The sequence below is a fragment of the Gigantopelta aegis genome, chromosome 9 (genome assembly GCF_016097555.1).
Source record: "Gigantopelta aegis isolate Gae_Host chromosome 9, Gae_host_genome, whole genome shotgun sequence".
Classification (NCBI taxonomy): domain Eukaryota; kingdom Metazoa; phylum Mollusca; class Gastropoda; order Neomphalida; family Peltospiridae; genus Gigantopelta; species Gigantopelta aegis.
Window position 1 is genome coordinate 9188603 of NC_054707.1, and position 141368 is coordinate 9329970.

Here is a 141368-nt window from a genome sequence, read left to right on the forward strand (position 1 = left end):
CACTTGGATCATCGGCTATTGGATGTCAAACATTTAGTAATTGCGACATATAGTTTTAGAGAGAAAACCCACTACATTTTTCCATTAGTAGCAAGGGATCTTTTATAAGCATCATCCCATAGACAGGATAACACATACCATAGCATTTGACATACCAGTCGTGGTGTACTGTCTGGAACGAGAAACAGCCCAATGGGCCCACCGACGGGGATCGATCCTAGACCGACCGCGCATCAAGCACTCGCTTTACCACTTACCGCTTTACCGCCCACCCCTTATTCTTCTAGATGCAGGAACCTTTAATTTCCATAAGTCACAATATTAATCTGAGCTAAAGTCAAACTACTACAGTATATTATTCGGAGTTTAAGTAAAATTAAACCACGTGAATTCTAGAACAGTTAACATTTAGGCGAATTTCAGTCTCACCCTCTCGGAGACACGTCCGTCCGTCCGGCTGTAGGACAAAGTCATGTGGACACCAGCATATGTATGGGCCGTTCGTTTCCTTGCACGTGCTCCGGACACAGTCTGTATTCCGGCAACCACTGACTGCAAAACGGTTCAGTAATGGAAACTGTTTCATTTCATTACGTAAAAGGATAAATATATATATATATATATATATATTTATATATTTAAGTTACTTTTATATCTATATATATATGTATATATATATCAATGTTTTAACATTTCAAGTTACTTTTATTGCAATTAAACAAAAACGTTTTAATTTTTACATACCAAACATATTTTTCTGTGTAAAATATTAGTGGCTGTATATTAAACGTGTTTCTGATCGTTCTAATATTTTTACTAGGTTAAATTTCATTTTATTTCCTAAAATATGTTTTCGTACGTACGAATTTATATCAAAACAGAATCCGGTTTACAAATATTAAGGCGACCAGAAACACATTGAATGTACAGACACTGATATTCTAAACAAGAAAATATATTTAATATGTTAGTTTAATCGTAGAAATATTTTATAATTCGGAAACATCTTACAATGCAGCAAACTCAGGAATGTCTCTTTAATCTAAGATTAGAGAAATACATAACACAAAAACAAAACAACCCAAATCATGTAACCTATGCAATTTGATGGTAATGTGTCAAAAAACAAACAGAGAGAGAGAGAGAAAAATAAGCCAAACGAAACAAACAAACAAAAACGTTATACGAGTTGGTATTGATTTTAAAAGTTAATATGTTTAATATAAGTTTACTAGTATTCATTATAGAGAGTTACATGGCAATTCATTGGTTCCCTTTTACCACAAAGAGATTATAATTGGTTACTAACTTGATCATACATTGAAAAGAAGTCAAACCACAAGACAGCCAAAAACAATGTTGCATATACTAGTTACATATTCCATGTATAACATATTATAGTGATTTTAAAATAAAACCCAGTATATTGACACACCATTTACTAACACATTTGTTCCATCACCTTATCCTATATATTCACACAAGGTGTTGGCATTTCACTTATTACGCTTGATTGAAACTGTAAACCAAAGAAAAGCTACATTTACCTTTCATCATAAGCGTCCCAAAGCAACTGGCTATAAAGAAGATTTGGAACATTGTGTTAATGTGGAGAGTACTGGCTCCCCTGGAACCGTTTAACGTTGTGTTGCTGGTGACAGCAGTGTTAAAGTTAGAGAAAGAGCTAATGAGGACGAAAGTTTTAATTTATCAATTTGTTTTACCTTCGTGACCGCGTTGACCGATTGTAGGCGGGGGTCAAGTGTGTGTCTGTGCTATGCTACCGTGTAAAAGACACCATTGTATTGTCTCAAAACTAAAGGTCACAACGGGTTGATGACGGAGGAATTTCTTGAGCAATGAACACAGGCATGTTTTGTTTGGAAACCATATTGACAGCGACAAGACTTGACTGTGTCACGCACCTAGTGTCTATGATGATGATGATCACGTTGTTGGTGATGTTGATGACTGACACACGTGGTATGCTGAACATGCACTGTATAATATAATAATTTATCCTGTAACTTACCCATGATATCCATGTCATAAACCCATGTGATAATTTAGTGTATTAACCCGGTTAATAATGGTTATGCACATTTGCAAGGTCTCTAGGTAATGTGTTGCTGTGGGTGGGTCATTTGTTTACAAGCCATCAGCGTAACGTTTTCAAAGATTTAGTTAAAATGCGTGGCGTCAAACTAATTTGTGCTAATCGTGATGACGTCATACGGCGGTGACTTCAGTACTATGATTTACTAAAACTTTAATTAAAATGTTATTTTAGAAGTGTTATAGGATAAATAGAATTCACTACTCGTGGGGGGTTTTAATATGTAAAATATTAACCTGTCTAGTTAATCGGTATTTGTCTCGGTAGAGTCTAGACAAATACTGATTAACATAGACTCGGTTAATATTTTCCATATTAAAAATACTCGTGACGAATCCTCTTTATATATAATAGCTGATAACATTTAGATCTCACAATCAACCAGAAATTACCATGTCCACTCATCGCCGAATTTAGAGTAGTTCAGTGATGTATGTTTTTCTTCTTGTTTAATGTAGTAGTTTTTTTCTTTTTTTTTTCTTTTTTGCTGTTTGTTTTTGTTTGGGGCGCATTGTTATTTTTTCTCGGTTTCTTCTTTCTTTTTTCCTTCTTTTTTTTGAGGGGTGGGAGTTGTGTGAGGATGGTGGACTTAAAAATATAGGCATTATATGTCATTTGAAATAATGAATACAAATATTTTCTTTAATATTTTCCTGAATTTTCCAAGCGTTAAAATCTTTCTTCTAAAGAACAAGACTTTGGACTTAACTAATTCTGGTTGTTAGCCATTAAAGAGAAGGTTAAAAAACGTTTCGTTTGTTTAACGAAACAGCTAGAGTACATCAATTTATTAATCATCGGCTATTGGACGTCACACATTTGATAATTTTGACATATAGTCTTAGATAGGAAATCCGCTACATTTTAGCAAGGATATTTTATATGCACTGTTCCACAGACAGGATAGAACATACCACGGCCTTTGATATACTAGTCGTGGTGCTCTGACTGGAACAAGAAATAGCTTAATGGTCACACCAACGGAGATCGACCCTAGCCCGACCGCGTACCTGGGAGATCGACCCTAGCCCAACCGCGTACCAGGGAGATCGACCCTAGCCCGACCGCGTACCAGGGAGATCGACCCTAGCCCGACCGCGTACCAGGGAGATCGACCCTAGCCCGACCGCGTACCAGGGAGATCGACCCTAGCCCGACCGCGTACCAGGGAGATCGACCCTAGCCCGACCGCGAACCAGGGAGATCGACCCTAGCCCGACCGCGTACCAAGGAGATTGACCCTAGCCCGACCGCGTACCAGGGAGATCGACCCTAGCCCGACCGCGTACCAGGGAGATTGACCCTAGTCCGACCGCGTACCAGGGAGATCGACCCTAGCCCGACCGCGTACCAGGGAGATCGACCCTAGCCCGACCGCGAACCAGGGAGATCGACCCTAGCCCGACCGCGTACCAGGGAGATCGACCCTAGCCCAACCGCGTACCAGGGAGATCGACCCTAGCCCAACCGCGTACCAGGGAAATCGACCCTAGCCCGACCGCGTACCAGGCTAGCGCTTTACCACTGTGCTACTTCCCGCCCCTGACAAGGAGATTATGCATGTGTGTGCGTGTACATGTATTATCACATACCAAACCCAGACAAGATTAAAAGTTCCACTACTACTTTATGTTATATTTTGAATTAGGTAAATATCCCCTTTTGTATACTCGTAAGTACCGTATGATAAAATATTGGTTTAAATTATTGAACACAAAGAATTGTATCTTGTACTCTGCATATGTGGAACTTAGATCAAAATGTGATACAGGTAATAACTGGGCAAGACAAAAAAGGCAAATACTGTGTTCATTAGGTTTATATGAACTGTGGTGTAACCAAGAAGCATTAAACTATAATTTTCATTTGTTATTAATAAAACAGAGAATTATGGACCAGTGTAAGCAAGATCTTAATGGGCTCCTGGACACGTCTATCAAATGTTCATATTTGTATAAATATTTAGTAAAAGAGCTTATTTTACAAAATTACCTGATGAAAACCTATTCCAAGTCTATTTAAAAAATGTATTACAAAGATAAGATTATCATCACATAGTTTAGCTATTGAAGTTGGACGCTATCATAACATAAGTAGATCTAAACGATTGTGTGTTTTGTGTAAAATAGGTGAAATTGAGGACGAGTTTCATGTGATATTATGTTGTCCCTTTTTCAGTGATTATAGAATTTTATATATTAAGAAATATTATACAATCTATCCATCTTTGTTTAAATTGATAGAATTACTATCAACTAACAATGTAAATGATTTATGTAAATTAGGGAAATATCTGTTCAAAATGTTTAAAAGACGAGAATCGATAGTTAAATAGTCTATATACAGAGTTCTAAACAAAAGCATTTATATTCTCCGTGTCCTTTTCATGCCAACACCTTCCATTGTGTCATTGTTGTATATGCATTTGTATATATAACTGATGAACTGTAAATGTTCACGGTTAATAAATGAATTGAATTGAATTGAATTGATTTTTGGCAGTCTTCCCATAGACAGTACATGACAATGCTTCATAGTAGCTGTCAAGACTTTGTTAAAACATCCGTTTGATTGATTTTAGATTACATAATGATAACAATTTGCCAGTTTAGACTGTAGAAGCAGACGCCATTTAAGCCTTGAGTCTCGACGTCGGGGTTTTGAAAACATGGGGTCTGGCATAGAATTACTTGCATGTACTCAGATGTTATTTTATTCTGTTGGCGAGCGTTGCTGGCCAGGTAAAGCTAGAATCTTAAATTTTATTTTTGTTTTACGAAACCACTAGAGCACATTGGCTTATAAATCATCGGCTATTGGATGTCAAACATTGGAAAGGAAATCCACTATATGTTTCCTTTAGTAGCAACGAATAATTCATATACACCATTCCACAGACAGGATAAATCATACCACGACCGTTGCACTGGCTGGAACAAGAACCAGCTTAATGGGCACGCCAACGAGGATCGATCCTAGGCCGACCACACTAGACCGAGAGTTTTACCACTGTGCAACATCCCGCCCCCGACAAGAAGGTGACGCATTTGTGTGCGTGTATTATCAAATATCAACGAGAAATAGCTTAATGGGCACACCAACGGGGATCGATCCTAGACTGTGCTACGCCCCGCCCCTGACAAGGTTATGCATGTGTGTGTGTGTGTGTGTGTGTGTGTGTGTGTGTGTGTGTGTGTGTGTGTGTGTGTGTGATCACATCAAACCTAGACTCGGTGTGTGGCAGTCTTCCTATAGACATATACATGACAATGCTTCATAGTATCTGTCAAGGCTTTGTTAAAACATCCATTTGATTGATTTTATGTTACATAATGATAACAGTTTGCCAGTTTAGACTGTAACAGCTGACGCCATTTAAGCCTTGAGTCTCATGGTTAAGCCTTGTAATGTCCCTTTAATTAGATTGCCTTCAAATACAGATGGAGTGAAACATACTGTAAGTCGAACGATAATTGGACATGCCTGTAACATTTAAACGCTGCCTTCGAATGCAATCTTATTAAAATCATTTCACTTGCTCTCATAAGCGTACGAGTCATTTAACTAACAAGTGTTGTCACAATGAGACGCACTGGTACTCGCTGTGTATCAGACATGAACTACCGTAAGTTGATGTGACCCCGGCATCGCATACATGCACATTCGACGTTAAACATTTTACCACAAATAGGTAATACCCATATATTGTATTAGGAACAAAATATTATTACCTGGTGTAAATACTAGACAATAAACAGGAAAGAAGGGAACATTATATATTTATTTTTTATTACTGTTGTTGTTTTTTTGTTTTCGTTTTTTGTTTTGTTTTGTTTGTTTGGTTGGGTTGCTTTTTTTGTTATTTAAAAAAAACCCCACCTGTTGGCGGTGGTGGTGGTGGTGGTGGTGATGGTGATGGTGCTGTGTGTGTGTGTGTGTGTGTGTGTGTGTGTGTGTGTGTGTGTGTGTGTGTGTGTGTGTGTGACCCGATATATTAAATGCATGTTTTTTTTATAATATCAATGTTTGTAAACTCGCTGTTTCTGATCGTCCCAAGTAGTAGCACGCATGTTTTGTTTCCAAATAACTTACGAAATTATTGGGTGGTGAAATCTAGTTACTACAAACGTTAGCTTTACCTGGATCCGTGCTTATAAAACCTTTAGAGTCTAGACTCAAACATCTAATGACGTCACACACATACAATTTGTATGGCGTTGCCATGACATTAGAGTTTCAGCACCAGGGCAGAAACACATTGAATATACAGATATTGATATTTTTAATCAAAAATCAAAAGTAAATGGTAAAAAACTCTATTATTGGTATATCTCTTACAATGACAACAAACGTATGAAAGCTCTTTTAGTATTGTCGAAATTCAGTTTATATGATATCAAAATTAACATCGGGAGTGGCAGTTTTCCTACAGGCGATACAGGAGGGATGACACATTCTGTTACGGATCTCTTGGGGAAGGGGTACCTGATAGTTGTCATAGAAGCAATCACGACTTTGCCTAACATCCTTTCGACTCTGCCATGTGCAGAGATACGATTTTGACAATGTAATACGGCTTTGTCTTTCAGATTTGGCAAATTCAAGTGCCATCTGGCATCTAGGTTAGCCCTTTGTTTATCCTGGTGCCAACAGGAGTAGGAGAGCAACACAAAATGTAATTATCCGTTTTTTGTTTTAAAATAGCAACGAGTGCGATAACATAAAACTAAATCATGTACAGGTTATGATATTTTATTTCTTATTACTATAACGGTTGATACATAAATATAACTGTTAATTAGATATAATATACAGACAATATATGGCGCCCATGTGCTGTCTGTTCATTCTCGTACTGTCGAGGTCACGCGAGGTTTCCCGGCAGTACTTATACGTTTCACATGTCCTTGTAGAATGTTACGTCACATAATGTCACGTGGCCTGGAAGGGAAACATACAGCACACAGATACTGATGCGAGCAACACAAGACGTTTTTGTTTTGTTTTCCAGTTTATCAATCAAATGCTTCGTATAAGTGCCAGAGGAAAAAAGGTCTCCAGAAATTCTGCCTGGGTCGGAAGTACGGTTGAAACTGTGGATATCGATTGGCGATCTGAATTGGGGAGACAGCGGGCCGGGTTCCGGATCCTCCTGAGCCCACTGTGCCTCCTCCTACGTGAGCTAAAATTAAAACAAAAACAACAAAAGAAAGATATATATTGAATTACTGGCGTGGAAAGTGCTGACCAATTTCTAAAACAATAACCGTAGTTAAACGTACGTTATTGTTCTACTCTATATAAATAAAGGTAAACTTATGGCTTGTGCCCCCCACATTATGGAGGCTGTGACACCCCTCCCCCTCACTAGAGGTTTTGCATATCATTCCTATGGGCATGTTTTTACCAAGTTTACCAAATACAAACATCACAGATAGGTGAAATTAAAGTTTAGAATAAAAGTCAGTATCACGAAGAAATTGTAATAAATGAATGAATGAATGAATGTTTAACGACACCCCAGCACGAAAAATACATCGGCTATTGGGTGTCAAACTATGGTAAAATGCAACAACAGTGAAATTGTAATAAAGTTTCTGGATGGAATAAAAACTGATAAAGATGGTGGTTCATGAACGGTTGAAGCATCTACATGTATTCAACGTCTACAGGTGTCCTGACTTAGACGCTATTTCCTTAGTGACTGTAATTAGAAATAGTTTCTTGACAAACATATAGGGACACTGTATTTATCTAAATGTTGTACTAATGTTTAGATAACGTTAAACAATATTAAAAATATGTCTTTATAGATTTATTAGAAGCTTGGAAAGAATTAGGACAACATATAAAAATCGAGAGTTATAAACAGATAATAAATGACCCATTGTGGTATAATGTTTATTTTACAGACGAAAGAAAGAAAGAAATGTTTTATTTAACGACGCACTCAACACATTTTATTTACGGTTATATGGCGTCAGACATATGGTTAAGGACCACAGATTTTGAGATGAAACCCGCTGTCGCCACTACATGGGCTACTCTTTCCGATTAGCAGCAAGGGATCTTTTATTCGTGCTTCCCACAGGCAGGATAGCACAAACCATGGCCTTTGTAGAACCAGTTATGGATCACTGGTCGGTGCAAGTGGTTTACACCTACCCATTGAGCCTTGCGGAGCACTCACTCAGGGTTTGGAGTCGGTATCTGGATTAAAAATCCCATGCCTCGACTGGGATCCGAACCCAGTACCTACCAGCCTGTAGACCGATGGCCTAACCACTACACCACCGAGGCGGGTCTTTACAGACGAATCACTATTTATTAAACAAGGGTATAGTACAGGTATTGTACATATTCGAGACATTCTCGCAAAAACGGAACACATTATTCCTTTTATAGAGCTAAAGCAAAAATATAATATTGGTTGGACGTTTTTAGAGAATGAAACATTAAAGGGACATTCTGAGTTTGCTGCAATTTTTAAGATGTTATCGACTAACAGAGACTTTTTAACGATTGCAATGACATATCAAATATATTTTTCTGCGTACAATATTAGTGGCTGTATATCAAACGTGTTTCTGATCGTTCTAGTATTTGTAGTAGGTTAAATTTCATTTTATTTCCTAAAATATATTTTTTCGTACGTACGAAATTATTTGAAGACAAAATCCGGTTTGGGCTTCTTACAAATACATTGAAACAGAGACTGATATTCTAAACAAGAAAATATATTTAATATGTAAGTTTAATTGTAGAAATATTTTATTAGTCGGAAACATCTTACAATGCAGCAAACTCAGGAATGTCCCTTTAATACACAATACACCTAAAAACTGGAAATGTATACCATAAGATAAAAATATTAAAAAATAAAATAAAATAAGTTGTCCTAATTATATGTAAGTCATAACTAGAATAAATAAAGGTGTTTTATTTTATAACGTTATTTATACAAACACAGTCGTTCCAACAGAGCAAAGACCAGAGCCCCGTTCCACGAAGCGATCTTAGCCCTAAGATCACCTTAAATGCATAATGTAGTTATACACTCAAGGTAAACTTAACGCTATGATCGCTTTGTGGAACGGGGCCCTGGTTCACAATTTTGCACAATAAATCTCTTGTATCGAAAAAACACAGACTGTGTAACAAACAAGTATTCCTGATAGAAGGAAGGAAATGTTTTATTTAACGACGCACTCAACACGTTTTATTTACGGTTATATGACATCGGATATATGGTTACGGACCACACAGATACTGAGAGAAAGGAAACGCGCTGTCGCTACTTCATGGGCTACTCTTTTCGATTAGCAGCAAGGAATATTTTATATGCACCATCCCACAGACAGGATAACACATACCACGGCCTTTGATGTACCAGTCGTGGTGCACTGGCTGGAGCGAGAAATAGCCCAATGGGCCCACTGATGGGGATCAATCCCAAACCGACCGCGCATCAAGCGAACACTTTACCACAGTATCAAACTCTTCACAGAATAACGACCACTATCTAATAAGCAAAACAAAACCCCCCCCCCCCCCCCCAAAAAAAAAAAAAAAAAAAAACCCCCCCACAAAAAAAAAACCCTCACCATAATGAAAACTATTTTCAACCCACATAATATATATGTCATATATAACTATACATATTTATTAGAATATATCTCAAAGCGCACCAATAAAGTAGTTGGACCGCCCAATAATTACTCGGACAGCAATGTAATATATGTATGTTTGTATATATATATATATATATATATATGTATGTATGTATATATATATATATATGTATGTATGTATGTATGTATTGATGTATGTATGTATGTATGAATATCTATATATTGTATGTCGAGGTTGACTGTTACAAACATAGATATTAACGCACTGGCACAGGGGACAATCAAATGCTTTCCGGCCTCACAAATTGTCCCATGCCGTTGCTGGGAATCGAACCTGCGGCACCGAATCGCTCACAAATTGCGAGTCTAACCACGATGCGCTCTGAGCTATCGAGGCATCCATAAAAAGGATGCTCTTTAACTCAGCCACATGCATGGGGCCTACAATCTACACGGTCGATCCCGCTTACGTGCACGAAACAGTGGGCAGACCTGGCATTGGCTACTATGTATTGATTTATGAATATCTATATATTGTATGTATGTCGAGGTCGACTGTTACATACATAGATATTAACGCACTGGCGCAGGGGTTAATTAAATCCTTTCCGGCCTCACAGATTGTCCCATGCCGTTGCTGGGACTCGAACCTGTGGCACCGAATCGCCCGCAAATTGCAGACTAACCACGATGCGTTCTGAGCTATGTATGTATGTATGTATGTATGTATGTATGTGTGTGTGTGTGTGTGTGTGTATGTATGTATGTATGTATGTACTAATACAAGTCGAGACAAACTGACAGAGAGACGGACAAAGTATCCCGTTTGATTCAGTAGGCTTCCTATAGGTTCAGACTTTATATTATTAACGAACTGGTAATTAGTAAGTGATATGTTACTTACAGGATCCGTGGACAGAGACCACTGCCAGCAGGACACACACAACTATCAAGCCCAGAAAACGCATCCTGTAAAACATTACATAATAGCAGCCACAAAGACATTGAAAACGAACCGTGTTATGTGAAGGAAAATCTATTATGTTTAGACGTTTTAAAGGGACATTCCTGAGTTTGCTGCGTTGTAAGATGTTTCCGAAAAATAAAATATTTCTATGATTAAACTTATCTGATTAAAATTAGCTCTACTGGTCCAAATTGAATTGATATTCCTTGAGGACTAAATATCGTATCAGAATTCTCCATCTATTTTCCACTAATTAGCTCTATTGGTCCAAATTGAATTGATATTCCTTGAGGACTAAATAGCGTATCAGAATTCTCCATCTATTTTCCACTAATTAGCTCTACTGGTCCAAATTGAATTGATATTCCTTGAGGACTAAATAGCGTATCAGAATTCTCCATCTATTTTCCACTAATTAGCTCTACTGGTCCAAATTGAATTGATATTCCTTGAGGACTAAATAGCGTATCAGAATTCTCCATCTATTTTTCACTAATTAGCTCTACTGGTCCAAATTGAATTGATATTCCTTGAGGACTAAATAGCGTATCAGAATTCTCCATCTATTTTCCACTAATTAGCTCTACTGGTCCAAATTGAATTGATATTCCTTGAGGACTAAATAGCGTATCAGAATTCTCCATCTATTTTCCACTAATTAGCTCTACTGGTCCAAATTGAATTGATATTCCTTGAGGACTAAATATCGTATCAGAATTCTCCATCTATTTTCCACTAATTAGCTCTACTGGTCCAAATTGAATTGATATTCCTTGAGGACTAAATATCGTATCAGAATTCTCCATCTATTTTCCACTAATTAGCTCTACTGGTCCAAATTGAATTGATATTCCTTGAGGACTAAATATCGTATCAGAATTCTCCATCTATTTTCCACTAATTAGCTCTACTGGTCCAAATTGAATTGATATTCCTTGAGGACTAAATATCGTATCAGAATTCTCCATCTATTTTCCACGAAGTACGAAGTAAAGTAAGAACACATTTGTTTGATATGACCCTTGACGCTTCTTCAACCAAATAATTTAAACATTTTGAGGCATACGATTAAATCTATTTGACAAATGATCACATAAGGGACACACTTCTTTCAATAAAATATCATCTTATATGATCGTTTATGGAATGTTTTTAACGATTTTGTGAAATTCGTATTCACACCGATCACGGTGACGAAGTGATTAAGCCTTCAACATTTAATCCGGCAGGTTCTTAGTCGTCCGCACGTCATTTGAAACGCCTTACGAAAAACAGCAACAACACAGGTAATGGGAAAGGAATTAAATCACCAAAGTCTGCGCCGCAAGACCTGTGCGACAATATGCAATTTTAGTTGCATGTGACAACAATGTTTAGTCAGAGCAGTTTCGGTCGCATGTAACAAACATCACGTCGTAGACCAGAGTATATGGTTCCATTACATACTACTTTTTGTCGCAGGTAATTAAAATTGAAAATTGTTGCAAATGGCTGCAGCGGGTTTCATTTCGGTAGTTGCATCATGCAATACATTATACAATTCCAAATCAATACTATAGATACCAGAAATGAATAACACAAATTACGAAACCTAAAAAAAATATATGCTACTCAACGTTCGCTTGGGATATATGTCATGGTAAACAGTTTGTGCATGTCTTAAATTTGTACAACAGGTGACCGATGAAACTATGCATTTTTCGTGCTCTGTACATCACCACAGTAAGGCATGACTAATGACTACTTTTAAATATGTCTTCAATCTTGAAATATGTTTTTCCAAATACCCCAAAAAGTTGAGTAGTATATCAAATATGAGTTAAAAGGTCCCTGAACACAATATAATTATCTCAAATTTAAAGTTTATTATGTGAAACACATCATACTTATTAATTACTTTCTTACTTATAAATATTTGACGTGCCTATATCCAATTAAGGTAAACATATCGAGTGTTTGGAAATTAAATAAACTGAACTGTGTACACAAATACTGGTTTACAACAATAAAAAAACATGTTCTTTCATTGCTACTTCATCAAAATGTTAATATTGTTTGTAATTCATATTAATAACAATAGACTTACCTGATTTTCTTTGAATATTGGTTTGTTCACGTATCGTCTGCTTGGTAGAAGGTGACTTATATAGGTTGAATGGGACAGAAACTATTTTGATGATATAGCAGCTGATCCGATTGTATTTAACAGAATGTCTCATTAATTCAGAAATCTGTTACGTTCAGAGCATGTTATCACCATTAATTTGGACTGGCAACCCCCATTTATCTAACGTGTTCCCTCGTTACATCTCTAACCGAATGTTTGATAAATACGCTGAAAGGTAAAATGCATTCTCCACACAAAATATATTTCTAGAACGCTATAATTAATTGCTGCTTGACAAAAGCGGTTTTCGGTAAATGATTTTTATGAAACATTTACTGACATATTTTCTAACATTCAGGAAAATGGCTGCAGAGGGCAACTCCAGAACCGATGTGGTGACCCCCTTTCTTTGTTTTCTTTTGTTGTTGATGATGTTGTTTTTATTGTTATTGCAGTTTTGGGGGTTTTCTTGTTTGTTTGTTGCTGTTTGTGTGTGGGTGTGTGGGTGGCGGCGGGGGGGGGGGGGGTATTTTTATGAATTTAAAAAATATTATTTATTTATTTGTTTCTTGATGGCTTCTTTTCAAATTTTAAATAAAGCAGAAATGGTGGACATGTTTTCGATTATGTAATGACCCATTCCATTATGCAAATTAGTGTCATGAGGTGGGGTTGTTTGCAATTATGTCAAATATACGAAAACATAATTTTCTTTTTTAACCCCAGCATGTTTAAAACTACGGCTGTTTCACGTCTAATATTGTTAGTCTGGCACTTGGTCAGCTGTTCCTATCGAACAGGAGAAAGACATGTATGATGTACGTTTCAAACAAACATGACGCAAACAGAAGAGTCCAACTTCACATCCCAGTCCTTGCTTCTCCAACCACAAAACATTAAAGTTTATTTTGTTTAACGACACCATTGGATCACATTTGATTTATAAATAATTGGCTATTGGATGTCAAAGGGATCGATCCTGCTTCACCACTGGGCTACAATCACCCTCCGAAATGTCCTATCATATACCAGTGGTGTAGCACTTGTTAGAACGGAGATCAACCTAATAACTCCACCGAGACGATCGATTGATTCCGTGACCAATCACAGACAGGCGTATGCACTGTCGGAAAGATACCCGAACCAACTAATGCTCCACGACAGCATCAAATGCCGTGGTATGTTCTGTCTTGATTGTAGAAAAGTATATATAAAAGATTCCTCGCTAGTAATGAAACAATGTAGCAGCTTTCCTCTAACACTCAGTATCAAACCATTACAATGTTTGACATCCAATAGCCCATGTTTAATAAATCAGTGTGCCCTAGTGCTGTCATTAACGAAAAATAAATTTTAACTTTAAAGTCGACATACACGTTGACCAGAGGAAAGAAAGAACTAACGACACCTCAGCACATGTTTTTGCTTCAGCTGTTTGAAAATAAATGGAAAGGAATATTTGTTTAATGAGACATTACAGTACATTTCAAAATACACCTTGTTTGTGTGTAACATATGATTATCGATATCTATCTATCTATCTATTTATCTATATATATATAAATTTTTGACGACTGCATTCCATTTTAGTAGTGGAGTTTTATAATAAATTATTATATGTGTTTTCCTTTACCTGCATATAACAGCCACCTGTCCATAACGGCCACTGTTGCTAGGTCCCTTTAATGACCGCTATATACAGGTTCGACTATATATATATATATATATATATATATATATATATATATATATATATAGAGAGAGAGAGAGAGAGAGAGAGAGAGAGAGAGAGAGAGAGAGAGAGAGAGAGAGAGAGAGAGAGAGAGAGAGAGAGAGAGAGAGAGAGACAGACAGAGAGAGAGAGAGAGAGACAGACAGAGAGAGAGACAGACAGACAGACAGACAGACGGACAGAGAGAGACAGACAGACATACAGACAGAGAGAGAGAGAGACAGACAGACAGACAGAAAAGAAACCCACTGTCGTTACAAACATTGCTTCTACCGATAAAGACAGCTTTTATAAGCTTTTTCTCATATAGGACTGCATACCACGTATTTTGATATACACGTCGTGGGGTACTGGTTGGAACGGTGGGAGTAACCGATTCTATAAAGAGCGACTTATCCTGAACCCATCGCACCTCAAGTGAGCGCTCTACCGCTGAGCTACATTCCGCCACTAAAGGTCAGGAAGAGACCGGGAACAAATTTATTTATTTGGCCTAAAGCACTTCACCTCTTAATACGTCTGGACACTGCACAAATGAAACTTTCAGCAAATTAAATGAGATAGTGTGTCAGTGTACTATTGGTTTATGTGCACTATTCATCATTGGAGACCATGTGGCTTACACATACTCACAGTGCGTGTAACGCAGTCTAACGGTAATCACTGTAATGAATCAAATTCGTTTGTATATTTTGGGAATGTCACCTTGTATAACATCTGCTTCAAAAAACGATTTACGTTTCAGTCATATGCCCATAAGTAGCAGTAAAAATAACAATTGGACTTGAAGACAATCTTTTGTAATCTCTTGCTTAGTGTTTCAAGAAGATATGTAATTGAATATTTGTTTATTTATTTTTTATTTCAATGACCATTGACCCTAAGAATGGTAGATTCTTAATTCGAACCACTGTACCAGCTTCTACCAAGAGCGAGTTGAAATGGCTCAGTTCGGAGATATAATGCAACTGAACGCCTGTCTCTCTGTGTTTCTTTTTTTCTCTCCATCTCCCTCTTTCTCTCTCTCTCTCTCTCTCTCTCTCTCTCTCTCTCTCTCTCTCTCTCTCTCTCTCTCTCTCTCTCTCTCTCTGTCTCTGTTTTTTCTTCCTATCTCTTTCTGTGTTTTCTTCCTCTCTCTTTCTATCTCGCTATTGTCCCTTTTCATTTTCTGTCTCTCGCTCTCTGTCCCCTGTCTCTCTCAGATTCTCTGTCTCTGTCTGTCTGTCTGTCCTGTCTGTCTGTCTCTCTCTCTCTCTCTCTCTCTCTCTCTCTCTCTCTCTCTCTCTCTCTCTCTCTCTCTCTCTCTCTCTCTCTCTCTCTCTCTCTCTCTCTCTCTCCACTAATCAATGCCCAGATAGCCGAATTATTTGCTTGAAACAATATGCTTGAAAGGCAATTGAATATAACGATACAAATAATATACATGTGACTAATTTTTGTTTTAAGTTGCTCATTGTAAGCCATCACTGCTTATGGCCAACCAGAATGTTATCCATCCACATTGGACACGTATATTAATACTACATGTAGTTACATTAATCCTTATTGTTTATTAAAACTGTTTAAGTAACATTTTTAAATCTAAAGTATTTTATTACTAGCGCTTTACTCGTTCTCGTAGTTTCACCAGCAAACGAGTGTGACCTAATTTGCCGTGACACCGTAATTTAGAAAGACATATTACGTGTGGATAATGGAGAGACTTTTATTTGCGTTTTATGTAAATGCAAATATCGTGAACTCTTTATAGGCGATGTTTATAAGAGTTACGAGACAGACTGGGAGAATTCGTACACCGCATTTACTCACTCACTCACTCACTCACTCATTCACTCTCTCTCTCTCTCTCTCTCTCTCTCTCTCTCTCTCTCTCTCTCTCTCTCTCTCTCTCTCTCTCTCTCTCTCTCTCTCTCTCTCTCTCTCTCCTCTTCTCTCTCTCTCTCTCTCTCTCTCCTCTCTCTCTCTCTCTCTCTCCTCTCTCTCTCTCTCTTAGGCGTCTCTCTCTCTCTCCTCTCTCTCTCTCTCTCTCTCGCTCTCTGTGTGTGTGTCTCTGTCTCTCTCCCTCCTCTCTGTGTGGGTCTCTCCCTCAGTTGATTTACCACCTCTGTTGAATGGATTTCAAAGAAACTGTTCTGAATTTGCTGCCTTTTTAATGACTAAAAAAGTTATTATAAATACCTTTTTGGTATCATTCGTGTTGGGGTGTGAATAAACGTTCATTCATCCATTCATTCATTGATTCATTCATTCATGCATTCATTTTTGGTATCAGGGCATTATATGTATTATGATACAAGGTCCAATATTGTTCATGTTCAATTTCCATGCGGTCCTTTTAAATAACAATATTTCTCACAAAAACGTGTTCCAGCTGTCAAAATAAAATAAGGAAACATCGTATAGTTGTTGCAAAAATGCAGTACAAATACTTTTAACAGATAACTTATGATATAAATGATTATTCACTAATCCCAAGTTTCCTCTTCTAAAAATAGCCATCAAATAATATTTTTAAAATCTCACAAACTTTTCATCATTCACGTCTGCATTATTGACTTCATGTCATGCAATGCACCAACATATTTTATTTTCAGGGGTCAACGAAATTAACTAATTAACATATGAACGTTTTGTTTTCTCACCTGTCTGCGACTTTATTTTAGCCGTATATTATTGCATCACACTACAGTATCACATTTTGTTGTAATGGACTAAACCTATATTCTTTTTTATTCCAAGGTTTGTTCCAAATATTGTTTTTATTGCATTCACTGTCAAAAATAATTTCCATTTGCATGTTTCTTTTCTTGGCTATTATTGCTATATCATAAAACGTTGTTTTTTAAATATAAGAATTAAATACCAAGAGCATTAAATAATATTTAATTTTGTTTGAGTATCCATGACCCATTAGTTCGAGTTTCAAAGTGGTGAACGAAACATTTGTTGGTGGCCTAGTTGTTACACGTCTACTAATTCATCATAACCTTCAATTTTGTGAATGATTTATAGAAATAAAGGATAAAGGACGAGACTTCAATGTTAGTAAAGCCTTCTTTATTAGTGCCCCTGCGCGTGCTGTAACCTCACCGTGGTGCAGGGGTGTAACATTCTCTTTGAGAATGGCCAATACAGCACAAATTGAAGTTTAGAGTAAAAGTCAGTATCTATCTTTGATATTTGTATTTGTATTTTTGCATAGTTCTTTACACTGTTTTTATTTATATCTTGAATTTTTCTGTTGATGTTGATCATCACCTTATTTGTTTCCATTACCATAGTTTGACACCCAATAGCCGATATAATTTTCGTGCTGGGGTGTCGTTAAACATTCATTCATTCATTCATTCATTCTTTATTAGTGTTGTCAGGGCGAATAGCAATAATGGTTTTGTTCGTTTTAATGTTCTAAAATTTGAAATGGCAAACGAAACTGCCTACCAGCTATACTGATAACTGATATGTCATAAGAAACGCTCTGTTAGCGACATTGTTAGTTTGATATGTCATACGAACCTAATATCTATACTGATGTTTGATATATCATAAGACATGTTCTAACACATGTTCTGATGAAAGTTATTCAAAACTGTCTAATATTCAAAAGGTAGTTTAATATGTGATACAAAACTGTCCAGTATCCTAATTTGTAATGTCTTAGGAACATTTGTTTTTAATCTATACTGAAGTTTGATATGTTATATATAATGCTACATTGTAAGATGTTTCAGACTAATAAAATATTTCTACGATTAAACTTACATATTAAATATATTTTCTTATTTAGAATATCAGTGTCTGTATATTCAACGTGTTTCTGGTCGTCTTAATATTTGTAAGAAGCCCAAATTGGATTTTGTCTTCAAATAATTTCGTACGTACGAAAAAATCCTGTTTTAGGAAATAAAATGAAAATTAACTTAGTACAAATATTAAAACGATCAGAAACACGTTTAATATACAGCCACTAAACTTCAAAACAAGAAAATATATTTGATATGTAATTACAATCGTTAAAAAAGTCTTTCTTAGTCGATAACATCTTAAAACGTGCAGCAAACCCAGGAATGTCCCTTTATACGAAACTAATGTTTATCCTAACATTCCAAGACAAAACATTTTCTGGCATCTATGCTGATGCTTGATATGGCATACAAACCTATCTTGTAGCAGTCCCTGATGTCCGAAAGGTACAGTTATTAGGTACCAATAGAAATCCCGGTAATATCACAGTAATTAATTTCTGATTGAAACAAATATTCTCCCAAATTGTAAAAATGTTTATGTTGTTGGTTTTTAATACCTATCCTATATTATATAATTTAAATAGGAATTGATGGATTCCTTAAAGGAACATTCCTGAGTTTGCTGCAATTTTAAAGATGTTATCGACTAACAAATCTCTGAAGGAAAAACCCCCCAAAAAACCCCGCATTCTGTTTAAGCTATTTGATATTATAGAATTAGAATTTAGGGACTAAACTGTGTGATGATAATCTTTAATTTTTGTAACGCACTTTTTATACCAAATTAAAATAGATGTTACATGAAACATTGCTCTACATTCTCATTTACGAGGTCTTTGTAAAATATGTGATTAGTTCAGAGATCTATCTAAAACAGTAAACGACCACTATGTGTATATATGTCAATTATGATATAATTTGTTAAGCAAGTAAAGCTACGAGAACATATGACAAAGAAATCCTTAGAAGTTAGGTGGGGACTTTTTAAATTACAACAGAAAAAACGTATCCGCGTACTAAGGATAAATGACAATTTCAAAATAAATCGGAAATGAAAACTATTCGACAAATGATAATGTAGTTATATTCAGAAGTTCATTACTTTTATTCTCCCTATCTCTCTCTCTCTCTCTCTCTCTCTCTCTCTCTCTCTCTCTCTCTCTCTCTCCTCTCTCTCTCTCTCTCTCTCTCTCTCTCGTTTTACCGAAATGATTATATTATGAAATGTGCATCAATGTCTCTCTCTCCTCTGCGTGTGCGTCTAATTTTCATAAGAGGTTTGTCTTCGAGATAATATATTTTCATTTCAATATTATGTTTTTCTAGTATTGCATTTGTATTTTATAATGTATTGAAAGGTTTTAATATAGGCATTACAATTACAATTACAATTTGGTAAATAAAGATTGTTTAAACAAAACAAAGATAGATGCCCACGAAATATGTCTCTCTACAAACAAAAGAACTATGCTAAATTAGCGAAAATCGTTACCGTGTGACCTTACGCGGAAAGTAATACAAAGTCAGGTTTTATAACAATCTAATTAAAATTAGCTCCACTATTACATGTGGATCTAATAGCAGCCAGTTGGAGCTCATGTTCACCAATCAAAACCTTACTTGCAGAATCATGCCAGTGATTTGAAAATAATTTAAAAACATTCCGATTTATCCTGAGGGTATACGATATGTTTCATGTGAATTACGAATGCCTTATTTAGACCAGTAGAACTAATTTTAATCAGATTGCTAACAACACTGCGTAGTCTCCAATGTCCAGGTAACATTTCGTCTGTAAATAATAATTTAATTATTGACCATCACCAATACGTACGGACTTCGCCTTTTATAACGTTTATTTGGGAGCTACAAATTCTAAAAGTATCGGGTGAGTCTATTTAAATTATTTTTAAATCACTGGCATGATTCTGCAAGTAAGGTTTTGATTGGTGGACATGAGCTACAACTGGCTGCTGTTAGATCCACATGTAATAGTGGAGCTAATTTTAATTAGATTGGTTTTATAAACCTTTTCTGTCAAGCATATCAAAGAAATGTCACAGCTACACTTTCAGACCAAAATACGTATACATGAGACACATGTTCCGAAGTAAACACAACGATATTCGACAGTCAATTTAATTTAATATCTAAAACATATTATCAATGTGATATAAAGCAATTAGAAATAATACTGTCAGTGTCTGGGCCATGTTCCACGAAATGATCGTAGTTAAGATTGATTGTATACATTTACAACTGGAACAAGCAAGCTGTACAACCGTTTCAAAAAGCAACTATAGTATACCCTTCTAAAACTTGAAATCTTTCTTTGGAAAAAGTACAGTAGTGCCTTGACTACGAACACTTCGGAACATCTTGTATGTGTTTGTTGGCATTAGAAATGCGTCAGTAACTTTATCAGTTCACCGATGAATAATTCACAGGAGTTATCTCCCATTATTTTGTTTGAAGATCGTAAACGACAAGACATTTATCAAATCATCACGTAACTTCGTCCGACATCTTTATACATGGCTTGCACTTGTCTCGAAGGTATTGCAAATTGTCATTGTAACGTGTAATTATACAGTCCTCTAAAATCAATGTGTAGCACGTGCTTATAAAATTCATATAAAATTCATAGATCTGTAAATACAATATGATTCTGGGTTAAGGGATCCTAGACGAAGAGTTACAAGTTTAAAGTTTGTTTTGTTTAACGATACCACTAGAGCACATTGAATTGTTAATCACCGGCTATGGAATATCAAACAATTGGTAATTTTGACACGTAGTGTTTTGAGGAAACTCGTTACATTTTTCCATTAGCTGATAGGGATCTGTCATATGCACTTTCCAAAAGACAGGACAGCGCATACCAAGACCTTTGATATAACAGTCGTGGGGTACCAGATGGGACGTGGAAAATCACAATGGATCGGCAACGGAGAGTTAAATCCAGCCCCTTGGATACCGGACGAATTATACACTCAGAAATATATTTCTCATCACTAGATGAATCTATGTAGAAATTATTACAAGCTAGACACAGTTTCAGATGAAAATACCATAATGTTCTTAAGGGGCCAAGTACATTACAGCCAATAGTAATCTAAGAAACATCAACATCGTATCTCAGCACAAGACAGTCGAAAGATCATTATGACAGATCGTTGCCAGGTGCTTCGTGTTAAAGAGGACTACCACACAACAACAGATGCATGATTCTAACAATTCAAATCATTCTTGAGTTCCTATAATTCTAATCGATCGAAAATTCATCGCTTGGTTCAAATTGATTATAGCTGATGATCTGTGATGAAATTCCAACTGATTTCTAGAAATAATTCAATGAATATAACATTTAAGCTACGTCGAAACAGGATACCTACATAATTTACGGTTGGAAAGAGCTAGTTGTTTACTACTATGGTACTAGTACTTCGATCGTTCCGTGGAACGAGACCCAGATCTACTGTTTTTGGTTGAAACGTCACCAATGACCTGACCCTACCAGAGTTCAAGCAGCGTACCCAGCATTCTCCAGTACAACAGTTGTAAGAACGGGTTCGCTGGCCGTTGGGGAATTCTTGGCCTCACGTATATGGGAAGTCGTCCCTTTATGGGACGATGTCTGATGTGTGTAGGCCTCTTTCCGCCATGTGTGGGAAGTTGTCCGCCGTGTTTGATAGGCTGTCCGCCGTGCGTTGTAGGTTGTCCGCCGTGAACGGTAGGTTGTCCGCCGTGCATGGTAGGTTGTCCGCCGTGAACGGTAGGTTGTCCGCCGTGCATGGTAGGTTGTCCGCCGTGAACGGGGGGTTGTCCGCCGTGCATGGTAGGTTGTCCACCGTGAACGGGAGGTTGTCCGCCGTGCATGGTAGGTTGTCCACCGTTAACGGGAGGTTGTCCGCCGTGCATTGTAGGCTGTCCACCCTGCATGGTAGGTTGTCCGCCGTGCATTGTTGGTTGTCCACCGTGCATTGTAGGTTGTCCGCCGTGTACGGGAGGTTGTCCGCCGTGCATGGTAGGTTGTCCACCGTGCGTGGTAGGTTGTCCGCCGTGCATTGTAGGTTGTCCGCCGTGCATTGTAGGTTGTCCGCTGTGTACGGGAGGTTTCCCGCCGTGCACGAGAGGTTGTCCAGTCGTTGGATCTTGCATTTGTCCCCCATGTGTACCCCCTACTGCTCCATGCGGAACACCCCCTGCTCCATGTGGTGGACTCAGCCCAGGGTGTGTTGTCTCAGCAGCGTGCGAGGTGGCTCCACCAGCGGCGTGACCGACAACTGAAAACAACACGGCGCATGTCTGCTAGTATACTCAAGTTTGATATCTTATACAAAGGTATCTAATTTTTAAACTGAAGTTTGATATGTTAAACGAAACCATATAATATCTACACTGGCGATTGATATGTCATACCAAACTATCTAAATATCTATGCTGAATTATGATATGTTAAACGAAACCATTTAATATCTATACTGAAGTTTGATGTCATACTGATATCAATACTGATATTAATGTGTTAAATGTGTTAAGAAACTCTCTAATATCTGATTTTAATGTTTGATGTCATTGGATGGTGTCTAATATATATATATCTATATATATATATTCTATATATCTATCTATATATCTATATATCTCTCTCTCTTCCCTCTTCTCGTATATCGATCTCCCTCGCTTCCCCCCCCCCGCTACTCTCCTCCCACTCCTCTCCCCTCGCCTCCCTCTCTCTCCGTCCTCTCTCCTCTCCTCCTCTCTCTCTCCGGGGTCTCCTCTCCCGGCTCCTCCCCCCCCCTCTCCTCACCCTATCGTTCCCCTTCTCCCCCTCCCACTCTCCTCCTCATCTCTCTCTCTCTATCGCATTCGAAGCATTATATATATATATATGTTGTTGACGTTAGTTGGAAACTGTCTTTACGCACAAACGTGTAATATCAAAACCCGCCCTAGTGTTCTCCTGTGTCTCGCCCCTCCCTTTCCTCTTCCTGGTGTGTGTGTGGCTGTCCCTCTTCTTTCAAGTATATATATACGCCCGCGAATCCCCGTTTCTGCCTCGTCTGATATTTAATAACACCCCCCCTTCGTCCCCCTCAAACTCCTCTCCCCTCGACCCTGCCCCTTCCTAGCGTCTAATACTGAGCACCAGAGGTTCCGCCCCTACTTGATGCTTGCTATTGACCTGTCCTCCTCGCCTCCAAAATATATCTGATATCTATACTGGTTTTGATGTTTGAAATACATTACGAAAACCACTCCAACCCTTCATATCTATACTGATTTAAATATTGGTGAGGGCTCTGTATACATTAACTTCGTTCCGGCCCCCTCCTTGAATAAACGGGAATCATTCCTGAGTACTGCTTGCTTTTGTAAGATATTTCAAAACAGACTAATAAAATATCCTCTACGATTAAACTTACCATCCTTACATATATTTCTAAAAACAACAATCTTTAGAATATCAGTGTCTGTATATTTAATGTGTTTCTGGTCGTCTTAATATTTGTAAGAAGTCCAAACTAGATTTTGTCTTCAAATAATTTCGTATGTACGATTTTTTATTTTATTTATGAACTAAAATTTAACCTAGTACAAATATTAGAACGATCAGAAACACGTGTAATATGTAGCCACTAATATTGTATGCAGAAAAATATATTTGATATGTAATTACAATCGTTAAAAAGTCTCTGTTAGTCGATAACATCTTTAAAAGTGCAGCAAACTCAGGACTGTCCCTTTAATATCTATGCTAATTGTAATGTTTGATACACTGTTACATTAAGAAACCAATATCTATACTGATTATGATGTTTGATATACATTAAAAAACTAATATCTATACTGATTTTGATGTTTGATATACATTAAAAAACTAATATCTATACTGATTTTGATGTTTGATATACATTAAAAAACTAATATCTATACTGATTTTGATGTTTGATATGTGATAAGAAACTGTACTAAGACTAATATTTGATGTCATTGGACGCTGTCTTATAGTTTTACAGATTTGAACTTCGATTTTGTTGGAAACTGACTAATATTGATATTAATTTTGATGTTTGGCGTTATTGAAGAATGTCTAATATTTATACTGATTTGATGTCTGATATGTGATAAGAAAATTGTCTAATATTTACACTGATTTATATGTTTGATGTTAAGAGAAATGGTCTATTATCTATACTGATTTTGATGTTAGATAAAACATTGTTCAATATCTATACAGTTTAATACACATTAAGCAACTATTTAACATCTATACTGATTGTGATATCTGTTATGTCATAAGAAACCTAATATTTATACTGATATTGATATTTGATGTTAATGGAAACTGTCTAATATCTATACTGTTATTGATATTTGATGTTAATGGAACTGTCTAATATTTATACTGATATTGATATTTGATGTTGACAGAAACTGTATGATATTTATACTGATATTGATGTTTGGTGTTATTGAATATTTCATATATATACTGATTTTAATGTTTGACACAGGTATATATAGAAACAAACTCACCTGCACTCAGAGCGATTTGAACTACAGTCGCTAGGACAACGAAGCAAAACACAAAACGCATCATGGCTCTACTGGAATAGAAAACAGTTTGAAACAAAACAGAAAACAACGCGTCAGATGTATTAGATCTGTACTACCCTAGTTAGACAGAATGGTGGTCATCTCTTGATCATCATTATGGCTATACTTAAAAGAATCAGTATTTAAAAAAAAAAAAGTTGTAAATGACACCTGACGTTTAGAACCTGCAGTACACGAACTAGAAAGACCGGTGGTCATTTCGTGAACATCAGTATGGCTACACCTAAACGAAATCAGTATTTAAAGATATACATGTCACCATGCGTTTCGAATCCGCATGACACTTACTAGACAGACCGGTGGACGACTCTCAAAACGAGTTCCAATAAAGTGTTTAAGTAGTACATGAAACACATCTGAACTAATTACTATTCAAGCATATCTTGACAAATAGACAAGGAAATAACCAGATCATGGTGTACATTACAAACGATATGTTATATGACACCTTGCTATTAACCACCCAGTACAAGGAAAGTAATTAAACTCCAAGTAGAGTATGTATATAATTGACAGCGGTCGCAAATTATGCAACTTTATAGTATATTAATTCTTAAAATATTTTGTTTTTGTGAGCAATATAACTTGTTATTATATTTGAGATAATCCATGGAAAGCTCTGCTGAACAGCAAGCACCATGGTGACAAGAGAGTGACTATCCATCAGTGCATTTGTCAAGACGACAATGACCATATACATGTACTAAAGAAAAATACTACAAAACTAAATTACTTTCCATATATATAAACCTCCACAATGTGCATTTCCTATTATTAGTTATACATTTTAAATCTGGAGAAATGCTGGCAAAACGAAATTATTTTTAATATGATTTTTAAAGTTTTCCTTGTTCAACGACAGCACTAGACCACATTGATTCATTAATCATCGGCTATGGATGTCAAATATTAGTAATTTTGACTTGTAGTTTTCAGAGAAAACCAGTTAGTAAAATACACTATAGGAACTTAATAATAGTAAAATAATAATAGTGTGTGCTGTAGTGAACGTTGACAAAAATCAAGTGCACTGTACTCTGATGTGATTTGTCAGTGTCTACACAAGGAACTAAAAAAAAAAAACAAAGACGCTGCTTCAAATTAATAGCAGATTACTTGCTGTATGAAAGGAACTTTATCAAGGGAAGGAAATGAGTGGCGTGAACGGATTGGGTAAATAAAACACGTGACCTCCAAGGCTCACGGATGTTACACTAACAGAGAGAACATTCTGTGGCGTTGTGACATTGTCAGTGACCTTGAGCTTAGTATGTGCTGAGAGAGAGAGAGAGAGAGAGAGAGAGAGAGAGAGAGAGAGAGAGAGAGAGAGAGAGAGAGAGAGAGAGAGAGAGAGAGAGGGAGAGGGGGGGGGGGGGGTAGTTGTTTTATTTAATGCTGATAACAGCAAAAACATTTGGTTCAACTAGACTAAATCAAGACCCATTGAAAATATTTTTTATATTTTTAGAAAAAAACAAGATATGTGCTAAAACAATGCATCAACCGAAACAAGCTGTGAAATTTAAAAATTGTTTCAGTTAACCCACATGCAAGAAACGTTGATGTCATAATTAATTATGACAGTTAAGAAATCTAAAGAATATTTTTATTAGTAACCCTCAGTTTGGCAAATTATAGCTGTTGAGCCTCCAGTGTACTTTGCATAACAGATTATATTAATTTATATCAAACTTTTTATATAAAAAGATGAACGAATACTAGTTGCTTATTAATATAAATAATAGTCTGTCGCTGTTAGCTTGCATAACGCTAGATATCTGAACGAAAAACCCTCTTTGAGAATGGCCAATACAGCACAAATTTAAATTTTGAGTATAAGTCAGTATCTATCTGTGATATTTGTATTTTTGCGCAGTTCTTTACACTGTTTTTATTTAAATCGTGAATTTTTATATTGATGTTGATCATCACCTTATTTGTTTGCATTACCATAGTTTGACACCCAATAGCCCATATATTTTTCGTGATGGGTTGTCGTTAAACATTCATTCATTCATTCATTCATTCTGAACGAAAAAACTGTTATCCATGAACAAGACCGTATGTCTGTACAATTCAGAGTCGAATAGGCATTTAGCAAAATAGTGTATGATTCCATGCATCTCTGTTTAGTATCTCATCTATAGGAGGAGATCCTTTACTGGACAATACATCCTTCTGACAGCCACACAGAGGACTGCCACCCAGACCAGTTTACTAAATAAAAACTAGCAGTGTGCTGGTATGTTGTTCGCGAAAGATAATCATATCCAAATATGGAATATCATCAGCCATAATTTTGGTCAGTGATCCATCGTATTTAGTAGATATAGCCTCCAAATGTAAACAACGAAAACTATGGTTATTTATTAATCGGATTAAGTATAAACTGATTTCAATTAAATTGGATTATTTGTTTATCTGTCTGTCTATCTATTTATTGTTCCTCCAACAAAATAGATATACACCCCGCTAACCTAAACATGTTTTAAATTTATAACATTATACGGATAAATACATTTGACATGACCTTTAGGTGAATTGTTTCAATTTCCGTTTGTCTATTAGATAACTGGAACGTATGAATTTATTTTTGACAAAAATCGATATTGCTGTACGGCACACACACACATATATAAGCACACGCACGCACACGCACATTACAATGTCCAAAACTATATTGGCTATAGATATATTTATGTTATAATAAAAATGTAAGTAAATTGTAATTTTAATAATGTAAAGATATTTTATCTGCCGAAAAGGTTTAAAATGGCAACAAACTCAGGATAGACCCTTTAATATACCTTTCAAGCATTATAGTAATGGGGAATCAATTAATGAACTTTATTATTGTTTGAAATTTTTTTTTCAAATTTCATCATCACAGCTTACTGGATCATTAAAGCCGCCGACTCTAGTTTTTATCTAATGTAAAATACTGTTGGCTATTATAGATTTGTTAGCGTTAACTTACACGTTATTAGCAACGTTTTAAAATTATCAATTACAGCAAATTCAACATGTTTCTGATCGCCCTATTATTTGTACTAACTCAAATTCAACTTTATGCTCAAAAAAAAGACAAAAAAAGACATGTACCTAAAACATTAGGGTCAGCGGATTTAAATGGAATTAAATCATGCATCATTATAACGCAATACCATCAACAACAAAAAAATCTCACTTCTACCACCATCTGGTTAAGACGACTTACCTGGGTTGGTTCTCCTGTGCACGTGTTTCATACAAAATGGAGCTGCTTTTTATTTAAATCCCATGACACGTAAACAAAAGTGTCCAGTCGTTGTTTCATTTACAAAAGTAATATCTCTATTTCATGTTGGATGAGTTCATGTAGTATTATAGATTGCCTTTTCTTTCCAATCATTATTCATGTGAGTAAAACTTATTTATATATGCACAAGGTACAACACGGGCCCAGGACTGCGCGTATAGTAAGGAGGGATTGGACGGAGGTGGGTGGGTGGGGGTGGGGGAGGGCTGGTGGCAAATTAATTATGTTTAGAGCCTGTTGAGTTTATTTAATGTTTAAAATAATATCTTGAGAACAATGTTGGAGTCTTTAAAACTATTTAATACAGGCACATGACAGACAGATACATAGACAGAAGGACAAAAACAGAGATAAGCAGATAGAGAGAGAAATGGGGGCGAGAAAGAGAGAGACAGAGGTAGGTAGGTAAGTAGACAGACAAACAAACAGACAGACAGATATATATATATATAGATAGAAACATACATACATAGATATATAGGCAGAGAGGTGGGTAGGTAGATAAGTAGGTAAGCAGGTATGTATCTATGTAGCTTGGTATATATATATATATATATATATATATATATATATATATATATATATATATATATATATATATATATATATCTATATATATATATATATATCTATATATATCTATATATATATATATATATATATATATGCAGACAGATAGACAGATAAATAGACAGTTAGACAAAGAGACACATAGAAAATATGTAGATATTAGGTACTTTGATTTCTTTCTATAGGTGTTGAAACACCCCTCCCAGTATCTAACGTTCTACGTACGGAACGGCCCTGCGTGCAAGGTCCTTGCTGTTTTACATTAATTATGTACCTGGATGCAGGTAAAAAACACATCCTGCTGAATCACAACAAAAGTAATGTCTTCACGTGACGTAGTCTGTACTCTGTAGTCTGTGTTGTACCACAACAAAACACTTATTAATCACATCTAACTCCAACGCTATCGCATGTCAAACAGTACGAAACGTTTCTTTTGCAAATCACTGTGAACAATTTACATTTACATGACAAACCTTGACTACAAATATTTACATGATTACTGTATTTGTTTGGAAAACGACAATATTTGAAACATTTAACCACACACACACACACGCGCGCGCGCGCACGCACGCACGCACACACACACACACACACACACACACACACGTGTGTATGTATGTATGAATGTATGTATTCATACATACATACATACATACATACATACATACATATAAAATATCTTACATTTTCAGTGCAATCAAAGTATGTGATATTTGATAGATAACTTTGCACAAAATTATATCGAGGTCACGGAACTAGGTTTATTGACATTTAAGCAAACATACTAGGGTGACTCCCCACAATCGAAGTATCCATTCATAGTAATCAAATAAAAACATTTCAATGGCAATTTTACTCTAAAAGCTGTCCAGCGTTCAGAAAACAAACAACTTTACGCACTAGTTTATTTCCATGTAAGGACATCCAAAACGACGTCATTCGAGTTTGAATATCTAGTAATGGCGGACTGGAATTAAAACTGCGTGTACAGTTGTCACGGGGATCCTATAATACCCGTAACTGAATAAAACACGATTATCCAAATATCTCTCCTAACTGTATATCTATTAGATCTCTCTGTAACGGGCAGTTATACCCGCGTGGCTCGTCTCTAGGTATGAACAGAGATAAGATCTTATATAAAGTATATATAATATAGCACGTTTAGTTCACTAGAAAACACAACAAAAACACAATACACTTTGGAATCTGTATTAATCTACGCTGACAAATGTACTGCCGCAGTAGTTAATTAACAACAACAAATAGTAACAACCCAGAACTGATCACTTAATTAGTTAATCACTAGGTGTCTAGTTTATACAATATTCTAATCACTTCACCGTGACACAACACACACACACACGTGTGATAATTGAGAAACGCTTCCAGGGGAACTTAATTAATAAAGGAATTACAACTCTATTCCTAACTGGTTAATTTTTAATTAACCCATAACTACTCATTCGGTAACCTTGTAATACAGAATTAATACTGGTACCTATCACAATAAAGACAATAACCTACAGGTCCTCTAGGATGACTGGTTAAGCTTTATATAAATTAGAACAGTGAGCCTACAGTTTACTGCGTCAGATTACCGGCAGCACCGTCTAAATAATATTGGTATAATACAGTATTAAAATATTTAAAGTCACATCAGTCACATCAAGGTTATACAACAGAGCAGAAATAATATTTACCAAGTCCAAACGGACGCGTTCCCTGGAAGCTTCCAATATGTTTCTCCCTGATATCTCTAAAACCCTAGCTATTTGTTATAAAATCCCAGTATCGCCTGGAGGTACAACGCAGTTCTCCCCCTATCAAGTGATATTTCCACAGCGACCAAGCCGGCAGATTTTTCTTAGATGGCCAGACTTGCTGACGCCTAGTCGCCAAAATCACGGTCGTAAAAACCGCACTCGCGGAGGTATTACGTAACTACTGGCCACATGGCCTCCGCATCTGGTCTGGGTGTGTATTGGAAAGAGCACGACCACCGTCGCGCAGAGGTATTACGTAACAAAGTGCCCATCCTGGCTTAATTGCATATTGGAACTGCACACGGCGCTCTAAAACAATTAATATAGCCACAGGCGAAAATAAAATTAAGAGCATGTTCCGTCACACACCCCCACCTCAAAAAGGATATTTCCTCTACTCTAGGAATAGGGAAATATACTATATTAAAACAAAAAGTGCGTTAACCGACGCATCCGGGCATTTATAACACATAGTAATAAGGTGACTACCAGTAATCACACTGCGTCTCTGAGTCCCTGGTATATAATAAAATATATAAAAACAAATCAAGAATGTCAACACATTATCATAATGTTCAACTTCGGGACAGGGCATCAGCGATTACATTGGATGTGCCCTTGATATGTTCAATGGTAATTGGGAATTCCTGCAGAAGAAGACTCCATCTCAAAACTCTCTGATTGGTGGCTTTCATTCTGTGAATGAAAGTGAGCGGATTATGGTCCGTAAAGACCACCACTTGATGCACTGCCGATTTCACGTAGATCTGAAAATGCTTCAGAGCTTGTACCGTGGCCAAAGCTTCCTTCTCTATAGTGGAATAGTTCACCTGGTGTTTGTCAAACTTTTTGGAGAAGAAACTTACAGGATGGTCCAGTCCATTTTCGTCTTCTTGGAACAGCACAGCTCCAGCTCCTACGTCACTGGCATCCACAGCCAGCTTGAAAGGCATTCGGTAGTCTGGTGCTGCCATCACGGGAGACGAGGAGAGCATCTGCTTGAGACGGTTGAATGACTTCTCGCATTCATCTGACCACTGGAACTTTGTTTCCTTCTTTTTCAGTGTCGCACGTTTTCCAGGTTTTCTCCGATAGGCATGCTGTCGAATCGGTGTAGCGTTGGGTTCCAAGCGCACATCCTGGCTTAAGGTATTGGTAACCGTTGGAAGGTCCTGACAAATGCAAATATTGTCTTGTATCAACGTAGTCAACTTTGCTCGCTGGGGGCTCAAGTCTGCTAGAATCTGGTTGTTGGTTAATTTTCTCTCTGCAGTCTTGACGTCATCACAGGAAACTGAGTGACTCTCAATTTGGACCGGTAACTCTGGAACTATCGGCAGTCTGTCAAAATAACCTTTTAGCAAATTGATGTGACAATACCTACTTTTCCTAACCCTATCAGGAGTGTTTATCACATACCCTGTCGCATTAACTCGTTTGTGCACAACATAGGGACCGAAATACCGGTTCTGTAATGAACCCCGTTTATTGGGAAGGTACAGCAGCACCTTATCCCCTGGTTTAAATTCCCGACTCCTAGCCTTTCTATTAAACACTGATTTTATTTTGCTCTGAGCATAGCTCAGATGCTTCCTAGCTAGTTTGGTCGCCGGCAACCTCCTATCTCTAACTCTCTTATTCATTAATACTCCCTCAGTTAACAATGTAGTGCGAGCTGCCAACAAATTTGGATCAGCCCCCTGCTATAGGATTTACTCTTGTCTATTACAAGGTAAGTCCCCTCTATCAAACACAACTGGTTCATTTCCCCTCTGCGGGAGATCAACCGGTTCCACCACATTTAGTTCCTCAGTTGACTTATCTACCATTTTACTGATAACCTCATCCACTCCAATTTCATGGCTCACACACGTATCAGACAAATCACAAATATCCTCTGGGTCTCGTGTTACCTTTCTGGCCATAGCCCTAGTCTTTACACACTCAGGATCTCTAATCTCCTCAACCTCACTCTCTTCTACTGGTAAAGGGCTGTCTTTAATTAACAATTGGTCACATTTCGGCTGACTAGTCAAATCATTACCCAACACAACTCCTATGTTTTAAACAGGCAAGTCCTTTACAACACCCATAATGACTGGTCCCGTCACAAACTTCGAACACAAGAAAACGTTATGTAACCGGACAAACATTTTTTCTCCAGTAACCGAGGTTAAAGCCAAACTACGTCCTGTATCTGAATTCTCAATACCAGCTAAACACTCTGACGTCATCAGTGACTGACTACACCCGGTATCTCGATAGATTGATGTTGCCTTAGGACTCAATTCTTGTTTCACATCACAAACCATATCAGTGGACACATACGGGTTTACTTTCTCTGCCATGGGACTAACCATTAACTCTCTCGCTAACGGAGCTGACCTCACTAAACCGACCACTTGCGCATTATCGCGTTTCCTTTTAAAACAGTCCCCGACAAGATGGTTATCCTTTTTACAGTAACTGCAATGTGGACGAAAAGTTCGTGCATTGGCTGATAATGCAGGTTTATCCTTACTTTGCCCACCAGGTACATTCCTTGCCTGACTAGCTGACCCACTAGAAGACTCTCCCCGATAGTTACTTTCCCGGGATAAACCTGGCTGAAATTTCTTCTTATCACCCTGTTGTAAAGAGCTACCCTGTACTGCCTGAGCTTTGTGTATTAACACGTAATCATCTGCCACTATGCCTGCCTCCTCTATCTTTTTGACATCACGATCCTCTAAATGAATACGTAAGCTAACTGTTAATCCATTTTTAATGTCCTGTAAGATCAACAACTCCCGTAACTCGGTATATGACTCTACCTGATGAGACACCACCCATTTATCAAACATCCCTGCCTTCTTAGCCACAAACTCACTATAAGACTGACCCTGCGTTTTTCTCAACTCGCTATACCGTAAACGATAATCCTCAGGTCGTAATTCATACGCCCTCAACACTGCCGCCTTAACTAGGTCGTACTGACTTGCTCACTCATCACTCATTGAATTATAAGCTACACTAGCCTTCCCCTTAAACTTAGACACGGCTAACAATGTCCACTTAGACTGCGGCCAATTTAGCTGCTTAGCGGCCCGTTCAAAATGTTGGAAGAAAATATCTACCTCCTGGTCATCTAATACAGGCACTGATATATAAGCCTCCGACATGTTAAACCCATTTCCGGTCTCCCGTCTAACTTCTTCAGTATTCAACTTTAACTCATGTTCCAACTTTAATTTTGCTAACTGGAATTCTCTATCTCTATCTCTATCTTCTCTATCCCTCTCTTCTCTCTCTCTCTCTCTCTCTCTCTCTCTCTCTCTCTCCTCTCCCCCCCTCTCTCTCTCTCTCTCTCTCTCTCTCTCTCTCTCTCTCTCTCTCTCTCTCTCTCTCTCTCTCTCTCTTCTCTATCTCTATCTTCTTTCTCTCTATCCCTCTCTTCTCTTTCTCTCTCTCTCTATCCCTCTCTTCTCTTTCTCTATCTCTATCTCTATCTTCTCTATCTCTCTATCCCTATCTTCTTTCTCTCTATCCCCCTCTTCTCTTTCTCTCTCTCTCTCTCTCTCTCTCTCTCTCTCTCTCTCTCTCTCTCTCTCTCTCTCTCTCTCTCTCTCTCTCTCTCTCTCTCTCTCTCTAATGCACGTTCTTCTCTTTCATACTCAAGTTTTTTAAAAGCTAATTGTTGTTCCACACTTAACTCATTTATCTCTATCTCTGGAACAATATCACTGTCTTCCATAACAGGCCTATCACCAAAAACTTCCTGGATAATAATTGTATTTATATCACCTAAGGTTTTAGCTGATGTTAAATCAATTTCCCGCTCACTTGCGATTTCAACTAACTCGGCCTTACGTGCTCGCTTAATTTCCACTACACTGAGCGTAGGCCTATCCAGGAAATTCTTATCCATGTTTAGATATGACGCACTTATTATTAATTAATTTTCTAGTGAACAACGTTGCTACTTCTAGTTATTTGTAAAAATAATTTATAAAGCCCCCATTTACAAACAATACTTTTTTTAATATGCATGTCCCGTTTCAGATCCGGGACGAGCGCCCCAATTTTAATTCCTGTCACGGGGATCCTATAATACCCGTAACTGAATAAAACACGATTATCCAAATATCTCTCCTAACTGCATATCTATTAGATCTCTCTGTAACGGGCAGTTATACCCGCGTGGCTCGTCTCTAGGTATGAACAGAGATAAGATCTTATATAAAGTATATATAATATAGCACGTTTAGTTCACTAGAAAACACAACAAAAACACAATACACTTTGGAATCTGTATTAATCTACGCTGACAAATGTACTGCCGCAGTAGTTAATTAACAACAACAAATAGTAACAACCCAGAACTGATCACTTAATTAGTTAATCACTAGGTGTCTAGTTTATACAATATTCTAATCACTTCACCGTGACACAACACACACACGTGTGATAATTGAGAAACGCTTCCAGGGGAACTTAATTAATAAAGGAATTACAACTCTATTCCTAACTGGTTAATTTTTAATTAACCCTTAACTACTCATTCAGTAACCTTGTAATACAGAATTAATACTGGTACCTATCACAATAAAGACAATAACCTACAGTTTACCTAGGTCCTCTAGGATGACTGGTTAAGCTTTATATATATTAGAACAGTGAGCCTACAGTTTACTGCGTCAGATTACCGGCAGCACCGTCTAAATAATATTGGTATAATACAGTATTAAAATATTAAAAGTCACATCAATCACATCAAGGTTATATAACAGAGCAGAAATAATATTTACCAAGTCCAAACGGATGCGTTCCCTGGAAGCCTTCCAATATGTTTCTCCCTGATATCTCTAAAACTCTAGCTATTTATTATAAAATCCCAGTATCGCCTGGAGGTACAACGCGGTCCTCCCCCTATTAAGTGATATTTCCACAGCGACCAAGCTCGCATATTTTTCTTAGATGGCCAGACTTGATGACGCCTAGTCGCCAAAATCACGGTCGTAAAAACCGCACTCGCGGAGGTATTACGTAACTACTGGCCACATGGCCTCCGCACTTTGTCTGGGTGTGTATTTGAAAGAGCACGACCACCCTGGCGCAGAGGTATTACGTAACAAAGTGCCCACCTGGGCTTAAGTGCATATTGGAACTGCACACTGCACACGACACTCTAAAACAATTAATATCGCCACAGGCGAAAACAAAATTAAGAGCATGTTCTGTCACAACAGTTTAAAGAAACACGTTGTATTAAGCTTGAGATTATATGATAAATATATTATTACCCTCGTGTGTTTCGGTATCGTCAATATCATTTGTTACGAATAATAATAATGTATTATGCTCGCCAGATATATATTCATTTCAGCTGTCTACTATAATCCGTTTACGTGAAAAGGGAACCGATGAATTGGCATATAACTCTATAATTAATAATGTTAAAACTAACATGAAAATATATTATTAACCTGTAAACTCATACCAACTCCCATATTTTTAAAATTATTTTTTATTTTATTTTATTATTATTATCTTTTTATTTTTTTTATTTTTTTTTACAAAAAACAGTCTGTCAGTAAGACAGTTTTGTTTCAAATAAATTACCATCGAATTGTATAAGTTATTGTGATTTGTTTTATTGTCCCAGAAGAATACGTAGTGTTAGGGTTAGGGCCCTAAATCACTACAATACATAGCATATATATTAGTAGCAACATATACAGGTAATTACATAGACATATCTAGTATGAAGAAATATTCTTTAAACTCCTCTAGGGCACTAAATCACTACAATACATAGCATAGATATTAGTAGCAACATATACAGGTAATAACATAGACATATCTAGTATGAAGAAATAGTCTTTAAACTCCTCTAGGGCACTAAATCACTACAATACATAGCATATATATTAGTAGCAACATATACAGGTAATTACATAGACATATCTAGTATGAAGAAATATTCTTTAAACTCCTCTAGGGCACTAAATCACTACAATACATAGCATAGATATTAGTAGCAACATATACAGGTAATAACATAGACATATCTAGTATGAAGAAATAGTCTTTAAACTCCTCTAGGGCACTAAATCACTACAATACATAGCATATATATTAGTAACAACATATACAGGTAATAACATAGACATATCTAGTATGAAGAAATATTCTTTAAACTCCTCTAGGGCACTGACTTAAATTGAAAAGAAAGATAGAGAAAAAGAAAAACAAAAGAAAAGAAAGAGAAAAAACGGAAATAAGGAACGAAAGAAGGAACAGAGTTACTTCGTGCACAATTGCGCATATATCGCAGTATATTCATAGATACCCACATACATAAATGCATACACATATATATTATACATGTTCATATATCTACCAGAAATATATACGGAAGAGATTAAATTAAAAGTTTATATTTGTTCTAAAATGTAGACTGAATTTTATTTCTAAGCAAGCTGTTTCCATGTCTATATTATATTTAAGTCTCAGTAAAATAGTGTTTGCCACGTTGCCCATTCATTATTAAATCCATCGTATTTACAAGTTTTTAAAAGAATGTACCTTTCCATTTCAAATTTCTGTTGCAGTACGTCATGCACAGCGTTAATCCTTTAACATTTCGTTTGCATTTTTATACTGTATATATAATATTTTATATTAATTATTATTATTTTTTACCAAACCAAACATTATAATAATTTTATCAAAATGATTAATTTTGAATTTTAATACATGGGTGAGGAGAAAATGGTGGAGCAGTCAAGGCTGGCACAGTAATCGATACTGTAGTACACTGATACTAAAGGTGGAATTGCACTGTTGATCTGGCTTTGCTATCAACTGCCTTCATCCCTGTATCAAAAAAGGAGACTTAACCTATGCAGTGTGGTGATAATTAGTAAGGGATTAAAACAAAATCATTCAAATTTGTTTTTAAAAAATGCGATTATAAAACGTAAGAATATGTTTTGATATGGGTTTTAGCGTTATTAATTATAGAGTTCCATGTATGCCAATTCATCGGTTCCCTTTTGACGCATACGGATTATAGAATACCGTTCGCTACAGATCGTTTCGTTTAAAATTTAAAAAATAATATTCTTAAGTTAGGTTTGTGCGAATGTATATCATAGGCCAGCATACACCACACAATGTCAGGTCACGTCACGTCACGTTACGTTCCGTCACTTCACGTTACGCCACGTTACGTCACGCTACCCATACCACACAACAGTATATCACAATTGTATTAGAATATTGTGTATTTGTTTTAGCAATCGATTTAGTCCAGCCGAATCACTATATGAATGTAGAACCACTTACTGAAAAAGCATGACGACTGGATTGTCTTTCAAAGTTACAAGCTTAAGTGAAATGTTATATATATAATATCTAATTGTTCTATCTGGGTTTTCAAATTTTAAAATTTTTTGGGACATTTAATATTTATTACAAACATATTACTGAAATTAATACTCTATATTCCTATTTTAGTAGGAGCGAATGTAATATGTTTGTAGTGAGGTGGTGCAATCTTTTAAAATAGGGACCTTGAGTAACCATGAAAGGGGTGCAACGTTTAAAAAGGGCACCTGTTGTATTCAAAAGTACACTAATGTATTATGAATTATGTATTATTATTATGTATTATTATGAATATTATTATTATTATTATTATTATTATTATTATTATAGTAATCTCCCACAAAAAGCTGAAAAAATATTGCATGTTACCCGCTAGAAACCAACAAATACATAATATATATATAATACATAAATACATATACTAAACTCAGGATGTTTGAATTTGCATCACAGTCTTGGAGAGTGCATTTCCCAGTACCATTCTCTTGGATTCGCGCCAATTTAGATTGTTTTTCCTTATTTTTATTAATTCAATACGTTTTTACCAAGTACCGTGTAGCAATGCATATTCTTCAGACGTCATTCGTGGATACGTATTTATAGGATATTAAATGATAACCCATTTCATATCATCTTTATGTCCCGAGTGAAATAAGGTTCAATTGTCACGAGTTTAGTGGCAGTAGTAATATCCTACTTATTACCCATAATCGATCTTACTTTATATGACTCAACTCGTTTGGTTGACCTTCCTGTAAGGTATTAGTGCGCCAGTTGATGATGTCATCAAGTAACGTCAAAGTGTTATGTCCCACTTGGCGTTCTAGCGGGAAGTATCATTTTGATATGTACCGAGATAGTTTTAGCTATATGGGTAATAAATATGGATACCGCTGTTAGACTTGCAATCCAATATCTATATCTTTCTGTAACACAGTATCGTTCTGATCTTAGGAAGAACAAATAGTCGTTACAGAAGAATTCTTTCGCAGCAATACAATTGTTGTTATGTCACCTTTGGATAGTTCCTTGTGCGTTTAATGCTACGATGGTGTCATGAATGGTTTCTGAAACGGACCTAATGTATATTTGTATTGAAAAGTTGCCAATGCCTTTCGGTTTGTCCTTAAAACTGTGTGATACCGCAGAACACAAAACTTATTTGGCTAATTGAATCATAACATTGTTGGTTGGATGATAGTGTTTAATCTATTGATTTTCCGTTATTAAACTGCTAGTAGAAAGGTATGTGTTACCTTAGATGAGTTGATTATTTCTGCTGTCTCTTATAAACAGGAATCACAACACAGTGTAGAGACTGCCATACATTATTACACTGACAATAGAAGGGGTTAAATCGAGGATGAACAACCAGAATGTGTTATGTCTACCATTTCACGTTCTTCTTCTTCTTCTTTTGTAAAGGAGTTTGTTTGGTGGACTACACACTTTGGACAAACTCGAAATTATTATGTGTAACATTCTTTAGATTAAAACACTTCTCTGTTAAAAAAATGGGTATATGTTTCGCTGAATTTTTGTTTTCGGTGGTGAAATAACATTTCTTCCAGTCGCACCAAACAATTATTAAATGAAATGGGGTTTTTTAACTATTAATTTCCCTGATTGTGTTCAAATGTGTCAAAGGATGCTCGGAGGTCTCTCACTCACACCAGTTAAGTATAAAAAGTCCTGATCAAAATTATACCGAACCATGTTTCTGCTTGTGATTATTTAAAACAACAGAATGATAACCAGAAAGCTGTATTAGCATTATGATGACGTGTGGCTAAATACGAACAAGGGCGGGACGTAGCCCAGTGGTAAAGCGCTCACCTGATGCGCGGTCGGCCTGGGGTCGATCCCCATCGATGGCAAATTGTGATATTGCTCGATTCAACCAGTGCACCACGACTGATATATCAAAGACCGTGGTATGTGATATCCTGTCTGTGGGAGGGTGCATATAAAAGACCCCTTGCCAGTAATGGAAAAATGTAGTGGGTTTCCTCTCTAAAACCATATTTCAACATTACCAAATGTTTGACATCCAATAGCCGATGATTAATAAATCAATGTGCTCTAGTAGTGTCGTTAACCAAACAACTTTAATTTTAAATACAAGCAACTGACATAACATTTAAAAACTTTAAACTTTGTTGTCAGTTGTTTGTATTTAAAATTACCTTTTAGAGATAAAAATACAGTACCTGTCAATTATGATTATATATACCAGATGTAGTGATTGTGTGAGTAGTAAAGTATGTTTAAAATGTGAAAACATTATTTTCACCAAAGAGACGAAAAGGGTATGCACAGGTTCAAAATATGTAACAGCATCAGCCATGATTTTAGTCTGTGATTTATCGTATTTAGTAGATATAGCCTCCAAATGACCACCACAAACCCTCTGAACGGCCCCACCCCCAGGAGCCCATTGACATGATAACCCCGATGGAACATCTTCTGTGCCAGAATGATATGGCATCATTTGAAGTCCACACAAGTCCCCTAAAGTTCCTCAGAAGTTGCCATATGCAGACCCCTAAAAGCCGAAGCAGAAGTTATACTGCTCGACACAAAGAGAAAATTTACAACTAGAAAACTGAAGTCATCCCTTTTGTCATACATCTCAGTCTGGAGACCAATGTCGCTTTGAATCTCTATGCATAGATCGAGGTAAGACACTGATTTAATACCTTCAGATGTTTCTTTATTTCTAACTCTTGTGGGTAAATCAAAGGAAGGTAATCCATAATCCTTCTATCATTGAATGGTATAAGATCATCAATGTAGCGGAAAGTAAAGTTAATAGTTTCAGCCGGATTCCTTTGTTTTGAAATTCTTATTCATTTACATAGAGAAACAAATCGGCGAGTAGTGGAGCACAATTTCCATTTTCTGTCTACATGTCCTATCCCCAAATATGATAATGAGAGAGCCCAGCATATCACATCTGTCTTTCTCAGTATACTTTGGTCTGGATTCTTTCTTGGTCTTTATGAATTGTCCAGATTCGTGGAAGATGGTTATTTACCTATATCCTCACCGACCGCTCTTTGCAACAAATAAATACCCCATCGGTAGTTGGGTACAATTTTGAATCGAACTTTAGTCTCATCTACAGATTTACTTTCTTGAGCTCTGAATACATGGATATTAATCTATAATCAGCTTATTCAGCTCAGAAACTCTAAACTGTTTGAACAGAAAACACTGTAAAAAACTTTAAGAGTATTCTAGGAATGGAACTGTGTACGGCAAATATGACAGACTACCATCTTCTGTAAATTCGTAGGTGGTCTTTGTAAAACGATTCGTGTATAAATATAACACTAATATAATAAACGTATGCCCAGCCGGAATAATATTCATATCCAGCATTTTAAAGAGACTTGCCTAAGTTTGCTGCATTGTAAGATGTTTCCGACTAATAAAATATTTCGACGATTAAACTTGTATATTAAATATATTTTCTTGTATATTTAGTGCGTTTCTGGTCGTCTTAATATTTGTTTCCAAATAATTTCGTACGTACATTTTTTTTTTTAGGAAATAAAATGAAAATTAAACTAGTACAAATATTAGAACGATCAGAAATACGTTTAATATACAGCCACTAAAATTTTAAACAAGAAAATATATTTAATATGTAAGTTTAATCGTAGAAACATTTTATTAGTCGATAACATCTTAAAAATTGCAGCAAACTCAGGAATGTCCCTTTAAGAAACATGTTCATACTAATAATACATATAAAAACAAAACACTATTATCAGCTGTATAAACTGTTTATTGCCATTAAATTTGATATAACATATATATGTACAAATCTACTATATTGTCCAACTGAAATTGAATAGTATCTGCTTGAAAATAATACTTATTTCTTCACTTACGAATACGTTTATGGCGGTGTATGTTTTTTATCTCCAAGATAAACGCCACCGCTCAGAAACTCTAGACTGTTTGAACAGAAAACACAGTAAAATTATTTAAGAGTATTCTAGGAATGTAACTGCGTACGGCAGATATGACAGACTACCCACATGTACATCTGTTAAAGAAGTAACTTTAAATTTAAAGTCTACTGTATAACGTTTTCGTTTTTGTTTATTTCCACTCACCGGACTTGATGGAAAGGCTGTATCTAACCTAATAGATCACAAATGATACTAATTCAGTCATAGCAATTCAAAGGTGAAAGAATCTCACTAATTGTGTTCGCTACTTTGCCAATGTAAGCTAACACCGAGTGCTAAATAACAATGCAAGTTACACGTGCATATCGGTAAGTATATATATATATATATATATATATATATATATATATATATATATATATATAATTATTCTAAAATTACCAAAGAATGCATTCTAATTCCACTTTACGTTTATTGATGTTTAAAATATTAGGTTTACTTAAGAATTACAAATCTTCAGTTTAGGAGTACATTTAATGTAAAAATATGCATGCATATATATATATATATATATATATATATATATATATATATATATATATATATATATATATATAAAGCAATATACTAGTCACACAGTATGCGAGTGTAAAGAAACACTAAGCTATTCCAAGCACACAGATTATTGTATTTAAGTTTATTAATGTTTAAAATATCAATTATATTTCAGGTCTTCATTTTGAGAGTATACTCCATATAAAAGTATGAATTGAAGCCATATGTAAATAACTATACGACAATTTTAAAGTTGATTAATGTTTACAATATTAATTTGATAGTTTTCAAAGCTTATTTTTGAGAGTACATTTAATATACTAAATATGCGTAAATGTTATATACATGTATTTAATAAATATTTACGAGTACAAATAAACACTAGGCTATAATATCACGCACACAGAACTTCCAAGCGTGATTATATAGCGTTCTCCCGAGTCGTACACTGCCAGGTGCTGGTCTGGGTTTTTTTTCTTTTCATACTGCGGGCAAGAAAACGTGAACTGTGGCTTGAGATTACCAGATATCAAACATGCTGTCCATCATTCGCCAGTACATGAGCCGCGAATACCAGTTTCTGTTCGGTCGCTGCCACAGTCCTCCCTGTATGGGGCCTTGTCCTCCTTGTATGGGACCTTGTCCTCCTTGTATGGGGCCTTGTCCTCCTTGTATGGGACCTTGTCCTCCTTGTATGGGACCTTGTCCTCCCGGTGTGCGACCTTGTCCCTGTCCCCCACTTACCACCCCATGTGGTGGATACTGACCTAACATCAAGGGGTTTGGTTGTCCAAATAGTGCCATACCAAGAGGTCCTCCTACTGAAAAATACAAAGGTAAAAAAAATGTTAATACTACTACTACTGATAATAATACCAAAATTATGATATGATTATAGTGATGACGACGACGACGACGATGATGATGATAATGATGATTAAATATATATATATATTAGAAGAAAAATAAGACGACAATGATTATGATGATAATGATGATGTCATCATCATAATATTACTAAAGAAGACGATATTAATGATGTACTGTTGTTTTTGTTCCTAACAGTGATACTGTTGTTACGCTTGAAAGTGATGGAACTCATGTCTGTCTTCAAAGTTGTTAGTGTTTGTTAAATGTGGATACTTCACACACAATTATCAATGTTCTATGACGCAATTTTCGCAGGATATAGCCGAGTGGTAGGGCGCTCCAATGAGGTGCAGTGAATGTTTATCCAGTCCAAACCTTTCTGCATGGCTGGTACACCAAAGGCCGTGGTATCGAATATCGTTTCTATGGGAAAATGCATATAAAAGGTTTCTTGTTGCTTTATGAATAGGGGACGTTTGTGTGACTATAGCTGGTTTCCTCTCTCTCGTTCAGTCATCCACGATTATCAACATGTTGGACGTCATATGAGATGCACAAATGACAATATTCGATATAAACGCCGTATTTTCTTTTTAAATAATAAAGATACATTAATTACCAGTTACTTAATTCTAAGGTACCGTGTTTTTGTATTCAGTTGTTTTGCTTAAATCTTATTACCGGAAGTATGGAATAAGGAAATATTACGATTTGAACTGAGTGTTCTGACATTTCACAAATTAATGCAGAACATAACGAAACAACGAAATGTATCGCTAAAGTTTGACTACACCACTAGAGCACACTGATTTATTAATCGGCTATTGATGTCAAATATTTGGTATTTTTTACTTATAGTCTTAGAGAGAAAACCCGCTACATTTTTCCTTTAGTAGCAAGGGATCTTTTATATGTACCATACGACGGCTTTTGATATACCAGTCGCATTGCACTGGCTAAAAGAGAAATAGCCTAATGAGCCCACCAATGGGTATCGATCCTAGACCGACCGCGCATCAAGCGAGCGCTTTACCACTGGGTAATGGAGACGTCACTTCTGCCACGTGTTAATACTAGATTAGTGCCCAACTCTGTCACTACCATATTTGTGTCTGGGATCTATACACTTTTAAAAAAGGATATTGGGACATATTATATATATATATATATATATATATATATATATATATATATATATATATATATATATATATATATATATATATATATACGTAGAGGTAAAATTACATTGGGAGAGGGGAGGGGCGTTCCTCGTAATTGTACGTGTTATTAATCAAACACTTTACATCAACTTAACAATTTACAGTTGGGTATGTTCACTTCAATAACACCAGTGTGACCAAATTTTAAAATATTTGTACTCGTGTTTACTTATACAAATAAAATACTTTGAAATGTGATAATTTTTATTTGAAACTTACATGCACTTTGTGAGATTTGAACTACAGCCGCTAAGACGGCGATGCAAAACACAAATCTCATCATGGCTCGACTAGATGAACCGGTCTGAAACAAACTAAGAACAAACAGTTTACGATATGCACTACTCTACCTATACAGATGCAGAGTAAACAGAAAAGAGAAATTAATCCATATCAAATTTATGTTCAAAAATTACATACATAATATATACAGTAACTAGAAGCAATGTATTGATTCTGGTGCACGCAAATTATTCTGTTTTACAAAACATGTATTCTAGCATTAATGTATCCAGTATAAATTCTAGCACAGCATAAATATATATCCTAATATAGTCTGAAACAAAACAAGAACAAACAGTTTACAATATGTACTACGCTACCTATTCAGAGACAAATTAAACAGAGGACAAATAGTCACAAGCAAATTAATTTTAAAAAGTACATACAGAATATATACAGTGACTAGAAGCAATACGTTGATTGAGTTGCACGCAGATTAAACATGTATTCTAACATTAATATATCCAGTGTAACTTTTAGCATAGCATAAATATATTATAACAATTAAGAATACTTATGTATTAGTAAGTAACTATATACTACTTTTGGTTTATTTCTTGGATACTGTTGATATACTACCTATAATCATTCACATAATCCATTGGTCAACCTAGCAATATAAATCAGCAATCGTGACTAAGTTCATTTTCCACACTTTAAAACGCGGAATACTGGCATTTTTATTCTTTTATTTTTGTTTGTAAAAAATGTAAAGCAATGCAGAATATATAGGTTCGTTTGACATGTGGCCTGTTTCATTATTACTTAGTACATGTATATCTTAAGGTTTAACATACAAATAGTTAAATGTCAACATATTTTGATTTTGTGTCTGACTTTCATCTTTAGGTAATTATACAAAATATATTTATGAGTATAGTGTTTGTAAAACATGTTTAGGTAATTATACAAAATATGTTTATGAGTATAGTGTTTGTAAAACATGTTATCGTTGGGTAATTATACAAAATATGTTTACGAGTATAGTGTTTGTAAAACATGTCATCTTTAGGTAATTATACAAAATATGTTTACGAGTATAGTGTTTGTAAAACATGTCATCGTTGGGTAATTATACAAAATATGTTTACGAGTATAGTGTTTGTAAAACATGTCATCGTTGGGTAATTATACAAAATATATTTAAGAGTATAGTGTTTGTAAAACAGGGGAAAATATTTAAAAATATAATACACACTTTTGACATATGGCCACTGGTACCAAGAAACAAAAGTTGTGTTTTAGTATTTTAAAAATGCACATTTCATATTATGTGTTACTATGCTGGACAGTCTATACATATTAATACATGGAAAGACAGACATTCTGACAGATGGATAAAGAGTTGGATATATATATATATATATATATATATATATATATAGATAATATATAGAGAGAGAGATCAGATATAGAGATATAGAGATAGAGAGAGAGAGAGAGAGAGAGAGAGAGAGGAGAGAGAGAGAGAGAGAGAAGAGAGAGAGAGAGAGAGAGAGAGAGAGGAGAGAGAGAGAGAGAGAGAGAGAACCGTAGACGAATAGACAGACTCATGCAATTAAATTAATGATTGCCTCAAAAGTAAGCTTTACGAATCTCTCAAAAGAGTAACTTACTAACAAAATCTTTTGTCGTAAAATTGCAAAGATTCATGATATGACATTGCATTCATTAATCAAGCGTCAGTGGAACATGATATAATTTGTAAGTTTGATAATTTCTCCAGTTTTTATCACTGACATGTTAAAGAATTAAGCTGAACCACTTACCTTGACAGTTTTTCTTTGTTCGTTGTTCACGGCGCATGGAAATGCTTTTATTTAAATCAGAAGACACACTGTAAACATGCACATCCAATCGTTCTATCATTTGGATACCTTAACCTTTATTTTATGCTAAATATGTAGCATTACAGGTTGTTTTAGTCATATTATTCGTCTAAGTTGAAACATGTTTCATACACAACCTAAACGGTCAAGGTTATATTAGAAACATTAATGGTACACTTTTATGAGGGTTGTTCCAAACTAAATATCGCTTGTGTGTAAAATAACTCTACTGGTTTTAGGCTTGTTGTATGACCTGTTTCATATGTAATAAATATTACATGTAAGTAGTGTTTGCAAGTTGTTGTATATTACATTTTTCGTGGATCGTGAATATAACACATAGTGTTTGTATGTGGTTGCATATATGTTTTCGTGAGTAGCGAAAATCACATTTAAATAGTGTTTGTGTGTTGTTCACATTAACTGTTCTATCTAGGAGCCAGATGGTACCTATTTGTATTTTTATATATATAGATAGTATGAAATGTTTAAGTCACCAAATGAAAAACTCCAAACAAACCAAAACAAAATAAAAAACATTCGCAATGCAGAGGGCTGTGTTGTTTGTTTGTTTATACTAATTTTCCTGCTGATATCTAATGATGGTTGGAGCACGCTGTCCTGGGCAAACATAATCAGCTATCTGAGCTCCCTGTCCAGAATAGTGGGTTAATGAGAGAGAAGTCGGTGTAGTGGCCTTACACCTACTTACTGAGTCGTTAAAATCGCTCTGTGTGGGAGCCAGGATACGAACCGGGTACCTACCAGCCTTAAACCCGAACGCTTAATCACTACAGCATCTAGGCCGGTATGTGTATTCTTGCATATCTGGGTGTGGGAGTATTGTAACAGGTCTCCATCCTGTAATGTTGTATAGAACCGTCCTGCGTCCAATGTCGAGCATGTAATTAATTAATTGGGAGTTTTGTGTGTAAACATCACGATCTGTGTAGACCACAACAATCTACTTACTGACCAAACCCCATCACGACGGCCGCCAGTGTTGGCTCTCGTCCCCGACTTACCAGACTAAAAACACTTTTATTACATACCAGCATTGTACAGCTGACGAGTTCTGGATGGCAGGTAATCGACCACAAACGACTTCAAAGGAATAATCACCACACGACTTGTACATATTTATCGAATATGATACAAACATTTAAGATTTGTATAAAACGTTGCATTCGTTCTTGATATGTATATATGTATTTGTGATTTGCCACAGATAGATTAATTTACGTTAAAACAATTACAAAAATAAAATTGTTTGTATCACTTATTGCACGTACATATTGCGATGGCCTATTTTATTATCTAAGCATGTACATTGCTTGATATGGCAAAACAGCGAAACAAGGCATAACAAACCAACAACATATGGGTTTATATCGAAGTTCATTAGTGTGTTTGAGAGAGAGAGAGAGAGAGAGAGAGAGAGAGAGAGAGAGAGAGAGAGAGAGAGAGAGAGAGAGAGAGAGAGAGAGAGAGAGAGAGAGAGAGAGAGTGTGAGAGAGTTTGTTTTGTTTAACGACTCAAGTAAAGTACATTGATTTATTAATCATCGGCTATTGGATGTAAAACATTTGTTAATTTTTATATACATGGCTTTGATATACCAGTCTGGAAGTAAAAATAGCCCAATGCGAGAATCTATCCCAGACAAACCACACATCAAGCGAGCGCTTTACCACTGGGCTACATCCCGCCCCGGAGATACAATGACACACGCAGAGATACTGACATGCAGACATACAGATACAGAGATAGAGAAAAGCAGTGAAGAAAATATAGAGATAGAGAGAAGAAGAAACTGAATTTAAAAGAATTTGTATTTCAATAGTGGCACACGTGTGCTATATTGTGGTTGTGTGGTTTTGTCTTTTTTTTGCATATCACAGCTATAATATAAATACCGCTTGGATTCGGTTGTTACAGTTACACGACTTTCAATTTATGGTTTTCTCTGTTTGATATTGTGGTCGCCGAACACAAATTTACATAATAAACCTATAGTCTCTATAATTGACTAAAATGGGGGTGGACGTCTTAATATTCCAGTGATATTTATGTACAGGTTCAAATACTATGCGTATGCAATAATTTGATACATACTTGATGTTATACAAGGTGTTATGCTATAGCAGATCGACTTTACAGTTTAACTGTTTGAAGTAACATTGTGAGATTCGTAATAATTTAAATCTCCATAAAATATTACCTACTTCTTTACTTTTCGTTGGATATTAAAGGGACCATTCCCGAGTTTGCTCCGTTGTAATATGGTTCCGACTAATAAAATATTTCTACGATTAAACTTACATATTAAACATATTTTCTTGTTTAGAATATCAGTGTCTGTATATTCAATGTGCTTCTGGTCGTCTTAATATCTCTAAGAAGCCCAAACTGGATTTTGTCTTCAAATAATTTCGTACGTATGAAAAAAAAAAATGTTTTTGAAATAAAAGGAAATTTAACCTAGTACAAATATTAGAACGATCAGAAACATGTTTAATATACAGCCACTAATATTTTATGCATAAAAAATATATCTGATATGTAATTACCATCGTTAAAAAGTCTCTGTTAGTCGATAACATCTTAAAAAGTGCAGCTAATAATAGGTTAGTTTTTCAACAATATCCTGTTGTAGTTACGAAATCCAAGTGACATAAATCAGCGCATCACACACGGAATGTTTACCTGGAAAAAAGTGTACATAAACAAACGTTAAATACGTAATGTCAACAGGTTGGTAGATGCACACCTGAAAAACCTGTTCAACGTCTTACTAAAATATTACAATAATACATTATATGCAATTTTCGTTGAAGAAAAAACCCAAAGTGCACACAAACAGTTATGAAAGGTTTCGTAAACATACCTGTCCATAATTTATTGTGTTGCCAAATTAATAGAGGTTTTAAAAGCCTGAAAGTACACAGTTCCGATATTAATCCATCTAACTACAACACAATGATGGTAAGTAGTTTATCTCTTTTAAAATATTAGAAGAAAGGACGGAAATGTTTTATTTAACGACGCACTCAACACATGTTATTTACGGGATATATGGCGTCAGACATATGGTTAAGGACCGCACAGATGTAGAGAGGAAACCCGCTGTCGCCACTTCATGGGCTCCTCTTTTCGATTAGCACCAAGGGATATTTTATATGCACCGTCCCACAGATAGGATAACACATACCACAGACTTTGAAATACCAGTCGTGGTGAAACTATTATAGGTAAGTATCCATTCATACTGTTATTAAGGGTCTACTTCAATCGGTAGAATGTACGCCTAAAGGTCTTGGTTTGGAGGATTGTACAGTCCCAAGTCGTCTCCAACAATTAGTATATCATATTTTATATACACTTTCCCACAGACAGGACAGCACATACCACGACCTTTGATATACCGGACGTGACACACTGGTTGGTACAGGGGAAACCTCAATCAGTGAATGCGTCCATTGAGGTGGTTTGATCCTGCGACGCAAGTACCTCAGGCTAGCGATCTACCGACTGAGCTAGATCCCATCACCGACTAGTTCGAGGTGGGACGTTGCCCAGTGGTAAAGCGCTCGTTTGATCCCCGTCGGTGGGCCCATTGGGCTATTTCTCGCTTCAGCCAGTGCACCACGACTGGTGTATCAAAGACCGTGGTATGTACTACCCTGTCTGTGGGATGGTGCATAAAAAAGATCCATTGCTGCTAATCGAAAAGATTAGCCCTTGAAGTGGCGACAGCGAATTTCCTCCCTCAATATCTGTGTGGTCCTTAACCATATGTCCGACGCCATGTAACCGTAAATAAAATGTGTTGAGTGCGTCGTTAAATAAACCATTTCCTTCCACTGGCTAGTTAATCGATGTGTTAAGTGGTGCTCTGGTGGTGTCTGTAAAATAGACTTTATTGTTATATCAAACACTCAGCTGGATATATATTGTACGAGTGCTGAGATTTTGTTTATTTTCTATACGACGATTTAAACTTATGGGTCTCTGTATCTCTTTAAGTCTGTCTGTCTGTGTTTCTGTCGCTCTCTTAGTCTCTGGTTAACACCTCCCTCTGGCTCCATCTCCGTCTCCGTCTCTCTCTCTCTCTCTCTCTCTCTCTCTCTCTCTCTCTCTCTCTCTCTCTCTCTCTCTCTCTCTCTCTCTCTCTCTCTCTCTCTCTCTCTCTCGTGTGTGTGATGTGTATCTATAAAACGGTTTCTACTGATTTAACATGATATAATTTTACATGTGTCCACACATAAAATTTATCTCACGGGTGCTTATGTTCACACATAAAATTTATCTATAATGTTTTTGTTTGTTTGTTTGTTTGTTATTGTCTTGTTGTTGTTGTTGTTATGTTTGTTTTGTTTTTGTTTTGTTTTTAAGGGGGGGGGGGGGGGGTGCATGTAAAACGTTTCTTCACAGATAAACAAACAACGATGTATTTGTTCCATCTCTACACACAATCTGTCTAACATGATAAACTGTTCTGTCTTTTTACATATTGCTCCAGAGTAACTGATCTAATATATAATTTGCCTTTTGTACAATATTTCCACAGCTTACTTGGTCTAATACAATGATTGTTTTTACTTATTTAAAAAAACAAAAACAATTGGTCTAAGATGACGTCTTTACTTGTTTTTACAGATAAACTGGTCCTACTTGAGTGGGGTTTGTTTTTCCACATACTGTGTATTATCTACATAAATAAAATGATATAGCATGTTTTACATGTTTGACATATCTTCTTAAATAAAATGATCTAACATATACATATTTAATTAAATTAATTTGCATAACGATGGTATTTGCTTTACATATCTCCGTAGATTAACTTGTGTAACATAAACTATTTTGTTTACATATTTACATAAATCAACTGGTCTAACATGATGAGTATTTTTACATATTGTTTTTGACAGATGATGCCGGCTGTCCTGTTCGTTGCTTTTCTTCTCGCGTCACCTAACCACGGGCAATATCCAGGTATTATGTAAAATAACACTGAAAAAAGTAAAAGTAAAGTTTGTTTTATTTAACGACGCCACTAGAGCACATTGATTTTTTATCTTATCATCGGCTATTGGACGTCAAACATATGGTCATTCTGACACTGTTTTTAGAGGAAACCCGCTGTCGCCACATAGGCTACTCTTTTTACGACAGGCAGCAAGGGATCTTTTATTTGCGCTTCCCACAGGCAGGATAGCACAAACCATGGCCTTTGTTGAACCAGTTATGGATCACTGGTCGGTGCAAGTGGTTTACACCTACCCATTGAGCCTTGCGGAGCACTCACTCAGGGTTTGGAGTCGGTATCTGGATTAAAAATCCCATGCCTCGACTGGGATCCGAACCCAGTACCTACCAGCCTGTTAACACTGAAAAAGAAAAATGCTTTGTTTAACGGCACCCACATTGATTTATTGATCATCGGCTGTTTCACATTTGGTCATTTTGACATATAGTCTTAGAGAGGAAACTCGCTACATTTTTCCATTAGTAGCAAGGGATCTTTTATATGCACCATCCCACAAACAGGATAGCACATACCAGGGCTTTTGAGGGACAATATTTAGCTCAGTCGGTTGAGCGCTCACCTGAGGTGCTTGCGTCGCAGGATTGAATCACCTCAGTGGACCCCTTCAACTATTTTTATCTTTCCAACCAGTGTACCACATCTGGTCAAAAGCCGTGGTATATGCTTTCCTGTCTGTGGGAAAATGCATCTAAAAAATTCTTTGCTGCATTTGGGAAAATGTAACGGATTTCCTCTGTTGACTATAAGTCAGAATTACCAAATTAATGAATGTACTCTAGTGGTGTCATTAAACAAAAGCAGACGTTGATCGATCCCAGACCGACCGCGTATCAAGCGAGCGCTTTACAACTGGGCTTTGTCCCAGCACTAAACTAACAAACACTGTGTCATCTTAGTAGAAAGGTTGGAATCTTAACTCAGTCGGTAGAGCTCGCCTTGAGTGCATGGGTCCTAGGTTCGAATACTCTCGGCTGACCCATTTCCCATTCCAACCATTGGTGTACGTCTGGTATATCAAGAGTCGAGGTATGTACTGTTATGTGGGAAAGTGTATAATGAGAAAATGTAGAGGGCTTATCAGAAACGTAGGTGTCAGAATCATCAAATGTTTGGCATCCAATAACTGAGGATTAATTAATCAATCTGTTCTAGCGTTGCTTTATTTTACAGTACGAATTTGTAGTATTCAATAGCTGAGGATTAATTAATCAATGTGTTTTAGCGTTGCTTTGTTTTACAGTAGGAATTTGTGGTATTCAATAGCTGATGATTAAGTAATCAATGTGTTTTAGCGTTGCTTTGTTTTACGGAATGAATTTGTGGTATTCAATAGCTGATGATTCAGTAATCAATGTGTTGTAGCGTTGCTTTATTTTACAATATGAATTTGTGGTATTCAATAACTGATGGTTAAGTAATCAATGTGTTTTAGCGTTGCTTTATTTTACAATATGAATTTGTGGTATTCAATAGCTGATGGTTAAGTAATCAATGTGTTGTAGCGTTGCTTTATTTTACAATATGAATTTGTGGTATTTAATAGCTGATGGTTAAGTAATCAATGTGTTTTAGCGTTGCTTTATTTTACAATATGAATTTGTGGTATTCAATAGCTGATGGTTAATTAATCATTGTGTTCTAATGTTGCTTATTTTACCTGATGGTAACAACTCTGCAACGGGCAGACAGTATGTTCTACTGCAATATGACTTTGTGGTATTGAATTTAACTCTTATGTTTACCAACTTCAGTGATATGATAAAATCACTTGAAAAGTATTGAAAAAGAAAGTACTTCATGAAATTACTATCACCATTCAAAGAAGCTTGATTTGAGGTCAAAGGTCATTCAAAAGAATGATAGCACAAAAAATCGATCCTTTTATTTTGACTCTAGATGATCGATTTATTATAGCCGCTGGCAAGGCCATCGTGGAACGAACTGCTATATATTACAGGTTGAATTTTAGGCTTTGTACCTGAGATTAATATGTACTCATTGGGTTCGTTGTATATTCCAGTAACACCAGCTCCACCCACACCAGCTCCACCCAAACCAGCTCCACCTACACCTACACCTACACCACAGCCACCGTCGTTTTTCCAGATGTGGCTACGGTTTCGGATGTGGGCTTGGTTTATGGAAGAGTTCTTCTAGCATCGCCCAAACATGCTATTGTCTCATCCGGCTATCAACGAAAGTACAAATGTCTGCTTTATAACCTGGTTGTTCCAATACCAACGGGAACCAGTCTACCGGTGAACAGAGACAGTGGACGAACTGCATGACGTCATTACTGCCGCAAGACGTCACACATAGCCATATGCTGCTATATATTCTTACAAAGACTTAATAATCTTCCGTGTTATTTTATTAATGCAAATAAAAAGTATTTGTATTTTTCATAAATCATGAGTTTGTCAAATGTTTTCATAATTTGTAATTGTTTTATCGAGACTACATCAAGGGCATTGTCTCTCTCTCTCTCTCTCTCTCTCTCTCTCTCTCTCTCTCTCTCTCTCTCTCTCTCTCTCTCTCTCTCTCTCTCTCTCTCTCTCTCTCTCTCTCTCGCTATTTCTCCACTGCTTTTTTTCTTTTTCTGTCTGGCACTCGATCAAAAGTCGAAAAAATCATTTTAGACACCAAATAATTGTAGTTCAAAATATGATATGAAGTCGTTAACCACATGTTTGTTTTCTTTACGATAAAAGCAATTATACCATGACGTTGAAAACTGCACTAAATCCACCACTGAAAGCAAAAACAGTAGTCGCAACTTGTTAATTTGCATTTAAACACTAAATTAATCATCGAACACCAACCACTTCGAAAGCATGACATGCACGTGCTAGTTAATCCCAACATGGATGTAATATACTGATATCCATGCATCTATACAAGTAATACTTGCCAGTGACAGGTTTGTCCATGTACGTTAAGGGGTGGGTCGCTTGGTGTGTAGACCCCAGGCTTCCACGCATATTATCGGTTTACTAAACATTGTCTTCGAGAATGTTGGTTGCCGAAAGGTTATCGTTGTGACCTGCGAACAAGTCTCAGTAACGGCGTGAGACAATTTGTGAGACAAGAAAGGGTTTGTTAATATTTGCATCATTTCTAATGTCGTGGCATACATATTGGATTTATTTAAATTAGGCATGATTCCACTGTTCTGATTTTCGTGAATTTCTGTGTTTAATTGTGGGCTTTTCTTGGTTGAATGGTGAAGGGATACATTATGTTGCAGTTGTTGGTGGCTTGATCACTTTCTTTTTCGCATTAATTGATTGACTAAGAGACATGTACATATATAGGGAATAACTGGCTACTGTCTTAAGATATCGGCTTTATCCTGCGAAGGTTAGATGGCGAGCTGCATTCGCCATTCCACCTGAACAAGATAAAGCCGATATCTTAAGACAGTAAGGAGTTATTTCGTTTATCCAGCTATCCTACAGAAATAGTCGGAAAACCATTATTTATTCCATTTCTTGTGTGCGTAAACCGAGTATCATCAACCTAGCAAGACTTTTGTCGTATAACGTCATACACGATACATGATGACATTCTTTATAAGACGTTATATACATTCTGTCACATTCAAAAAACGTTTCTAAACTCCAATTCATAAATATACAAGTTTTGTACTGTTATCACAAAACTAAAAGTTATTTGCAATTACTGTGTTTAAACAAATTACTTAAATAGTATGTTTATTAAAAATCTAGTCTGAAATACTCGAGTCGAGTCGGGCTTATATCACGTGACCTATATTTTTGGTCAGTGACCGATACTATAGAGATTTATCTAGTCATCATATCTTGCCAATGTATATAGTGATTGCGAGATAAGTAATAAATATATGCATGTGTAAATTTATAGATGTCTGTGTGTATGTAATGTGTGTTTACGAGAGAGTCCAAGAAGAGGTTGAAGAACCAAACAAATGTTCGCATCTCCTACGCTCAAGTGCTATAACTCTGTGGGTAAATCATCATGAAAGTCAAACTTGATCTGTAACAGAACATGATAAATTTACTCACAAAATTTCAGCTCAGTATCTTGAGGCATTACAAAAAAAAGTCCGGAAAACAGATTTTCCTATCTCCTAAGTTCAAAGGCCATAACAATAAAAAAGGGCAAATCGCCATTAAAGTCACAATTGACCTGCAAACGAACATGATAAAACTATACACAAAATATCATCTCAGTATCTGGAGGCATTGTGATAAACCATCCGGAAAACTATGTGCGAAAGACGGAAGAACGAACGAACGGACTGACGGACCGACAGACAGACAAAAAGACAGACAGAAGGGCTGAGACAAACCCTATAGTCCCCTCCGGTTGGACAAGGAGAGGACTGTTGCAACCATTGAAATTATTTTTAATGTCCACGGTAAAGTAATGTTTTTGCAACTATTCCCCTAGTTCCATCGAAATACTGCACAGACATAGGTCTAAAATATAGGCGCAACGATAAGCGGAAGGTATAATATATATTAATAAAATATAAATGACAAAATAGCTGTAAAATACGATAAAGTATTGATCTGCATACTAATATAATATTATTTCCATCAACAGCTATTCTAAAATATACCTAACAAATATACATGTAACCACCATCGACATCTGCATCAGACCACGAACCGAAGTTTAATAATAATTGAAAACATGTTACTTATAATACAAATATTGTATTTGATTGATTGTTTTCCAATTACTAATTTGTTTATCGTATCATCCCATGACTGGCGTTTTCCCTATTTTGATAACGTTAAAAACCGACAATAAAATTCCTGCCGGCCAAAACAATGTCCACAATTTACTTTCACACATATTGACGAACTATTTATTTTAATACATTCTTACTTATTTAATATAAACAATTATTATTATTATTATTATTATTATTATTATTATTATTATTATTATTATTATTGTTATTATTATTATTATTAAGAATCACTGGATTATAGCAAACGTTAAATATAATATTTACATAATTATAATTATAATTATATTTAATTTCAGTTGTCTACAATACATTTTTAAAAGTTAAAAAGAAGTATACAACAATTATGTGAGAATGGCTTCGCCGATTCACAGTTTGCGGATGATTGTTTGTTTTTGTCCAGATCTTGATAACAGAAATAACAGATAATCCTTAAGTAGTTTTGTCAAAATTTACGAAAGGTATATACAGTAAATATACATTTCATGTATTATTTCGAATAAGCTTTTTATTCAAATCATGATCTGTGAAAATTATATTTTCACTCAATTCGTGAAAATATGTTTTACAAACATCAGTCGTTGACATAAAAAATCATATTAAAATAGCCTGCATATGCATATCATGTATCTTTAAATATGTTCAATAGCAGACAACGTAAAATTAAAAAATTAGTAACTGCATATGGAAACATATTAGTTATTAGCAAAATCTAAGGGTATATTGTCCTAGCTTTAGTATCCATTAACAAAATATTGGGATTCATTGAATAACCCTATTATATATTTTATTCGCTAAGGTCCATAGAAATATTATAAAACATACATAGCAAATGTTTCTTCATCTTCTAGAATAAATGTTTATGAAATAAGGAATTTAATCATAGTCATTGGTATAACATATCACATTTCACTACTGTTTATTTCTGGGGTTTACTAACTTCAATAGTTATACTATAAAATATATATAGCAAATGTTTCTTCATCTTCTAGAAAAAAAATGTTTATCAAATAAGGAATTTAATGATAATAATTGACAGAACATATTACATTTCACTACTATTTATTTTTGGGGTCAATATATAACCAACAACGACAACAACGGCAGCAGCAAAAGCAGTTATAATAATAAGAAGAAGAACTAACAAATTAAAGACAACAAACAAACAAACAAACAATAATAGTAATAATAATAAATAAACAACAACAATAGCAACAACAACAAATTTAAAATATACTAATTTAAAGAAAGAGACAACACTAATGTATCAGTGATAAATATGGGTGTCAGCTATTTGCGTTGTTGTGTTGGCGTGTTTGTTTGTTGAAATTTATGTAAGGTGATATATATTATTTTGCATGTTTAATACGTTTTAGCAATTCATAAATCTGTCAAAAGTTTAGATAAAAAACGTAGTTATTTGGTACCGAAACACCATCAGTCCTGCCCCAGGACACCTGGCTTACTGCAACCCTGACAGACTAATTATGTAAATTATAATCACATAACGCAGCGTTCGTGCCCATATCCATATATAATCCAAACTAAAATATGGCTCATCCTGAGACATTAGTAACCTTCCAACTAGGTAGGATATTATATTCTTTAAATTCATTTGAGTTCTCTTTTTCTTCTTAAAATTTGTGTGTTGTATACATTTTTGTAATTTATGAATAATTATTTCATTGAAAACATTGTATATTTAATTGTATGTTGGTTTTTTGTTGTTGTTGTTTGTTGTTTCATTTCGGTTAAAATATATTAAATAGATTAATGCTGTAAATCAGCAAGTGTTCGCGGGTTTGTTTAATTGTGTGTGTTCTGCGGTTAGATATAATCCGCAAATTTAAAACATGATTTCTCTTCGTTTAGAAGGTGTTAACAAACAAAAGACTGGCAGTTAACGTTATTGGTTCAATTTTGCTAGTATACAAACGTAATTTTGCTTCTTTTTTTTTTTTGCTTTTGTTTTGTTTGTTTTTTTGTTTAATTAATTGTTTTAGGAGAGTAGGTCTAATTTATATTACTAGTACTTAATAGAAACATAATTTATTACATATAATATACACAAATATTTGGTACTAGTTATTCAACTTACGAGGCACTATCATAATTACAACAACTAAATATTATAACAACAGAAATATCGGCGACTACAACTATTATAAAGTATTGATTTAGTAAGATATTGTTAAATTGTTTTGTGTTTTTAATGCATTTCTGAACATCATTTAACGTGAGTCTGCCATTTAGTACTGACTACAAATTATATTAATTGGTGCAAAATGTTTTGAAAGCCTAAATAAAATAAGTTTTCTTTGCTGGCTGTACAGTTTACACTAGAGTCCGTTCATGGTAAAAGGGAATTAATAAATTGACACAATACTATGTACATTAATTTTACTCTGTTTTGTGTTTCTTTTATTCTGTTTTTATCATTATTATGATAATTCATATTTTTAATACTTTCGAATTGACATTACATTTTGTATCATGTGCCAATTTGAGAGTAAGCTCTGTAGCAATGTGAACATATTACCATCAACAGAGAATACAAACATTTGGTTGTATGCAAAGCTTCAAGTTCAGTGTTGAGATCTGTCCTGTACTAGTTGTGATTTAGTAACTGGCGGAAGTCATCTTTTGACGTTACAAAGAAGATCTATTGTCCATTAAAGGATTTCCCTGCAGTGGCTGTCCTCCTATAGACGAGGCCATCGATAGTGATTCATAGAATCGACCACTATTTTACAAAATGCCCATTTAACTCTGCATTGTGCAGAGATACAGTATTGGTCGTGAATAACGCTTTGTTCGTTTTCTATGAAACACCAAACAAATGAGCTTGTGCTTATAAACCAAACATGTGCACGTGTCCCTTACAATAACATGTGCCTTTAAATAACGTCCCTATGGATACGCAAGTTCAGTAAATAATACATTTTGTTTTTCAGCTACTTTTAGAAAATATGACGTCATCGTACAAACTATGTCTGTTTCTAGTAACACTGCTTTGTTTAGGTGAGATATTATTTTTCTCCATCGGTATTATATAGGAGTAGAATACACACATTACACGTTCCCTCTAATTAAGTTCTCCTTTATGTTATTTTAAATTATTCAGTTTGAATCCCACATTAGTTTTTGGGTTTATTAAAAGTATCAATGCCGTGTGAAAATTTTAGGCTCATTATAAAATAAGTAAATATCACACACACAGATATATATATATATATATATATATATATATATATATATATATATATATATATATATGTATATGTATATATGTAAATATGTATATATGTATATGTATGTATGTATGTATGTATGTATGTATTATATATATGTATGTATGTATGTCGAGGTTGACGATTACATACATACGCACTGCCGCAGGGGATAATTAAATCCTTTCTGGCTTCACAAATTGTCCCATACCGTTGCTGGGACTCGAACCTATGGCACCGAATCGCCTACAAATTGATGGCTAACCACGATGCGTTCTGAGCTATCCAGGTATGTATGCATGTTTATATGTGTATCTCTATCTCTCTCTGTGTGTGTGTCTGTCTGTCTGTCTGTCTCTCTCTCTCTCTCTCTCTCTCTCTCTCTCTCTCTCTCTCTCCTCTCCTCTCTCTCTCTCTCTCTCTCTCTCTCTCTCTCTCTCTCTCTCTCTCTCTCTCTCTCTCTCTCTCTCTCTCTCTCTCTCTCTCTGTGTGTGTGTGTGTGTGTTGTAACCCTGGCAATGCTGTGGAGATTGCCGCGGTCTCTAAATTTTCTGCGGGATTAATTTTGCCCTTCAAAATTCAATTTTCTATGTCGCTTACCTTAGTTGTAATACTGACTAAGTAAACCGTGAATTATTTTTCGACTGCATATTTTTACCATGACCATTTTCTTAACTGCCAGGTTTGTTATACGTTATACACATACAGGCAACTTCAGAAGGTATTTCGTGTTGTTATGGACATGTTTCTCTTCACTGTATAATGTAAAGTGGACTTTTTGTTTCAGCTTTGTCGACGACAGGTAATATTCTCGGCGGTGGTGGGTACAGTCGGATACCACAGTCCTTGGCCATGCAGGGAGGATCTTCGTCAAGGATGGGAAACTCGATGAGAAACCCGATGAGGATGTTCAGGTTGCGCATGTTGATGAGGATGCGATTGAGGATGATGGAAGAAATGATGGACTACGACTTTGAATACTGATGACGTGTCAACATCAAATTATAGTGTAAACAAATAGCGCATGTGATTATCTTTCCGACATTTGATGTATGCAGAGTTTGATGACTTGTCCACTGAAAATGTCGTGAAGAGACAACTCGTGCGTGTTTTATTAATGTAAAGTTTGTTACAAGATGCCCAATTTTGTTGTTTGTTTGTTTGTTTGTCATTGTGTTTTTTATTTGTAGATTAGTTTCAAGTTGTGTAACAATCTTGTTGTTCAGATTAGACAGTACAGGTTTCTATTTTTTGTTCTTTTTTTTTTGTCTGTCCCGAATCAGGCTTCTAGCTATCCATAGACCAGACATGCTCGAAACCTTAGTGGTATAGGAGCATTCTAAAACATATCACTTTCACACTCTTTCTTTTTGTTTCCTTTTTTTATTTGCACTATATTTTACCACGTTGACATGGCCTATACCCATATATACTCACGGAAAAAAGTTCCTGTGCATCATTAAAATTTCAGTAGGACTTGTATTTTTAAAATTTAAAAACATTGTGATTTACATAGATGTACTATGTATCTGTTAAAAGTACGGTGAACCTCTCCTGCCTTCTGAACCTGAAGTACTGTCTACACAATGCTTGGTGCGCCGTCGGTGATGATGTAACAGAACAACGTACTGATGTACGGTCATGGTCGTACTTTGTTATCACCGAATCGGTTGCGTTCAGTTCTTGTTAAACGTATCATTTCCAAATGATTCCACATGTGCACCCGCTTAATACTGACGATTTGCTGACGTGGCGTCACGTGTCGAATCCCTAAACATGGAAGATCCCTAGTACCCCTAAACTGTCGAGAACATCTCCGCAGATATTGCATAGTGTTCTGATGAACACCAATGAATACCAAAATTACTAGCAACAGCGTTTGTGCCGTTCTAACCTCAATCATACCCATCGTTGGGAGGCGTGGCATCACACTGACGACGATCAGATACCAACAAAAATATTTTTCTGAGTGATGAGAATCCATACAATAGTTTTAAAGTCCAATGATATGAAAAATGACGTCAAACAGCAGCACGTGACCAAGAATGCTAGTAATGCAACGTGTGATCACAAAGTAGGAATAGTTCGTGCAATTGACAGGACACCGTTGGAATATCGACGGGAGTGATTACACGTTCAGTTACTGAAATTTTTATAACCAGATTTCAAGTAAATTATATTCTATATACAATCATTTGGTGCACAGGAACTTTTTTCCGCGAGTATATATATATGTATACACACACACACACACACACACACACACACACACACACACACACACATACATGTACATATAAATTCTTCTTTTTTCTCACTAAACTGAAAGAGATCCATCTACAACAAGTGAAAATTTACAAGTATTGGGCTGAACGACACCAATAGCACATCGGCTATTATATGTGGGACATTTGGTCATTTTTATTACGTAATCCAAACCAATTTTAACTTTTTGTGTGTTCAAGTCGGGTATTCGAACCACCAACTGACTAAACTTGTACACCGTAATCCAAACCAATTTTAACTTTTTGTGTGTTCAAGTCGGGTATTCGAACCACCAACTGACTAAACTTGTACACCGTAATCCAAACCAATTTTAACTTTTTGTGTGTTCAAGTCGGGTATTCGAACCACCAACTGACTAAACTTGTACACCGTAAACGGTGGAGCCCATGAGGCCACATAACTGCATCATCGAAATATTTTCGTTCATTTCAACTAATGTTCGTGCTTCTAAACAATTAAGGTTCAAGCACTCTATCATGGGCACACACCTCATCCATCTGGGCTGTCTGTTCAGGACAGTGAGCTAGTTGTTAGGTGTTAGTGGTTAGTGAGAGAAAAGAGGGTGTAGTGGTCTTACGCCTGATCATTGAGTCATTGAAACTGGCTCTTGGTGGGAGCCGGTACCAGGCACCGAACCTTGTATCTACCAGCCGTTATGTCCGATGGCTTAACCACGATTCACCGAGGCCGGTCCCATCAAAAGAACATGTAATGTAAGCTTTTTAAACCTGATACTAGTGATAGTAGTGCATTTAGGCGGAATACAACGAAGAATGTCGAATGTTAAATCGAAAATAACAGATTGCACGTTTATCACGTGTAACACGCCTAATGGCAGCCATCCACTGCTGAGAATTTGCTGATCGAATCGTTTAGTTTAGACCCAAAATGATTCTGTGGTTTTCTGTTATTCTTTTTATAAATATTCCTTGCCATTTTTTCATTAAATAATGTAAAATATCAGCTAATTTGGCAATCACGTTAAAAAAATTAATGAATAATGGATTAAGTTGAAGAATGCACCCCAAAAGTGTGCATTCGTGAAATACAATTATCTCGCCCCTATTTTTCACGATCTGACGCCATATAACCGTAAATAAAATGTGTTGAGTGCGTCGTTAAATAAAGCATTTCCTTCCTTCCTTCTTATTTTTCACGAATTCACACTTTGTCGTGCATTACATATAGTCTTCAGACGAAACTCGATACATTTTTCTATAAGTTGTAAGAGATCTTTTATATGGATATCCCCACAGACCACGGTTTGTAATTTACCAGTCGTGGGGTCCGCCAAGGAGACTCGATCCTACGAACCAAGTCCAAGCACCCCAGGTGAGCGCTCTACTAACTGATCTTCACCTTTCCTCATGTAACACAAAAATAATGAAGACAAATGTCGGTCTCCTTTTTCTCAATCAAACACTTTTATAATTCGCATACACGTTTCGTGGCGAGATCACTGCAGGTTAGTAGTATTATCGAAAACACCTTCCTTCGCAAGGGTTTTGCAAAACATTATTCTAAAGGGTGTTTATAGTTATAAATATACATATTGTTTTAATGTTAATTTTAAAACCCTTTTTATGATTTTTAATAACAGGACACTGTAGTGATGTAGCAAGCAGTGATATCACTACAGAGTTTATGGCAAATAGGAGAGCATCTCTGTTTCATTTTTTTTGTCGTTCAAGAAAACAACCATATCCATTTCTTGGGGCGGGGCGTAGCCCAGTGGTAGAACGCTCGCCTGATGAATGGTCGGTCTAGAATCGATCCCCGTTCGTGAACTCATTATGATATTTCCCGTTATAGCCAGTGGACCACGACTGGAATATCAAAGGCCGTGGTATGTGTTATCCTGTCTGTGAGATGGTGCATATAAAATATCCCTCATTACCAATGGGAAAGGGTACCGGGTTTGACATCCAATAGTGGATGATTAATAATCAATATACTCTAGTGGTGTCGTTAAACAAAGCAAACTAATCTTTTATTTACCACCAGCTGTTATTATTATTGGGATAATAAGAATATCAGTTACCACAAAACACAAACTGGAGAAGATGTTTTTGTACAGAAGTGTTAGCAAATAATGAATAAAATAGAGGAAATTAGCGGAATAACTCGTTGCACATTGTAAATGGAAATATCCAGACCACAAGTATAATATGTTTTGGACAATTCTTCTTCAATTTGTATTTGTTAATAAGAAAACAACAGTAATGGAAGTAAATACACGGACGTGCTAAACAGAAAACTGGGCGGAATTCAGCCAGACTGATAAAAAAACAAAAAAACAAAACCGTTCACTATAGTCTGTTTGCGTGAAAAGGGAACCGATGAATTGGCATACAACTCTCTGATGAATAAAGTTAAGATTCATATAAAAATATATTATTAAGATTTAAACCCATACCAACTCAAAAAATCAAAAAAAATCAGTGTAAATAAAAAAGTTTCTTTACAAATTACCATCAATATTATTTTACAATGCAGGTATGAAGACAGCTGATGAAACAGCCAACGCAGAGAAAGCACGGTTATACCTTTATTCTCATTGTACTGCATTATCGATTACTTCGATAGCAATGCAGCTAAGGCTGTTTTAGCATTTTGTCTTCACCCCTGTATTACAAATGAGATTAGTCTATATAATTTGATGGCAATTTGTTAAGAAACATTTTTATTTACAGAGAAATGTTTAGTAATAATATATTTTGGGTTGGTGTGGATTTAAAGGTCAGTAACATGTTTTAATTAAAAAATTTAACATTATTTATTATAGAGTTATATGTCAATTCATCGGTTCCTTTTTCACGCAAACAGACTATAGACTGGTTTATGCGCTTCATCTTAAACCAAATGACCACTTCGGGGACCAGTCAAATAGTTCGCGAACGTTAGCGTCTCTCTCTCTCTCTCTTCTATCGCTGTACGCGGAACTCGTTATACGTATTTCCGCCTATCTCGTTAATCACAGGAGTATCAAGAGTGTATTTTTAATACCACATCGTCACTTCTAGCAATTCTTCGTGCTGTAAACATTAAGGAGAACACGGTGACAGAGCAAATGAGTTTCAGAACACAGGCGAAAAATATGAAACAAATTCTGAAGTCACATTCCTTGCATACGTCCATCACTCACTGCGCTGGTGTCCAGACCTTGACCAGCGGTCACTAACCTCACAAGTGATTAATGTAACAGTTTTACTATTTCATACAGTATGTAGTGGGTGTTTCTTTCTTTCTTTTTTCTTTCTTTTTTTTGTTTTGGTCGTCGTTGCTATCTTTTATACTTGTCATCATCCGACAGCTGCTGTTTGCGTAGTAAATCATCGCATTAGCATCGGATTAAGTATCGCAGTTGAATCAAAGGTGATCCGTAGAAACCTGTTTAATTTAATACCTGGGGCGCCAGTTTAGAAAAGATCTAGGATCTAAACTCTCGCAACTTTGCGATATCGCAGTGCAATTAAAAAAGACTTGCAAAGAGGATGCTTTGTTGTCTAAGAGACCTTTGTGAATTAGGCCCCAGCTCTGCATAGGGTGCCAGGCTGGCTTTAACCGGCATTAAACGAAGATACCCAAATCTGGATAAAAACATTTAATCATATTAGCATTACTACCAAGCAAATATATATAGTTACAAACGAATCACTACGCATTTGTACACGGATTAGAACTAATTTTGAGGGTAGAATGATGGAAATACATGTTAAAGAGATCTCAGGTTAACACATTTTCCCCGAATATCTGTATAATTTTTGCCCGAAATTGAGGCTTTGCTCCAGCACTAGGGGTGAGTTGTCTCCCAATGCAATCCCCCCCCCCCCTCCCGTTCCCCCGTCTCGTACGTTTATGCTGGTCTAGTACTTTATTTATTTTCGTTTTAATTACTTTATCCATTTTTAAAAAAGAAGAACAAAGAAATGGTTGTTTAATGATACACAATACAATTACGGGACGGGATGTAGCGGGTTTCCGCTCTAAGACTATACGTCCAAATTACCAAATGTTTGACAACCAATAGCTCATAATTAATAAATCAAATGCTCTAGTGATGTCGTTAAACAAAACGAACATTAACGTTTCCATTTCTTGTTCAGTTGATTCATTTTTGTTTTGTGTTTATATCCAATTAAGGTTCAAGCACGCTGCCATGGACATAAACCTCAGTTATTTGGACTGTCTGTCCAAATTTTTAACTCTTCAACACATTTTATCCACGGTTATATGATGTCAGACATATGGTTGAGGATAACACATATAATGAGAGAGGAAACCCTCTGCCCCCACTTCATGAGCTACTCAAACAAGGGATCTTTCATATGCATCATCCCACTGACAGGATAGTATATAACATGGCCTTTTTGCATCTAGAAAGTCTTTGTACTACGAAACTGGATTAGCAACACTTACGTCCAGGTTTAATTTTAAAAAGCTGTGCTCAATGTTTAAATTCTGTCCCGGACCAAGTCACTGGTTATCTAGAGATTTGGCCCGCGACAGACATGTCTGAAACCTTAGTGGTATATGGGCATGTTAAAAATACCCCCTCTCTCTCATTGTTTAAAATAATGAAAGGTGTGGCTCCTGATTTTATGACACACAGTATCCCACCAACAATCCCTTACATGCTGAGAAATCGAATGATATTTCTTTACCCTCCACCCCCACCCCCGTTAGAACTAATTTTCTTCAATCGTTATTGATCCATTCGATCATAAAACTTTGGAACAACATACAAGAAGAAATTCAAAAATTGTCAAAACATGTCCCATACGTTGCACCATACTATTCATTTGATAACAGAAGAGAAAATGTATTGCATACCAAGTTAAGACACAGGTGTAGTGATTTAAAATGAGACTCATATCGAGTTGGCCTTAGCACCGATTCCTCGTGCAGTTGTGGATATAATTTCGAAAACAATTTTCTTTTCTTTTTCTGTGAATGCATTTTATATGAAAGGCAAATATGCACTCTCTAGAATTCATTGCAAAGATTTCAGCAAAAGTGCTCTAAATGAAGAAGACAATAAAGAAATATTTTATTTTATTTACATAAGTATATAAACGAAACTAATCGTTTCCCGTAATTAGTAAATAACGTATTGATTAAAATATATTACTCTTTATTTGTTTTATTGTTATTAATATTTTATTAGGCATTACGTAATCATTGCGATACCATGTTTGTGTTCTATGTTTTCTTTTAGCAAACGTGCTGTCTAATTATTGAACACACATATAACGTTGTTGCGTCTTCTTTTTGTTTCCTGTGTTCTTTCGTTCTTTCTCGCTTTCAATAATATTTATTTCTGTTCATATTTAAGTTTCAAAAATATATTTCTTGACATGTATGTACTATGGTTAAATAAAATATTTCCTTCCTTTGTATGTACTATGGAGAAGACCTTGTAAGTTGTTTAATTTTTACCTCATCTATTTGTTCTTTTAAAAAGCAATAAGATGTTTTAATCAATACACCAATGCACTGGCTGGAATGAGAAATAGCCCACTAGACCCACCGACGTGGATCGATCCTAAACAGGCTGCGACAAAGAAAGAGAAAAAGAAACAAACAAACAGAAAAAAAAGAAAGAAAGAAAGAAAGAAAAGAAAAGAAAAACGAGATAAAAAGACTACCACGAGTAACTACGATACTGAAGGGTTATACGAAACAGCATCGTGCAAGGTGAATGTTTGAAGTGCGCATATGTCGCATTAAATACTACCACAACTGCAATTCAGACATATACGACAGATCAGTAAATTCCTGTACTTCGATTTTTAATTGACATCTGACTGGCACTATTCACTGTTCTTAAAACATGTACGGATAAATGGACGAATGAATGAATGAATGACCATGTTTACAGACAGTAAAAAATCGAAAGTTAATGACCTTGCAACATCAGCAGGAAGGAAGGAAGGAAATGTTTCATTTAACGACGCGCTCAACACATTTTATTTACGGTTATATGGCGTCAGACATATGGATAAGGACCACGCAGCTATAAAGAGAGGAAACCCGCTGTCGCCACTTCATGACCTACTCTTTCGATTAGCAGCAAGGAATATTTTATATGCACAATCCCACAGACAGGATAGTACATACCACGGCCTTTGTTAAACCATTTGTGGAGCACTGGATGGAAAGAGAAATAGCCCAATGGGGCCACCGACGGTTATCGATCCTAAACCGACCGCGCATGAAGCGAGCGCTTCACCACTGGGCTAAATCCCGCCCCCACATCAGCAGGATGCCGATTACGGTACATTAAGATAAGTTTGTTTATATGTTTTGTTCAACTAGAGCACACTGATTTATTAATCATCGGCTATGGGATGTCAAACATTTGGTAATTCTGACATATAGTCTTAGAGAGGAAACCCGCTACATGTTTCCATTAGTAGCAAGGGATCTTTTATATGCACCATCCCACAGACATGATAGCACATACCACGGCCTTTGATATACCAGTCATGAAATTATGCATTACTGCAGGTAGCAGAGACGTAAATTGACCAATTAGGAGTCCTGTTACCCAATCAGCATCCTGTTACGAGAATAGTAACCGGCCTCGGTGGTGTCGTGGTAGGTACAGGGTTCGCAGCCCGGTACCGGCTCTCGCACAGATCGAGTTTTGACAACTCATGGGTAAGCGTAAAACCACTACATCCTATTCTCTCTCACCAACCACTAACCCACTGTCCTGGACAGACAGCCAAGATAGCTGAGGTGTGTGCCCAGAAACGCGTGCTTGAACCTTAATTGAATATAAACACGAAAATAAGTTAAAATGAAATGAACGAAAATAATGCCTTTTAAATGCACCCCATTTTTAATAATATATTTTATGTTTGAGAATAAATCTTGCACGTGCCTTTATAGTTCAAAATTGTGCTGAATGAGATATCATTTTCCATGAGATATTTCTACATTCCGTGTTTGAATACAAGGCCGGGGTGAAGTAACTTCCCAGCAGCCCTGAATCGGCAAATTGGGTGTGCTTCAAAAAATAAAAAATCACTACATATATGATTTACCCGGGGAAATTCTTGTTTTTTTAGTTTTTTGTGTGTGTTTATGTTATTATGGTGGATAGCGTGTTATTAATCAGCCCCATGCTTCCTGCACAAACTACAGCCTTGATTTGACATCAGATCAGTCCAAAGTAATTTAGGAGATTATTTGAAAAATTGTAAAACATAATTATAAACATGAATATTTTACTTTTAGAAATAAATCGATTTAATCATTTTGAATGCATGAAAAGGATTTGGGTTCACGGAGAAATATATAATAATTGTCTTTTATTTTTCGTCAAATAAATAGCGTGCTGGATTAATAACAGATATTAGTTTACAATAACATGTTTCATACGAAGCTGCATGATAGATTCTGAATAATAAATTAAAAATAAATAGCACAATCGTATTAATTAAAACGTGTTCCGTTGCTTAAACAAAACAGTAATAAAATAATAATGTTGCAATTTAAATGAATATAGTTTCCACTTTATTTAAGAATTGTTTGTTATTTATTTTACGTTCATCGGGGTATGAAACAAAATAATCCGCAGACTGTGTGAATAGACGAAGCCGTACTCACATAAGTTTGCGGATGATTGTTTTTTGTATGTATGTATGTATGTATGTATGTATGTATGTATGTATGTAAGTGTGTATGTGTACCATGTGTACATGCGTGTGTGTATGTCTCTGTGTGTGTATATAGTTAAAATATATATGTATCACTTACCCATGATATCCATGTCATAAACCCATGTATTAATTTAATGTATTAACCTGGTTAATAATGGTGTGCAAATTTGCAATGTCTCTAGGTAATAATGTGTTGCTGTGAATGGGTCATGTGTTTACAAGCCAACAAGAGCTGTATACCTGAGCGTAACGTTTTTTTATAAGATTTAGTTTAAGTGCGTGACGTCAAACTAATTTGTGCTGATCGTGATGACGTCATATTACCGATGGGGGCTACTTTAAAATGTTATTTTAGAAGTGTTATAGGATAAATATAATTCGCTACTCGTGTTTTTTAATATGTAATATATCAACCTCGTCTTGTTAATCGGTATTTGTCTCGGCGGTGCCTTGACAACATACCGATTAACATAGACTCGGTTGATATTTTCCATATTAAAAAATACTCGTTACCAATCCCCTCTCTCTGTCTCTCGCTCTCTGTCTCTGTCTGTCTGTCTCTCTCTCTCTCTCTCTCTCTCTCTCTCTCTCTCTCTCTCTCTCTCTCTCTCTCTCTCTCTCTCTCTCTCTCTCTCTCTCTCTCTCTCTCTCTCTGTAAGATGTCAGCAGCTAGTTGTGGGGTGAACCGCCATTTATACATTAATTCGACTTTCCACAGGAAATGCAAAATGTTCAGTTTGGGATGGGGGCAGTGCACTGCACGTTTCTTAGAATATCAAACTAAAGCATCCATTTGCAATGCCCTTTCAGTTTTCAGATGTCCAATACGAATTTCGAAAATTTGAACTCCCTGAAAGACGAACTATTTCGTCGTCTCATTCAAGTTCGAGTTATTGAAGTCTGACTATGCGTATATATAAGAAGAAAAAGAGGGAAATTGTGGTGATGGTGGTAAATGTGATGATATGATGATAATGATGATGATGATGATGATGATGAAACATGTATTAAAACTTCTGTCTTTGTTATTTTATAACAATACATCACCCCATCACAACGCATCACCCAGTCACAAACTAATATGCTGGACATCTAGATCAGTCTGAGGTGCGTGCGTCGCAGGATCGAACCATCTCAGTGGATCCATTCTCTGAATGGGTTTTTATTCCGTCACAACCAGTGCACCAAGACTAATATTTCAAAGTCCATGGTATGAGCTGTCCTCTCTATAAGAAAGTGCTATATAAAGGATCCCTTGCTGCTAATGGGAAAATGTAGCGAGTTTCCTCTGGCACCACGAGTTGAAAATTACCAAATGTTTAACATCCGATAGCCGATGATTAATAAATCAATGTGCTCTAGTGGTACTGTTAAACAAAATAATCTTTAACATAAACTGGTATAGAGTGGTTTGTATCTTCGTTTGACATTGTTTCATTCAAACAATTTCTTAAAAGCATTTTACAGTCTTTTTACAAACAGCATAAACAAGTACCATTTAATAATTTTTAATAAACAAAAAATACAAATAAATAAATGCACACTTATTTTTTCACTTGTGTAATATACACACACGAACGTAGTACTAATTGGCGATAGATATAACGATAAACAAATGATGATTTATTTTAAAATCTATTTCACACACCAGAATCTGATGTGCAATTTTGTACGTGGAACACGCAAATTAATATATGGCATGATACTGACTACACGTATATTTGTGTAGTACGTAATTTCCTCCTTTTTGTCTTGGTACCCATTTCCTTTTAATTCAGTGTATTTTAGCAATGTGCGGTGTTATGGGGGGGGGGGGGGGGCATAGGCAAACATGTCCCTATTTTTGTTAGGGGAAGGCTGGCTTTTGCCCGAATCAAACGAAACTGCCCGAATCTGCCTAACATATTAGCATAACTACAAAACAACTATATAGGGTTGCAAACGAATTTTGAGGGTCAATGATGGAAATACATGGTAAAAAGGTCTCAGGTTAACACATTTTGCCCGAATAACTGTATCATTTTTGCCCAAATTTGCTGGAAATGCCGCATTTGAACATCTAAAATTCATGTTTCTCAGGGAAACATGCTTGAACCCACCGTAACAGATCTAGACCCTTTGGACCCTCAAATTGCCATCTCCCGGACCATCGCAGTGGCAGTGCCCCCCCCCCCCCCCCCCCGACACACACACACACACTTTCCGCTGGCACTGATGTCTACCATTCGACGCCAAATAAAATGTGTTGAGTGCGTTGTTAAATAAAACATTTCCTTCCTTCCTTGATGTCTAACAAAATGCTTTAATAAATTAATGTAACACGTCTTCTGCCCCTCCCCCAATAATATCAATTAAACTTGCTATCAACTTGATGTTACAGGAACAGGACTACGCTAGCTCCTCTCTATTTATAGATGTTCGAACTGTTCGTAAAAATGTTACCCATAGATTTATAAGAAACATGCTTGTAAACGACGAAACCCACGTTTCTAATTACTATGATAAAAGCTGACGTTTAGAACATATCCATATATAACATTAACATTGCAGTATTGTCAAACATGGATTGACCACTGTTAGAAAACATATCAAACGGATTCCACCAGAAATCGTACATATCGGAAAAGAAGTTGTTATACCCAAAGTCCTGCCAAGGATCACGCGGGTAATTATTGGTCACCCATCTTGTACCAACTCCTGATGTATGCCCTCCTGATGTACTTGTACCATGTCCTCCTGACGTACTTGTGCCATGTCCTCCTGACGTACTCATACCATGTCCTGTTGACGTACTCGTTCCATGTCCTCCTGACGTACTCGTCCCATGTCCTCCTGACGTACTTGTACCATGTCCTGCTGACGTACTCGTTCCATGTCCTCCTGACGTACTCGTCCCATGTCCTCCTGACGTACTTGTGCCATGTCCTCCTGACGTAGTCGTCCCATGCCCTCCTGACGTACTTGTACCATGCCCTCCAGACGTACTTATGCCATGTCCTGACGTACTCATACCATGTCCTTTTGACGTACTCGTTCCATGTCCTCCTGACGTACTTGTACCATGTCCTCCTGACGTACTCGTCCCATGTCCTCCTGATGTACTCGTCCCATATCCTCCTGACGTACTTGTACCATGTCCTCCTGACGTGCTTGTACCATGTCCTCCTGACGTACTCGTACCATGTCCTCCTGACGTACTCGTCCCATGTCCTCCTGACGTACTTGTACCATGTCCTGCTGACGTACTCGTTCCATGTCCTCCTGACGTACTCGTCCCATGTCCTCCTGACGTACTTGTGCCATGTCCTCCTGACGTAGTCGTCCCATGCCCTCCTGACGTACTTGTACCATGCCCTCCAGACGTACTTATGCCATGTCCTGACGTACTCATACCATGTCCTTTTGACGTACTCGTTCCATGTCCTCCTGACGTACTTGTACCATGTCCTCCTGACGTACTCGTCCCATGTCCTCCTGATGTACTCGTCCCATATCCTCCTGACGGACTTGTACCATGTCCTCCTGACGTGCTTGTACCATGTCCTCCTGACGTACTCGTACCATGCCCTCCAGACGTACTTGTACCATGTCCTCCTGACGTACTTGTACCATGTCCTCCTGACGTACTTGTACCATGTCCTCCTAAAGTACTTGTGCCATGTCTTCCTGACGTACTTATAGCATATGCTCCTGGCGAACTACCATGTCCATGTTCTCCTGACGTACCATGTCCTCCTGACGTACCATGTCCTCGTGACGTACCATGTCCTGACGTACTTGTACCATGTCCCCCTGTATTAGCAGCTGTTTCATCTGTATCAGCTGTCACACCTGTAGCATTTGCTCCTGTAGACGAATGATCCACGGTAGATGCACCATTCCCTGAAAAGCAATATAAATCGAACTAACCATGGGTGTTACTGTTATATATATACTAGCCGGCATTAATAACGCAATTTCCTTTTGTCAAAATAATATACGTTCCGTTTGGACTTCATTGACGCTATTCGTCAATGTACATGGTACAGTGGTACACATTATTTCAGCAGCATGTAAAGGTCGACTTCCGGCCTGTTCCCAACATAAGGGGAACAACGCTAAAAACGCATTATCCGGTAAATCGCGCACACGCAACCACTTGGCGAAATAACATTTTGCACGTGCATTTCCTGATACCCGGGCACACTCAGAACACGCGGGTGGCAATGAGTATCTCACTCCTACACGATGCCTCGGTTGAACAACGCCGATCGGAATCAAGCCATTGGCTTGTTGAATGCCGGAAACTCGCAATTGCGGGTAGCACAACGGTTCCACGTGCACCCGTCAACCATTAATCGGCTCCTCAACCGATATCAGACGACAGGGACCGTCAATGACCGCCGTCGTTCGTGCACACCACGCGTAACGACCAATAGACAGGACCGGAACATACGGTTGCGGCACCTGCGCAATCGGTTTTTGACAGCCGCAAGCACTGCCAGGACTGAAGTGGGAACCAGGGGACGACTCATCAGCGCCCGAACTGTCCGGAGACGTCTTGCCGCAGCACGACTGCATTGCCACCGACCCTACCGTGGCCTTATCCTCCTGCACAGACATCGTCAAGCAAGACTCTTATGGGCCAGGAATGGTGGGCATTTGCGACCCAGGAGATGGCGAGATGTCATCTTCTCGGATGAATCGAGATTTAACGTGAGTGTCACGGACAGACGTCGTTGCATTTACCGCCGTCGTAGAGAACGTGTCGCGCAGGCCTGTGTTCTGGAGAGGGACCGCTACGGGGGCGGCGGAGTCATGGTTTGGGGCGCCATCAATGCTGACTTCCGGTCCGAACTCGTGGTGGTACAGGGAAACCTTAATGCGCAACACTACGTCGACAACATCCTGCGGCCGGTCCTCCTCCCATTGATGAGACGGCATGGCGGAAACAGGCTCGTCTTCCAGCAAGACAACGCTCGGCCGCACACTGCCAGGCGTACACGGGCGTTTCTTCGTGCCCACCATGTCACTGTGTTGGACTGGCCAGCAGTTTCCCCGGACATGAACCCAATAGAGCACATGTGGGACGAGCTGGGACGTCGTGTTCAAAACCAACCGAATCCACCACAGAACTTCGCTGAGCTGCAGCAGGCATTGCAGCATCACTGGGCAGCCATCCCACGACGTGTGGTGAGGCGCCTGTGCATGTCCATGCCTAGGAGGCTGCAGGCGTGCATCGCAGCACATGGAGGTCACACGAAATACTGACCCCCATGACGTTGACATCGCCAGAGACGTTATGTGCGATTCACTGTTGGCGGCTGACAGTGCCAGTCAGATGGGCCAGTGGTTGGTCTCACTGGTGGTATCAGTTTCATTTTTGTGGAATCTCGCATAATAAAATAAACCATGATCATTTCCGAGATTGCGTTTTTATTGCCACCTAGTATATATGTTATATCTAAACAGCAACACACTGTGCATTCTCGGATAATGGAAATAAACAATTTCAAGAATATAAGTTGCATCGTAAGTGTATTTGCACATTTCTAATATTGATAAACTACTGCATCGATTAAGCATACAAAGGGTCAGGACGTAATTTTCGAAACAAACGTTGTCTTCTCCGTCTAACAATTTACTGTTAAAGATCCCAGAAATAATCAACTTCAACTGTAATTTTATTATTAATTATTTAATAGTTTTATTGTTCATATTATTTCAAACCTCTAGTTATTTAGTAAGATGAAGATAAAAATACAAGATTGCTGAATAGCTTCGCAACAATAACGTCAGTTTTAGTGTCCAAAGGGAGATAACCCGATAATCGCGATTATCAGTAAATAAAGAAAACTTTATTTTAGAAAAATTGTCATACAAATCATAATAGTTTGTTTCGGCTGCATTATTATCAGAGCCGCCCAGAATGCATTTCATAACATCGAAAGCGAGGAGATTAGCTCATTGTGTCTTCACGTAATCGATGATATAGTCATTCTTAAAGCTGCTAGGTACTCAGTTCACAACCAGGACGATATAATATAACTCAATGGGTAGGTTGTGTAAAGGCCACTCACTGACTTCTCTCTCACTAACAACTAACAATTGATCTACTGCCGTGGACTGACAGCCCGTATAGCTATGGTGTGCGACCAGGACCGTGTTCTTGAGTCTTAATTTGGTATAATCACGAAATTAAGTTAACATGAATTACACGTGTCTAGGTTTAAGTTATATTAATTTAGCCTGCTGTAATACCTGCACTACTGGTTTGAGATGCGGCATCTGTGTCATTTTGAACGGTACTCGTACTTGGTGCTGCGCCAGTGTGAGATCCAGTGGTTCTTCCAGTGGCTGTTTCGTGAATCCCTGTGCTCGTTCCATCTCCAGTTGTACCAGTACCAGTACTTGTACCATCTCCAGTTGTACCAGTACCAGTACTTGTTCCATTTCCACTTGTACCAGTAATTGCACCATCTCCTGTTGTACCAGTACTTATACCATCTCCAGTTGTACCAGTATGTGTACCATCTCCAGCTGTATCAGTATGTGTACCATCTCCAGCTGTATTATTATGTGTACCATCTCCAGCTGTATCATTATGTGTACCATCTCCAGCTGTATCAGTATGTGTACCATCTCCAGCTGTATTATTATGTGTACCATCTCCAGCTGTATCATTATGTGTACCATCTCCAGCTGTATCATTATGTGTACCATCTCCAGCTGTATCAGTATGTGTACCATCTCCAGCTGTAACCGCATGTGTACCATCTCCAGCTGTATCAGCACCTGTACCATCTCCAGTTGTACCAGCACTTGTGCCATCTCCAGTTGTACCATCTCCAGTTGTACCAGTACTTGTAACATCTCCAGTTGTATGAACACCTATACCATCTACAGTTGTACCAGTACTTGTTCCATTTCCAGTTGTACCAGTAATTGCACCATCTCCAGCTGTACCAGCACCTGTACCATCTCCAGTTGTACCAGTATGTGTACCATCTCCAGCTGTATCAGTATGTGTACCATCTCCAGTTGTACCAGTAATTGCACCATCTCCAGTTGTACCAACACCTGTACCATCTCCAGTTGTACCAGTATGTGTACCATCTCCAGCTGTATCAGTATGTGTACCATCTCCAGTTGTACCAGTAATTGCACCATCTCCAGTTGCACCAGCACCTGTACCATCTCCAGTTGTACCAGTATGTGTACCATCTCCAGTTGTACCAGCACCTGTACCATTTCCAGTTGTACCAGTATGTGTACCATCTCCAGTTGTACCAGCACCTGTACCATCTCCAGTTGTACCAGTATGTGTACCATCTCCAGTTGTACCAGCACCTGTACCATCTCCAGCTGTATCAGTATGTGTACCATCTCCAGTTGTACCAGCACCTGTATCATTTCCAGTTGTACCAGTATGTGTACCATCTCCAGTTGTACCAGCACCTGTACCATTTCCAGTTGTACCAGTATGTGTACCATCTCCAGTTGTACCAGCACCTGTACCATCTCCAGTTGTACCAGTATGTGTACCATCTCCAGTTGTACCAGCACCTGTACCATCTCCAGCTGTATCAGTATGTGTACCATCTCCAGTTGTACCAGCACCTGTACCATTTCCAGTTGTACCAGTATGTGTACCATCTCCAGTTGTACCAGTATGTGTACCATTTCCAGTTGTACCAGTATGTGTACCATCTCCAGTTGTACCAGTAATTGCACCATCTCCAGTTGCACCAGCACCTGTACCATCTCCAGCTGTATCAGTATGTGTACCATCTCCAGTTGTACCAGTAATTGCACCATCTCCAGTTGTACCAGCACCTGCACCATCTCCAGTTGTATCAGCACTTGTACCATCTCCAGTTTTACCAGCACTTGCACCATCTCCAATTGTACCAGTACTTGTACCATCTCCAGTTGTACCGGCACCTGTACCATCTCCAGTTGTACCAGCACTTGTACCATCTGCAGCTATACCATCTACAGTTGTACCAGTACTTGTACCATCTCCAGCTATACCATCTACAGTTGTACCAGTACTTGTTCCATTTCCAGTTGTACCAGTAATTGCACCATCTCCAGTTGTACCAGCACCTGTACCATCTCCAATTGTACCAGTATGTGTACCATTGCCAGTTGTACCAGAACCTGTACCATCTCCAGTTGTACCAGTATGTGTACCATCTCCAGCTGTATCATTATGTGTACCATCTCTAGTTGTACCAGTATGTGTACCATCTCCAGCTGTATCATTATATGTACCATCTCTAGTTGTACCAGTATGTGTACCATCTCCAGTTGTACCAGTACTTGTTCCATTTCCAGTTGTACCAGTAATTGCACCATCTCCAGTTGTACCAGTACTTGTACCATCTCCAGTTGTACCAGTACTTATACCATCTCCAGCAGTACTTGTTCCATTTCCAGCTGTACCAGTAATTGCACCATCTCCAGTTGTACCAGCACCTGTACCATCTCCAGTTGTACCAGTATGTGTACCATCTCCTGCTGTATCATTATGTGTACCATCTCCAGCTGTATCAGTATGTGTACCATCTCCAGCTGTACCAGCACCTGTACCATCTCCAGTTGTACCAGTATGTGTACCATCTCCAGTTGTACCAGCACCTGTACCATCTCCAGTTATACCAGTATGTGTACCATCTCCAGCTGTACCAGCACCTGTACCATCTCCAGTTGTACCAGTATGTGTACCATCTCCAGCTGTATCATTATGTGTACCATCTCCAGCTGTATCAGTATGTGTACCATCTCCAGCTGTAACAGAATGTGTCCCAGTGTCAGTCCCGGTCCCAGAGTCAGTCCCGGTCGCAGGTGCAGTTCCAACCCCACTCACAGTGTCTGGCGCAATAGCCGTACGCTCTGTTTCAACGATGTCTGTGATGGCTTTAATAGAAACATAAGAAAATTAAAATTAAAATGTAACAGATTACTCTGGCATGCAATCACACCTCCAATCCTATATATACCATCGGGTAGGAGGAGAAGTAGGCGGAAAAGAAGTATGAAGAAGAATACAAATAACATTACGGTGAAACATGCAATGTTCAAAACAATGTGGGTTTTTCCCCTGTAATTTTGTTGTTGATGATATTTGGCTATGTGCGATGTAAACATTAGAGTTGCAATGCATGCATATGTTTGTGTTTAAAGCTGGCATACTGCTTGTCATTTTAACAGAGTGCCCAGCCTGTGCATATTGTAGTATTTGGACTGTCTGCCAATGTGACAATGTAACTCACGGGCGACTCTGCCGATAGTGACGAGGGCCAGAAGACACGCCAGCGCCAACAGCAGCCTGGTCATGGTGGCTGAAAGATAGAACAAGAATCTCACGATGTGAACAACAACCAACAACCAACAACCCCTCCTCCACCCACCCACCCCCCAAAAAAGTAAAAAACCCCACCCCAAAACCCCCCAACAATAGACAACAACAAACAAACAAAAAACAAAACAATAAACAAAAACAAAACAATAACAACGCAAAGCAAAGCAAAGTTTAAATGTATCGTTGTTTATTAAGGCACCCAATAGCCGATGTATTTTTTTGTGCTAGGGTGTCATTAAACATTCATTCATTCGTTTTTGGTTAAAGGGAGCTAATCTATTACTATTTTGAAACGTTTCACTTGTTCAGTACCTATTTTCAAATTACAAATGATTTCTCCCCTCTTTTTGTTTTTGTTTATTTGGTTTTTGTTTGGGTTTGTTTGGGTTTTTTTCCCTTTTACATGAGTGTCGTGGTTATATCCATTTAAGGTTCAAGCACGCTGTCTTGGCCACACACGTGAACTATCCGGACAACTATATAATTTGCAATAATGGCGGTTTCCGTCAAAAATATTAATTATGTTTTGTTTTGAAACAAAAAGTTTATACCTTCAGCTATATGCCTATAAAAATACAACCAAATAATTTCATTTACTAGTAGATGTAGAAGATTTTTCTATTTTGGGGGTAATCCTGAGAGAGTGCTACACGCATTAACGTGTGAGATCACTGCTTTATGCGTACACATTCAACACACTAAGTATACCCAGAATGTTTTGCGGTCAACTGACAAAAGAAACAAAGATGGTGACCATGCTATATTTAGCCACAAATTATTCGGGGAAACCCCCCTTGTCACCTAGTGAAAAGTTTTATAAAAATATTATTCAAGAGTTAATTATAGAAACATTATGAGTGGGATCGATTCATTTATAGTTATTTATTACAACTAAATGTACAAATAACGAAATATTGTAGTTTCAACTTTGATATAGGACCTTTAGCTTAAATAATCATATTGATGTACTTACCTTTGTTTGCCACCCAATAGCCAATTGTTCTTTGTATTTTTGCTGGGGTGTCGTTAAACATTCATTCATTCATTCATTATTCAGGGGCGGGATGTAGCCCAGTAATAAAGCACTCGCTTGATGTGCGGTCGGTTTGGGATTGATCTTAGTCGGTGGGCCCATTGAGCTATATCTAGTTCCAGCCAGTGCCCCATAACTGGTATATCGAAGGCCGTGGTATGTGCTATCCTGTCTGTGGGATGGTGCATATACAATATATGCAATAACCGATGATTAATAGAGCAATGTGCTCTAGTGGTGCCGTTAAACAAAACAGACTTTGACTCATTCATTCATTCATTCATTAAGCTAGCTGGGCTGTCTGCCAGAATCGTGGGTTTGTGGTTAGTCGTTAGTGGATGGTGAGCGATAAGTCGGTTTATCCGCCACACACCTCCCCATTTGGTCGTTCAATTCGCTCTGGCTGGGAACATATACAGATCGGTTGCGAACCCAGTACTTACCTGCCTTACGACCGATGGCTTTACCATTATATCATCGAAGTCGGTCAGCTTCTTCTTTTAACTTATTCTGTGTTTATATTCAATTAAATGTCAAGCACGCTGCCCTGGGCACACACCTCAGCTATCTGGGCTGTCTGACCAGGACACTGGGCCACGATTGTGGTATATTAAAGGCCGTGGTATGTGCCATCCTGTCTGTGGGATGGTACATATAAAAGATCCCTTTGTAGCGGGTTTCCTCACTTTCAACTTATTTTAGTGCTTATATCCAATTAAGGTTCAAGGTCCACTCTAAGACTATAATGTGTCAAATTTACCACAAGTTTCACATCGTATAGCCCATGATTATATAAATCAATGGACTCGTTAACGGTTAACGGTTAGTAAAAGAGAAGTTAATGTGGTGGCCGTTACATCTCAGCATTGATTGGAGGTTCACGACTGGCATATCAAAGGCCGTGGTATGTGCTATGTGGGATAGTGTGTATTAAAGATAATTGTTTTTATTCTAGGTTAGAGCTGGCATCAAGGTGTGAACCCAGTACCTATAAGACTTAAGACCGATGGCTTAACCACAGCACCATTGAGGTCGGTCAGGTGACTTGCATAAGCAATGAGATTATACTGGCTGTTTTCCAGTGATTAGCCACGTGATTTTGCACACCTCTCCCAGCGAAGACAAACATTGTCAGACGTCTTCTACTTGATGTTTTGTCTTTGAAAAAAAAAAAAAAAAAAAAGTCCTTCTACAGCAGACATTCTTAAGGACGGTATGAAACGTCACGTTTGTGTTAGGTGTATTGATGTTCATACTTTCATACTGGCAGCGTTGTCAAGAAATTGTAAACAAGGAAGGCAAGAAGGAACAGCGGACGAAATACACAAATGTTTTATTTAACGACGCTCACTCTACACACAGTTAAGTGGCGTATTACGGTGTGGACCACACAGACACTAAGAGACGAAACCCGACGCCTCTACTCTTTTTCTTTTTGATTAACAGCAAGGGATATTTATATGTATTTCACAGCTTTTGTGGAGCACTGGGTCCACCAATAGAAATCGAACCTAGGTCGATAATGCATCAGATGAACACTCTACCGCCGGCCTACATTCCGAGTCTTGAAATAGGAAGTAATGTGGGTTTTGTTTGGGTTTTTTACCTACTTCTTAGCATATTCTTAAAGGGACATCCCTGAGTTTGCTGCAAGTTTAAAGATGTTATCGACTAACAGATACGTTTTAACGATTTTAATTACATATCAAATATATTTTCCTGCATAACATATCAGTGGTTGTATATTTAACTTTATTTTTTCATACGTACGAAATTATTTGAAGACAAAATCCAGTGGTAAAGCGCTCTCTTGATGCGTGGTCGATGCAGGATCGATCCCCGTCGGTTGCCCATTGGGCTATTTCTCGTTCCAGCCAGTGCACCACGACTGGTATATCAAAGGCCGTGGCGTATGTTATCCTGCCTGTGGAATGGTGCATATAAAAGATCCCTTGCTGCTAATCGAAAAAGAGTAGCCCATGCGGGTTTCCTTTCTCAATATCTGTGTGGTCCTTAACCATATGTCCGACGCCATATAACCGTAAATAAAATGTGCTGAGTGCGTCGTTAAATAAAAAAAATCCCTCAAAACAACAAACAAAACTAAATAATGCGATATAGTAATTCTACTCCTACCGAATACTAACAAGGAATCGTCTTTTCACAGATAGCGCACTACATACCACGACCTTTGATTTACCAGTCGCAGTGGTAGGGGCCACTGGTTCAGACGAGAAAATCCCAGTAAGTCCAACGTCATGAATCGATCCCATGTACTTCCAGTCGTGTTCGAAATGAGTGCTCTTCCACTAAGACACCACCTATTTCGCAAACAACAAGAAGTCGACCATCACTTACGTTCTCGATGATTCTATGTTTTATGGGTCAGGACGTGGCCCGGTTGTAAAGTGCCCGCTTGATGCGCGGTCCATCTGTGATCGACCCCCGTCAGTGGGCCCATTGGGCTATTTCTCGTTCCAGCCAGTGCTCCACAACTGGGGTAACAAAGACCGTGGTATGCACTATCCTGTCTGTGGGATGGTGCATACAAAATATCCCTTTGCTGCTGTTAGTGTGTTGCTAGTCGGCGTGGTGGCAGAGGGTTTTGTCTCTCATTATAACCGTAATTAAAATAAGTTGAGTGCGTCGTTAAATAAAAACATTCCTTCCTTCCATATTTCCTGTTCTAGACGGACGAGCTAGCCGACACCGGCACCTGCGCCCATGGCAGGCGTGCGCTACAACAGATTGCTCTGAATGTGCACGTAAAACTCCCTGACCTGACCTGACCTTCCTTCCATGTTTTGTAACAGAAGACCATGTCTGTTAGTAAACTTCGGAAAAGTTGCAGCTGGTTATTGTCTGGGAGCACCTGAGGTTGTGGGATTTCATTTCAACGTGCTTTATTTAGGGGCTTATACTCAATTAAGGTTCAAGCACGCTGTCCTGGGCACACACCTAAAAAATCTGGGTTGTCAGTCCAGGACAGTGGGTCAGTGGTTAGTGAGAGAGAATAGGGTGTATTGGTGTTACACCTATCCACCGAGTCGTTAAAACTCGCTGTGGGTGGGAGCCGGTACCGGGCTGCGAACCCTGTACCTACTAGCCTTATGTCCGATGGCTTAACCAAGACACCATCGAGGCCGATTGTGGGATTGGAAACAGGGACTCAATATACTGGCAAGTCCAGGAGGGCGAACGAACGTGGTTCCTCGCTAGCCTGGTTTTAGCGTCTAACGTTAGATGGATGTAATATATGATAGAAGACGATGGCACCAGTCAAATAGTTTGCTAGCACTCGGTTTTCTGAACACTTACCAGAGCGAGTGATATACCGATTAAGTTTAAGAAATCAACTTTTAATTCCATGTTATAAAAACGTGTTTGTTTTGTTTAACGACATCACTAGAGCACATTGATTTATTAATCATCTGCTATTGGATTTCAAACAGTTGGTAATTCTGACATGTAGGAAGGATACCTGTAACATATTTCTATGCACCATCCCACATACAGAACAGCACATACCACGGCCTTTTGGTTTACCAATCCTGATGCACTGGCTTGAACAAAAAATAGCCCATTTGGCTACGATGATCGATTCTAGAGCGACCGCGCATCAGGCGAGCTCTTTACCAATGGGCCACGTCCCATCCCTACATATTGTAACACATACATATATAACAAATATAATTTACATGTAAGATGTACAATATATTAAATACTGTAGATGTAAATAAAATATTTATACAAGTTTACGTAAACAGTTGTCACCACTCACCTTTTTATCGATGTTTACAAGGTGATGAAAATTGTTAACACCGAATTATCCGAGAGCTTTTATAGGATAATAAAATATTAAATACATGTGGGCGAACAGAACCAAAGTCGGACCCACCCAAAGGCGATTGCACGTGCTAAATGTCAGCGTCACCCATGACGCGATACGTATTGTTATTTACAACCTTGACAAACACCGCACTTCGCATATTGTGAAAACTTGGCAGTCGTTGGGCAGCTATGATGGTTGGCTACACCTTACTTCCATGTAGAATGAGAAAAAAATATTTACACAGTGATATGAATAAAGCGAATATGGTGAAACAGTTTATTAATAAATTACACAAGAGTAGTTATGTAAATGTATAAACTTTAACATGCCCAGTGTAATGAAAGATTGTTCCTGACAGGAATTAAGACTGTAAACACGGTGATATACAACACGACCCAACAGCATAGCATTCCTGGAATCGTGAGGTTAATATAACAGTAAAAACGTGTTTCCTAAATAACGGATGTCTTCTGCAACTATAGTAAACATATATTACGTCGTCTCATCTGAAAGTGTTTTTATGTGTTAATATAATCTAAAATATAAATCTACAATATAAAATAAGTAACCAATTATATAGCGCATGTAAAAGACAAATGCAGATACTGCCACAGCGATAATTTAATTTTTACATTTTTAAATAATACGATAATGAAGCACGATAGTTTAGGTGTTTTGAATCATCTCATGTATTTATGTCACTATTACATTAACAGAAAGACAGATCGTCACTCAAACGGACATATACGTTATATATCAGCGTAGAAAACACATACAAAGCCATCAAAAATTATGTCTTCCATAACAGTCAGCTAAGTATAAAAGCGACGGTGGAAACTTTCAACTTTTAAATTGCCGTAGGCCTAATTAGAAGGGCGGAGTGAGTTGGATCTCTAATACCCACCCCACACTACCCCCATGAATTGAGTATTTTTCAACCACATGGATGTTCTTTTTGCACGTTGTACATATTCGTTGGAGTTTGTATGTTCTCGAAATGGGGTAATTGCATGTTACTATTTACGTGACCAGTAATTTAATTAATGAACAAGCCAGACTGGGAAGGGCGGTAGAGGGTAACGTGTCATCTTCATCGCATACGCCTAGGTGAATTACGTCTTACAAAAAAGTGATTTCTTGTTACAGGTAGTACTAAACCAAATAACTTCCGGCTGGGTCAAAGTTCCAGGTGCACCCAACTTTTGATAGAGAAGTAAACACAACAAGTCCTGTGATTGGTGATAAATGTGAATGTGTTGGTTGTAAAACATAGTTTCATCTGGGTAAAAAAATATGCTATTTTGTTTCATCTAGTACCACTGAGTCAAGTTGCGTTGCGCTTGAAACATGTATGGGGTACCTGTAAAATAAGTACTCGAATTTTGTGCGGAACTAGGGTAGTCATAGACGCTACCCGTTATCTCAGAAATGAGCAGCTTGACCCCCATTTTTTCTTATTCACTTTAAGGGTGAGGGGTGGTAGTATTTATATCTGTGGCGTTTATGTCGATTGATACGCTGCAGGTAGGAGTTTTAGCCACATATGTTACTATTGTCGTCTATAGGATTTGGTAGTGTAAGTAGTAGGGGGGCCTGCCGGGTGCCATGACCTACTTTTCCATGACCTTGACCTTGGTGTAGGTGTGACGTCATAGTCTGACCTTGGCATAGGTGTTTAGGTATGTGAGGAGGATAACACCCCGCCCGTGTCCCTGACCGACTTAGGTTGTTCCTGACGTCCTTGGACTGGCCCTGACCGATTTGTTTAGCATTGATCGACTTAGAGGGCAGTGACTGGTATACCTGGGCAAGTGTGCGACCTTGGTGTAAGTCATAGCATTGACGTACTTGGTGTGTGACTCATAGCCTAGCCTTGACCTACCTAGAGGACAGTGACTGGTAGGCAGGCGCACGACTTTGGCACAGGTGTGTGACCGACTTCCATGAATAACCGTGCACCTGACCTACTTAGACTAGTTCCGTTGTGTCCTTGGACTGTCCCCCGACTACTGTCCTTGGCCTAGTTACGACTGACCTATGTAGGCTCGTATTTGGATATAAAAAGGGGTGTTTTGTTAGTAGCGTCATTCGCTTGCCGAAAGTTCTGTGAACGAGATCTATTTTTGCTTTGGAGTTTGAAGATATTCTGGTACGAAGAAAATGACATCGGGATATTCGAGCAGTGTTAGTAGCAGCAGCAGTAGCGATGAGGACGACGTCTTGGTTTGCAAATGTTCAGAAAGACGTACAATCAAATGTAAAAGAGTGACTACCAAACAGTATGAGAAGAAGAAGAGTATTCATTATACGGATCAAACGGATGCTACACGTGAAATTGGGGTTGGAACTGAAGATGGCGAAATCGTGGATGAACCCACAGATCAGACGGATGCTGCCTGTGAAACAGATGCTGTCTGTGAGGAAGACTGCTATTCAAGACGTTACTTGTTCTGTCATCGTCCCGAAATGAGACATTTCTATGCCCGGATGTTGACGTATGCTCGGTGGCCCATACAATTACGTCAAACACCAAAAGAACTTGCCAAGGCCGGGTTCTACTACACGGGAGACCACGATGCCATCACCTGTTACTGTTGCGGACTTCGCGTCTACCGATGGAAGAAGACCCAGTGATGGCACAATACAGACTCTCTCCAAGATGTCCCTGTGTGAACAACATGTTCAGACATTAAATGTTTTAGACACTTGTGTGCTATGTTTTTATGTTGTATGTTGTGAATAAAACCGTGAATAACAGGTTTGCTTTCTTATTTATGTCCTGCTTCCATGAGTGTGTCTCCGGACGTGTCCCTATGGTAGTGACACTGGTAAAGGGTAATATTTTGGTAACGATGTTTTTTGGGAGCTCGCACGATGAGAGTTGTGCTTGGGAGGAGGGGCACTGGTCATACGTATCACACACATTCAAACATTCCTGTACCATATCTTTATGCATCATAAGGTATATAAGTAAAATAGTTTTGGAAAACTCGTCATTTGAGGTAGCAACATGTCGGACCAGTACAAGTTATATGTACCCGACGTGGATAAGTGGACCCGTTTCTATAAACTGCAGGCACAAGGTAAACTTCAACCTCACTTCGAAATTCAACGTGGTGGGAAAAGTCAGATCATGTACAGTGTGGATCGATGTCTAGAACTGTATGACCCTACATGGAAAAAAGAAAAAGAGGAACAGAACAAGCCTCCGACACCCAACGTCGTCATGGTCTCCCCAACACAACGTGGTAGAGCAAGCCAAAGCCGATCTGAAACGGAAACAACAACAACAACAAAGTGGTACGGGTTGGAAAGCCCCGAAACTGCAAAAGCATTTCTAAATAAACTATAGAAGGAACTATGTGGGTCAGATATCGTCATTTCATTTAGAGTCGTCATGCAGAGCATATGTTCAGAATGTGGTTTCACATTCTCGAGAAGAGACGCCATGTTAAGACATTTTCAACAAAAACATGCTAAAGGTCTACCACCATCACCACCACCACCACAACAACAGCAGCCACCACCACCGTCACCACCACCACCACAGCAGCCACCACCACCACCACCACAACAACAACAGCAGCAGCCACCACCACCACCACTACCACAGCAGCAGCAGCATCCCCTAAGATTGCTACATCCCTTCACCATGATCGTGTCGGGACCCACGTTGTGTGGAAAGACATTTTTGGTATACAAATTGTTGAGGGATGGTAGAATCCAGCCGCCTCTCCAGCGCGTCATCTGGCTCTACAAACGATGGCATCATTGGGGCAAACGTTCGAGTGAAATTTGTTCAAGGCATACCCGAGAAAAGGATCGTTATTTGGATCCCAGAGTCAGAAATCTCATCGTGTTGGACGACCTGATGTGTATGGCTAATAAAGACCCAAGGACCACCGACCTGTTCACAGAAGGAAGCCATCACAGAAACGTATCCGTCATCGCTATCAACCAGAACCTGTAGCACAGAGAAGAAACTGCCATTATCTAGCGCTGTTCAACAACCCCATCGACAAGCAGCAAGTTCTGACGTTGGCACGGCAGATGTATCCCGAAAACACTCGTCATTTCATGCATCAGTTTGAGGAAGCTACCCACAGACCCTACGGACATCTCTTGGTGGACTTGAAACCGACCACACCTGAACATAGGCGTCTTCGGCCTAATGGTTTAGAGACGGGGCCGTCCGAATGGTATAAAAGCACGAGCGTAACGGCGAATGTCTCCTAAGACGTGCAACCACCGTCGAAGAAAGAGCTCTAAGTGCAAATTATGCAAAGGGACGCATTCAAGAGAAAACTACCAGGCATACCCGCCTACGAAAGTGACGACGAAGAAGATGATGAGGTAGAATCCTATCTGAAAAAAGTCAAGAGAATGCAGTCTTGCGATACGTGTGGTCTGGTCTTTAAAGACGGGGGCGACTTGCAGGGACATCTGCGATTTAAAACGTGCGAAGAGGGAAATGGAGAGCCGTCGCCCAACCTGGAAAACGAAGGCATTCGTCTCATGGTTGAACGTGAATTCGACATCAATCATGACTATCTCCAAAGCAAGAGGAAACGCTACGAAGAAAAAAACATGTCCCAAGATGCCATCGAAAGAAACATGAAGACATTGCAATGGAAATTATTTAAAGACACGTACTCTCGCTTTCTGACATATATGCATTACTTTGACAAAGTTCCCAACACCAGGAAAATTCTACAGTTTGTGAATCCAGACAGAGATGTGAGACCACAGATTCGTTCTAAATTAAATCAGTATCGTTCATGGATCGACGAATATTTGGATGAACAAGACAACGACGATACCGACGATGAGGAGGACGACGATGATGAAGAGAAATGAACACTCATATTATTCACATGTCACCCGTAAGGCCTCTCGATGTAACCCAATGTGTGTCCATTTCATGTATAGTTGTCTCTAGAGAGACCAGTGATTTTAATTTAGAAATAAAAAATTTAAAAACCAAACCCTCGCGTTTGTTTTTTGTGTTTTTTACTCTATGACTAGATTTGTGATTGGATATTTCTACCGCTACTTTATAGTAGCAAGAGCTGGGTGTACAAGACAGAACATACCACGACCTTTGATATACCAGACATAATACACTGGTTGGCTATAGCTTAATGGGCCACCGACGGGGATCGATCCTAGATCGACCACTGTATTTACCCATTTGGTAATTAAAAAGCCCTGTAAAAAGGCTTGTACTCTAGGGAACTAGTTGTGTTTAAAATGCAGTTAAAAGATCATAGGTTAGGTTGGAGCGTTGAGTTGCAGTCACGCAATGGGCTGGGGATGTTTCACACACACACACACACACACACACACACACACACACACACATTCCTTTCTTCCCTTAACAAACATTCCTTTCTTCTCCTTAACGCACATGCCTTTCTTCTTAACAAACATTCCTTTCTTCGAGACAAATATGTCGTTCTTTCCCTATGACTAAAACAAAATACTAAAAATAAATATTTGTATATAATTAATCTTTATTTTACAAGGAAGGAAATGTTTTATTTACTCAACATATTTTATTTACGGTTATACGGACATATGGTTAAACAACCACACATATATTGATTGAGGAAACCCGCTGTCGCCACTTCATGGGCAATCTAATTAAAATTAGCTCCACTATTACATGTGGATCTAACAGCAGCCCGTTGGAGCTCAGTTCCAGTTGACCTTTTATTCGACCAATCAAAACCTTACTTGCAAAATCATGCCGGTGATTTGAAAAGAATTTGAAAACATTCGGGATTATGTCGAGGGTATACGAAATAATTCGTGTGAATTACGAAGTATGCCGGAAACTAATTGCAATATAACATTTTATATAAAATTCGTTTCAAGACGAAAAACATAAACCGTGATGGTATAGCCATAAATTCTGTTTATACAAACCAAAGTTTATTACTGCACTTTTACCCCTGTTTTTTCAATGTTGAAATAGACCAACAAGTTCGCCTATTGCATAAATAGTCTCGCCTGACATTTTTAAAATTTGTATGCTCCCGAATAAAGCTATAAAAGGCGAAGTGTAATTGGTCGATATTCAAATTGTTATTTATAGTTGAAATGTCACCTGGACACGGGAGTCCACGCAATGCTGTTAGATATACTGGCTAGACCCAGTAAAGCTAATTTTAATTAGATAGCTTTTTTTTTATTAGCAGCAAAGGATCCTACACCATCCTACAGACAGGACAGTACATACCACGGCCGCTGTCCAGTTGTGGAGCACTGGCTGGATATAGCCCAATGGCCCACCGACGGGGATCGATCCCAGACCGACCGCACACCAGGGAACACTGAGCTACGTCCCGTCCCCACAGGGTTATTAGAGGCTGCTTGAAAAAACCCACTCGTAACATAATAAATAAATAAACAAATAAATAATAGGACAACGAACTCTATACCTCTCAAAAATGTATTTTAAAACCCTCCAAAACATTTTGTTCTTGAGATACGAACCCAAAATCTCACAGTTTGTGGCCAATGGTGCAATCCACTACACCACGACAAAATAACGAAGAAAATGTCTGATTCAATCGACTGTTTTACTGCGAGCTAAGGACGCAAGGGCTGCATACCAAATAACGCTGTCTAAAACACTATTTTAGTTCAGTTTTGTAATATGGTATGTTAATCACAAAACAAATACATGCCATAGCAAATCTGTGTGTATACTATGACTAATGCATAACTAAATACTCTTATTACAAAAGCTATATTTTAATGAAACGTTGAACGCATGTCAACACCCTTTATCTGACTGCTATAATAGACTCGTCCATAGTCTCCTAATCTGGGCGGGGAATCTTATCGAGTGACTTGTAATTTCTGTCAGTTTTGCGAATTTTAGACTACAGAATCTGAACTTCTCGAAAACAAACCGTTCTGCTGACTATTCCACGTAGGCAACGATAACAATTTAACCGATAAAGAGATACGAAACTCATGTACACACGCGAATGTAAATATAAAAGTAACCATTCAACACAGACCGCGCTAAATTTAAACACAACACACAAAATAAAGCTACGCGGAACCCTTACATGAATGATTTCACAATTAACTGCATAACTTTTAATAACACAATATATCCATTGATAATGAGCCGTTTTCAACCTGAATCATAGGCCCATGGGATATGCCATGATAACTATATTATCACGGTCATGCGAGAGACATCCAGCGGCAGACTGCTCAAGGATGAGGCTCGCTAGCAGATGAGGGTCACGCACCTGCTCAGGTATCCCAAAGTCACTGCCCGCTAAGTAGGCTAGTAGATGAGTCACGGCCGCTCATCTGCCCCCACTGCACTCCAAGTAAATCGAGGCTAGGCGCTGATTAGGTCAGGGACACGGTTAATCATGGAAGTCGGTCACACACCTGTGCCAAAGTCGTGCGCCTGCCTACCAGTCACTCTCCTCTAGGTAGGTCAAGGCTAAGCACGAGTCACACACCAAGTATGTCAAGGCTATGACTTACACCAAGGTCGCACACTGTCCAGGAAAACCAGTCACTGCCCTCTAAGTCGGCCAATGCTAAACAAATCGGTCAGAGCCAGTCCAAGGACGTCAGTACCAACCTAAGTCGGTCAGGGACACGGGCGGTGTGTTATCCTCCTCAAGGTCACACACCTAAACATCTATGCCAAGGTCAGACTATGACGTCACACCTACACCAAGGTCAAGGTCACGGAAAAGTAGGTCATGACACCCGGCAGGCCCCCCCCTACTACTAGTGTACGCCCTATAGCACATATTCAGTGCATAATAAGAAATATTATGATTTTGTCATTTTGTTTAATTAAACTATACCGGTTGGTTAATTAGCCATCACTCGACCATGCAAGTTCACAATGACCTTGTCCTTGACAATAATCACTGTACATTGCTCTGAATGGAGTTTGAATTAAAGTTAGCACTGAGGAAAAGTTGGTTTGGCCTATAATTCATACTGTAAAATTTTTAATTATTTCTTTTCACATGGTATTTGATTTGCCATATACAACGGCTCTTAAATATGGTATTACATATAGGCAACTTGAAATTAGATTTTAATAGCAATTTATTTTTATATTAAAAATAGCATGTGCCAATTATGGGTTAATGTCTTTAGTTTCCATTAACATAGTTAATTTTTCATGTATGAAATTCTGAAAACTCAAATTTGTAAAGAACTTGATTTTTATTGTAATTTTGACATATTTATAGGGTGCTACGTTATATTTTAGACAAATTTATAGTTTCATGCAAAATTTTAAGTAAATTTTAAGAAAAACGTTACCAAAAACATAATTAGATTTGTCACTATTGTGCCTTCAGTTCTTATTTATACATAACAATAACATTGTTAAGCATATATTTAGATCTCCAGATCATTTGTTTTTTTTAAACAATCATTTAGTTTGCTCTCATGAAGAGCATTTTGAGTTTATTCAGAACCAATGTTTTCAGATTTGATTATCTGTCTTGGACTAAGTTGATAATTTATTTTATTGTTAAAGCTGTATTACCCAATGTTATTAGCTAAATAAAATGCTGGATTACAGATTGTAGGAATACATCCAATATACATCGATTTATTAATAATCGGCTATTGAATGTCTCTGGTGACTACGTGTCAGAATTACATGTGTGACATCCAATAGTGGATATAATTAATTACTCAGCTCCAGTGGTGTTGTTAAACAAAACAAACTCTTTAACACACTAAATGTATTCACTTTGTTTTCCTTTCGGGCAGACATTGCCTGGCTGCAGCGGGTTTCCTTTCTCGCTAACTGTGTGGTCCTCAGTCATATCTCCGATGCCATATAACCGTAAATAAAATGTTAGTCCATGGGCCAGACCCCGAAATTTAACGAACTTGTATCACCTGGGCGGGCAAATTCTCATGGTGTTATTTTTTTTAATAGCCCTATGTCTGTAGTTAATAAATTAGTATGATAGACTTTTATAAGAAGTAGCTTTTTAATGGATATCACCAAGTAAACATAGTGAGGAGAGGACACATTCTTGGGGTAGGTATAACAACATGTATTATAACTTTGCAACCAATGGACATAGCCACACAAATGAGCACTTGAAATGATTATATTAAAACCTTCTACATACGGATATACAATACACACAAATTGGTGTAATAATGAGGTCACCAGATGTCAAAAGGTCATGACATTTTGTTGATTTAAAAAATCAGAGACTTTGGCATTAATGATACTATTACATCATGTATGAAGAACATATTTCAACTCAACTGTCTGTAATGTGAATGATAGACACCCTGTGACAGAAATGACAGAAAGTCATATTTACAAAATTAACATAAAAGTGTGAACAACCCATAATTACTTTGCAGGTACACACTGATAGTAACAATTTGAAAATAGTTTACCACTGCCTTAGATTTCAACTTTTAAAATGGACCATTTGTGCAAAATACGATATGGTCGCCATCATGGATTTCCAAGATGGCCACCATGCAAAAACACATTGATGCCAATATCTCAGAACCCATACAACCTAGGCTCGTAGCTTTTCTTTTAATCTAACTTTTGACGGTAATGCATGTAGTTATATCATCCACACTATTACTAGATGGATTTTTTAATAAAAGAAATGAAATATATAGACTTATTGAGAAACAATGCTTTTTGCTTTTGTATTAATCTGTTCTCATTAAAAAGTGGAAAATGTTTGTCCATTGCCCTAGGTTTCAACTTTTAATAGGGACCACTTATCAAAGATGCATTATGTTTTATTTAACGACGCACTCGATACATTTTATTTACTGTTATATGGCGTCGGACATATGGTTAAGGACCACACAGATATTAAGGTAGGAAACCACTGTTGACACTTCATGGGCTACTCTTTTCGATTAACAGCAAGGGGTCTTTTACATGTACCATCCCATAGACAGAATAACACATACCACGGCCTTTGATATATCAGTCGTGGTGCACTGGCTGGATCGAGAAATAACACAATGGACCCACTGACGGGGATCGATCCCAAACTGACAGCCCATCAAGCTAGCGCTTTACCACTGGGCTACACCAAATCTGTATATTTGTATAAAAATAAAAATCCATCTAGTGATATTTTGATTGATGTAAGTTATAACTGCATTAATTACCTCTAAACTAAGTTAGACTCCAAAAATGAGAGTATAGGTGTCAAGGATTCTGATATATTGGTAGTAATAACTATTGTATGGCGGCCATCTTGGAAATCGACGATTGCCATCATAATGTATCTTGGACAAATGGCCTCTATTAAAAGTTGAAAACTTTGGCAATGGATAAACATTTCCCACTTTTTATTGAGAACAGGATACACAAAAGCAAAAAGATGGTAAGACACACAATAGTCATTGCAGCATTATTCCTCAATAAGTTGTCTTTATATTTCATTTATTTTAAATAAAAAAGTCCCTCTAGTATTATTGAGAATGATATAACTACAGTCATTACCCTCAAAACTTTAAGTTAGATTAAAAGAAAAGCCTAGGTGGTATGGGTTCTGAGGTATTGCTATGAATACACATGTAGGTTTTTCAAAGGTGGCCATCTTGAAAATCCACGATGGCGACCATAACATATCGAAGACAAGTGGCCTGTTTTAAAAGTTGAAATCTAAACTATTTTCAAATTGTTACTGGTAGTGTGTAAGGATCTGTTGACTGCCTGCACAGTAATTATGGGTTTTTCACACTATTATGTTAGTTTTGTAAATTTGTCGTTTGTTGTAAAGGCACATTTGTTTTCGAAACAATTTAACAATGACCCCTTTAATTACTCACAGGGTGTCTATCATTCACATTCCAGGCAGTTGAGTTGAAATGTGTCATATATGTCCCTCATATATGAAGCAGTAGTGACTAATGCCAAGGTGTCGGAGGTTTACAATCAACACAATGTCATGACCTTTTGACGTCTGGTGACATCATTATTACACCAATTTGTATGTGTTGTATATATCAGTGTATAGAAGGGTTTAATATAAACATTTTGAGTTCTAATTGCTGTGGCTATGTCCATTGGTTGCAACGTTATAATACATTTTGTTATCCCTACCCCAAAATATTGTACAAGAATTTGTCCTCGCCTCACTATGTTTATTGCGTGATATCCACCAAAAAGCTACTTTTTACAAATGTCTATCATATAGAGGATATTTTATGTTTTTTTGTCAAATATGATTTATATCTCATCGAGTGAAGTTTGCAATCATATCTCACGAGTCGCGCTTGCGCGACATTCGTGACACGATTGCAAACTTCACGAGATAATGACTTTTGGCAATACCTTTTATTTTTAAAATACCAGCAGCAAAATAGTTCCGGCTTTCTTACTGTGAAGATAACACTTTCTGCAGTGACAATACCAGATTTTAGAGTGAAATAGTGAATGAGTGACTGATAACACTTTTATTTCACTGATATTTCAAGATATTTCACTAAATGTTATATAATAAACTAATTTATTAACGATAGCGCTGTTAAAAACAACAACAACAACAACAAAAAAACGCCATGAGAATTTGCCCGCCCAGGTGATATCAGTTTCGACTCTGGCCCATGGACTGTGTTGAATGCGTTGTTGAATAAAACGTTCTTTTCCTTTTCCCTTTCCACTGGGGTCGGGTTGCAGCTCGGTGGTAGAGCGCTGTGTAAGGCGCGGTGAGTAGCAACTAGAGATCCACGACTCGTACATCAAAGACCGTGGAATGTACTGTCTTGTATGCGGGAAGTACAGCTTTATCGGTAGGAGTAAGTGGGTTTCTTTTTCTCACTTGTTCAAATATTGAAATAATCATGTTAGACACCAAATAGCCGTTATATAAAATGTACTAGTGTCGTTAAAACAGTATTTCTTGACCTTGACCTCCATTCTAATTTATTAGTTTATATATACTCTTCAAAAAAGTAGGGGAACGCTAATAAGAATTTACAATTGCCAAAACTGTCAAGTATATTAGCTGTGAGGAATGGCTTAATGATGATAGTGAATTGATTGGGCAAACATTACAACCGGTAGTTCAGTATTAAAGTAGGTTTTATGACCACCAAAGATCTTGAAGGACGATTGGGGTCAGAAGTGAAATTTGAAAGTTTATCAGTAAATCGCAAATTCAAACAATAAAAATTATTAAAAACAAAACAATAACAACTGTATGATCAACAGAATGAAAAAGATTGACAGAAATAATGTTCCACAGTGATTAAAGTTACAGTGTCTGGTTACCATATAATAATATCATGCACAAATATGAAATACAAGTTCAACTGCACTTTTAAAAAATTCGTGTGTGTTCGCTATGAACGGAGAACGTCAAAAGTATACGCTCGATTCGTCGACTGTTCGGCCATTGCTCGGCAAACCACAAACGACAGCATGTTGTCAATTTCAGTTAACAGGTGCGTTTGCGGATTTGAAATTGTAGGGTTCGTCTCAAAAAATGCGCTGTACAAAGAACGTTCGGTTGAGGATACGTACTATTCTTTCGTTAAAACCGGTTTTAATCTTGACAACGTACTATCGACAATCGTACCTTCCTATTTAAGAATTAATATTTTATAAAGTGTTTGTATAACACATTGATCATGTATATATTTTTAATAAAATATACTAAAGTAGAAAATTACCGTTTTCACTTTTTAATTTTACGTGTTGTAAAATCGACAAATTCAAATAAATATTATTTCGTTTGGAAATTGTAAAGTTAGTTTGTTTTGTTTAACGACATCAGTGTTAGAGCATATTGATTTAATAATCATCTGCTTTTGGATATTAAACGTTTGGCAATTTTGACATATAATCTAAGATAGAAAACGGGCGCATGTGCAGGGGGTAGGGTATTGGGGGTCGAAACCCTTCCCTATAAAAAAAAAAAAATTGAAATATATTTTCTGGGGGAACATGGCCCCATATAAACTTCACTCAACGCAGTCTATAACCCCCAACCCCGCTGAAATCCCTGCACACGCGCCTTGGAAAACCGCTACATTTTAAAAATATGTTTTTATTATTATTTTTATTATTTTAGCAAGGGATGATTTATATGTACTATCCCACAGACAGGATATCACATACCATGGCCTTTTATATACCAGTCATGGCGCACTGGCTGGAACAATCCCGCCGATGGGGATCGATCCTAGACCGACCGCGCATTAACCCCCCCCCCCCCACACACACACACACATTTTTAGGTCTAAGTAATGAATAGAAATAACATATAGTCTGCATAAATGTTACGTATATCGAACATACCGCCCTCTTCATCTACCCCTAGAGCGTTACGTAATTATTAACACCCGCTTACATGTAACGCGTATGCCAAGCGCTAGTCACTGACAAAATTTCAAGGCAAATCCCCCACCGACCCCTGGAAAGGTATTGTACCAAACCTCTATGGATATAAATATATTTTGGAGGTATGAGACGACCCCTCAATCAAGACAGTTAAATTTGTTCAAAATCACGTGAGAAGCTTAGCGCCTGCGCAAATCGCGTAAATTCCCAGTTCTACTGGCGTCCCGCTAATTGAAGAAAAACAAGCTGGCCATTGAGTTTGCAGTTGACCTAGATAATGTAGATAAGCGAGCATTGCGAAACTATAGCGACGTGGTGGGCCTTTATGTACCAAACAGAACTGGATCATCTATTCTATATGCTTAAATAATAAAAATATTCCAGACACTGAAGCTTTAATCGACCTTCCTGAAAATTGTCAAAATTGAGAATGACACCCCAGGCACGTGTGCGGGGTAACTGCGTGATGCACGTGTAAACTATGAAATGTGTTGATAAACAGATCTGAACGTTCTTTACTAGGATGTCTATAGTCAAAAACGTATGTTCGGTCTAATAGTTGATATTAACATTAATATTTCAGGTTCCCCTACTTTTTTTTGAAGAGCATATATGTGTTATATATATATATATATATATATATATATATATATATATATATATATATATATATATATATATATATATATATATATATTTGTACCACGCTTTGGTGTCGGTGCCTTTGATTTTGCCCGTGGTGTATCCCATAGTTAGACCACGGGCATGTCTGACCTAAAGTTTAGCGATTGCTGAATGGCTGAAGAAAGTTACGCCTACAGGTCACATATAATTCAGCAGGAAGTAAATTAGAACATTGTTTTAAAAAGTAACACTTTCATTAACATTAGTAATAAAGTTACAATATAAATCTGTAAATATAAAATAATTATTTTCTTTAACCCCCACAAAAAAAATAAAAAAAAATAAAAATAAAAAAATAGTTTCGCCTCATTTTCCATTACATTAAAAAAATGTAGCAACATTTAAAAAGGACACCTCCTGTATTGAGGGAAATATAGCAGCGTTAAAAAGGACGCCTATAGCAAGAGGTCATGGCACACCACCCACGTTTCCATGTTACACTGTTCAGAAGGCTTGAAATATATTTTAAAGGGACATTCCTGAGTTTGCTGCACTTTTTAAGATGTTATCGACTAACAGAGACTTTTTAACGATTGTAATTACATGTCAAGCCAATTTTCCTGCATAAAATATTAGTGGCTGTATATTAAACGTGTTTCTGATCGATCTCATATTTGTACTAGGTTAAATTACGAAATTATTTGAACACAAAATCCAGTTTGGGCTTCTTACAAATATTAAGACGACCAGAAACACATTGAATATACAGACACTGATATTCTAAACAAGAAAATATATTTAATATGTAAGTTTAATTGTAGAAATATTATTAGTAGGAAACATCTTACAATGCAGCAAACTTGGGAATGTCGCTTTAACACCTAAAATTCAAACGTTTCTCGAGGAAGCATGCCAGGGCCCACAAATACACGTATTTTGATCCACCGACATTCGCCCCAGCCCCGCCCCCATTTTCAAATACACCCCGCTGGCCCTGTGTAAGTCTTGAAAAGTACCCCCCCCCCCCTTCCACACACACACACACACACACCAACTACCTGTTAATTATATATCCGTCTGTTAAAATTATATACATGACTCAAAGACAGTGTGGGTGCCCTCCCCACATATGAGTACCCCTCAGTATAAAATCATGGCCAAGCTCGTGCCAAAATTCGCCAACATATATATTATCTACATGGTAATTATCAAACTAATATTACGTTATCCACTAAAAAAAACCCAACAATAAATGCATTGTATTCACCTGCTAAACATATAATTTTTTCCCGGGGCACTTCAAATTTCGAGGATGGGTTACGCAGCGCTCTCTCCTTCTAGGCCTGTCCGCACCTGTAATGCCCTGGTCCCCGTTCCACGAAGCAATCTTAGCCCTAAGAACACCGTAACTGCACAGCTAACATATGCACTTAAGGTAATCTTAGCACTAAGATCGTTTTGTGGAACGGGGCCCAGGGCTGTAGCTAGCGGGGTTGGTGGTGGTGGTGGTGGTGGTGGTGGGGGGGGGGGGGGGGGGGGGTCGGAAATTTTATAGAAAGGCAGGAATTTGTTAATTTGAATTTGACGTGGCTGTTTGGTGAGATTGTTGTACTGTCTACTCTAAACAAAATTGTCGTTTTCATCTCCAATCTGTAAAAAATTGGACAAGAGTCCAGAAATGTTGCATCGAGTAGATAGAAAGTTATACAAATATGAACAAGTCAGGACCTTTGTAAGGTAGTCCATATAAGTGACATGGACAAGAATGACTTTACTTTATTTTGTTAGCGTGCCTATATCCAAACGAGGTCCAGGCACGTCCGTCCCACGCCCATGAACAAGACTAATGCAGTTTTTGCAAATGAATTTTCTTATATAACACAGGGGAGATAACTCCACTGTTTGTGAGGGCGGGACGTTGCCAAGTGGTAAAGCGCTCGATCGATCCCTGTCGGTGGGACCATTGATCGATTTCTCGTTCTAGCCAGTGCACCACAATGGTAAATCAAAGGCCGTGGTATGTGTTATCCTGTTTTTGGCATGGTGCCTAAAAAATTCCCTTGCTGCTAATGGAAAAATGTAGCGGGTTTCCTTTCAAAGAATATATGTCTAAATTACCAAATGTTTGGCATCCGTTAGTCAATGATTAATAATCAATATGCTCTAGTGGTGTCGTTAAAGACACATTTTAAATGTCTTAGCAAATGTATTTAGTAAGAATTACGGAGTTATGTTTCAAATACCAGTGATCATTTATACGTATCCCCCAGTAATATATTCTTCTCGCTGAATGAAGAAAGGAAGGAAGGAAGGAAGGAAGGAAGGAAGGAAAATATAAATGTTTGTCAAGTATGAGCACTACAGTTATCGCTAATTCCACAATAATAATACGTTTATCATAATAGTGAAGGGGTACATTTAATTTCGTATACTAATATGTGTATTTTTTCTCTTCCATACCTCGAATGATTACGAGTGGTCTAGTTATAGCGTTGTCATGAACATGATTTTTGTTTCTTTTAGTTTTAGACACGGTTATACGGAATTGGAATAAGCACCACGATGGGCACGATTACAATGCACGGTTATACGTCGACCGTTCCTCATTTCATATTGACAAAAATGTCTTAGTAAATTAAGAAGTAAAAAGAGGAGATCGGTGAACAAAAACAAATTTAATTTCTCACACACACACTGGATAGGACATACATCCGAGATTTATTGGTATTACTTAGTCTGACACATTTTCTATAAATCTTCAAAGGGCAGGCGACTTTCGAACTGGTTTAATTTTGAGAAGTAATAACAAAAATATATTCGCCAAATACAAGTTTATTTCGCACTTGGCGATTTAACAAACAACAATAGTTTAAATCTTGCAATATACTGTACAGGAACTCCAGTTCGAAACGCTTCCAAGAGTTATTTCCCTTGAACCGTAAACAAGAAGAGTTTGTGCACGATTAGATCGACCCGATCATGTATACAGCTGACAAATAAAACAATTTTCTAATAAGCAACAACGATAAGCCAGACATCTTTTGCAAAGGAACTTAACGCTGTTCTCTACACACCCTTTTCAGACACTCTCGTTTGACCAGTGACGTCGCCGTGATCTTGTACAGTTCAACTGATAAAGGGTGGCCCAGGTCGACTTTGCGATTATACAGATGAGTCCCTGACGGTTGGGATCTGGGGTCTAATTCACAAAGGTCTCTTAGGCTCTGCTAGACAACAAAACATCCTCTTTGCAAGTCTTTTAGCATTGCACTGCGATATCGCAAAGTTGCGAGAGTTTAGTGAATTAGGCCCCAGGAAAACAACAATCTAATTAAAATTAGCTCCACTATGACATGTGGATCTAAAGACAGCCAGTTGGAGCTCATGTCCACCAATCAAAACCTTAATTGCAGAATCCTGCCAGTGATTTAAAACTAACAACACTGCGTAGTCCCCAATGTCCAGGTAACATTTCGTCTGTAAATAATAATTTAAATATTGACCAATCACACTTCGCCTTTTATAACGTTATTTGGGAGCATACAAATTCTAAATATATCGGGCGAGTCTATTTTAGTGGCCGCAGTACAGCGAACCATACCAATACGTACGGGGTGGGTTATCAGTCTTCAATTTTACATTAAAAATTATTTATTTATTTATAAAATTAAAAAAAACTAAATCAGTCTTCAGTTTTACATTACAAATTATTTATTTTATAAAATAAAACATGTTTTAAGGCATTCGTAATTCACACGAAACATGTCGTATACCCTCAGGATAATTCGGAATGTTTTCAAATTATTTTTAAATCACTGGCAGGATTCTGCAAGTAAGGTTTTGATTGGTGGACATGAGCTCCAACTGGCTGTCTTTAGATCCACATGTAATAAGCGAGCTAATTTTAATTAGATTGGGAAAACAACAAACTACACTCACTGATGGGGTAAATCGCTTGACGGTCTTGCGTCGTGTAACATATCGTCAATTGCGATCTGCCAACGATGATCGGGAACCCGTTCTGTCGTATTGCAGAAGTTCACCATGTTGAAATCTTGTGACGGATGATTTTTCTTCATAACATCATTGCAAGGGCTCGGGTCAGGTAACAAACCTGCTACACCCAATCGTGGCATAGTGGGGCAGCTATGTGAACAAGATGTTCACCTCTGGCAGAAAGTGTGGCATTTCGTATATAGGGGTATTTTGGTGTACTAATTTCAAAAATTGATGGATCCAAGAAGTCTGACAGGCTGGTTAGCCGCCATCTTGAATTTAAAAATGGCCGCGATGACAAAATATTAATTGTTCATATTTCGGCTTTTGAACCACATAGGAGATTGCAATTTGGTGTATAGAGTATTTTGTTTACCAATCTCAAAGTCGGCGACTAATCTGTTTAATCGCGGGGTCGACCTGAGCTAGGCTTAACACGTCCACGCGTAACTGACACTGCGGCACATGACATAGTATGTATGACGGGCTGTGGATACACCAGACAGTCTACACCATGTCGTATCTGTCCATCACTCTGTACCACCTGATGAACTCTCTCACGGGGTCGGGGGTGGTGGTCGGCTCCCCTTGCTCCGGTGGCTCCTCTTCACCGACCCTGGTCGCTCTGTTGCGAGGTAACCCGTAATAATACCCGTTACGATACAGGCCTCCCGTGTTCCACCTCTGCCCCACTGACGGACCATGTGTCACGTCTGAAATAAAATTGTTAAAAAATATTTGATACAGTCATGCTCGGATCCAGTGGAAGGCGAAGAGGGGCGCGCGCCCACCTCTATTTCTCACCGACGTCAATAATAATAATAATAATAATAATAATGTTCAAACACGTCTTATCGTGCACGGCACCTCCACCCCCACCCCACATTCACAAAACCCTAGATGCGCGCCTGACAATCTATATAGCAGTCTCTTGAATTTTTCTAATGCAGCAAGGGATATTTTATATGCACTTTCCCACAGACAGGAAAGCACATGTCACGGCATTTGACCAGTTGTGGTGCACTGGATGAAATGAGAAAAAACCCCACTGGATCCACTGAGTTGGTTCGATCCTGCGATTCAAGCACCTCGAACGAGCACTCCGCCAACTGAGCTAAATCCTGCTTGAAAGAAATGGGTTTTTTTATTTAACGACGCACTCAACACATTTTATTTACGGTTATATGGCGTCAGACATATGGTTAAGGACCACACAGATTTTGAGAGGAAACCCACTGTCGCCACTTCATAGGCTACTCTTTCCGATTAGCAGCAAGGGATATTTTATTTGCGCTTCCCACAGGCAGGATACAACAAACCATGGCCTTTGTTGAACCAGTTATGGATCACTGGTCGGTGCAAGTGGTTTACACCTACCCATTGAGCCTTGCGGAGCACTCACTCAAGGTTTGGAATCGGTATCTGGATTAAAAGTCCCATGCCTCGACTGGGATCCGAACCCAGTACCTACCAGCCTGTTGACCGATGGCCTAACCACGACGCCACCGAGGCCGGTAAATCCTGCTTGAATACAGATGCAGCAGTTCAGTAACATAATTGAAAATATATAAACGATTCCAAGTTCCTTTGTAGACAGTTTTGGTCAGTACAACACATGGAGTAGGTATATTTGGTCAGTACATATACAGAACTCCACATACGTTGTTTTCGCTTCCTATTAATTGCACGAGTTTATTTTACGCAAGAATATATACTACGAGACCGCGTTTAAGTCTAATCTTAGTAGTTTAAAAGCTATTTGGTTTAGTAAAAGTGGCACCTAAATATTTGTATTATTTAACATTGTCAAGAGTAGTTTTTCCAATCTTAAAAGTGCATTTATAATCTTTAGAATTTCCATTAAAAATTAATACTTTAGTTTTTGTTGCATTTCTTTTGTTTCCAAATATTACAATATTGATAGAATACTAAGCAACGAGGGTGTATTCCAATGTCTAGAGGGTTATTTTTATTATCCGTGATGGAAGAAACGCTTTCTCAACCGTGGTTGAGTAAATAGTTTTCTAGATCATTTAAATAGAGGGAAAATAAAATCGGGGATAAATTTTCTCCCTGACGTACACCTTTATGGCATGGGAATAATGGTGATTTATTGTTATTCACAAATATTAATGATTTTATTCCTGGGTACATTTGATAAATGATTCTAAAGAATTTACCATTATGTTATTTTCTAGTAACTTGTACCATAGATGTGCTCTTGGAATGATATCAAAAGCTTTTTTGAAATCAACAAACGCGCAATATAGTTTGTTTTTCATGAAAAAACTAATTAAGCGTTGTACAATAATTCTTTATGTAGGTAAGGGCGTTTTGGTATTTACTTAATACATCAACTATATATATATATATATATATATATATATATATATATATATATAGCTACTTAAAGTCTTCCATCAAGGAAGTACATGTCATCCTGAGAAGAAAAAACCCCACACCGAGTACGGGCTTTGACGGCACTGGGTCAATCTAGCATCTATTTTTTTTTTTGTTACATACATTAGATGATGAATGGTATAGCATTTTTGGCCATTAATTTTGTATAACGCACAAGTTTAAAAGTAGGCCTAAGCTAATTTAAAATTTCAACATGAATAAACTACATACCAAACAGGCGTTGTGCCAATGTCTTTCAATATCCTAGTTTGCATACTTACATCTTCCGTCAACCTGACAAGAAGATAGACAAAGCAAGGCGACGAGCAGAAAGGCCCGGATGTTTGACATGCTGTTTGCTTCTCGGCAGAGACTCCGTCTGGTGAAGATACACGTGTGCGTGACATTTTGTTACACTTTACGACATTTTTATAGCACAGTTCCCTTAAATATGCTAGTTAACATGTGAATAAGGACATGGACTAGAACACTTCAACAGCAAGAAAATAAAACTATCGTCTTCTTGACTTTTATGATCCATCATGTCACTACGTTGATAATATGTGGAGGGTTATGTATAGTTACATATTTATTTTTGTCTTCATTATCATCATGGACTTTGGGCCTGTACAGTAAAAGACACTTATATCGAACATGCTTAGAACGAACTACTGCATATAAGGAGCTGGTCGTAAAGTCCCGTTTTATGTCCCTATACATTAATAACCAACCTGTGCAAATGTGTATATAATAAACTAAACAGCATGGTCCCTTCCGGTTCTTTATGACAACTTTAAAACATGCATGTCCCGTTTAGAGAACTTAGTAGAATAACACATGAGTGACCGTTAGATACCATTTATATCACAACAAGTTGTTTTAAAATGTATCTATTGAGTGTGTGTGTGTGTGTGTGTGTGTGTGTGTGTGTGTGTGTGTGTGTGTGTGTGTGTGTGTGTTTTACGGATACTGAATTTTACTAAAAACTTCTATTTTGTGCTGTATTGGCCATTCTCAAAGAGAATGTTACACCCCTGCACCACGGTGAGGTTACAGCACACGCAGGGGTCCTGAGTTTGCTGTAATTTTTAAGATGTTATAGACTAACAGAGACGTTTTAACGATTGTAATTACATATCAAATATATTTTTCTGCATAACATATTAGTGAATGTACATTAAACGTGTTTATGATCGTTCTAATATTTGTACTTGGTTAAATTTTTATTTATTTCCTAAATAAAAAGGTTTTTTCGTACGTACGAAATTAAAGACAAAATCCAGTTTGGGCTTCTTACAAATATTAAGACGACCAAAAATACATTGAATATATAGACACTGATATTCTAAACAAGAAAATATAATTAATATGCAAGTTTAATCGTAGAACAATTTTATAAGTCGGAACCATCTTACAATGCAGCAAACTCAGGAATGTCCCTTTAACGACTAGACGAAATAATGCATTCAGCACTAGAGAGTCTAATTTAAATCGTAAAATCTGCTTAATAATTTATTAAACAACAATTCACAGCATGCAAAAACATATCAAAGTCAAAGTAGACGAAAACAAAAGTTATCATATCATTACTTGTATATTTCTATTATTAAAAAATATATTGATTTTAGAAGTTTAATTTGATATTAATATTTCTTTAAAAGTTTTTTATTTTAAAATTTACTTTACTTTACAAGTAAAGCTCTTGAACTTACCAAGAAGACCTCGGCGACTCACGTAAAAGGGTGGCGGGAAATGCAATGTTCGGTTAAACCAGTGGCGTCCGTATTTTACTCCTTGTCTTCGCCTGTCATCTCAAAACCCTGTCACTAAGAATTAATGGACACGAGAAACAAAAATAGTGCCTAAGGAAGCATTTAGGTTATACAAGCTTGTCAAAAACATCACCTGCTTCACGACGTGTGGTTGTACCATCACTGTTTCCCTGTCGCCATGACAACTCGGAGAGGAAGTATTAAAACTGCATCACCGGCCTCGGTGGCCAAAAATCCCAAAATACTCAAAAAGCGTTATTTTTTCAGACAGTCTTATCACTTCAAACTAATAAATCTACCAGACCAGACATTCTCGCAGCTATCCACAATAAACTTCATGAACTAAACCATCTCAATTTAACAGTAGTATTCGAATGGGTCCCAGCTCACGTAGGGATAATTGGCAATGAAATAGCTGACTATGGAGCCAAAACTGCACTTTCAATCACTAGTAAAATTACAACACTACCTTTAGGAATTTCAGAACTCATGTCAAAAGCAAGAAAACATTACATTAATCAATGGCAGGCCAACTGGGACCTAACAACCAATACATGGCACTATAACATCAAACCACTAGTCAACTCTATCCGACCTAAACACCTAAACACTTATGTGGATAAATAATTACTAAATTGCGCATAGGTAAATAGGCTGCTCTTTCACCAATAAAAACCTTGACTGTGAGTGTGGCACCCGGGAAGACATGAAACATTATTTCCTGGATTACACGTTACACGACAGTCAGAGAAAACTAATGATAGAATCAATAGCCGAAGCCAACCATAACAAACCAATTACGCCTAACTTTCTACTTAACCCTGATAAATATCTAAAACATAAAACCTTCAAAGCACTATATCAATTCGTCCAGTCCACCAAACCAAAACTATAAGTGCCACGTACTGTCCGCCTTGCCAGCATTCAGTCGACGCGGACCCCCACCGCCTGACGTCTCCCGGAGGGAAGAGCGACCTTCTGCACTCGACCAACATGCACTCCAATCCGGGGGACCAACGGAGGGAAGGTGGCGATCTATAATTAAGATAAGTAATTAATACGCTGCTTAACTCGTGACACCCGTGACTCCCTGGATGGAACATCCACCCTACGCACTCGAACAGACCACGTATTCCAACCCGGAGAGAGAACAGTTAAACGACAAAAGTAAAAGCATATACCTAGCCAAATTAGCTGGCACAAATTTAGCAATAAATTAACAATTATTCAAAACCACCCGCCTGTACATCTCTTGGATGGAAGAGCGACCTTAAGCACTCGACCACACAAACACTCTAACCCGGGGATCAACGGCGGGACGGTAGCGAATGATTTAAGAACCGCTAGATATGACAATGCTTGGATCGTGACACCTGTGACCCCCTTGGTGAAACATCCACCCTACGCACTCGAACAGACCACGTATTCCACCCGGGGGGAGAAAGGTGAAACGACAAAAGTAGAAGCATATGCTCAACCAAATTAGCTGGCATAAATTTAGCAATATAAATTAACAATTACTCAAAACCACCCGCCTGTACATCCCTTGGATGGAAGAGCGATATTAGGCACTCGACCAGGCACTTCAACCTGAGGATTAACGGCGGGACGGTAGCGAGTGATTAATAACCACTAGATATGCCAATGCCAACTAGACCTAACCACGATAACCATATTTTTCTACTGTAAATATGTTAATGTTCTGAAACCCGTGATTGACAACTGGCATACCCCACGTCCGTTAGCGATTTTTTTCCCACTAAGACAGGATCGAAATCGCAACAACCCAAATGGCTAATAACCAGCCAATCAACATCGTTAGACAATCAACCAGGATAGGACACCACTAAATATCACCTTTTTTTTTGCAGCACCCCTCAGTGGTCCAATCCAGCCAATCACGGATCAAGAACCCCAACACACCTAGCTGTAAATAAACTGCACGAATTTGTCTTTGCACTCGCACCATGTTCTTTATTACTGATGCATGAAATCCTAGCTGACTAAGGTAAGTCAACTAGGGCTCCAGAAGAAAAAACAAGCAGGAAAACCAGATAACCTGAAGACAAACCAAGGAAGGCTACTAAGATATTCTATTTAGGGGGCGGGAATCAAAATTCTTCAAACTAAGTACCTGTCTGTCAACTGTTCTACTATACAATTGCTACCTGCCACTGTTAATTTCGTTTCATTGACTGGTAATAAAGTTAAGTATGCCACGCACTAGGCTTTTTAAACCAATACTTACACTATAAGGGTTCCACCCTTCAAATTAGATAGCTAGGCTAGTATAAATCCCCCTCCGTCATTGTATTCAATGCTATACAAAGGCGGAGGGGGAGGGGTGAACAGTAATGACCGTTGAACTCACTAGAATAGGGACTTAAGACAATAGGTACAACCTTAACACAAAACTAGGATTCACACACAGACTACACGCTCACTGCATCAGTACACAGGGTGCATTGACTAACAATGCACCGCACCCATTTAATGGCCCAGCACGTGCTCTAATAAGAAACCGGACAAAAGAATACCGGTTTCGAGTACACAATTGCAATGCACCCGGGGGAAGCTGAACAAAAGAATATCAGCCTCCCTCACCCAAACCCCCAATACTTGCTGCTGGTGATAACTTGTTCTTGGTGACACTAAAGTGGAGGACACGGAGGACTACGCCAACAACATCACGTCAACCAACCCGGAACAACTGCCTTGCCTGCCAGTGTCAACTACACAATTGCACGAGTCTCCCCTGGGTTGACATGCCACGACCAGAAGCGGTCAGGCCCTTTATAAGGGCCCTATGGGCAACCTAGGGAGACACCCAGCACCATAGAGGTCTATAATTAACGAGCTACTCTCGATTCACTAATATCAAAACCTATATTAGCTCGGCCATTTACCTTTCGACCGACCGTTCAAAATTGCGCCAAATTTGCTCAATCAAAATTGCGTACCCCTTTCTCTTTGGCATTAACCGCTCCATTCAAAATTCCATAGCACCACCACCACCTCCACCCGCCTGCTACCGATTCGATCGGGCTGCTGGTGCTCCCTTGCACATGCCAGTGCAGGCGGTCCCTCCTCTCCCCCCCCCCCCCCCACCTTTCCTGTCATGGACAGAGGAGCCGGCCAAGGCCGGCTCTTGTGCCCACGACGGGCGTGCGCTACAACAGCTTGTTCTGAATGTGCACGTAAAACCCTATGACCTGACCTGACCTGACCTCGGTGGCGCAGTGGTTAAGCTATCGGATTACATGCTGGTAGGTACTGGGTTCGCAGCCCGGTACCGGTGTAAAAGGAACGCAGGTCCATGGGAACCGACCTTGGAACAGTAGTCCCATCGGACCTCCATAGCTTAGGAACCGTAGTCCTACCCGGACTTTCATACCTGGTTTATTTTTAAGAGTTTTGTTTTTCCTAGGAATTGTATTCCTACCGGACTTAAATTCTTTCTACAGCAGTAACAGAAATATAAGTCCGGCAAATTAGATGTCCGTTTGTTCTACTCAGCAATTTGCACGAGCTGCCAGAAAGACACGAGAAAAAAAATGAGTTGTTGGCAGCGTTCCCTTGTAGTTTAATGGATAAGCGTACTATTCTTTGGACTTCCGGTTAGGGTTTTGTCGATAGTGGACGTGTTTCACCTCGGCTCCCGTATTGAAAGTTTTGAATTGGCGTTTTCTACATTGTTAGTCTGTTTGAGTTGAGATTTTGAGGTTAGAGTAAAGATATGAGTGGAGGAGGAGGAGACATGGAGAGAGAAGAAAAGAAGAAAATATCATACAAGAAGGAATGCACAGTTGTAATTGATGTTGGCGATAATAAGAAAATGGCGGCTGGTGAGTTGATTGACTTTTTGACAGAGCAAGTAGGGGATATGATTCACGCCTGTGTTCCAAAGGGGCCTGATCGGTATGAGGTGACACTTGATGACGTTATTCAAGCTAGGATAATCTCGGAAAATTACTCGTTAGAATTAAATGGTCGCAAGATGAGAGCGAGACTGCTACATTCGGATAGTGTCGTGATATTGTTTTTGCATTTGCCTGCATATATTTCTGATGACGAAATTGAAGAACGATTAAAATCTTTAAATATTGAACTGATTACTTCAATTTACAGAAGATTTTATAAGGGTACACACATTGCAGACGGAACAAGGTATGTGCGTGTGAAATTCCCACCCAACATAAAGAGTTTGCCAATACAGTGGAGGGGGTGGAGTATTTCAGAGTGCTGCATGACAACCAACTCAAAGTATGTTATAACTGCATGTCGGACAGTCATGTGATTAAAGACTGCCCCGATACTGTGTGTCATTTTTGCAAAGGAAAAGGACATTACGCGAGAAACTGCAATAAGATAAGATGTGAAAGGTGTGGGAATAATGAGGATGAGTGTGTGTGTAGTGAGCATGAACATGATAGCGAGTGTTTTGGTGATAGTGACAGTGATAGTGACGGAATGAATGAAGCAGTCACAGTACGATTGGCCACGCAGGAAAACATGCTGATGAGAAAAGTGTTAGTAAAGCAGTAACATCAGAATTGAATTCGGACAAGCCGTACATGAAAACAAGTGTCCCAGTGACTGAAAAAGTTGAATACAAGGGAGTGAAATGGATTGTTAATTGTGACAAGAAGGACGCGGATACCATGGCAACAGACACTGACAGTGTTCAACAGCGAAAGTTAAGGCGTCGGTCGCAGCTGATCAAACGCCCAGCCAACAAGACGATTATGAATACTGTGGTCACCAGAAAACAAAAGAGACGAATTGTGCGTGCAAAAGGTGTGGAAGAGAGAGAGAGACTAAATGAAGTATGTGTGTGAGGGTGTGGATAAACTTGGAACTATTAATAATAGCTTATTTCATGACATTATTTTCTATACAAAGTTTTTTATTTTGTCTTTTAATGTCAGTTAATGTCTTAAACTCAGTAGTTACAAATTATTAAAATTAGATTTTATTTATTTATTTATTTATTTATTATTATTATTATTTTTATTATTACATTTTGATTTGGTTTTGATTTATTATTATTATTATTATTTTTATTATTATTATTATTATTATTATTATTATTATTATTATTATTATTTATTTTTTATTATTATTATTATTATTATTATTATTATTATTTTAAATTTTTTGTTTGGTGTGTGTGTGTATGTGTGTGAATGGTGGCATGTATGTTTGTGTGGTTGGTGTTTTTGTTGTGTGTGTTTGTGTTTTTTAATATGTTTTTGCGAAGGTGTGTTAGGGTTTATGATATTAGGATAAATGTGAGAGTGGTTCTGGTTGTGTACGTGTGTTTTTGTGTTTATTTATTATCTTTTTTATGTATATGCATTTATGTATACGTGCAATATTAAGTTTGAGAAAAAAAAGAAAAAAGAAAAGAAAAAAAAAAGCGTACTATTCTCTTAAGATTATTATGGGTTCAAATCTCAATGTCAATTTTGTTTTTAATTTGAGTATCAAATTAATTATTTTTTTACGTCATAGACTTGTGGATCAGACATGTGAGTGCATATTTGTAATCGTCTTACATTTTTGTTAGCATATTGAAGTAGGACGAGTATCTTGCTTTTTTCAAAAGTATATAATGTGTTCAACAAGAAGAAATACAAATAATTTAAAAAACCCAATATGGAGCCGAATTTTTTTTTTTTTTTTTAAATATATGAAAACTGGTAACTCCAAAATCTTAACATTTGGCAAACAGCAAAAGGCAATTTCTATATACACCAACATAGTTTTTAATAATATGTGAGCTCCGTGGCCTAGTGGATAAGCTGCTGGACAATCAACCTGACGACAGTGTTTCAAATCCCGTCAAAGCTGGCTCACACATTCATTCATCTTTCTCATCTATCACCCTCTGCCTATCATTCTCATTATCTTAATATAAAAAACTTCCCAATTTCTCCCACGATTTCAAGCTGAACACTCCCCGAAGTGGTCAGACTAAGCCCACAGCTAAAAGCTGATGGGGAACAGGTGTGTGGCACAGATAGCCACAAGAGACAAGCACCTGTCGCGGTTGGAGAGACAAGGACTGGGATGTGGAGGTGGACAGCGAAAGAAGTTGAAAGATAGGAGGAGTTGCCAGATCGGGAAGAAATGAGATGGAATTCAAAGGAGAGAAAGGAAAGGGGCACTGGAATAAAAAAGAAAAGAAAAAAAAGGTTTTATAAGTTTATATTTCGACTGTAAGTCATAATCCAATTAATTGTAATTTTCTTAATCTTTGTCCGATCGGACTTCCATTTCTCGGAATCCTAGTCTGTGGGACTTGTATTCCTAGGAATTAAGTCTGTGGGACGTGCATTCCCAGGAATTTAAGTCTGTGGGACGTGCATTCCTAGGCATTTAAGTCTGTGGGACGTGCATTCCTAGGAATTAAATCTGTGGGATGTGCATTACTAGGAATTTAAGTCTGTGGGACGTGCATTACTAGGAATTTAAGTCTGTGGGACGTGCATTCCTAGGAATTTAAGTCTGTGGGACTTTCATTCCTGGTACTCCTCGTCCATAGGACTTTCAATTGTCCGCTGGAATTTTATTTCCGATATTTTGCTTATTACTTATATATGATTCATGAAAATCCCTGAAATAAAACTCTGAAAACTGTACTTAGTTCTAGTAGTTAGTACTAATAACTAGTACTATAATGACCAGTTCCTACAATATAAAAATAACAGGAACAATAAGCATGAAAAATTGCCTTTTATAGATGAACAATTACAAATAGCATCAAAACACTTGAAGTTAATTATCATTGACTGCCTTATGGCAGTTTTGACCATCATAAGCATAAGAGACGAGTTAGAGAGAGGAAACCCGCTGCCGACACTTCATGGACTACTTTTTTCGATTAGCAGCAAGGGATTTTTTATATGCATCATCCCACAGACAGGATAGTACAAACCACGGCTGTGTTACACCAGTTGTGGAGCACTGGTTGGAACGAGTGTTGGGGCCCATTTTGTAATAACTACCCATTTTGTAATAAGTACCCATTTTGTAATAAAAAAAGACCCATTTTGTAATAAGTACCCATTTTGTAATAAAAAAGGCCCATTTTGTTATAAAACTAGGTGCCCATTTTGTAATAAAATTGGACCCATTTTGTGATAAAAATAGGTACCCATTTTGTAATAAAATGGGACCCATTTTTTAATAAATAAATCGGTTGTGATTTAAAGCCGCCTTTTGTTTTATACAACATTTAGTAATGGCTGAAATAGCTCGAAATATCACGAATACGTATTTCAATTGAATTAAATAGTTAACGAGTAATTGTTACGATATATCTTCATTTACTTGCACATGCGTCTTACCAACTCGCAATAATTCGCAATTACAAGGTTAAAAGAAAGTTGTAAGTATTTGTTTGTAGTTATGATTGTTGCAACCGTATATGGACAGAATTCAAAAGTTTTGTTCCAATTATTGCATTTCTAGGAAGGTAGAAGAAAGGGGTAAACGAATGAATGAGTCCAATTTGTATATCTCCACCAACTAGTCCGTTGGTTAAACCAAAATGTGCTGATTACATTTGTTTTATAGTTTATTTCCACCAGGTCCTGGTTCTATCCTTGCAGAGGATCGGATCCCCATGACAACAGCAATTACTAACTCCTCCATTAATGTCAGAAAATTAGATTTGTCTTGTACTTGCATGTACCGAGCAATACTTGCGGTCCCGTTTTACTCATCAACGAGAACGTAACCTAAATAATATGTTCCTGGAGTAGAGAAGAATCCTGCCCCCCCCCCCCCCCCCCCCACCCACCCAGGTCCCCTGGTTTCTAACTGCATGTTCGGAATCAACCCTTTACCTTGTTTAGAAGGAAACTTCGTAAACAAATTATGCTTTCTATATCCTTTCAGTTAGGCTAATTATATCCAAACCTTTTATATGCTAGAACAAATAATTTAGAAAGGTACGGTAACTGGATTTTTGTGTTTTCGTTTTGTTGTCATAAAGTTCCCATCCTAATTCAGGCTGACAAGAGGTGAAAAATAACCTACAAGGGTATACCTTTAAAAACATATAACCTGGGTTTGGAGTGTGGATGCGGTGGCAGCAGCTAATTCCCTTTTATTTAATGCATTTTGGATTGGAATTTTATTTAGATTTTACATCCTGAAAATATTACAGAATTGGCAAAATACACCAAAGGAACATGAAAAATGTTTTATTTACCGACGCACTAAAATCGTTTGATTACTGTTATATGTGGTTAGACACATGGTTACGGGCCACAAAGATAATGAGAGAAGAAACCCGCTTCCGCCACTTCATGGGCTAATCGTACCGAAAAAAGAGAAATAGCCCAATAGGGCCACCGACAGGGATCGATCCTAAACCGACCGCGCATGAAGTGAGCGCTTTAGCATTGGGCTACACCCCCAAAACAAATAATTATAAAAGGGAGTCTGAATGCCTATTGTGACCAAAACTTTAAAGTGTAAAAGTGTTATGAGTAATTAGTCTGTTTAAAAGTATCTCTGTAAATTGTGTGTGCATATTATTGGCAGTATGATAATTGTTCAGGGTTTACTGTTTTGTTTTAGTCGGTGTAGTGGCCCACTGAACTGTTAAAGCCCACTCTTAGTCATTGATATTTATATTAACTGATAAACCTTAATAAGAACCATTAAACATTAAAAAAAATGTATCGATGATATGATTGTTCGGACAAAGATATCATAAAGCCCAGAGTCTGACATGTCATATGTTAGACTAAATTAATGTTTGAAAATGAAAAAAATTGACAAAGCAGGCACATGTTCAGTAAGTTATACAGGTGTGTGTGTGTGTGTGTGTGTGTGTGTAGACTGTGGCAAGTAGAAATTTGCTTTGAAGGGGGGTGTTTAGACCACGCCACCCCACTCCACACCCTATGTACACGCGCCTGCAACAATATTGACAAAAAGGCATAAATTTAAAATTATATAATAAGAAGATGATTTATATAACGCAAATATCACCTTTTTATAGTTGAATAGTTATTATCAAATACCAGTACATAATGTCTAACAGATAATTTTGTTGGTATATCATATGAGCAAGTTATACTTATTTGCGAGTACTAATACATTTATTACATAATGAAAATACATCTGTATTCTTATTGGTTAAAAACCAGTCACATGACCATCCGTAAATAGTGATATTGCCCTGAGACGGTCTCACCGGTCCATCAAAAGTGATATTGCCCTGACCAATGAAAATATAAAGATGAGACAAAATTCTATCCAATAAATGAGTAGGTAACGTAATGCAACGTCAACTGCTAATTCTAATGTAAACAAGCACAAACTTGTGACAAAACGCTTTGCTGTCCTTCAGCAAAAAGATAACATCTTTAGTCATACCGAGTTTAATTCCGCAAATACGACAAAAACAAGGTCAGTAATCGTCAAATTGTGTATGGAATATATCACAAATTTAGAAACGTACATGATACATCAAAATGCAGATGGAATCGGCACTCTTTGGATTTTATGTTACAAATAAAAAATGCATTTGAAGGTAATCGGTAACTGTTCAGTATAAATGTATGTTCAGATTTATCACATTTTGTGTTTTATTTTGCTATTAATATGATTTTGGCACTCTTGCTGGTTATAATGTTTGATTTTTTGTCTTGGTAATGTTTTAACAGTTTATTTCCGCATTCCTCTGCGTGTCATACAACGTCATAGGATTACGTGACGTCACTAAATCCCATCAGTGTTAATAGTCCATCATGTTAGATGGAAATTTTAGCCAACCGGTACCAAAGAGCTGACCAAGGGTTTTTGGTATCATTGAAAAGGTATACACCCCAGGAGTTCATTTCTGCCTGATAGCAAGCTGAATATAGTAGCTTAAGTGTTGTACGCCATGTTGAACACACACCCTATCAAAATAACGAAAACAATCTGCTAGTTGAATAATTTTTAAATATAACTACTCAATTTGTATATATATGTATGTGTGTGGGGGGTGGTGGTGGTGGGTATGTGTGTGTATTAAAACAGAATCATCAAACTATAAGTTTAGTTGAATGCAGTATGTCACACACACACACACACACACACACACACATGCGCGCCAACGGGCGGTTGGGTGTTCGAGTGGGTAGGTTTTTTGTTGTTGTTGTTGTTGTTGTTGTTGTTGTTGTTGTGTGTGTGTGTGTGTGTGTGTGTGTGTGTGTGTGTGTGTGTGTGTCTGTGACATGCTGCATTCAACTAACCTTATAGATTGAAGATTATGTTTTAACTTATTAAATGATTATATTTTTTAAATACAATAATGTATCAACTTGTCTTTTACCTTCAACCTTGGAGTGACGGTTATCCTACAGTCAGTACAAGGAGTATATTTATAACATCCCGTAAACGGATACCCTAAGAAGTGGCAGTTGTGCTATAGACGAGATAAAGCAATTTTACCAAAATACCTTCTGACTCTCCCTTGTGCAGTGATATGGCTTTGATTACAGAAAACTGTTTGACATTATATTTTAATTAAATACTAGGACTTAACCTACATTTAGTAAATATTCATGAATATTAATGATGTTTCTGAATGTGTTTATGCAATAAGATCATCCAGTGCATCGATGTCTTCATCACAAGTGAATGCATGACTGTTTAACGACACTAATCACCAGTTTTGCAGAACATTTCAAGTCATTTGATAGACATGTGCAGTTAGGCAGAACACAAGATCTCGAACATTTACAGGCCATCATAGTAAGAAGAGTCTCGGGAGCGGGCGCCCAATTGACCCAATTAATTTCCAAGAGCTGTTTCTTCCCAGTTGCACCGACTCTCCATCCTTTGCCAAGTGGTGTTAAAACGTTGGCGTTGGCTTTTAAACTCCTCCTCCAGACAGCTTCTTGATAATTAGCTTGCATGGTATGTGTTCGCAAAGCATCATGACATGTTGGAAGTTGGTGAGGATCAATCTGCCACTTCTTCGCCAATAATACTAGGTATTGAAATTTGTTGTCGGATGTTGTTGTTGTTGACTTAGGTTCATATACGGTCTCACGACACAGATGTCATCTGCCATTAAAATCCATGTTAAATTGCTCAACTTCAAATGAAGATTGCCAATAGAACGGGTTCTCGTTGGCACTAACAACATACACCATTGCGAACATACATTATATAAGCATTTATTTTCACTCCAAAATTGAGAACATTTCCGTCTCAGTTTCTTTGCTATATGACCGCATCTGGCTGTACCTGTCCGAACAGGTAGTTCATTAACCGATTCACTCCGGCTGTCTCTTGCGCTATACACCCATATCCCAAAAAGTCTATGCAAAATATTACAAAATAACATTGGCAAAATACAGCTGGAAGGCTTACCATTAAACATACATATTGTTTTAATTCTTTACCAGTTCCTAGATGTAAATATGTGAACCACAACATGTGTCACAATTAGGAACTGTAGTGAAGAATGAACTCTCATCCGGAAGTGAACTGTATAGTGAGACCTAAACGACATGTAAAAGCTTCCATTTTATAGAACATACCAGATTTCAAGTTCCATTCTACACCCAGTTGCTGGATTAAAGGATCTGCCATAAGGAGCTTCAGAGCATTGATCTTCCAACGCCCAGCAAATGTACTGACACTGTCACAGCCTGTGAATGTGTGCATGCCTAAGAGTGCTTTTCAAACAGAACTCCCTAGTAACATCGCTATGTTGTCAGTGTCAGTATACCTAACTCCAGCTGTTGTTCTGCATTTCATATAGAGGGTGAATGCTATGTCTGTTTTGAAAGCGAGACAGAGCACTAAGACGTCGATGCCATCTCAAACAATCACAACTGCCTGGAAGCCTTCTGCTATTGCATGAGATACATGAAATAGAATTCTGGTGTCTGCTTCTTCTTGACTTGAGTGCAGTTCAGGAATATCCACACAGCCAGCTTCTGTGATTTGATGGCACTGCTCATCACATGTGACATAGTGTTTTACCATTTAACTTGCTGGCATTTTCTGGTTGGATCCGGCCATTAGTAATGCAGTTAATGAAGATTGTTTTGTTTCGACTGCTCACAAAAAACTTTAGCCGCCACTGGATTACTGTTTGTTTGGATGTGATATTCTTGTATTGTATGTCACCATTTTGACCTCGTATTTGCCTGTCCAAGCCTTTAATAGAAGTATCCCGGTATACACCATTCCACAATGTCAATGCGTTTACTATTTGCATCTGATGCTTCATGGAGTGCTATGAACAAGATGGACGAGGACAGTTCACCAAAGATTTTGCATTCTCCTTTTATTTTATTCACACGTGACATTTCATCATCTATGCAAGCTGAGCGTCTTGGAATTGTTTCTGCCAGTGATCCATTCTTCTGCAGGGTCTTTGCCAGAACAGATTTGCTGGTCTTGCATAGCATCCCATCAGCAGTAGCTAGAGACCAGGGAACAGGGCCAAGAGGATATTCGAGAACTTCTCTGATGTCAATATCTCGTGTCTGTGCCATTAAGATCAAGACACTAAACAAGTTTGTTGTTGATTTGAGCATCATTGTCTGACCATTTGTCTTGCTCTTTGCTGCTTTATTGGTATGGGTGAATGTTTTTAACATAGCTTTTGGGAGAGGGTCATGGAATGTTACTGTTGGAGGATCACTGTCAAGACGCTGTACCTTGAATGTTTCATATAGCTCTTCTCCTAGTATTTGAGCCCTAGATATGTCATCAGCAATGTCCTTTGGAGTTAGAGTAGCATTAGAGATGTTTTGTAAATCAGCTGATTCTTGAAAAAAAGACTCACAAAATCATCCATGACACCCACTATTGATGCAACTGAGTGTTCATCTTTCTTTATACGCCGATTGCTCATTTCTGCATTATGAAGATCACTCTTGCTCAAGCCCAGCATATCACGGAACATTCTAATATATCCACTCTAGTATTCAGCAGTCAGGTAGTACCGACTTACTGGCACTATTTCAGACTAAAACAGCAGGTTCAGGATGGTGTTTTGGTGTCCTTAGTGACAGTTTCTCCACATGTCTGATAAACTGGTATTTTCCCACATGGATTTGACGGTCCTATCTGGACAGAGAATGCACCATCGATAAAACGTTTGTGAACATCGGGATCATTTCTTGGTAGCTGAGACATCTCTGTATAATATGCATTCAAATAACGTGCATAGATAAATCTGTCGTAGGAAAGCACCATGGGATGAGTGAACGTACTGAAGCCATGTGTAGGTTCCAAACACCTTCTCGCGATGCTCGTATCAGTCCCAGTACAGTATCTCCTAGCATGTCCCCCCACCACCAAATTCGGGCAAAACAGTGGGGAAAATTCGGCCCCAGCCCCCCTAAATCAAAGAGTCCCCATACGCCCATGTATGTATGTATTTATTGATGTATGAATATTTATATATTGTATGTATGTCGAGGATGACTGTTACATACATATATATTAACGCACTTGTGCAGGCGATAATTAAATCCTTTCTGGCCTCACAAATTGTCCGTACCGAATCGCCCGCAGATTTGCCACGATATCTTCTGAGCTATTGAGGCATGCTTAAAAAGGATGCACTTTAACTCAGCTATATGCATGGGGCCTACAAGTTAAGCGGTCGATCCCGCTTAGGTGCATGAAACAGTGGGCAGACCTGGCATGTATGCATGTATGTATGTATGTATGTAGGGGGCGGGGCGTAGCCCAGTGGTAAAGCGTCCGCTTCATGTGCGATCAGTTTGGGATCGATCCCCGTTGGTAGGCCCATAGGCTATTTTTCGTTCCAGCCAATGCACCACAAATGGTGTATCAAAGGCCGTGGTATGTGGTATCCTCTCTGTGGGATGATGCATGTAAAAGATCCCTTGCTACTAATGGAAATATGTATCGGGTTTCCTTTCTAAACTATATGTCAAAATTACTAAATGTTTGACATCCAATAGTCGATGATTAACAAATCAATGTACTCTAGCGGTGTAACATTAACTTTAAAACATCTTGAAATGTAATAATACATTATTGTAATGTCGTTTAGATGCAGTTTTATTTCATTTTCATTTCAATTTATTTTCGAGCTTATATTCAATTAAGGTTCAAGCACGCTGTCCTGGGCACACACCTCAGCTATCTGGGCTGTCTGTCCAGGACAGTGGGTTAGTTGTTAGTTGGTTAGTGAGAGAGAAGAGGGTGAAGTGGCCTTACACCTACCCATTGAGCCCTTAATAACTCGCTCTAGGTTGGAGCCGGTGTAAACGGAACAGTTGTCAGCGCAGGAATCCTAGGAATGCAAGCCCTAGGTCTAAAATACCTAAGAATGCAAGTCCTATGACTTACGTTCTTTAGAATATTCGTCTGACTGCCAGAATATCAAGTCCGGGCCGGACTTACATTCCTGGACAATCAAAATTTAAGTCCCATGGTACACATAAAAATTAAATTATAATGTAAACAAAACGAAAAGCAATTTCCTTTATTGTTTATTTAATTAACTTAGGATACTGGCGTCTCTCTTTATTTAAATAGTTTCTATTTATTCCAATGTTTTCCATTTATATCAATTTCAAGGGTATGTACAAATTGTGTTGAGCTTTTTACATGAACAGAACCAAGGTCTTTATTTATTGCGTGTTGTTCCAACTAATAAATGCTTAAACATTTAAAAGTAATGTTTGAAAATTCGAAAACATTTTCCATAATTCGAATCATGATACTTATCAATTATTGACCGTCACTGAGGGCAATATCATGTTTTATGGACCGAAGAAATTGATATTGACCGAGGCCAACAGCCGAGGTCAATATCAATTTCTTCGGTCCATAAAACATGATATTGCCCGAAATGTGGTCAATAATTGTTTTATTACATGTCATCCATAAGACTCGTGCATTCCTGCTTTGTTCATCAGAATCGAAATACGCCAACGCTTATAATTTCCCGCAATGTGTTATAGTCCATCAGGCCAGGGGGTCAACCGGTACCAGAGAGCTGACCAAGGTTTTTTGGTATCGTTAGAAAGGTATACATCCCTGGAGTTCATTTCTACCTGATAGCAAGCTGGAAGTAGTAGCTTAAGTGTTGTATGCCACTGTGACACCCCCCCCCCCCTCCAAAACAACGACAGACACCAATTCGCACTAAATACACCTCTTTCCCACCCAAAATCCCTCCTTGCTTATTCAGTGATATAAAATGAACTGCGTATTGTAATTAAGGTAACAATTGCGTACATTAATAGATTACGGGGACATACATAAAGTATGACCAGGGGTAAGGGAGGTGGGGTGGGGTGGATATTTTAGATATGATTTGCAAAGACATTATAGGTGAGACAAGTTTGCTTACAAAGTACCCACCTAAAAATAAACTAATATGTTGTAAAGTAAGGTCTGGTGTGCTTCCCCGGGGTTCAGTAGCTGCTGTTATGGATGCTCGACAATATAACTGAGGTGTAAGGATACACAGATGAAGGGTCCACCAGAAGAAACTACGATGTCACGGTCACAGTAAACCAGAGCAATGAAATATATAATTATGGTGGGCCATTAACTGTTGTTGGTAAAAACTTGTTTAGGTATAAATATTTCACAATTTCATTACTAGAGTTATAAACTATAAAAATCAATTATCTTAAAATACAAAAAGAGTGATATCGTATGTTATTCCCGTGGACCCTTCAAATATATATTTGAAGCACTCTTGCATTTGGCATGGAAAGGTTTCATGCCATGGATGCTAGAACATCATTAAAATCACATTGCCACACTTAGAGCCTGTCTAAAAGTCATTAGAGACCTCCTAGATGAACTCACACCAGATGTCTTCAGAAATACCATGGCTAATCAACAGCTGAACCATCTTCTCTATTATTTCTCAAAGTATATGCATTTTTTGAGAACGGCACATGGGGCACTCTCCGCCTTCTGGGTTAACTAAATGGACATGCTAGGAGATATTGTACTGGGATTGATACGAGCATCGCGAGAAGGTGTTTGGAACCTACACATGGCTTCAGTACGTTCACTCATCCCATGGTGCTTTCCTACGACAGATTGATCTATGCACGTTATTTGAATGCATATTATACAGAGATGTCTCAGCTACCAAGAAATGATCCCGATGTTCAAAAACGTTTTATCGATGTTGCATTCTCTGTCCAGATAGGACCGTCAAATCCATGTGGGAAAATACCAGTTTATCAGACATGTGGAGAAACTGTCACTAAGGACACCAAAACACCATCCTGAACCTGCTGTTTTATGTGTGTGTGTGCGGGGGGGGGGGGGGGGGGGGGGGGGGGGGGGGGGAGTGTTGAAAATGGGCAGAATTTTGAAAATAGCAATTAGTAAAAAGTGAATAGAATAAAAAAAAAAAAATACAAGCCAAGAAAAAAAAAAATTGACTGCTTGGCCGAATATTTATATAATTTGGAGCATTTTAGAAGGACAGTCCAAAAATAAATAAGAGAAAGAAGAGAGGATTGGACTATTTAATAATATTTAAAAAAAGAAGAGTAATTCGACATAAAATTTTGAACGAAGGTCTAAATGTTTAAAGTCCGATCTATATGTCCACGTGAGTGGCCTCGTTAAGGCCGTTGGAGGTGGTCTTACAGCGAACCGATGAGCGGAGAACCGGCAAAGGCAGGTATGAAGTGCTTCCATCTCTGGTCGGCGAGGATGGTTATGACAGTCCGGTAATCATTGTCGAAAAGGGCCTTGACGATCCTGTGGATGGTGTGGCTATCCATCTCTCTAACCAGGACCGCTTATCGGTAGACTTCTTCTCGGCACTCAGTACCAACCCCGTCTTGCCGGCTGTTGATTTGATGGTATATAGCTCGTAAGCGCTTCCATCAGGCAGTTGTTTTAACTCTGGTTTCACTAGTCCACCCATCAGTGATGCCGAAACCGAGGTGTACCCCTCCACGAACTTCAGGAAGCCGGACCTGATTTTCCCGATCTGAACTTTTCAGACGACTTCCGAGTCAGAGGGGGATGGTGCAGATGTTGGAGGAGGCCAGGTCTTGTCAGGTTGGTCGCTTGGCTGAGCAACGGCCTTCCTCTTTCCATCGGCGGCTGATCGGGCCGGTGGCTTGACGACTGGCAGTACCGGGGATACCGGCCAGTTCTGTCTGGGCCACGTAGTGGTCGGCGATGGAGGGCCTTTACGGGGCGTCTCACACACCGCGGTGTTGAGTCTGTCCCTCGGTGGTCGACGGTTCCGGCGTAGCTGGTTTCCTTGACTCAGGCTGGGCTTGGGGCGGCGTCGCAGAGTTTTCGTCCCCCCCCCCCCCCTGTGCCGTTCCTGGCGCGCTTTTCCTCCTCCCCCATCTTCTCCTCTTCTTCTGTAGGTTGGACTATACCAATTAAAATCCCATTGGTAACAGTGTTAAGATATTGGCCTAAAACTACTATACACAACGTATCAACCAAAATGTGAACCATACATATGAATACTACAACACCTCACCCAAAGTACTGACTGAGTTAAATGGCACCTTTCATGGTTCCTTTTCGAGATAACAGGATGTTGTTACAAGCCCCGTCAATTCCGCACAAATGGTAGTGCTTAGTTTTACAGGCACCCCGTGTATGTTTAAAGCACAAGTGTGACTGACACACTGGTACTGCACCAAATAAAATTGCATGCATTTATTACCTACATAAAACTGTACTTAATGCAAGCAACCACTGTCACATTATTACCAATGTCAGGACTCACGCCTTTAACTCCTCCATTAAAAAGTTCGGATCACTTCGAACTTTGACCCAGCCGAGATGCTATTTGGTGGAGTACTACCTATAAGCAGAACTGCACGTTTTCATAAAGTGTCGAATCACCTGTTTTTGGTGAATGGCAGGTTCACATGTTTTATAACATAAAGTATATTAAGTTGACTGCAATGTCCTATTTGGAGTCCAGCGCTTATGAAAAGTGCATATGACAATGTTAGTAACTACATAATTAAATAATATGAAACTGTAATGTTGTGTTCTTCTTTTGTGTGTTCAAGGAGTACAGTTGAGATAATAACCTGTGTTTGATTATGCATAGTATATGTGATACACTTGTTAATCCCAGCACTATGAGTGGTACCATGTCACCTACATACAGAGACTAATGAACTATTTTCTCTCGTAACCTAAAAATTGGAATATTCTGCTACGGGCAGGTCTCATTGACCAACATTTATCAGCAAGTAATCCAGTTTCATGGGTCTTTTCAAATGTGCCAAGTTGTACAAGACCAAGAATTGCAGGAATGTAAATAAAGTTAAGAAACAAGGTTTAAAACACCTCTAGGTCAGAGGTTACTGTTGTGAAGGGTCAAACTGTCAAACAATTAGCTCACAGATGGGTGTCCCTCTCAACATCATTTTAAATCACTGGTAATTAATTCAACTGCTTAAACTATATTAAAAGCAAGCATACTGGTACAGTCATTTCACAATTGTCACTTGACTAAAAATAATCACCATTCCTATTAGAATATTTAACCAATTTTAAAATGTGGATTTAAGAAAGGGGACATTCCACACAATAAGTCCAGGAAGTGTGCGAAAGTGGATACAGTCCATGACAAAACATTCTTGGACACTGAGGCCCATGGTGTTCAAGTTGGACAATTGCCGACGACAGCGCCACACCAAATACTGCGACCTGTGGCAGACCCACCAACTGAAACTGAGCAGTGTTTGAACAGCAATATAGGTTCAAGGTAAATGATGCTAATGTACTTAATCTGAATACCCTATATATTCCAATTGACTTCGTACAATAGTTTTTACATGCATGTATCAGGGCAGAGATAGGTTGGAAGGGGGGGGGGGGGAATAAGAAAAAAGCAATTAAATTATACCTTTTATATGAAAGTTACACATTACATACCTTGTAGCATGCAAGTCAGATTTTTCTTGGATAAATACACTATTTAAGTGATTGCAAACACAATCACGAAGAGTCAGATTTGAAAAAATATGTCTTGCAAACAATGTCAACTTGGCATGGTAGAACTGGTGAAAACAGTCCAACAGTCCAAGGGAGATAATCTATCAATGAAAATGCTAGATACTAGAAAACATTAAGAAATGAGGTAGTGCTAGTATTTGTGGGCTTCCATTTGGGTTTTATCAACAGATCAGAGGCCGACACATACAGGGTCCTCCACATGGGCAAACTGGAGCAAATGATGAATAGTACATACAACAACCACCGCACTTTGGCTTCAGAATGCCATGGTCAACTGATGTGGGACTTTCCAGTGAAAGAAAGAAGGGATGTGTGCACTCGGCAGCGTTTGTGCTGTAACATTTGTACATACCACTCTGGTATGTACAACTTGTACACAGAGGTGGCCAAACCAAAGCGAAAGTGTCGAGGTCGTAAGGCAGCTCAGCCAAATGTGTCAGTGCAGATCGGTCTAACGAAAATGCCCATTGGGGTTCAAAACTTCCGGTTCCTGTGTCTCTGCATGAACATACCAGCACCGTGTGTTGCAGGGTGTCAAACAACTGCAAACAAACTATGTGTCACTATTATAGACTCCTTTCCAACCTGCCACTCAGGTAGTCTACACACCAACAGAACACAACACATCACAAAAGCAAGTGTTGGCTATTGCTACAAAAAATAAATTATGCTCCAAACGTCACGGCATTAGTCAATTACATACATGTCTGAATGATCCAACATGCTCTCGTAATATCCCAATGACAATGTCCATTGAAGATGAAAAAACTTGGGTCTTGACGTACATTACATGACGACAGACCCGATGCTACAGGTTTTAAAGGTGCTGAAGACTTATACCAGAAATTTTTTACCGACATCGAACCACAAATGTTAATCGATACACGACATGTTTCGGAAAATCATCGCAAGTTTGTTAAAGGTGCAAAATTTGTTGAAAATATGATGCCACGACAGATAATATCTGACAAAAAGAAATTACAGATCAAATTCTCCAAATGCATTGCTTTTTGGTGCCAGGCAGAGTATGAACAGGCTTATAGAATACATGCAGGAAACATTCCAAAATTCATGCATGCACTGTCATACACATCCGATGCCATCACAGCCTGTTATCAAGGCAATCACAACAAATGTATGAAACATTCATTTGTCTGCAAATCTGCAAGTAAAAACTGGCTGGTTAAGAGTACCTTTCTCAATTCGCATTTTAAAATTGCCACTAACAATGACACCGACTTAAGGAAGTGCATAGACTATCGTCTCGGACCTAAAATGTTACAAATGACTAAATTTAATAGAAACACACAAAAATCTGAGGTTGTCAATAAAAACATTAGAAAATCATTACCCAGACACACAACTTTCAGCAGAGGGCACACAGTGCAGTGCACATCATCAATAATGAGCTTGTAGAGTCATTAGTTAAGTTGTCAAGGGATATGGGATGTTCATTCTCATCGGGTAGTAAGGTCATTTCAGCTTTGCACAAAGCCAAACACAACAGAAACCCAATGACATATAAAATTAAAAGATGTCAGAAAAGAAAGGTTCTGTATGCACTGTATGAAAAATACCAAGAAGATGAAAAAAAATATATAAAAAAAATACATCTTAAAAAATCACGCTTCGACCTCAAATGTCGAACATAATTATGTAAAATCTAAAAAATATCCCCACAAGTTACAATAACAGACACACAGTTAAGCAAACAACCACAGACTAACAATACCTCACAACAGACAGTGTGGTGTATGTCCCTCGAGACACAGGCCCTGGTGTTTGCAATTAATTCTATCAATGTTATTTGCATGCGTTTCTAATGTCAAATGTTCCACATTTATGCACTGCCTATTGTGACACAAATGAGAGATTTCAAGCACTCCTTTATGAACTGCCATATCAGATGGTAATTTCTTGTGTCTTATCATGTATGCCAGTCTGTGAACTTTCTGTATATTGGGTGCAGGGGTGTTAGGCCAATGCACTTTCTGGCGGCCATATCCATCAGCATTCATGGAACCCGCCACATGCTACATGCATGTTCACCTTCATTAAATTCAGTGTTTTTTCGTCTAAAAGATATTGCACATGTTCAAAAAATTACTCCATGATTACTAATTAATTCAAAATGGCAGTTACACATCAATTAAAAACCAGAATTTATGATAATTAGGACATATCACAAAATGTCACTTTTTCTATAGGTTGGACTATACCAATTAAAATCCTATTGGTGACAGTGTTAAGATATTGGCTTAAAACTACTATACACAACGTATGAACCAAAATATGAACCATAGATTTGAATACTACACCACCTCACCCAAAGTAGTGACTGAGTTAAATGGCACCTTTCATGACTCATTTTCGAGATAACAGGATGTTGTTACAAGCCCCGTCAATTCCGCACAAAATGGTAGTGCTTAGTTTTACAGGCACCCCGTGTATGTTTCAAGCACAAGTGTGCCTGACACACAAGTACCGCAGACACAAAAAATTGCATGCATTTAATACCTACATACAACTGTACTTGATGCAAGCAACCACTGTCACATTCATCACTAATGACAGGACTCACGGCTTTAACGATCGCGTCGCCGTACACCAAAGTCACGGATGCCCATGACCCGGTGTACGTGACGCGATACCCAAGTAGCTTCCCATAACTCAGTAAGAGTCCAACCAGGTGTGGCGGTAACTCGAGAGTACATGGCGAGACGTCTGTCCTCATCACAAGTTAGCTTGGAAGTCTTTGAGGTGAGCGGAATTTGAAACAAAAAAAGTTGAATCCAAAAATAAATACTGAGTGCTCCGCCTAAAAGGTTTGAGGTGATTTGAGCAATTTTGACTATTTGTGTTGGACTATTTATAAAAAAATAAACAAGTTTTTGAACAGGAGCCGAGTATTTGAAGTCCGATTAAACCATACCTGGAAGCAAATATTAAAAAACGCTGAATTCTGGATTGGATTGGATTAGAATGGATATCATAGTAACCTACCTATATCCAATTATGGTTCAAGCCCGTCTCTCCAGGGCACCATCTTCGACTTCCCCAGTGACTGAGTCAGGGACAGAAGGGGGTTGGGGTAGAGTTGGAAATTGTCAGTATTTTGAAAATCGCAATTAGTGAAAAAAGTTAACAGATTAAAAAAAAAAAAAAAAAAAAAAAAAAATTAACAAGCCGAATATTTATATAAATTGGAACATTTCAGAAGGATAGTCCAAAAATAAATCAGAGAAAGAATAGAGGATCGAACTATTTAATAATATTTAAAAAAAAGAAGTAATTTCGACAACAAATTTGGAATGATTGTCTAAAAGTTTAAAGTCCAATCTACATGTCCACGTGTGTGGCCTCGTTAAGGTCTCACTACACAAATCACTTCCAGGTGAGAGTTCATTCATGACAGTCCACTATATTTCCTAATTGTGACATATGTTGTGGTTCATATATTCACTTCTAGGAATTGGGGGAGAATTAAAACAATATGTATGTTTAATGGTAAGCCTTCTGGCTGTATGTAGCCCGTGTTATTTTGTAATATTGTGCATTGACCTTTTGGGACATGGATGTATAGCGTAAGAGACAGCTGGAGTAAATCGGTTAATGAACCACCTGTTCGGACCGGTGTCACATATAATTTGCACTCCCCTGGTTTTGCACTCCCCAGTTAAGATTATAGGTAGAATAAGCACTCCCCATTCTATATTATATGTATAATATGCACTCCCTCTGAATAATATGTACTCCCCCAGTTTATATTACACGTTGATTATAATGTTTTAACAAATCATATAAATTGTTTTGGGTTTTTTAGCGTTTTTTGATGTTTTTATGATTAGTGCATTTTGTAAAAGTTGATATAAATCCCACACGTGAATCTAGATGGCTATGTGAATCAGGGGCGGATCCAAGGAGGCCAAAACATACCTGGATCCCAGAATCTCTTCACCCATCCCTTGCTTCCCTTACTTCCCATTAATATGACAGGAATTATGTGGAGATAGCATTGCAAAGCTCTACATTCATTATTAGATTTATATTTTATAGCACCCATAAATTACTATAAATTATTATAATGGGCACTACCCATTCATTATTATACGTATAACCCACACTCCCCATTCAATATTATATGTATAATCTACAATCCCCATTCATAATTATACGTATAATATACACATAATCTACTCTACGTTCATTATTAGACATATATTCTATACAACCCATAAATTATTATACATATAATATGCACTACCCATTCACTATTATACTTATATTCTACACCTTACATTCATTGTTATAGACATAATCTGTACTCTCTGTTCATTATTATTCATATAATCTACACTCCCCATTCATTGTAATATATAATATGCACTCCACATGCATTATTATACATATAATCTGCACAACCTATTTATTATTATATGTATACTATACACTCCCCATTGAATATTATATGTATGATCTACATTCCCCATTCATTATAATATGTATAATATACTCTCTCCATTCATTATTATACGTATAATTTACACTCCCCATTCATTATTATACGTATAATCTATACTCCACTTTCCTTATTAGACATATAATCTACACTGCCCATTAATTAGTATACGTATAATCTGCATTCCCCATCCATTACTATACATGTAATATATAATCCGCATTCATTATTATACATATAATATTACTCCCCATTCATTATTATACATAATATTATACTATTACTCCCCAATGATTACTATCAATTGACAATCCTGCGAAATGAAACTTTGTGTTTTTAAATATATATAACCCCCATTCATTATTATACATACAATATACATGTACACTCCCGATTCATTATTAACAATTGACAATCCTGCTAAATGATACGTTGTTCTTTTAAATATACATATAAGCTGCACTTCCCATTCATTATTATACACATAATCGACTCTACGTTCAATATTAGACAAATATTCAATACCACCCATACATTAGTATGCATATAATGTACACTCCCCATTCATAATTATAATCTACACCTTACATGTATTGATATTACATAATATTTTTTATATAATTTTATCATATACCATTACAGATCAAGTTTGACCTTTATGACGATTTACACATTTTGACCGAATTATGGTCCTTGAACATAGGGGATACGGAATTTTTTTTTCCGGACTCTACACCACACCCCCCCACCCCAATGCCCGAACTGAGCTGAAATTTTGCGTATAGCTTTATAGTGTACCATTACAGATCAAGTTTGACTTTCTTGACGATTTTCTTTACATGTAGCTTTATCATATACTATTACATATCAAGTTTGACTTTCAGAACTATTTACTAATTTTTATACAGAGTTATTGCTCTTGAACTTAGGAGATGCGAAAATGTGTTTTTCTGACTTTTTCCCCCCAATTCCTCAACATATTCAGTTGAAATTGTGTGTATAGCTTTACAGATCAAGTTTGACTTTCATGACGATTTACCTATTTTTGACAAAGATATAGCCCTTGAATTTTGGCGAAACACAAATTAGTTTTCCAGACATTGTTTTTGCAATGCCTCAATATATTGAGCTGACGTGTTGTGTATAGTTTTATGATGTACTTTACATATCAAGTTTGACTTTTATGGCAATTTGCCCATTTGATTTTACAGAGTTTTTCGGACCTTTTTTTTTCAATGCTTGAAGACACTGAGATTAAATGTTGAATATGGCTTTGTCATATACCCTTACAGATCAAGTTTAAATTCCATGTCAATTTACCCATTCTGAATTATGGCCCTGGAACTTAGAAAAAAAATGGTGGCCCTGTAGAGGACATGTATTGCTTTAGCAGTACTCCCAGAATACTTGTTATACATATAATCTACATTCCACATTCTTTATTACACACATGATTTACACACATTTATTTTATTATACATACAACCTACATTCTGCATTCATCAATATAAATGTATTCTGCATTCCAGAAATATGACTATATATGTGATCTACACTGCACATTCATTGATATATATATAAAACGGAAAGTGTTGTCTAGATTATGTGTATATATAATGAATGGGGAGTGTAGATTATACGTATAATAATGAATGTGGAGTGCATATTACATATAATAATGAATGGGGAGAGTAGCTTATATGAATAATAATGAACAGGAAGTGATATTATGTAATAGCAATACATGTAAGGTGTAGATTATAATAATGAATGGGGAGTGTACATTATATGCATACTAATGTATGGGTGGTATTGAATATTTGTCTAATATTGAACGTAGAGTCGATTATGTGTATAATAATGAATGGGGAGTGCAGCTTATATGTATATTTAAAAGGACAACGTATCATTTGGCAGGATTGTCAATTGTTAATAATGAATGGGGAGTGTACATGTATATTGTATGTATAATAATGAATGGGGATTATATATATTTAAAAACACAAAGTTTCATTTCGCAGGATTGTCAATTGATAGTAATCATTGGGGAGTAATAGTATAATATTATGTATAATAATGAATGGGGAGTAATATTATATGTATAATAATGAATGGGGATTATATATTACATGTATAGTAATGGATGGGGAATGCAGATTATACGTATACTAATTAATGGGCAGTGTAGAATATATGTCTAATAATGAAAGTGGAGTATAGATTATACGTATAATAATGAATGGGGAGTGTAAATTATACGTATAATAATGAATGGAGAGAGTATATTATACATATTATAATGAATGGGGAATGTAGATCATACATATAATATTCAATGGGGAGTGTATAGTATACATATAATAATAAATAGGTTGTGCAGATTATATGTATAATAATGCATGTGGAGTGCATATTATATATTACAATGGATGAGGAGTGTAGATTATATGAATAATAATGAACAGAGAGTACAGATTATGTCTATAACAATGAATGTAAGGTGTAGAATATGAGTATAATAGTGAATGGGTAGTGAACATTATATGTATAATAATTTATGGGTTGTATAGAATATATGTCTAATAATGAACGTAGAGTAGATTATGTGTATATTATAGGTATAATTATGAATGGGGATTGTAGATTATACATATAATATTGAATGGGGAGTGTCGGTTATACGTATAATAATGAACGGGTAGTGCCCATTATAATAATTTATAGTAATTTATGGGTGCTATAGAATATAAATCTAATAATGAATGTAGAGCTTTGCAATGCTATCTCCACATAATTCCTGTCATATTAATGAGAAGTAAGGAAAGCAAGGGATGGGTGAAGAGATTCTGGGATCCAGGTATGTTTTGGCCTCCTTGGATCCGCCCCTGATTCACATAGCCATCTAGATTCACGTGTGGGATTTATATCAATTTTTTTTTTTTTTTATATGATTTGTTAAAACATTATAATCTACGTGTAATATAAACTGGGGGAGTACATATTATTCAGAGGGAGTGCATATTATACATATAATATAGAATGGGGAGTGCTTATTCTACGTATAATCTTAACTGGGGAGTGCAAAACCAGTGGACTGCAAATTATATGTGACACCGGTCCGAACAGGTGGTTCATTAACCGATTTACTCCAGCTGTCTCTTACGCTATACATCCATGTCCCAAAAGGTCAATGCACAATATTACAAACTAACACGGGCTACATATAGCCAGAAGGCTAACCATTAAACATACATATTGTTTTAATTCTCCCCCAATTCCTAGAAGTGAATATATGAACCACAACATATGTCACAATTAGGAAATATAGTGGACTGTCATGAATGAACTCTCACCTGGAAGTGTTCTGTGTAGTGAGACCTTAACGAGGCCACACACGTGGACATGTAGATTGGACTTTAAACCTTTAGACAATCATTCCAAATTTGTTGTCGAAATTACTTCTTTTTAAAAAAAATATTATTAAATAGTTCGATCCTCAATTCTTTCTCTGATTTATTTTTCGACTGTCCTGAAATGCTCCAATTTATATAAATATTCGGCTTGATAACAGTTTATTTATTATTATTTTTGTTTTTAATCTGTTAACTTTTTTCACTAATTGCGATTTTCAAAATACTGACAATTTCGAACTCTACCCCAACCCCCTTCTGTCCCTGACTCAGTCACTGGGGAAGTCGAAGATTGTGCCCTGGAGAGACGGGCTTGAACCATAATTGGATATAGGTAGGTTACTATGATAGCCAATCTAATCCAATCCAATCCAGAATTCAGCTTTTTTTAATATTTGCTTCCAGGTATGGTTTAATCGGACTTCAATTACTCGGCTCCTGTTCAAAAACTTGTTTATTTTTTTATAAATAGTCCAACACAAATAGTCAAAATTGCTCAAATCGCCTCAAACCTTTTAGGCGGAGCACTCAGTATTTATTTTTGGATTCAACTTTTTTTGTTCCAAATTCCGCTCACCTCAAAGACTTCCAAGCTAACTTGCGATGAGGACAGACGTCTCGCCATGTACTCTCGAGTTACCGCCACACCTGGTTGGACTCTTACTGAGTTATGGGAAGCTACTTGAGTATCGCGTCACGTACACCGGGTCACGGGCATCCGTGACTTTGGTGTACGGCGACGCGATCGTTAAAGCCGTGAGTCCTGCCATTAGTGATGAATGTGACAGTGGTTGCTTGCATCAAGTACAGTTGTATGTAGGTATTAAATGAATGCAATTTTTGTGTGTGCAGTACTTGTGTGTCATACACGGGGTGCCTGTAAAACTAAGCACTACCATTTTGTGCGGAATTGACGGGGCTTGTAACAACATCCTGTTATCTCGAAAATGAGTCATGAAAGGTGCCATTTAACTCAGTCACTACTTTGGGTGAGGTGGTGTAGTATTCAAATCTATGCTCCATATTTTGGTTGGTACATTGTGTATAGTAGTTTTAAGCCAATATCATAACACTGTCACCAATAGGATTTTAATTGGTATAGTCCAACCTATAGAAAAAGTGACATTTTGTGGTATGTCCTAATTATCATAAATTCTGGTTTTTAATTGATGTGTAACTGCCATTTTGAATTAATTAGTAATCATGGAGTAATTTTTTGAACATGTGCAATATCTTTTAGACGAAAAAAACTGAATTTAATGTAGGTGAACATGCATGTAGCATGTGGCGGGTTCCATGAATGCTGATGGATATGGCCGCCAGAAAGTGCATTGGCCTAACACCCCTGCACCCAATATACAGAAAGTTCTCAGACTGGCATACATGATAAGACACAAGAAATTACCATCTGATATGGCAGTTCATAAAGGAGTGCTTGAAATCTCTCATTTGTGTCACAATAGGCAGTGCATAAATGCGGAACATTTGACATTAGAAACGCATGCAAATAACAGTGATAGAATTAATTGCAAACACCAGGGCCTGTGTCTCGAGGGACATACACCACACTGTCTGTTGTGAGGTATTGTTAGTCTGTGGTTGTTTGCTTAAGTGTGTGTGTGTTATTGTAACTTGTAGGGATATTTTTTAGATTTTGCATAATTATGTTCGACTTTCGAGGTCGAAGGGTGATTTTTTAAGATGTATTTTTTTTTTTTCATCTTCTTGGTGTTTTTCATACAGTGCATACAGAACCTTTCTTTTCTGACATCTTTTAATTTTATATGTCCTTGTTTTTTTTTCTATTTAGTTGCAGAGTTCTGTTGTGTTCGGCTTTGCGCAAAGCTGAAATGACCTTACTACCCGATGAGAATGAACATCCCATATCCCTTGACAACTTAACTAATGACTCTACAAGCTCATTATTGATGATGTGCACTGCACTGTGTGCCCTCCCTGAGAAGTTTCTGCTGAAAGTTGTGTGTCTGGGTAATGATTTTCTAATGTTTTTATTGACAACCTCAGATTTTTGTGTGTTTGTATTAAATTTAGTCATTTGTAACATTTTGGGTCCGAGACGATAGTCTATGCACTTCCTTAAGTCGGTGTCATTGTTAGTGGCAATTTAAAAAATGCGAATTGAGAAAGGTACTCTTAACCAGCCAGTTTTTACTTGCAGATTTGCAGACAAATGAATGTTTCATACATTTGTTGTGATTGCCTTGGTAACAGGCTGTGATGGTATCGGATGTGTATGACAGTCCATGCATGAATTTCGGAATGTTTCCTGCGTGTATTCTATAAGCCTGTTCATACTCTGCCTGGCACCAAAAAGCAATGTCATTGGAGAATTTGATCTGTAATTTCTTTTTGTCAGATATTGTCCGTCGTGGCATCATATTTTCAACAAATTTTGCACCTTTAACAAACTTGTGATGCTTTTCCGAAACATGTCGTGTGTCGATTAACATGTGTGGTTCGATGTCGGTAAATTTTTTCTGGTATAAGTCTTCAGCACCTTTAAAAACTTTAGCATCCGAGTCTGTCGTCATGTAATGTTCGTCAAGACCGTAATTTTTAAAATCAGTTAAACGGTCCTTAGCCCAAGTTTTTTCATCTGCAATGGACATTGTCATTGGGATATTACGAGAGAATGTTGGATCATTCAGACATGTATGTGATTGACTAATGCCGTGACGTTTGGAGCATAATTTTTTTTTGTAGCAATAGCCAACACTTGCTTTTGTGATGTGTTGTGTTCTGTTGCTTTGTAGACTACCTGAGTGGCAGGTTGGAAAGGAGTCTATAATAGTGACACATACTTTGTTTGCAGTTGTTTGACACCCTGCAACACACGGTGCTGGTATGTTCATGCAGAGACACAGGAACCGGAAGTTTTGAACCCCATTGGGCATTTTCGTTAGACCGATCTGCACTGACACATTTGGCTGAGCTGCCTTACGACCTCGACACTTTCGCTTTGGATTGTCCACCTCTGTGTACAAGTTGTACATACCACATCCCACATCAGCTGACCATGGCATTCTGAAGCCAAAGTGCGGTGGTCGTTGTATGTACTATTCATCATTTGCTCCAGTTTGCCCATGTGGAGGACCCTGTATGTGTCGGCCTCTGATCTGTTGATAAAACCCAAATGGAAGCTCATAAATACTAGCACTACCTCATTTTTTTAATGTATTCTGGTATCTAGCATTTTCATTGATAGATTATCTCCCTTGGACTGTTGGACTGTTTTCACCAGTTCTACCATGCCAAGTTGACATTGTTTGCAAGACATATTTTTTCAAATAGTGTATTTATCCAACAAAAATCTGACTTGCATGCTACAAGGTACGTAATGTGTAACTTTCATATAAAAGGTATAATTTAATTGCTTTTTTCTTATTTTTCCCCCCTTTCCAACCTATCTCTGCCCTGATACATGCATGTAAAACTATTGTAAGAAGTCAATTGGAATATATAGGGTATTCAGATTAAATACATTAGCATCATTTACCATGAACCTATATTGCTGTTCAAACACTGCTCAGTTTCAGTTGGTGGGTCTGCCACAGGTCGCAGTATTTGGTGTGGCGCTGTCGTCGGCAATTGTCCAACTTGAACACCATGGGCCTCAGTGTCCAAGACTTTTTTGTCATGGACTGTATCCACTTTCGCACACTTCCTGGACTTGTGAAATGACTGTACCAGTATGCTTGCTTTTAATATAGTTTAAGCAGTTCAACTAATTACCAGTGATTTAAAATGATGTTGAGAGGGACACCCATCTGTGAGCTAATTGTTTGACAGTTTGACTCTTCACAACAGTAACCTCTGACCTAGAGGTGTGATAAACCTTGTTTCTTAACTTTATTTACATTCCTGCAATTCTTGGTCTTGTACAACTTGGCACATTTGAAAAGACCCATGAAACTGGATTACTTTCTGATAAATGTTGGTTAATGAGACCTGCCCGTAGCAGAATATTCCAATTTTTAGGTTACGAGAAAATAGTTCATTAGTCTCTGTATGTAGGTGACATGGTACCACTCATAGTGCTGGGATTAACAAGTGTATCACACATACTATGCATAATCAAACACAGGTTATTATCTTCAACTGTACTCCTTGAACACACAAAAGAAGAACACAACATTACATTTCATATTATTTAATTATGTAGTTACTAACATTGTCATATGCACTTTCATAAGCGCTGAACTCCAAATAGGACATTGCAGTCAACTTAATACTTTATGTTATAAAATATGTGAACCTGCCATTCACCAAAAACAGGTGATTCGACACTTTATGAAACAGTGCAGTTCTGCTTATAGGTAGTACTCCACCAAATAGCATCTCGGCTTTGTCAAAGTTCGAAGTGATCCGAACTTTTAATGGAGGAGTTAAAGGCGTGAGTCCTGACATTGGTAATAAATGTGACAGTGGTTGCTTGCATTAAGTACAGTTTTATGTAGGTAATAAATGCATGCAATTTTATTTGGTGCAGTACCAGTGTGTCAGGCACACTTGTGCTTTAAACATACACGGGGTGCCTGTAAAACTAAGCACTACCATTTTGTGCGGAATTGACGGGGCTTGTAACAACATCCTGTTATCTCGAAAAGGAACCATGAAAGGTGCCATTTAACTCAGTCACTGCTTTGGGTGAGGTGTTGTAGTATTCATATCTATGGTTCACATTTTGGTTGATACGTTGTGTATAGTAGTTTTAGGCCAATATCTTAACACTGTTACCAATGGGATTTTAACTGGTATAGTCCAACCTACAGAAGAAGAGGAGAAGATGGAGGAAGAGGAAAAGCGCGCCAGGAACGGCACGGGGGGGGGGGGGGGGGGACGAAAACTCTGCGACGTCTCCCCCAGCCCAGCCTGAGTCAAGGAAACCAGCTACGCCGGAACCGTCGACCACCGAGAGGGACAGACGCGGTGTGTGAGACGCCCCGTTAAGGCCCTCCATCGCCGACTACTACGTGGCCCAGACAGAACTGGCCGGTATCCCCGGTACTGCCAGTCGTCAAGCCACCGGCCCGATCAGCCGCCGTTGGAAAGAGGAAGGCCGTTGCTCAGCCAAGCGACCAACCTGACAAGGCCCGGCCTCCTCCAACACCCGCACCATCCCCCTCTGACTCGGAAGCCGTCTGAAAAGTTCAGATCGGGAAAATCAGGTCCGGCTTCCTGAAGTTCGTGCAGGGGGACACCTCGGTTTCGGCATCACTGATGGGTGGACTAGTGAAACCAGAGTTAAAACAACTGCCTGATGGAAGCGCTTACGAGCTACACACCATCAAATCTACAGTCGGCAAGACGGGGTTGGTACTAACTCAGTGCCGAGAAGGAGTCTACCGATAAGCGGTCCTGGTTAGAGAGATGGATAGCCACATCATCCACAGGATCGTCAACGCCCTTTTCGACAATGACTACCGGAGTGTCATAACCATCCTCGCCGACCAGAGATGGAAGCACTTCATACCTGCCTTTGCCGGTTCTTCGCTCATCGGTTCGCCGTAAGACCACCTCCAACGGCCTTAACGAGGCCACTCACGTGGACATATAGATCAGACTTTAAACATTTAGACCTTCGTTCAAAATTTTATGTCGAAATTACTCCTTTTTTTTTTTTTAAATATTATTAAGTAGTCCGATCCTCTCTTCTTTCTCTTATTTATTTTTGGACTGTCCTTCTAAAATGCTCCAAATTATATAAATATTCGGCCAAGCAGTCAATTCTTTTTTTCTTGGCTTGTATTTATTTTTATTTTATTCTATTCACTTTTTACTAATTGCTATTTTCAAAATTCTGCCCATTTTCAACACTACACCCCCCCCCCCCCCCACACACACACACACATCCCGAGTCAGGCCACCAATCATATCGGAGGTCGGATTCGGGATGGGCGTGTTCGAGACCCTAGTGGTATATGGGCACGTTAAACTAGTTATCATCATCACCTCAAACTTATCGTCCCTCTCCCGTCCCGAACGTAGTCACTGGCAGAGATTAAGCCCGTGATGGGCGTGCCTGAAACCTTTGTGGTATAGGGCCACATATGAAGAGTTCTTCTCTTACGGCTTTTTTAGTGCTTAAATCTGACCCTTGACCTCGACCTCTCATTGATCTAGACCTCTAAAATCGGCTAGCCTCTTCAAGTACAACTGTGCCAAATGTGATGATTGGGGCAGCAAGACACGGTGCTTGTGCTAAGTTATTCCACTATATATTATACACTGTTAGTATATGCAAGAAGATGTTGAAAATATAACAACTAAATAAACACAAAATCATTGCACAGATATCTTTATTTGTACGAAGACTGGTTGCTTTAATGTTTTTTACAACAAATCTTTCCGTATTCACAACTGAATGTAAGTAGAACTCTGCTTATAACATACTCCTTACATTCGACGATTGATAGGCACTCAATGTCTCGACTAAGCGGGCAATCTGAAATAAAAATTGTAAAAATTAAAAATCAATCAGAGAGAGAGGGAGACAGACAGACACAGAGGGAGATGCATGGGGAGAGAGAGAGAAATAATAATAAATAAAGGAAAGGAATATTTGTTTAACGGCACCCCAGCACATTTGAAACTACGGCTCTTCGGTAAACATCTGATTATTTCATCGCCGATGACCTTTCCCTTGTTTAGAGGATTATTGAACGATGGCTCATATATAGCTTCGTTGCATTTAAGAAAAGAAAATACTGCATCATTATACATACGTAGGATTTTATCTTTTAACGATGTCGTAATTGTAAAAGTCAGAGGTTAAAGCTCGTATTATTTAACGACACCAATAGAACGAAGTGGTTTATTAATCATCGGTTATTTTATGTCAAATATTTGTTAATTTTGATGTGTAGTTGCAAGGGATATTTAAAGGAACTTTCCCATAGACAGAGTAATACATACCATGCCTTTCATATACCAGTCGTAACAGGGATGGAAAAAACCCAGTCAGATAATAATTTTGAATCAAAAATATTATTGGTAGTAAATATTAAGGCAGAGATTAATTATACTTGTAGAATGCAGGGAATTGCATTTCAGAACATCTAGTTTTTAAAATGTTACAGGGGAACATACCCCCAAACCTCCTAGAAACCTTGCTTTGCGTTCCTCGATCTCAATCAGCCCACCCACCCCACCCCCATATCTACTTGCTTCTGCCGTGCCTGTGAATGGCTTCGACCTTACTACCCAAGCACATGATGATCAGACAAACGTTCTACCGACTAGTGTCTTTGTCTTGGGACGTTTTTGTTGTTTTGTTGGGGTTTTGTTGGGTTTTTTGTTGGGGGGGGGGGGGGGGGGGGGGTAGGGGGGTAGGGTGGTGGTGGTTGGGGGCGGGTTCTTAAATCTAATGTCGCAGACCTTTAGCATGATTATTTTGGAGTTCACTTATAACTTTAAACTTTGAACACAATAAAAATAAAACATCAATAACTATCCATAGTGAACAATATTGTTAGCTCCATGGAGTTTCACATTAAATGTTCTTGATTGTTTTTTCCTATCCATATAAACAGCGGATCTCAAACTAGGAGAGATAGATTAACAAACGAATAATTGCATTGTTTACTTGTCGCTGCTGTTGTAGTTGTAGTGGTTGTTGTTGGTGTTTTTGTAGTTGTAGTAATCGTTGCTGAAAATGAAAATACATAAGTAAACAATTATTGTGTCTAAGGCTGCCAACCAGAGACAGAATTGTCCACTTTTTTCTCTCTTTTTTTGTCACAAAACAAAAGTTTGTTTTTTAAAATCGTAAAAGAAAGCATTTTTATTTATGTATTTCAAATTATATGGTTTTGCATTATTCCAATTTCATATATACTGTTCCATCCCCGAAACACCCTGACCAAAAAAATAAACCACCAAAAAAACCCAACTCCCTCAAAAAAAACAAACAAAAAAAACAAAACAATCCAACAACAATACTTTACAAAAAGAAAAATAGTGGACTACTCTTAATTTCGAACGAAACCTAACCTGTGGCCTGTTCATGTGGGCGAGCGATCATTAGACTGGTTTTTTGCGCCTAACGTTAGATGAATGTGATGCGATAGAAGACGATGGTACCAGTCACTCTGTTCGCGAAAACGTTTGTTTTGTTTAACGACACCACTAGAGCACATTGATTATTGGATGTCAAACATTTGTAATTTTGACATATTGTCATAGAGAGGAAACCCGCTACATTTTTTTTCTATCAGTAGCAAGGGATCTTTCATATGTACCATCCCACAGACAGGAACTTTGATATACCAGTCGTGGTGCACCAGCTCGATCGAGAAATAGGCTATTGGGCCCATCGACGGGGATCGATCCCCGACCGACCGCGCATCCAGCAAGCGCTTTACCACTGGGCTACGTCCCGCCCCATATGTACGCGAGTGCTTGACCTCTAGGACAAGGAAATGTTTTATTTACGGTTATATGGCGTCAGACATATGGTTAGGGACCACACAGATATATAGAGATGAAACCTCCTGTTGCCACTTCATGGACTACTCTGTTCGATTAGCATCAAGGGAT

General features: G+C 37.8%; 6 protein-coding genes and 1 long non-coding RNA gene across 12 annotated transcripts in view; 2 read left to right on the plus strand and 5 right to left on the minus strand.

The window, feature by feature from the left end:
- Nucleotides 1–6854: 6854 nt before the first annotated feature.
- LOC121381026 lies at nucleotides 6855–13043 on the minus strand. The gene is made up of 3 exons (XR_005959032.1): nucleotides 12801–13043; nucleotides 10652–10716; nucleotides 6855–7298 (listed from the first exon to the last, which is right to left on the minus strand). It is a non-coding gene; the product is annotated as an uncharacterized LOC121381026 (long non-coding RNA).
- A 7384-nt stretch (nucleotides 13044–20427) lies between these two features.
- Nucleotides 20428–28309, minus strand: LOC121381025 (proline-rich protein 2-like). 2 transcript variants are annotated; one of them, XM_041510107.1, is made up of 3 exons: nucleotides 28141–28309; nucleotides 24843–24910; nucleotides 20428–22585 (listed from the first exon to the last, which is right to left on the minus strand). In XM_041510107.1, exons 2-3 carry the CDS (start codon nucleotides 24904–24906, stop codon nucleotides 21813–21815), a joined length of 837 nt encoding a protein of 278 aa, XP_041366041.1. In that variant the 5' UTR covers nucleotides 24907–24910; nucleotides 28141–28309; the 3' UTR covers nucleotides 20428–21812. The 2 variants fall into 2 exon arrangements, with proteins under 2 accessions (XP_041366041.1, XP_041366040.1); XM_041510106.1 differs by having other exon boundaries at nucleotides 24843–24913.
- Nucleotides 28310–41709: 13400 nt separating this feature from the next.
- LOC121381438 (translation initiation factor IF-2-like) lies at nucleotides 41710–46767 on the minus strand. Its single transcript, XM_041510752.1, has 3 exons — nucleotides 46557–46767; nucleotides 44725–44819; nucleotides 41710–43233 (listed from the first exon to the last, which is right to left on the minus strand). Exons 2-3 carry the CDS (start codon nucleotides 44786–44788, stop codon nucleotides 42932–42934), a joined length of 366 nt encoding a protein of 121 aa, XP_041366686.1. The 5' UTR covers nucleotides 44789–44819; nucleotides 46557–46767; the 3' UTR covers nucleotides 41710–42931.
- A 2688-nt stretch (nucleotides 46768–49455) lies between these two features.
- Nucleotides 49456–54078, plus strand: LOC121381182. Of its 2 annotated transcripts, none has more exons than XM_041510363.1 (3): nucleotides 49456–49601; nucleotides 51551–51617; nucleotides 53707–54078. In XM_041510363.1, the coding sequence occupies exons 1-3, from the start codon at nucleotides 49482–49484 to the stop codon at nucleotides 53955–53957; spliced, it is 438 nt and encodes a 145-aa protein (XP_041366297.1). In that variant the 5' UTR covers nucleotides 49456–49481; the 3' UTR covers nucleotides 53958–54078. The 2 variants fall into 2 exon arrangements, with proteins under 2 accessions (XP_041366297.1, XP_041366298.1); XM_041510364.1 differs by having other exon boundaries at nucleotides 51551–51614; nucleotides 53690–54078.
- Nucleotides 54079–71085: 17007 nt separating this feature from the next.
- Nucleotides 71086–83964, minus strand: LOC121380504 (uncharacterized PE-PGRS family protein PE_PGRS54-like). 4 transcript variants are annotated; one of them, XM_041509336.1, is made up of 5 exons: nucleotides 83754–83964; nucleotides 78851–78919; nucleotides 76179–78494; nucleotides 75834–76097; nucleotides 71086–73475 (listed from the first exon to the last, which is right to left on the minus strand). In XM_041509336.1, exons 2-5 carry the CDS (start codon nucleotides 78912–78914, stop codon nucleotides 72109–72111), a joined length of 4011 nt encoding a protein of 1336 aa, XP_041365270.1. In that variant the 5' UTR covers nucleotides 78915–78919; nucleotides 83754–83964; the 3' UTR covers nucleotides 71086–72108. The 4 variants fall into 4 exon arrangements, with proteins under 4 accessions (XP_041365270.1, XP_041365271.1, XP_041365268.1 ...); XM_041509337.1 differs by having other exon boundaries at nucleotides 75834–77408; nucleotides 77628–78494; nucleotides 83754–83963; XM_041509334.1 differs by having other exon boundaries at nucleotides 75834–78494.
- A 25722-nt stretch (nucleotides 83965–109686) lies between these two features.
- Nucleotides 109687–110495, plus strand: LOC121380823 (cellular nucleic acid-binding protein-like). Its single transcript, XM_041509807.1, has 2 exons — nucleotides 109687–109868; nucleotides 110108–110495. The coding sequence occupies exons 1-2, from the start codon at nucleotides 109687–109689 to the stop codon at nucleotides 110493–110495; spliced, it is 570 nt and encodes a 189-aa protein (XP_041365741.1).
- Nucleotides 110496–139112: 28617 nt separating this feature from the next.
- Nucleotides 139113–141368, minus strand: part of LOC121382340 — a 4926-nt gene continuing 2670 nt past the window's right edge. The window contains exons 3-4 of the mRNA XM_041511926.1: nucleotides 140416–140478; nucleotides 139113–139275 (exon numbers count right to left, since the gene is read on the minus strand). Coding sequence (XP_041367860.1) covers nucleotides 139154–139275; nucleotides 140416–140478 — 185 coding nt within the window. The 3' untranslated portion in view covers nucleotides 139113–139153. The remainder of the gene's footprint in view (nucleotides 139276–140415; nucleotides 140479–141368) is intronic.

Coding starts and splice junctions, on each gene's coding strand:
- LOC121381025 (XM_041510107.1), bottom strand. CDS start 24,906: ATGATGCGTTTTGTGTTTTGCTTCGTTGTCCTAGCGACTGTAGTTCAA. Junction 22,586..24,842: donor TCAAATCGCTCTGAGTGCAG/GTGAGTTTGTTT, acceptor TGTTGTTTTCAG/TTGTCGGTCACGCCGCTGGT.
- LOC121381438 (XM_041510752.1), bottom strand. CDS start 44,788: ATGATGAGATTTGTGTTTTGCATCGCCGTCTTAGCGGCTGTAGTTCAA. Junction 43,234..44,724: donor TCAAATCTCACAAAGTGCAT/GTAAGTTTCAAA, acceptor TGTATTTTTCAG/TAGGAGGACCTCTTGGTATG.
- LOC121381182 (XM_041510363.1), top strand. CDS start 49,482: ATGAAAGGTTTCGTAAACATACCTGTCCATAATTTATTGTGTTGCCAA. Junction 49,602..51,550: donor CTAACTACAACACAATGATG/GTAAGTAGTTTA, acceptor TGTTTTTGACAG/ATGATGCCGGCTGTCCTGTT. Junction 51,618..53,706: donor CCACGGGCAATATCCAGGTA/TTATGTAAAATA, acceptor CCAGCTCCACCC/ACACCAGCTCCACCCAAACC.
- LOC121380504 (XM_041509334.1), bottom strand. CDS start 78,914: ATGACCAGGCTGCTGTTGGCGCTGGCGTGTCTTCTGGCCCTCGTCACT. Junction 78,495..78,850: donor CACTATCGGCAGAGTCGCCC/GTGAGTTACATT, acceptor TTTCTATTAAAG/CCATCACAGACATCGTTGAA. Junction 73,476..75,833: donor ATCTCAAACCAGTAGTGCAG/GTATTACAGCAG, acceptor ATTGCTTTTCAG/GGAATGGTGCATCTACCGTG.
- LOC121380823 (XM_041509807.1), top strand. CDS start 109,687: ATGAGTGGAGGAGGAGGAGACATGGAGAGAGAAGAAAAGAAGAAAATA. Junction 109,869..110,107: donor GTTCCAAAGGGGCCTGATCG/GTATGAGGTGAC, acceptor CACACATTGCAG/ACGGAACAAGGTATGTGCGT.